Here is a 138,021-nt window from a genome sequence, read left to right as displayed (position 1 = left end):
GCAGCTTTTAACACTGTTCCTGGGACGGCTGGCCCAGACAAGGAGAGCCTGAAAGAACATCAAAAGGGTATGCCACGCATCTTATTAGTAACACAGAACCGTAGAGTGTTTGGGAAGAACAAGGCTCCAGAAATCTGCACCCCCCCCCACTGTTCGGGGGGAGAAGTGGCTGGTCAGAGCCACGTGGCCGGTCAGTGCAGACTGGCCGTTCTAGCCGGACTGGCCTCCAGGCCCAGGGGCAGACACACTAGTTCTCGTCTCACCACTTAGTTCTTTAAATCAGTCATCATCACTAACATCATGTGCCTAGTGTGTATCAAGCGTCTGTTTTGTTTTATCTTGTATAATCTTCACAACAACCCTATGAAAGATAGTGTTCTGTGAGCAAAATATGTTATCCCCATTTTGCAGAGGCACGGAGAAAGAAGTTAAATAAAAGACAGAGGAAAACATTAAGCCAGTTCCATTTAATCAGTGTTTCTGCATGAGGGTTAGTAGGGTTTTTTTGTAATGGGACTATCCCTTATATAGCAGGATACTTAGCATCTCTGGCCTCCAAGCATTAATCGCTCCAGTCACTATGGTAACACCAAAAATGTCCGTAAATCCCAGAAGGCAGGGTGGAGGTGGTGCTGCTGCCGGCTGGAACCACTGACTTAAATGCATGCATGCGGGAAAGGGAATAGTAAACAAAATTGCCCTGCTGGTTTGGTTGTTTTTATATTAATAAAGGTCACAAGACGGAGACAAGAGCAGGACAAGGGGAGGGAAATCCCTGGGGGTGAGCGTAGCTCTGGAAGGGAAGAGGCTAAATTACAAAGGAAGGGAATGAACACTTGACCAAGGAGGGGCTTGGTGTGTGGTCACTGCTAAAACCCGGAGTGTGGACAAGGTCTGGCCTCACAAGGTCTTATCTCTAGAGACCAGCCGGGTCTCATGGACAAGGAAAGCGGCTGGGTCAGGGAGTGCTGGGGCTGGAGTGAAATACTGGATTAAAAAAAAAAAGACAGAGAGCTTTAAGCGTTAGGTAGGCCAAGAAAAAATGCCTGCAGGTGAATTTGGCTGGTCTGTGACCTGTGAGTCAGGTCATCTCTGAGAGGCCATCCCATGTAAGGAACCACAGTATCTACCCCCTGTGCTGGCTGGTGGAAGGGACGTGGGTTTCAGCAAACACAGGAAGTGATATACTACCCATCCGAGCTGGCAAACAGCGGGGCAGCCTGGGCAGAGGAGTTGTGAGCATTCCCTGGGGTGCTGGGCTTGTTGCCAAAGCACCGGTCTCTGTACCCTGATAGCTGAATTGAGAATCGGAGGCAGAGTTTGGGGAGGACGGAAAAGAACAGCTTTATTGCCTTGCCAGGCGAGGGGAGCCACGGCAGCCTCATGCCTTAGAGGTGGTGAGCCCCTCTTGGGGTTGGGGTCTTGAGGTTTTATAGAAAAGCTGGATGGAACAGAAAAAAAGGCTGTAACAATCAGGGTGCTTTGCGGGGTGTTACATTCTTTTCATCTTGATAAGAACTTGTTGTTACAGAGGAATTTAGGAGGCTCTGCCCATTTTCTTGAGGTTCCGTCCATGACCTTGTTTCAAGATGTCTAGGGTAAAAAAGGATTAAGTTATCCTAAGAGAAGAGTGCAGAGGGAGGGACGCCTGCTAGTCATAGGATCTGTTTAGTTGAAAGCACAGGCCTGGACAGCTCAACGGCCGTCTAGATTTCTACTCTTTCAGGCTCCGCAGAAGCCAGGGGACCACCTGTCCGGGCTGCTGAGGCTGGCGTCCCTGTGCCTGCACCTCCCGTCCCTTCTGGGGGCTGTGAGCCCTTGAAGGCAGAGCTGGCAACAGGAAACTCCAGAGCCTGGCCACTGCCTGCAGTGCTATCAGCCGGGCCCCTGACAGTGGCTTCTTAGCTCCGTGCTGTCCCTCCCCCCGACCTGCAGAAATGGGGAAAGAGGTCTCCGAGTCCCAGCTCCCTGCAGGCCCTTTGCCTTGGTTCACAGCATTGGCAGCTCACAAACTCGAGCAGCTTTATCGTCTCTCAGCCAGTGGGTGCCTGACACCAACTGCAGAGCTAAACATCCCATTCCCCCACCCTGCTGCTCAGCGGCACTATGGGTTAAGTTTAAACGCACTTCTTAAGAAAACCGTGGGGAGTGGTCTCCTTCCCCACGCTGCCGTGAGTTCAGGGGAAAGCAGGTGCTCAGGAGAGCAGTGCTTGACACACAGGATGCTGGTGCCCGTGAATCCTCCATCGGACCCAACCGCCCTTCCCTCTGGGCCGTGCTGGGATGACTGGCTTGTTGAGAACGGAACCCCAAACTCCCGCGCATGCGCGCGTCCTGATCTCTGAGGCGGGGGCCGCCGGGGCTTCTTGCTCTCTGGGCAGGCAGCTCTGTGCGTTCAAAGGCAGTGCCTCTGCTGGTTTCTGACTCGTAGCAGTGGGGTGCGCAAAGTGGGGGAGGCAGCAGGGCTTTGCCAGCCAGACTCCTGATGTGGAGGAGTTGAAAACCAGGCTGCAAATGTTAATGTCTAACATGCCAGGAAACCTCTGTTCCAGTCCTCCAGATCTCGTCAGTGTCAGTTGTTGGCTTCAGAAGTCTGTAACCCCTCTCCATCCTGGCTTTGCTCGTGTCCCTGTACCCTGGGCCCTAGGGCGGGCTCTCAGGAGGGAGGTGGTCCCAAGCCCTGTCACCTGGCCCTCCTGGCCTACATCCAGCATAGCCCAGCTTTTATTAGCCCCAGAAGCTTCTCTGCTACAGGCAGGGAAGATGGTGTTAGGTAAAGGCTGTTGACAAGCCATGCAGCTCAATGCACAGGATGAATTCTGAGGCCAGCACGAGGGAAGGTGACTTTCTGGCTTTTCTCCATCACAACTTCCCTCCAGCCTCCCCGGGAGTCAGATCCCACCCTCCAGCCTCCCCGGGAGTCAGACCCCATCGGTCATCAGTTCTTCTTCCTTCTGGATGCCCTGTCCAAGTTGGCTTCCCGTCCTCCAGTACAAGGAGAACTCTGAGGGGCTAGAGGACCTTGGTAGTATTGCTCAGGAATCATCCTTTAACCGATTTGCCTGTAACACAGAATTTCAGAATTGCACATAAGATCACAAATTGTGTTTTGGCTATCATAGATGAATGGAATTAAAAATGACAAAACGCAACAATAAGAGCTATGTGTATATATATGTATCCTATATATATATCTCAAGCTCCTATATTTATATATCTCAAGATGGGGAGTTACATGGGGTTGCCAGCCTTTATTTTATTAAAGTACATTTAAAATAGAACAACCACTGCTACCATATATTACCACCATCATTTCATAAAGGAAAGGACACTTTAGTGCCATAAATGTGTGAAGGATGTACTCTCTAAGAAAGGACAGTCCTTTGAAGGGAATCGTACAGCTTTGTGGAGGAAGTGTCCTCGCTCATTTCCCTAACTCCATCCTAGGTGTGACATCCTTGTCGTGAACTTCCTCAGCAGTCAGGTGGGACTGGCCCTTGGTAACCTCCCCCTTTCCACTTTGTGTGCCTGCCTCTGTCTTTTCTGCTTTTGTCACGAGAGGAGGATAATCCTCATGTCGGGAAAAGTTGTGAAAGACTTTGGGCAAAAAGATTATTATTGGGCGTCCTGTCTTGCTTCACTTTGGATAATCTTTGCCTTTCGTTGTCTTTGGGCTATTTTACCACTCTGTGAATTGTAGAAATCCGATCACAATGCAAATGATTTGGCCCACAGAAATGTAAATTGTATCCAGTGGATATTGACCAGTGTTGTGTCTCTTAAATAAATTAATGGCAACATTCCTGATGGCTTATATATGGTTGCTTTTTGGATTCTCTTCTGAGCAGTTGTAACATCTTAGTAGTTCCCTCATTAATTGATGAGTTAAATAAAATCACTGACATGTGTTAATTTTGTATTTGTACAAAGGCCTTGATTTTACCTTTAAGAAAATTACCCCTTCACAATAACTACCTCTGAGAGTTGTTGTGAGGGTGGAGTGAGGTCATAGTTAAGCGAGTGCCTGGCACATAATGTAATGTCCATCCATAGCTGGACAGTCCTTGCTTCTTCAGGATTCTGAGCCCCAGGGCACCCTGTGTTTTCACAAACAAAATAAACACAATCTTCTGATTAAACATCTCACATTACAGCATTAGTGACTTTGACTTCCCAAGGATTTTTGCATTTCAAAAGAGGACCCTAGGGGAAAAAATAATGCTTACCCAGAAGAATGACTGTAATGGTGGAAATCCAGAGGGATGCTGTGCTATAGATACTTAGGGCCAAGTGCCTTTTAAACAACCTACCCTGCTGGCATTCAGCTGCAGGAGACAATTTGATGCCTCTCACTCCCCCTCCAAGCTGGAAGCACCAGCCTTACCATACAAAGGGGAACAGTTTGAGCCTTGTACTGGGATCTTAAAATACATACTTATTAAATCCTCTCCTCTATCTGTGATGTGGGTTTGTTTTTCCCTGTTATTGGTGAGGAACTAGAAGAAGTTGAATGACTGGCCCATGGTTACACAGCTGGGAAGCTGTGCCAGGATTGAAATCCAGAGCTGTGGGGGGAATTTGAGCCATGAAATAGCCCTTCTAGTCAAGACTCTTTCCTCCCCCAAACCCATCACCACTGTTGAAATCCACTGTCCACTGTTACACCTGAGCAGAGACAGTACTCCCATTAAAATGGAAATGCCTTGGAAGGCATAGCACACTTGCCAGCAAAATAATGTCTGAAACAAATTGATCTGAATCTGGGAACAGATTTTGACCGGGGTGTTAGAGCACAGCCAGAGAGGAGCAGGGGATGGTGAGAGGGGAGCTCCCTCCATGGGCAGGGTCCTCTGTGCTCTGCGGGACTGGGACTGTGGGGCGGGGATGGAGCTGACAGGAGGAAGCTGGGGAGGTTCAGCTCCGTGAGTCAGTGGGAGAGCAGTGGGTACTGTGCCTTCTCTCTTTGGGACGTGACAACTGGAAAGATACAGGACAAAGGAAGAGGAAGATGCCGTCCTCAGGAGTGGAGGGACAAACCCCAGAAACGGCTTCCTAAAGGCTAACTGGCGAAAGCCATGCCCTCCTCTGCACGGTCTGGCCAGGAAGACTGTGGTCTGGGCCTGGTGTGGCAGGGCATGTGGATGCTGGGATGGCTCAGAGGATCAAGGACAATGAGCCAGGCCAGTGCAGCATCTCTGCTGAGCTGGAATACAGGAGGCCTGGGCACATGGAGGTCAGGTAAGTGAATGTCTTGGTGATGGATGGGGGTTCCCCAGCAAGCATGACCTTTCCCTCCATCGAGTCCAGCTGGACAGACCTAGTGGCTCAAGGATCCCTTGTCATCGTCCACTGATTGCTTTGTGATTAATGCACAGATCACTTATTCTGTCCTCCTGTCCTTGCTCCATGCTCCCCCAGACCCTTCTGCACTTAGGTGATTGACTCAGAAATTACTGTCCCTAGAATCTCTCAGCGTGCTCAGTGTACAGGAGTGACTAGGATCTGCGTGTGATTCCCCTGTGGAATGCTAACCAAGGACAGACAGGCCGGGCACAGCCCTAGCGAGAGCCTTAACTATCTGCAGTAAGTAAGGTAGGGCCCAACTGAACCCAGAACATGTCCTGTGGGAGTCGCCCCTTCTTTCCCGCACACTTTTGGGCTCTGCAGGAAAGCAGTGGGTTCCCACATGGTTGTCACTGACTGGAGCTGCCTGTGGGGTCCCAACAGAGTTCCACAGAGGAGGGGCTGCCTGACCCTGGTTTATCTGGAAACCAGAGAACTGCATTCAGAGGAGTGGGAGGCCACCCTCTAGTCTCCAACACCAAGCCAGGTAGACCCTCCCCTACCAAATACAGGTCTGAACATTCTCACTTCTTTTCAACAAATATTTTCTTAATCTTGGCCCGAGGTCCCAAAACAAAGACTGCTTAACAACTAGGTTTAATGCTGATGTGGCTGCATGGACTTCATAACTTATCAGAGCAGGAAAGACAGAATTACACACTGTTAACAGTCATTCACTCAACAAATATTTACTGAGTAGCAGATAGGAGAAAGGGAATTCTTTGTGTTAACTCACTGGGAAGAGCAGCACATTAAAAACAACCTAAATGTCCATTGACAGATGACTGGATAAAGAAGTTGTGGTATATTTATACAATGGAATACTACTCGGCCATAAAAATGACAACATAATGCCGTTTGCAGCAGTATATGGATTGCCCTGGAGAATGTCATTCTAAGTGAAATTAGCCAGAAAGAGAAAGAGAAATACCATATGATATCACTCATACGTGGAATCAAAACAACAACAACAACAAAACAACTAGAAGACAAATGAACTGAAATATAAAACAGAAACAGACTCATAGACATAGACTACAGACTTGTGGTTGCCAGGGGGGAGGGGAGGGGGGAGGGACAGACTGGAAGTTTGAGATTTATAGATGCTGACAGGTATGTATAGAGTAGATAAACAAGTTTATACTGTACAGCACAGGGAAATATACTCAAGATCTTGTAGTAGCTCGTGGTGAAAAAGAATATGAAAATGAATATATGTATATTCATGTATGAATGAAAAACTGTGCTGTACACCAGAAACTGACACAACATTGTAAACTGACTATAACTCAATAAAAAAAAAATTTAAAAAATGTTTTATGCTGTTCCTTCTTTCCTGTTGAAGCAAAATTTATTTAATTATCCCTCACCCCATCCCATCCCCCACTTGCCTCCCGTACCTTCCTCTATAGGGCAGATTAGAATGCTTTTGCTCCATTTGAGGAGCAGATTTGGAAGCAATTTGGAAGGTAAAGGATGGCGGACAAATGCTCTATCTGCAAAATAAGGACGGAGTCCGAGTGTTTGAGAGACAGAGTAAAGGTGTGCTAGTTGGAGAAATGAGAATTCCTCCAATAGCCCGAACGGTGCACTTGGAAAAGAAATCAATCTTCTGCTGGTGAAGTATGTTTGACTTCAGATTTTTTAGGAGGAAGCCAGCTGCTGTGGGGTAGGAGGCCCACATTCAGAGGGCTGGAGTTCCCCCTGCAAGGAGCACTGAGCCCAGAGCTCAGCCCTGCCCTCTGCAGAGCTAGCAGGTGTCCCTTCCCTGGTACCATGTGGAGGGCAAGGACTTCTGAGATGGCCCATGTGCATACTCCCTCGTTCCCCAACTCTCCCCCCTCTCTCCCTCCACCCTCCTCTCCCACTTAACCCCTCCCTCATTGATGGTCCAACCCTCCCCACTCTTAGATGTGGCCTTGGAGGACAGTGCACAAGTTCCCAGTTTGCAGAACCAGGCATGATGCATCTGGCTGAATGAGGAACTCACACCCCCACTTTGGAAAGGAGCTCCCAGTGGGATGTGTTCACAGCAGTGATAATGGCCTGTGCTTACGTAGTGCATCCTTCTAATCAGATATTTACAGATATTAGCTCATTAACAGCAACTCTGTGAGTTATGTACTGTTACAACTCCATTTGACAGATGAGTAAACTGAGGCACAGGGAAGTTAAGTGACTTACCCAGGGTCACACAGTTAGAAAATGGTGGCACAGGGATTTGAATCTGGCAGTTTGCCTCCAGAGTCCACACTCTTAACAACTATCCATTCTATGACCCCCGGCTGAGCATTCTCTTACGTTAGACTCTTTTCATTGCAAGTGACAGAAACCCAACGCAAGGACACTCCAGGCAGAGGAAGCAGCAGTTGCAAAGAGAAGCTGGGTGGTCAAGGAGGGTTGTAAGAAACTGGAAAGAGAGATGGAAGGAAGTCCTAGGAGGGAGCTTCACCTGGGTCAGGTGCACTGAGGCAGGAGGCTCACTGCACTGACCTGGAGCTAAGGACACCAACTGTCTTGTCACCGAGGCCAGGAGCCAGGAGCAACACAAGGGAACAGGCATGGCCTGGATACGCTCCTCCACTCCCAACCCTCTTCTCTTTCCTGATCTATTTTTTGTGGTTTTCCAAATCTTTTTTTGCTTCCAGCTCCTCTGAAGAGTGATGCTCCACGGAGGGAGGGCACTTTGATCTGCCTCAGCCCTTGGGGAGGGGCGGTATCCAGAGCAGATGAACCATGTAGCCTGACACCATCCCCTTGCAAGTCCGGTTCTTGTGATTAAAGGTTCAGTCGGAGGGGGTGCTGTGCCAGGCCCTGGGAGCCAGCAGGGGCCGAAGGAGTGGATCAGTGGATCTGAAAACTCTTTTCTTTAGGGCGTGTGGTCTTTATCTTTTTCCCCTTTACCCCTCATCTCTCCCACCGCAGCTAGTTTTGAAATTTGAGTTCTCCTTGAATCCACACAGCGAACTGACTTAGAAGACAGAGCTCTCCTCCCCACGTCTACCCAGCCGCTGACCCGTGTGGCTGTGGAGAGGGGACAGGGAGGCTGGTGTCCTGGCCGAGTGCCGGCAATATCAGATGCTGAGTGATCGGCTCCCTCCTCCTGCTCCTGGTGTGAACGTGAGCAAGCCACGGAGCCTTCCTGGGCTTCTGCATCCCCCTTAGGACAGCAGGCAAGGTGACTTGCGATGGCTCCTCCCAACCTCACGTACAGGGACAAATGGAACAGAGAGGAGACCCAGGAAGCAGAGGCCCAAGCCGGATTCTCCCTGAGATGCCCGGGTCAGAGCACTCCCATCTCTCCAGCAAAGGGTCCAGCAGCAAGGAGCTTCCAGCTGTTTACCTTGGAATCTGTTAGGCTCCTGCAGTTGGGGCGCGGGGTGCAGGGAGGAGAGGGGAGACTGGAGACGATACCATTGCAGAGCGAGTGGGGTGGGCATGGATGAAGGCTGTGGGTCGACATACTTAGCAGATACCTGCAAGGCTGCCGTGAATCCGGCATCTTCCTTCCCTCCCCTCCAACCAGCTGCAGCACTGACAACCCCGGGGACAGGGGACAGATCCATTCAGGAAGCAGGAGGCAGAAGGGAGGGGGCGGGGCAGGGAGCAGGATGAATGGCCAGATCCCCGAGGCTTGTGTCCTGTGAAAGACAACGAGGTCCCAGCTGCAGATGTGGCCTTATGCCTGCTCCGCTGAATGCCTGGGACCCCCTGAGAGTCAGGGGAGAAGGCATCTTAGGGATGTTAAGGACAACAGCCTCGTTCCACAAGGAGGAAGGGGGAGACCAGGAGAGGAAGAGAGATGTGCTCAAGGCCTCCGGGCTTTAAGTTGCAGAGTTAAGTGCTAGATCTATTTGCTGAGGGTTTTAGACGTTTCGGATCCTCCCCCAGAAGTAGCTCCCCACAAACCTAACCAATCCCTGAGTCAGGGAGGGTGGCTCTTAGGTGTGACCTCTGATCGCTGGGAACTTCAGCCCTGGCATCAAGCCTGTTAGACAGTAACTCTGCTGGCAGAGGTGAGAGTAGACTGGTCTGGACTCCCTGTGTGAACTTGGCCAAGTCATTTCCCTTCTCCAGGCCCGGTATCCTCCTCTGGGGTGATTAGACCTGCCCTTTTGTGCTTCACGGGGTCAGAGGCTAAAATGAGACCATTTTGTCTTTTCAGACAGCTCCAGTTTAATTACAGACTAATTCTTGACCCAGCTGACGGGAGAGATTCTTACACGTGCCTGTAAAATTTAGGCGATCTGGGCCTAGCTAACCTGCGTCATTTTCCCGAGGTCCCAGGAAGGACCTGAAGACCAGAGCGAGGGGCAGGGCCTGAGAGATGCCTGAGTGACTCGGCCTCTGGGCCTAGAGACCCAGCCTGGCTGAGAAGCACTGCAGTTTTATGGCTCCTAGAGGTAAAAAGAGTTTACATGTATTGAGAGATTTAAAAAAATTTTTCCAGGTTCTTCATATGTATTGTTTCATTCAAGTGTCACCATCTCACTAATTATAATTGTGGTCCTCATTTTATGTGCGAGGAAATGAGGCTTGGATAAAGTCAATGTGTCCGTTCGCGCAGCAGGGAAGGGCAGAGCCAGGACTCCAACCAGGGTTTGGTGTCTCTAAAGCCTTGTTCCACCACTGCCAGCCTCTGCTGGCCTTGAGGCCCTGGCCAGAGGGGGCGCTGCAGAGGCCTGGGGCAGGGGCTCTCTGCGGTCCTGGGACAGCTGCTTCTAGGGGCTGAGAGGGGAGGCTGCCCCGAGGGAGGCAGGGCAGGACTGTGAGCTCCCTCTCCCCAGAGCTCCCCTCCTAAGAGGGAGGAAACAGACTGAATGGGCCAGGGCTGGGGGAGGCTGCTTGACAGGCAGTGCTCAAGACACCTCCCTTCCCCTTCAGAACGTCTTCCCGGAGCCCCTGGGAGAGCTGTCCTCAATGTACTTCCACATGCAGCCGGAGCATCTTCACGCTAACACGTTTATACTGTTGCCGCTTGCAGGAAATGCGGTTACACTAGGGCTTCTCCCACATTCCCCGGCAAACTCCTTGAGGGCAGGGACTCCATGTGTATTCCTTAAGGCACCTAGTAGGGGCTTTGCAAAGATTAGCAGGTGATCAATGAGTATTTGTGGAATGAGCTATTAAAAATGATCATTCTTTGAATAGCTGCAAATGGCAAAATATCCTTTTTTATGGGTGAGTTGTATTCCATTACATATATATATATGCTGCATCTCCATTATCTATTCAACTATTGATGTGCACTTAGGATGCTTCCATATCTTGGCAATTATAAATAATGTTGCTGTTAATAGCAGGGTGTATGTATCTTTTTGAATTAATTCTTATTTTGTGCTTGGCTTTATTCCTTTGATAGCTATGTAAGTATAAAAAGCTAAAGCTCTAAACATTCTTGGAAACAATGAACAGTACATACATGTAAATTAAAAAAAAATACGTGCAGTAAAAAACAATGAGCTATCAAGCCATGAAAGACATCGAAGAAACTTAAAAGACATATTACTAAATGAAAGGAGCCAGTCTGAAAATGCTACAAACTGTACGATTCCAACCAAATGACGTTCTGGAAAAGGCACAGCTACGGAAACAATAAAAAGGTCGTGGTTTCCAGGGGTTTGGGGAGAGGGAGGGAGGGAGGGATGAACAGATGGAGCACAAGGGATTTTTAGGGCGATGAAATTATTCTGTGTGATACCATAGTGGGGGCTACATGTCATTATGCATTTGTCAAAACCCACAGAATGCACAACATCAAGAGTGAGCCCCAGTGTAAACGGCGGACTTTTGGTTGATAATAATGTGCCCACGCTGGTTCATCGATTGTGCCAAATATGCCACACGGATGAGGGATGCTGAGGGTAGGGGAGTATGTATGTGTGGGTGGGGAGGGCTGTGTGCGAACTCTCTGTATTTTCTGCTCAATTCAGTTGTGAACCTGAAACTGCTCTAAAAGAATTAAGTCTGTTGAAAAAAAAAGATCATTCCTAAGACTATCAAAAGTGCCATCACTTACATTACCGTGTTTACCCACTCATTCAAGTCCTTACACGCTTGCTGGGCCTGCGATAATATGTCTAGACTGCACCAGATTCCACGGATGCAAAGACCCTTTGGGCACCTGTCTGTGCAGAGGGCGCTCATCGTGGCGGGGGGTTGGGGAGGGGGAGGGTAGGGGAGCTGGTGACAGCAAGAGACGAAAAGGAGGACAAAACAAAACAAAACAAATCAAAACCTGAAAACACAGAAAATTGCAGCATGTGCAGCTAGGAGTCGGCACAGGTGCCGGCGAAGCTCAGAGGAGGAGCCCCCAGCGCAGTCTGGGGACCAGGGAAGCAAGGAAGGGCTTTGTGGGCCAGGCGGGAGCAAGCCAGCCAGATGGGGGGGGGGCGTCAGATGGGGGAGAACTTGGGGTGGGGGAGGGCATTGTGCACAGTCAGCAGTTCAGCATGGCAGCCGCCTAGGATGGGGAGAGGCGTTCTGAGGCTCTAAGTGGGAGGAAGGAAGAACGGAAATAACTCCTTTTATTTGAACATGGATTGATTTGTGTTTCTCAAAGCCCATCCGCATCTATGATCTCAGATTAGCCTAAAAACAGCAGCAGCAGCAAACTCCTTCTGCTCCAGGCCTTTCCCAGGGCGGTGTATGTGTTACCACCGGAGAAGGGGACACTATTAGCACCTCCCCTGTATGGAAGGGGACGCTGGGGCTCCGAGACCTGACTTCTCTGGGAGGGGAGGGGAGGAGAGGGCCCTGTGATGCTCACTCTACAGTTGAGTGCACGGAAGCTCGGGGGTTAGGTGACACACGTCCGGTCCTGTGACATGTGGGAGACCTGGGACTTGAACTCGGGCCTCTGGGCTCCTAGCCTGGTGCTTTTTCTGGGGAATTTCTCTGCCTCTCAGGACAAAATATCTGAACCAAAGCAAACAGCCGGATCGTGAGTGGAAATCAGCTCGGGCTGCCCTGGTATTTCTCCACCGACGAACTTCTGCCTTTGCCACTGAAGGGGCCAGGATGTCACTGCCCCTGCAGGGAGCTGAGCTTTGAGCGGAGCGTTTTGCCCAGTCAGCCAGCTGTTGGAAGTGCAGAAACCGTTCCCTCTGTCCTGGGCACAAACTGCCCAAGTTTCTCCACTCCAGGCAACCGCACTCCTGTTAATTAATTCAGTTTGCAAACTTATCCTGGTGATCCCAAGCCGACAGCTTCACTTCTGGGGCTTCCCAGTCCCTCCACACCCACCGGCCCCGGGCTTCTCCACCACCAAGGAAGCAGGAGACTTTCTCTTGCTTGCCTCTGGCTGCTCTCATCCTTCCTTCCCGTGGTATGCTCAGAGCACCGCTGTGACAGTGCCGCAGACCCCTGGCCCTGCTGCCTTCCCTGACACGACAACTAACCCTTGACCCTGTAACCTGATGCCCTGTCTGTGGCCTCCTCTGCCCCCTGCACGTCCCTTTCTAAAATCTTCCCTGGTGACCCCCGTTTGCCACCTCATGTGGTTCTGGAAGGAGTCCTGTCTACCTGTTCCTCAGGCTTGCAAATGCTCAGTCACTGAGGCAGGGAGCAGAAAGGACAGGCAACTGTTCACGGGGTAAGTGCATCTGGTTTGAATCTTGGCCACTGCCAACAGCCACGTGACCTTGATCAAGACGTGACTGTATTTCTCCTGGGTGTTGTGCAGAGATCATGAGATCAAAATTGTAAGGCATCTGGTACTTATACAATAAACTCTCAATAAATGGTAGCTATTTAACTATTAATAATGATGCCTTTTCAAAGGATTTCTCTGAGAATGAATTTGAAAGGCATTGGAAACTCCAGAGTATTTCCCCTTTTTGACTAGAAACCCCATGAGGTCAGTTGCCTTGCCTTTTGTTCACAATGTTTGGTACATAGAAGGATCTTATGTATATACTTATTTTTGGGTGAATAAACAAATCTACACTGCCTTCAATTTTCACTTTAGGATTCATTTTTAGGATTAATTTTTCCTAATTACAAAAGTAATACATGTTTAATTGTAGAAAAATAGAAAAATATTTCTTAAAACTAGGAAAACACAAACTAGCTGTGGTCCCCTCTAGAGACGACCATGGTTAATGTGTAGATATATTTCCCTGCAGCCTTTTTTCTGTGCTTATATATATTTCAAAATTTTTATATTCTTGCTTTTCAGTTAACATAATGAGCATTTTCCCTGTTATTAAATAATCTTTACAAAACATAATTTTCAGGGCTACATATGTAATTCTATGCTATGAATGTATCACAATTTATGTAACCAGTATGCAATGGTTGGGTATTTAAGCTGTTTGCATTTTTCACTGTCATAAATGAAGCTGCAATGAACGTCCTTCTGCATAAATCTTTGTGCGTATCTCTGAATTAATACTTCTACCAAGAATAAATTCTACAAAGTCAATTACTGGATCTAAGGGTGAACATTTTAAGGACCTTGATACACATGTCATTAATTGATCCTTCAGAGACGTTGCACTAACCGTAACCACTATAACCATGCGGATGCGCAGTTTCTAGAAAAGGAGCTGTGGGGCAGCTGATCCTAGGAGTCCCCTACGTGCGCATTGATCCAGAGTGGGTTTCTCGAATGTGCACGTGCACTAGCAGACATCCCAACCGCACACTCTCCTAAGAGGGCAGGGACTGTGCTCTCAGTTGGCGCCCCCTCCCAGCTTAGCCTAGACTCAGGCATGGGGGTGGAGCTGCTGTGATCCCAGGCTTTGGTTTCGGCAGCATTTGGGGTGTAGGGGTCAGTCTCCCTGTGATCGACTGACGGTGCTTACTCAGGCAGGTCCGACCCCACGAGCCCACTTTTAGAGTCTGGTGTTTGCAGGTCACAGCTGAGCCCAGGTTGGGGTGGGGTGGGGGGTGCCAGGAAAGGGAGGGGGCCTGCCAGGAGGAGATGACTAGTGAGGGATTTGCTTTCTGTGGTCCAGGACTTTGCTGGAGGAGGCAACCCTTTCTGCTAAGGAGTCTAATGAGTTAGAGACTAAAACATTTGGCCCCCTTGTACTTGCCAAGGCAGACAAATACAGAGGGGCTCGCTTCTCAGGTGTGTGTGTGCTGGGGGAGCCGAATATACAATTCCGCCGTCTTCACTGAGATTACAGGGAGGTAGAATCTGATGCACACGTGTGTACGGACAGGGAAGGCACCCAAGGAAACGAAAACAGATGCATGAGGGCTTTTTAGACCTTTTCCCCATTTCTCTTTTCCTTATCAAGGCATCCACTTCTCCATCCCATTTACACCTGCATCCACGTCCATGTCTATGTGCTGTCATTGTCCATGTTCGTACCTACACTCTCATTCATGTTTGTGTTCATATATTGGTTAGAAGTGCTCATTCCCACTATAGATAAATGTTAGCTTCCAAAGTCAGTTATTTATGCTGGATTGGTTTAGCCTTGTCTCTCCTTCCTTCTCTCCTCACCCCCATCCCTTCCTTCCCCTCACCCTCCTATTTCCTTTCCTGTTTGTCCTCCTCCCCTCCCAACTAGGGCCATAGCCCCTTGTCCCTCAAGCATCTCCCCTCTTCCATCCCCACTCAGTCTGGAAGCCCACCCCTCCTACACTTTGGGCCCTGAAGTCTGACCAGGTTTCTTTTCTCCAGAGAGGGGAGCCCCAGCTGCCTGGCTTTGATGGGACTGTAAGAAGGCACGGCTTTGGGGTTCAGAGCGTGGCCGGGGTGCACAGGAAGGGCCATGTGTAACCCCTGCAGAAACCAGGCCTCCTGTTTTCCTGTTCTTTCATGTTGTCCTGGGCAATCTTGCCGCTCTCCTGGCTTAAACCACCTTTTATATGTGGATGCTCCCTCATCTCTGAACTTTAGAGCCAGAAATTTAAATGCCTGCTGGACACCCCCACCGCCTGGGTGTTTCACACGCTTCCCAAACCCAGCATGTCTAAGGCAGAAACCATCAGCCTGGGAGGGTGTAGCTCAAGTGGTAGAGCGCATGCTTAGCATGCACGGGGTCCTAGGTTCAGTCCCCAGTACTGCCTCTGAAAATAAATAAACCTAGCTACCTCCTCCCCCACCAAACACAAAACAAAAAAACTAAGGTAGAAATGATCCCATCACTCTCCCAGGCCGGCTCCTCCCTCAGGAGCCCCTCAGCCAGTCCCTCATCGAACCCCACGGCCTGGGGCCAAACAAGGGAGTCACCCTGCAGCCTCCTCCCTCCCTTGCCCCCGGCTCATCATTCACATATTTAATTTGTCTCCCTCTCTACTGTTGCTATCACGTTTGACTTTTCTTTTTTAACATTTTTTAGGGCAGTTTTAGGTTCACTGCAAAATGGAACAGAAAGTACAGAGATTTTCCAAATTCTCCCTCCCCCGACACATGCACAGCCTCCCTCACCATCAACATCCCTGACCAGAGTAGTAATTTGTACACTGAAGAACTTGAATTGAGACATCTTAATCACTCAGAGTCCACAGTTTACATTAGGGCTCTTTCCCTCTTGGTGCTGGACATTCTACAGGTTTGGACAAACGTACAATGTGGATAAATATCCATCACTGTAGGGTCACACAAAGCAGTTTCACTGCCCAAAAAACTCCTCTGTGCTCCACATATCCACCCCTCACTCCCCACTGACCGCTGGCCCGCTCTGGTCTTCTTATTGTTTCTCTCCATGGTTTTGCCTTTTCTAGCATGTCATCTATGGAATCATACAGTGTGTAGCCTTTTCAGACTGGTTTTTTTCATTTAGTTATATGAATTTAAGTTTTCTCCATATCTTTTCATGGCTTGATGACATGTTTGATTTTGGTTTGGGGTTTGGGTTTTTTTTTTTAAGCACTAATATTCCACTGTCTAGGTGGACCATAGTTTATTTATCCATTCACCTATTGAAGGACATCTTGTTTACTTCCCAGTTTGGGCAATTATGAATAAAGCCGCTATAAACATTCGCCTGAAAATTTCTGTGTAAATATAAGTTTTTAACTCCTTTGGGTACCAAGGATTGTGATTGCTGGATCATCTGGTAAGAATAAATTTAGATTTGTAAGAAACTGTTAAACTATCTTCCAAGTGGCTGTGTCATTTTGCATTCCCACCAGCAATGAATGACAGTTCCTGTTGCCCCACAACATGGTGTCAGTATTTTGGATTTTTTTCCTATTCTAATGTGTAGTGAGTAGTGGTATTTCATCGTTGTTTTAATTTGCATTGTCCTAATGACATCTAGAGGGGAGGGTATGGCCAGCATACACACGGTCCTGGGTTCAATCCCCAGCACCTCCTCCAAAAATAAGCAAGTAAACTCCTAATGACCTATGATGTAGAGTATCTTTTAACATGCTTTCTTGCCACCTGTGTATCTTCTCTGGTGAGGTCTCTGCTCAGCTCTTTTGCCTATCTTTTTTTTTTTTTTCCTTTTGCCCATCTTTTAATCAGGTTATTCATTTTTTTATGGTTGAGTTTTAAGAGTTTGTTGTATATTTCAGATAACAGTCCTTTATCAGCTGTGTCTTCTGCAAATATTTTCTTGCAGTTTGTGGCTTGTCTTCTCGTTCTCTTGACATCTTTTTCACAGGGCAGACATTTTTCATTGTAGGGAAGTTCAGCTTATCAATTCTTTTTTTCATGGATCGTGCCTTTGGTGATGAATCTACTTCTACATGGCCCACATCAAGATCTGCTGGCTCCTGACTCCCCCAGGTTCCTCATCTCCTGCCCTCCCTGCCCTGTCACCTCCATTAACACAGACCTTTTGCTCCCTCAGATGCCCCTCCCCACCTCAGGCCTCACCCGCTGCTCCCCTGTCCCCCAAATGTTTGTCCGGCCGACTCCCATCACCCTCCTCGGGGATGCTCAGCTACGCGGCCCCTCCCTCCATCACACCCCTCCCAGCCTGTGTACTTCGGCTTCCTTTCACTCATCACAATCGTCAGAGACGGCTCCCTGCTAAGATGTAAGGTCCACGGGGGCAGGTGGAATTTCTTTGTTGGTTACTGTTCATCCACAGTCTAGCAGAATGCTTTGCACAAAGTAATGATTATTATTTTAGCAGCAGGCGCATCTACAATGCTATGTGCGAGAAACCCTCCAAGCAGGTTAAGTATTTAGCTCACCTGCTCTCTGCAATAACTCTATGAGTGAGTAATTGCTTTTCTTTCCGGTTCACAGAGGAGTACCCGAGGCACAGGTTGCCCAAGATCACAGAACTAGTAAGTAGGAGAGCTGGGGTCAAACCCAGAAAATCTGTCTCCGAAGTGAGTGCTCTTTATCGCCCTGGATTGACTCTCAAGTTCATTATATCTTTGTTGAATGGATGACTATGCCAGAGAGAAGGAGGAGCCAATTAGGAAATAGTATGAGAGAGCAGGTGGCTAAAGTTCAGAGCGAATGAAATAGGCATTTGCCTCGGAAGGGCTCCTTAATGGTTGCTGACTGACTGATGAACGGACTCTGGAACAGAGACACTATTCTGCCCCAGCCCCTCCTTCCTTCTGGGGCGAGCAGCACAGGCAGATAATTGGCGGGAGCAAGCCTGAGTTCTTTGTGAGGGGCTGTTGGAAGGCTGCCACGGGGAGCATTAATACTGAGCTGCCTCGCGTAGTGACAGCCTAAGCCGTAGATAATTACCGCTGAGACGTCTAGAACATCAATTAAAAAGATGCGGTCAGTCACCCGCAGCGGTTCTGGCTCAGTCACAACCCTTTTTAGGAGAAGACACTGAAGCACCCAAGGGGCCCCAAGGTCATTGCTCCCATTCCTGCACCTGCCGCAAGCCTGACCACATCTGGAGTCTCCGTTGTTGCAGACCCTTGGGGGGAGTCCACCCCCCACCCCACACCTGCCCTGCCTTCCCCAGTCACCTTGTGCCAGGAGATTTTGCTGTCCAGTTGTCACGTATGAAAGCAGTTTTCCCAGACGGCGAAACTGTAACCGAGCAGCCTTGGGGAACGCTCTGCTCCTCCCTGGTCAGCACCTGGGCGTCAAGCCCGCCATCAGCAGGACCGGCTCCCCGAGCTAACTTGTTCTTTCTGTGAGTCAAGCCATTTCTGTGGTCCCTGCTCTTTAAAGAGAGGCACTTTCCACGTGGCACACAGGGCCTTGGTGGGCCCCCAGAGAGACAACACAGTGTTGACAGAGACCAGAGGCATGGAGCAGGTGCCGCCCCACGGGGAAGCTGATGTGAAACCAGAAGCCCCCTGAGAAGGTGGCGTCCACTGCGGAGGCTGCCGAGCGCCTAGGAGGCCAGAACCAAGATGGCGCCCAGAGCCTCGGCGGGGGGGCGGGGGGTGTGTGTGTGTCTCCCTGAAACACCCTGGATTCCTGCTTCCTGGAGACATGAAGGTGTGGCCAGGCAAGTACAGGACAGCCTAAAATGCAGGGGGCCAGGAATGAGCTGTCCTTATCCAGGAGGCTGGGGTGCCTCCTGAGGTCCAGGAGGAGAGCAGAGGCCTAGCACAGCCGAGTATGACCAGGTGTTCACACCTTGCGAAGAGGTAAGAGGCTCCCCAGACCCAGAATGTGGGGGGCTGACCCCTGGACTTCTGTGGTTGACCTCTGCCCCCCGCCCCAGAGGGCTGAGGAAGCGAATGGAACCTGGCCAGCGCCAACCAATCTAGCCTTGGTAATATGTCACTTCACCGTGTTGGAGGTTTCTGAGGGATTCCCCTTAACTTCTTAAAAAATCCCTTTTAAAAATGTTTCTTATTATGTAAAGGGAAATAACCCATCTATACATTTAATGTAGAGTTCAAGAACTGGCCAAACCAATCTATGATGATAGAAATTAGAACAGTGGTGGCCCCTGGTAGGAACTTTCTGGGCGTTGGGACTATTTCGTATCTGGATTTAGATATTGGTTATGTGGGTGTATACATTTGTCTAAGCTTATTGAACTGTACACTTAAGATCTGTGCTGTAAACGTAAATTATATCTCAAATAAATAAGCAAAATAACCTTGATTTGCTGTTGTTAGCAGGAAAAGTCTTTCCTGCTCTTCTTCTCTGTAGAGAGGTGACTGGCTGGGCCCCCTGGACGGTACTGAGTGTAATAGGAAGTGCGTTGGCTTTGGGGTCAGGCAGTCTCTCGTTGTAATTCCGTTCTGTCATACCATTGTGACCTTGGCCAAGCTGAGCTCTGATTTCCTAATCTTTACAATGGGCTGGGGGATTGTTGTAAGTTATAACTGCCTGACATATAGATGGTACCCAAGCATCACCTCCTCCAGGAAGGCCTCCTGCTTCTCCCGACCTTTTCAAGTACTTTCCTCATTCCCTCATACCAGCCTCAGTGCATGTGTAATTTAAATCTGTGTCTCAACAACAATGCACATCTCTGACAGTCAGATCTTTGCAGTTGTTTATTGAATAGTCAGACTGAAAATATGGAATCTGCAAATGCCAAGAGTCCATCTATGTTGCCATATTTTTATCCTTCTGGTCTCTACCCTCCTGGACCCCCCCACTAGGCTCTCAGATCTTGAGGGCAAGGGCTGGGTCTTGCTCAGCACTGTATCTCCTCGGCTATAAGTGCTCAATAAATGTTGGACCAGTGAGTGAGTGAGTAACTGGTAAGCTGATTAGTGCATGCATGAGTAACTGAATACATGTGTGAAAGAATGCACAAACTAGTGAATGTATCAATAAATGAATGAGCTTATTAGAGAGTAAATAGTAGGGGGGAGGTGAATGGTCAATCACTGATTGAGTAGAAAGTTGAATGAATGAAGGAATGCTGGCTTCCTTCCTTCCGAAGGGTTGTGTGGTGGTGGCAGCCCCAAATGGCCCCATTCCAGAGCCCCGGGAAGAGTCAGGGCCGGGGCAGCTTGAAGGGCAACCATTCTGGAGCCTTCTCTCCCCTTCCTCCCGGCCACCATGCACCACCCCTCCGTGGACACAGTGGTGCCGAGGGAGTGTGAGGCAGGGAGCTAAGTCCAGGGCTGTCCCCTCCCCTGACACCCCTGCCACGGGCAGTGAGGGCCTCTCCCTCCCCTGATGCCATGTCCTCGAGCAGATGTCTCTCCTGTCTTGTCAGCAGCGGAGCGGCTGTCAGGAGTTTGCATTATTTATCTGTGCTGTAACATTTACTGGGATTTAGTGTTTAATAACTGTCACTTCAATATATCTTTTCTTAATCCCTTCAGATCTGCTGCTGTAGCAATTTTAAATATTTATCAACACCGTTCGTGTGTTCGTTGGTTGGGTTGCAATTTTCTTGTAATTAAAGATTTACAAGACACTGCTCGAGATTTACCAAGGATTGGGAGAGATCAAAGGGGGAGGGGAAGAGAGATCTGGTTTGGGGATCTATTGCCTGGACTCGGAAGCTCCCTCCAGGGTTCCCTCTCCTTCCTGCTTCACACAGCCCAGTGCTGGTGGTCCAGGGAGCGGCCTCACAGTGAGACACGGCAGCAGTGTGGCCCTGCCTTCCTCTGGAGACCCTGCCTGTGCCAGCCTCGGGCTAGGTGCTGGGGGACAGCAGGGTGCAAGACAGAAGACGAACCTTCTGACACGGAGCTCACATTCTAGTGGTGGAGACAGACAATCCACAGGTCAATAAATTTTTAAAAGTCATTTTGGATTTTGAAAAATGCTGTAAGAGAATAAACAGATAATGACTAAGGATGGGCACTAGTATCAGGGTTCTTTCTTGCAAGCGATAGAAACTGACTCAGCAAAAGGAAGTTCTGGGAGGAAACGGGAGCCAGGGTTATTTTGTGGCACCAATAGACTCCCTTCAGGGGGTAGCCTTTGGGATAAACGTCCCCGGACATTGTCCTATTGTGACACTCTGCTCAGGAGTCACAACCCAGGAACAGAAGGTCCTCAACTCTTTGGCCAGGTGGGACCAAGGCACCTGGACTGACAGCTTCACCAGACCTGGATCCACTGGGGAAGGGGCAGTTACCCAAAGCAAACTCTGAGTGACGATAATGAAAGAAAGGGTTACAGGTAATGGGCACAGGAGTCCTCTCTGAGCCCATGAACTGAAACCGAAGTGCTGAGACAGAGCCAGACACAGGAAGAGCCCGGGCAGAGGCTGTAGCAAGCACAAAGCCCTGGGCGAAAGAGCTCAGTGGATTTTCAGGGGTCAGGGTGGCTGGTTCTGTCTTCCCTCGCAGGTTCGGGTTGGGAACGGGCCCACCGCCAGTCCTCAGAGTCCCCCTGGGCCATGTTATGGGGCCAGATTTTGTTTATTCCAAATGGAATAGACTAGAAGGGCCAGGTCTAGAGGCACGCTCCTAGCTCCCGCGACAGGGAAACCAGTGAGCGGGGAGTTTTGGTCAAGTGTTTCTGGAGGCCTGTGGCAGGCCAGGCGCTGTGTTGCTTTCGGTAGACTAAGGATGGACAAGACACGCGTGCGGTCCTCAGAGCGTGCACTCACGTCGGGGCAGGTACAGGCGGATCATCACAGCAGGCCCGTGACAGACGTAAGCTTGAACGTGGACTTAAAACCTCTCTTCTTTTCTAAGCTAAGTGTTCAGGGCTATAAATTCCCACTAGTACTGCCTTAGCAGCACCCCAGTGATGATTTATTTTATTCTTAGTTTCTAAGCCTCTGTTTCTTCATGTGTAAAATGGGAATAATAATAGTACCCTATTAATATGAAACTTTCATAGGGATTAAATGAGATAATATATGTAAAGTGCTTCCCTATGCCTGCACATAATGGTAGCTGCTCAACAAATTTTAGTTATTACTGACTCTGATTTTTTTTTTTTTGGTGGGGGAGGTAATTAGGTTTATTTATTTACTTTTTTAGTGGAGGCACTGGGGATCGAACCCAGGACCTCATGCATGCTAGTCTTGTGCTCTGCCACTGAGCTACACCCTCCCCACTCACATTTTAGTTATTATGATTAATAATAAAAGTCATGTAAGTCCTACTATCCTGAAACCAATGATTTTGATATTTTGTGTCTTTATTTTCATTCAGTTCGAAATACTTCTTACATTCCCTTTCTTTGACACACGGATCATTTAGAGGTGTGTTATTCAGTTCCCCCCAAATTAAAGATTTTCTAGTTACTTTTTTGTGTTAATTTATAATTTATTTCTGCTGAGGTCAGAGAACATAGTAGGTATGACTTAAATCCTTTTAAATGCACTGAGTTGTATTCATGGCCCAGAAGATGATCTGGTTTTTTTAAAAAAAATCTTTTTAATTTATTATTTTTTTGGTGGGGAGGTAATTAGGTTTATTTATTTATCTGTTTATTTTTTAATGGAGGTACTGGGGACTGAACCCAGGACCTCATGCATGCTAAGCACGCCTCTATGTCTGAGCTATACCCCTCCAAAGACAATCTCTTTTGATAACAGTTTCTTGTTGACTTTAAGTCATGTGTACTCGGCTGGTGGGTGGACTCGGCTGTAACTGCTGATTGGGTCAAATTGGTTGCCAGTGTGTTTTCAGATCTTCTATCTGCTAATTTTCTGACTGCTGGTTCTGTCAGTTATGAAGAGGGGGCATGAAATCTCTCACTGTAGTTGTGGATTTGTCAATTCCTCCTTGTAGCTCTATCAGTTTTTGCTTCATGTGTTTTGAAGATCTGCCCAAAATGTCAACTGGGAAAGTTGAGAAGTCATAGTCTAGGTACTGAGGTACTAGGTACTAGGTACCCTTTGACGTGCTCCATTCAAGGCCCCACGAATCATGGGCTTTTCCTGGCTGGCCTGGAGGAGCAGGCACTCTTCCCATCTCGTGTGTGTTGGGCACTGGGTCCTTTAATCCTCTCAGTCTGTTCTTCCCCCAGCCCTGCAGAGATTCCTCACACGTCCGTGCTGATCAGTACTCAGCTAAGTACCTGAGGGGGACTCGTTTCAGGTCCCCAGAGTTCTCCCTCTGGGCAGCTCTTTCCTCCCCCGTTTCCCTTCCTGTGCATTCTCCCTTCCTCGTGCTCAGCCATGTCTCCTTAACTCAGGGAGCCCAGCAGGCTCCACCTGGCTCCCCTCTCCCTGCCTGCGGCCTGGACCCTCTCTTACGACGGTGAGCTGGGGCAGTCAGGGGGATGACCCCAGGTATTTCCCACTTCAGAGGGTCCTTGCCCGTTGGTGCCTGCTATGCCATGTCTTACAAACAGCTGTTCCGTATATTTTGTCTGGTTTTTGGTTGTTTTAGGCGGGAGGGTAAGTCCTGTCTCTGTTACTCCATCTTGGCTCAAAGATGGTCTCTTTGAGTTTTGAAGAACATTTTGAGATGCTTTGTGGAACCAGAGACAAATTCAAGAGGACAATCCCAGTGGAGGTTCTGAGGCTTTGGGAACAAACACATGGTCTCTTTGGCAGCTCACTATTCTTTTTCTTTTTTTTCTGGTATATATATATTTACTGAAGTATAGTCAGTTTACAATGTTGTGTCAATTTCTGGTGCACAGCACAATGCTTCAGTCATACATGAACATACATATATTTGTTTTCATATTCTTTTTCACCACAAGTTACTATAAGATATTGAATGTAGTTCTCTGTGCTGTACAGTATGAACTCGTTGTCTCTCTATTTTATATATATTAGTATCTGCAAATCTCGAACCCCCAATTTATCCCTTCCTACTCTCTTCCCCACCCTGGTAACCGTAAGTTTGTTTTCTATGTCTGTGAGTCTATTTCTATTTTGTAAATAAGTTAGTTTTGTCTTTTTTTGAGATTTGACATATAAGTGACATCACATGGTATTTTTCTTTCTCTTTCTGGCTTACTTAGAATGACAAATCTCCAGGTCCATCCATGTTGGGCAGCTCACTTTTTTTTTCAGTTTTCAGTTTTATTAGGTAGAATTGTTACAATTTGACTGCACATATACAATATATTGCATGTAAATACATATATATAATATACTACACATATTTTTAAAATTTACATATATGTACTGTTCATTGTCTCTAAGAATGTTTAGAGCTTTAGCTTTTTAAATTTACCTAGTTATCAAAGGAATAAAGCCAACTGCAAAATAAGAATTAATTCAAAAAGATACATACACCCTACTATTAATAGCAACATTACTTGTAATTGCCAAGATATGGAAGCATTCTAAGTGCACATCAATAGATGAATGGATAAAGAAGGTGCAGCATATATATGTAATGGAATAAAACTCACCCATAAGAAAGAAGGGTATTTTGCCATTTGCAGCCCTCCACTCACTTTTTTTTCCACTTCAAAAACCAGAATTTTATAACTGGCATAAACATTTCCGTTGCATCAAAAACAATAAAATACCTAGAAATAAACTTAACCAAGGAGGTTACCTATAGGCTGAAAACTAAAACATTGATGAAGGAAATTAAAGATGATACCAAGAAATGGAAAGATATCTTGTGCTCTTGGATTGGAAGAATCAACATTATCAAAATGGCCCCACTACCTAAAGCAATCTGCAGATCCAATGCAAATCCTGTCAAAATACTCACGACATTTTTCACAGAACCAGAACAAACAATTCAAAATTTATGTGGAACCATAGAAGACCCTGAACTGCCAAAGTAATCTTTTGTAGGTCTTTTTTTTTTTTTTTTCTCTTTCTTTTTGTTCTCTTTTCTTATGGTTTGATAACTAGAGAAATTCCTTTAACATTTGTTGTAAAGCTGGTTTGGTGGTGCTGAAATCTTTTAGCTTTTGTTTATCTGTGAAGCTTTTGATTTCTCCATCAAATCTGAATGAGAGCCTTGCTGGATAGTTCTTGATTGTAAATTTTTCTCTTTCATCACTTTAAATATATCGTGCCATGCCCTTCTGGCCTGTAGACTTTCTGCTGAAACATCAGTTGATAACCTTATGGGAGTTCCCTTTTATGTTATTTGTTGCTTTTTTCTTGCTAATTTTAATATTTTCTCCTTATCCTTTATTTTTGTCAGTTTGATGACTGTGTGCCTTGATGTGTTCCTCTCTGGGCTGATCCTGTGTGGAACTCTCTGCGCTTCCTGGACTTTGGGTAACTGTCTCCTTTCCAAAGTTGGGGAAGTTTTTGGTTATTATCTCTCCAAAAATTTTCTCAGGTTCTTTCTCTCTTCTCTTTCTGGGACCTCTGTAATGAGAGTATTAGTGTGCTTCATGTTGTCCCAGGGTTCTCTTAAACTATCCTCGTTTCTTTTCATTCTTTTTTCTTTTTTTGGCTCTGCAGTAGTGATTTCCACTAATCTGTCTTCTAGCTCACTGATCAGTTCTTCTGTCTCATTTAGTCTATTCTTGGTTCCTTCTAGTGTGTTATTCATTTCAGTGATTTTATTCTTCAACTCTGTTTTGGGTATTCTTTATATTTTCCAACTCTTTGCTAAAAACTTCGCTCTGTGCATCTATACTCCTCTTGAGTTCTCTGAACATCTCCACTATCATTAAAGTCTTTCTCGGGTTAATTGTCTATCTCATCACTTATTTATTTTTCTGGGATTTTATCTTGTGCCTTGGCCTGGAAGATATTCCTCTGCCACCTCACATTGTCTATCTTTCTATTTGTATTTTTAGGTAGGTCAGTTATATTTCTCAACCTTGGAGAGGCGGCCTTCTGTGGGAGACGTCCTATGTGTCCCAGCAGTACACTCCTCTCTTGTCACCCAAGGGCGAGGGTCCAGCTGGTCCCAGTGTAGACTGGCCTGCGTTTGTGGATTCCTTCCACAGGCTTTGGGATTGTTGTTTTCTTATTTCTGGTATCTGCCCCCTGGTGGATGAGGCTGGACTAGAGGCTTATGCAGGTTTCCTGGCAGGAGGAGTCGGTGCCTGCCCACAGCTGGGTGAAGCTTGGCCTGGACCTCTGGTGGGTGGGGCTGTGTTTAGAGGTGTTTGTGGCTCAGGAAGTCTGCTGATGGGTGGGACTGTGTTCCCACCCAGTGTGTTGTTTGTCCTGAGGCTTCCCGGCACTTAAGCCTACGGGCTGTTGGATGGGGCTGGGTCTTTGTGCTAATGATCCAATCTAGTTGTCAGCCTCCAGGAAAGCTCTTGTAGATGAACACTCCTGGAATGTCCGCCACCAGCTTTTATGTCCCCTGGGTGAGCCGCAGCCATCCCCTACGTCTCCAGGAGACCCTCCAAAACCGGCAGGCAAGCCTGGCCCAGGTTCCTATGAAATCGCTGCCCCTGCCCTTGGACCTGGCACACAGGAGATTCTGTGTACACTTCCTAAGAGCATGAAGTCTCTGTTTTCCCCAGTCCCATGGGGCTCCAATTGCTAAGCCCACTGGACTTCAGAATCAGATGTACTGGGGTCTCCTCCTCCTCCCAGTGCCAGAACCCCGAGCTGGGGAGCCTGACGTGGGGCTCAGAGCTCTCACTCCTGTGGGAGGGCCCCTGCAACTTGTTTATTCTTCAGCTTGTCGGTCTCCCACCTGGGGGGTGTGGGGCCCGATTATATTGTGAGTGCGCCCCTCCTACCATCCTGCTGTGGTTCCTTCTTTATGTTTCCAGTTGAAGACGATCTTTTTTGCTAGGTTCCAGTCTTTTTTTTTTTTTCCCCGATGGCTGTTTAGCAGTCAGCTGTGGTTACATTGTAGCCGCGAGGAGAGGTGAGCTCCAATCCGCCATCTTGACCGGAAACCAGCTCACTATTTTTTTGAGAAACAGTTTGACTTGCTGCTGGCCCTCATAGACCCCCATCTCTTACCACTGGGTACCACCTGAGCTCACAGCCAAAGCTACCCATCGTGATTGACAAGCCAGAAGTCCAGGCCCGCCCAGCGGCACTCGGTCAGCAAGTGCAGGTGCTCTCAGTGCGGCCGGGCCTTTCAGTACCAGTGGCTCATCTCAGTTTGCGTGGCAGGTCGCTCAAGCTCTGAGCGCCCACTGCTGCTGCTCTTGCTCTGCCACCTCTTCCTTGTCGATACCTGCAGCCTCAGGACACCTGTAGCCTGAGGAGGAGAACCGCTCTGCAGGACTCTCCAGGGCACACTGACACCCACCCCGGCATCAGAGCGCAGCCTGGAGTCCCCCTGAAGGACAGAACAGACACTGCCCAGGGGAGCACAGCCAGCAGGACAGCTTGTGGACTACTTTGCTTGGAAGGAGAGATGCCTTGAGGTAAGGCTCTCACAAATTCATGTGCTTTACTAACGGTTCCACCAGATGGTCAAGAACTTGGAAGGGATAAGATTGAAGAATTGGTGACAGGGATGTTTAGATGTGTGGATGGGCACCTCTTGGAATGGGCACAGAATACGAAAATACGTGTGTTCCACGTGGATTTTACCAAGCTCCTACCAACAGTCAGGTAGACAAGATGGTCCACTTTGTGGGTATCGGTTAGAATTCTCCCTCAGCACCCCCAGGGTTTGCTCAGTGGACTTTGAGAACAGAGTGGCCATGGTGGCCAAGTGGAGGGCTTGGCACAGGCTCAGCCACACTGTCTCACCAAAACCAGCCTGGCTATTGCCCATGTTAAATGTCCAACATTCCAAAAGCAGGAACTAACCCTTCAGCTCCTGACTTGGCACCACACCCTCGGGGGACCCATCAGCTGCTTTAGGCCGGGTTGGTTAATTCAGATAATTGCCTCAGATTTCCTCCTAATGAAGATGTCATGTGGCTCCCGATCCCTGGAGGGGTTACAATTTGTTCTCCTGGAACAGACACTTATTCCCAGGAATGAGGGTTCCTGCTAACCAGGGTCACTTTTGCAACGATGGAGGTCTGCAGCCCTTTGTTTGTTTACCAAAGGAATGGATATCTGGTAAACCAGGTTGTGGCAGAGCGATCTTACTGCCAGGACCAGGAGCCAGAGCCAGCTACAGGGAATGAAAAGCCAGGGATGGAACTGTCTATGCTTTGTGAGGGCTAAACAGTGTGGCGGGGTGTGTGTATGTGTGTGTGTAGCATGCCAACATCTCATCCTTCTGATCAGCTGGGGATGGCTTTTTTTAAAAAACCTTTTTTGGGGGGAGATAATTAGGTTTATTTATTTATTTTAATGGAGGTACCGGGGATTGAACCCCAGGACCTCATGAATGCTAAGCACGCGCTCTGCCACTGAGCTATACCCCGCCCCACTGCCCCAGGACCTGAAGGCAAGAAATGATTCGAGAGCTCTCAGAGCGAAGGATGAGTGCGAGTCAGTCTCTGATCCTTTGTTTATTCATGGTCCAGCATAGTTTTTGTCACAGACTAGTTTCATTTGTTGAATGAGAAAAAAAGAAAAGAAAAAAAAAAACGAATGAGTGGGTCTGTGTATCCTTCAGGGTTGACGGGATCTCAGACATTATCTACCCCCAACCCCAGCCATTCTGAGACTCCCATTGTTGGCACCTCCCGACGGGTAGCCACCTCACTTTGCTTGTTATTGTGAGTAATAATAGTTCTAGCTGAAACTCATCAAGTGCTTACTCTTGTGAGGTGCTCACTTTATATGCACTAACCTTGTGAATGCTTCAAAATTGGAGGAGGTAATTATTATGCTTATGTACTAATGAAGAAGCAGATTCAAGTCACTTCCTCAAAGTCACACACTTCGTAAATGGCAGACAGGCATTGAAGCCAGATGTGTCTGACGCCATAGCTTTAGCTCCTGAAAACTGTGCTGTGCTGTTTGAACAGATATTGGGACAGAGCTCTCGCCCCCTCACAAGGCGACTCGTGCCGTCATCAGCCCGCTCTGACTATTGGAGAGCTGTCTTACTTGGACTTGAAACCTACCTCCCTGTAACTTGCATGCCCTGCTCTGAGTGTCCTCTCCGAAACTTGGGAGAACCACTCTCCTCCCCCTTCAGCTGTCTGAGGTGCGTGTGGGGAAGGCTCTCGTAGACCCCCACCCTGCTTTCCAGGGCCCTCGCCCAAGGGGCTCATGTTTACCGACGCTCTTTGCGTGTGGCTCTCAAGCCGAGCAAAGACAGGTATGACCAGGGCAGAGCTTCTGGACCATTGCTGCCTGGCTGGATGCTCTGCTGTTGTTCATGCCATTTCATCTCCCAGCAGCTTTTTTGGCAAGAGAAATTCTTCCATTGCTCTGACCTGCATGACTGAGTTACTGAGGAGCTTAGCTCAAAGCAGGAACTATCACGGGAGGGCACGGAGAACAAGCCCTGCCGGGTCTGGCCTGAGTTATCTGTGATTCTGGTCTCTGGGTCTAAGTGCTGGGCAGAGAGGGAGGGAGGAGAGGTTGCACAGGAGCTGGAGGCCCACTCCTGGTTTGTGGGGTGATGCTTGGTAACGATCTCTTCTGGAGTGGAGCTGCGGGGTGTGTGTGTGTGTGTGTGTAAGTTTGTGTGTAGTGTAGCAGAGTAATTTTCAAGTATAGCTGTTGAGCACCTGCCTCACCAGAGACACTTAATAAAGAACCATGGCTGTCACTGCGAGGGGACCGCTTCTGCACCACCACCATCTCAGGGAGGGCGTGGGGATGAAGCGCTCACAGATAGGGATGTTTCTTTGGGTCCTACGGGCTGTTATTAGAGTGATAATGACAGTACTAGTTACAGAAAATTCTCTAATACTTCGTGTTTCCAGGATGTGCAGCTCTGGGGAGAGCACGGGCCTTTGGGGACGGACCCCTTTCTGCACTCCTCTCCCCCAAACACTGCTCTTCCCTTCTGAATGTTCCCGCTTTCAGGACTTGCTTTATATCAGCCGCAGGAAAAAGATTCAGGATGCCGTAGGGGAGATTTATGTCTTGCTAAGTCTCTACACTCTGTGGGGAGTGGCCAATTAGAGCCCAGCTCCGAGAGACGCATCAGTGTGGTACCTGGGTCCTTGGGCCCCTCTGCCAGGCTGGCTCCCTGGGCGAGTGACCATAGATCACAGCCGTCTCCTAGCAATGGGCGGAGGGCCAAAGGGCAGGACGTGATCACTGGGCAGAAGCTGGGAAACCAGAGAGGGTGGAAGAAACCGTAAACTCATCACTACTCAGTGTCACAGGGTAGGGAACAGCCAGATACCTTCAACTATATTGATAATTCAGAGCTTCAGAATAGCTTGGAAAGGAACTCCAGGGCCGGTGCTTCCTTTGCCTGGTCCCCACCCCCTTTTTGGCCCACCCTCATTTCCCCATAACTTTGGGGGACACTAAAGGCTTGAAGACAGGAGAGTGGTCAAAAGGCCTGGCTAATTTTCAACCTGATGTTAGTGGTTGCGCTCCATGGTGACGTGGGTGGAAGAGGGTGGGAGTCTGCCAGCCCCATCCTCCTGAGCCTCTGTGTCTCATTAGCTTCATGATTCAAGCCTCTGGGCCTTAATTTACTATCAGAAACTTGTGACGAGCACCTACCCCAAGCCAGGCTGTGTTCTAAGTGCTGGGATAAAACGTGGACAAGACCCGGCTCGCAAAACCTTCTGTCTTAAGAACACGGGCGAGTCACCAGGGAACACACCAGTGGCCAAGTCCTGTGAGTGATGACTCCCATGGTAAAACTGAGAAGAGGCCCTGACTCAGAGTCCTGGAGGTCATGGAAGGCTTCCTGGAGGAAGCAACATCTAGGCTGTGGCCCAAAGGGTGACCAGAACTAGTTAGATGAAGAGAGGAAGGAGGGTGTTGTGGGGGAGAATGTTCTGTGCTGGGAGAATGTAATGTTCAAAGGCCCAGCAGAGGCAGTGGGTGTGCTGTGCTCGAGCAATCGAAAGACATGTGTTTGGCTGGATCTCGGAGTAGAGGCGGGTGACAGAGCAGATGTACTGAGAGCTAGGCAGGCCTGGGTTGTGGAGGGCTGTGATTATGTGTCAAAGAGTTTTATCCGAGAGCAGTAGGAGCCATGAAACACTCTAAGCAGGGAAGCCAGAATACTGGATTTGAATTTTCCAAGGAGCCCTTTGGCTGCTGATTCCCCACCACAAATAGAGGGAGGCAAGGAGGCCAGGTTGGAGGCTGTCATGGTGGAAGAGTTGACTGTGGCCTGGATTTCCACGTTCACTGAGAATGAGGGACTCCTCAGCTGGCCTCTCCCCCATCATCCCCTCACCCTGTGCTCCGTTTGCCCCGTGCAGCCAGCTCAGGAGAGGGTGGTGGCCCACTGCTGCCCTCAGCCCAGATCTGCCCCATTGCTGAGTGCCCCTGTCACTTGAGCACCATTGCTTTTGGGTGTTTGTTTCACTCACTGCCTTGGAAGCCTTTCTTTTCTTGGTTCCTCCCAGGCATGCTGGAGTGTAGGACCCCTCCAGGGCTAAGGAATGACCCTGAGATCTCCGAGAAGAAGGCAGGAGAGGGCAGGACTGCAATCATCTGAGGCCCCGGATTCTCATTTCAAGTCCAGAGTTGCTGGGGGAGCCCCCTCGTCCTCAGTGACTCCTTAAGAGCAAAGCAGGGTACAGAAATGGGAAGCCTTGTGCACTGTTGGTGGGAATGTAAAATGGTGCAACTGCTATGGAAAACAGCATGGTGATTTCTCAAAAATATAAAAAACAGAATTGCCATAGGATCCAGTAATTCCACTTCTGAATATATAGAAGAGAATTGAGAGCAGGATCTCAAAGAGATATTTGCACACCCATGTTCATAGCAGCGTTATTCACAATAATTAAGTGGTAGAGGCCACCCGAGTGCCCGTCACCGGATGACTGGATAAATCAAATGAGGTGCATACGTGCAGTGGAATATTATTCAGCTTTAAAAAGGAAGAAAGTTCTGGCACATGCTTCACATGGATGAACTTTGAGGACATTATACTAAGTGCAATGAGCCAGTCACCGAAAGGCTGTGTTTTCGAGGTGTCTAGAATAAATTCATAGAGACAGAAAGTAGAATGGTGATTTCCAGGGGCTGTGGGGAGGGGGCAGCGGGGACTTGCTTAATGGGGATAGAGTTCGGTTTTGCAAGATGAAGAAAGTTCTGGTGGTGGTTGCACAATGTAAAATACCCTTTAACTCTTCTGAGCTGCACACTTAGAAATGGTCATAATGGTACATTATATGTTGTATGTTTTAAACCACAATTTAAAAGGAAAATTTTAAGAATCAGCTGATTTAAATTTTTTTAAAAAAGCGAAGCAGGGGCAAGAGGGCAGGGTGGGGTCTTAGCAGCTCCCCTTTCTTGAGGGCAGTAGGGAGTGAGAGGGCAGCCCAGATTCTGACTCTCCTCGCCGGAGGACCCTTGATCCCCAGGTGTCCCCTTGCTCTCCCAGGACTGGTGAAGACATGAGGCACCTGGAGGGGCAGGAGGCGTGCTGAGCATTTTAGTTGGTACCGAAACAGCCAAGGTCACGGCTTGGCACCGGCCAGTGCACCTCCTCCACACACACACTCTCTCTCCTCTGAGCACATGTTTTCAACTTACTTTCCCTTGAACATTAGTCTCAGCTTGCTTCTTCTCTGTTAAAATAGTGGGGGTGCTGCGAGGTAGGAAATGTGATGCTGCCTTGGTCCCACACTCATCCAGGGGTATCTCTGCCTCCCCACTTCTCCTACCTGCTCTGTCTCTTCAGAAACCTGTAGCTGAGGTCCCGCTGGAGGCTGGGGGTGGATGGATTCGTGAGCAGGAAGCCCTTTCACCCACAGGGAGAAGGTCAGCCCGGAGGGGGAGGCTGTGCTGATGTCCCTTCGCTCAGATGTGCTGTTGCCTCCCTCCCGCCCCCTCTGGCTAGAGTGGCCAGACCTGCTGGGGTCCTAGGATGGGCCTGATGTCAGCACCCCCAGGTGGCTGGACTGAGGCCCCCCGGGGGCTTGAGTGGTGTCTCGCCACCTCAGGGGTTCTTCCAGCCCTCAGACTTCTGCTGTCCATTGCATGTTTATTTTATTGGGGAGGTATTTGGTTTATTTATTTGTTTTTAGAGGGGGTACTGGGGATTGAACTCAGGACCTCATGTATGCTGAGCATGCGCTCTACCACTGAGCTATACCCTACCCCCATGAGTGTTTATTTTCCTAGGTTCTTGATCGTAAACACTGCGGTGAATTCCTCAGTGTTCTGGGGAGGTTAGATATGCATGGTTCTCCTACGCTTTGGGGCATCTTGACTAGGATGTGGTGAATATCCACCGAGGAGTCAGAGAGGAAGACATGGTAATGGTGTGTGTACATCTTGCTTGAAAAACCATCCTTTTCTCAGCAAAGCCTTCACTAGCCTCTCTAGTCTTCTCTGGGTCTCCTCCTCTGAATTCAGAGTCTTTTTTTTTTTATTTATTTATTTTTAATTTTGGGGAGGTAATTAGGTTCATTTATTTATTTTTAATGGAGGAACTGGGGATTGAACCCGGGACCTCATTCATGCTAGGCATGCACTCTACCACTGAGCTATACCCTTCCCCGAATTCAGAGTCTGTGTTCTCCTCAGTCCAACTCTTGATCATCTTTGTCTTGTGTTATTGGCATGACATAGAAATTCTCTCATAGGCTGAGACATGACTCCTTAACCAAATGATAGATTCCTACCAGGAAATGCTCTTCATTTCTTATTTGACTTTGGTAGTAGGCTTTTATAGAGGTTCTTTGTTTTGCAAAAATATTGTAGTGTTTCATCCATTTCCCACGAGTCTCTCTTAACTTTGGACATCCAAGTCATTTACTTTTGAGGTAACTTCTGTGTCACGGCTCCTTGTGGATTTTCTCTTCTTCAGCCTTATTTTTCCAATGGTTTTGTGGGTGACTTAAATACTTTTCTAACATTGATTTCGAAAACCTCATTAAAGCCTGCATTTGGGGAGGGAAGATATGCAATTTCACTTTGCAATTGGTTTGAAGCATATTTGTTTGGGGTGGCGGTGGTGGTAACCACCCACAGTCTGCAAACTGACAAAGACCTTTGACACGTGGGTTGGGTTTGGCTGAGGATGCAGTTAAATGGGAAAGAACAAAATAGAGTCAGGGGTTAAGGTTAGAATGTGGTCAGCTCATTAGTGAGTATTTTTGTGTTATGTTGATTTTTTTAAAAAAATTTTTTTGGAGGAGGGAGGTAATTAGGTTCATTTATTTAAATGGAGGCACTGGGGATTGAACCCAGGACCTTGTGCTTGCTAAGCACATGCTCCACCATGGAGTTACACCCTCCCCTCTGTGTCACGCTGACTTTTGTGTCTCAGCACAACCTGTGAGAGCTAGAATGTTAATGCTCAGTTAACAAGGACCTCTGTCTTGCCCTTCTGACACCTGATGGTAATTAGGAACGTATGCTTGATTTGCAGGTTGTAACTTCCCTTGACCCCGGCAGGAGTCTCTGCAGAGCTGAGCCTTGTGTGTGGGAGGGGAAGCCTGGGGTGCGTTTCTTCCTGGGTTTAGAGCTAATGAGTGGGAGTCTCAGGGCTGTGGTTTCAGTTCAGTCTAAGGAAAAACTTCTTAAAAAGTAGAATTGTTAAACGAGAAGGGCTGCCTTATGAGGTAATGAGCTCTCTGTCACTTAAAGTATTTAAAGCGGGGACGAGGTGATGGGGCAGGTGTGGAGAGAACATCTATGCCGGGTGAGAGGTGAGGCTAGAGAATGCTTCCAAACCTGAGTCAGTTACCCTGCATCTTCTGTGCTGAGGCTGGGGCTGAATTCCATTCATCCCCTCGTCCCCTGGGCATCTCATAAATACAGCCATAGCAGCTTGGTTGATGGTTAGGGAATGAATGTCTGTCCTGGTGGATTGAATGAATGAACCAGTTCTCAGCTTCCAAGTGGTCCTCAGCACCTGGGCACTCTAGACACCAAAGCTAAGGTTAGGTGTCCCCACAGTCCTTCCCAGGGGAACCAGAGTGGGCAAAGGAGCCCCGAGGAGAGAATAGAGGTCTTGGAAAGAGGGGCCGCTGGGGAGCTCAGAAAGAGTGTTTGCAATGTCCCAAGCTCCTACTCCAGCGGCTCTCAACCTTGGCTGTACATTTAAGTCACCCGAGGAGCTTTTAAAAAAAAGTGGTAGTGTCTGTACCTCGCCTCTGGAGACTCATTTAATTGGTCTGCGGTGCTGGCACCAGGAGTTTGCAAAGCTCCCCAGGTGATTCTAATGCACAGCCAAGGTTGAGAGCAGCTCCCTTACTAAGTGCCGGGTGATTTACATATCTTTGCTCATTTAATCCTCACAAGAACTCATGAGTTAGGTCACTGCCTCTCAGAGCGTGGTCCAGAGCCGGCAGCATCCCGTGGGAGGCTGTGTTAGCAATGCAGATTTTCAAGCCCCACTCCGGACTCAAAGAATCGAGCCTCTCAGCTGAGCCCAGCAGTCTCTGTTTTGACCAACGTCCAGGTGATTCTGGGTGCGCGCTCCAGGCTGAGAACCACGGGGTTAGGTACAAAGCAGCCCTCGTTCATGGATGAGGCAGGCAGGTGTAGTCACCGGCCCAAGGTCTCAGGGATAGCAAGGATCCCGGCCGGGATTTAAATCCAGGTTGATGTCTCTGTGCAGACATACCATGCTGTGTGTGGGGAGGTGACTGCCATCTCTCGCTAGCCCTGGGTTGGTTCTTTCTCCTCTTCGCTTGGTGCCAACACGTTAGCTCCATCTGGAGCCCAATTGCTCTTGCCCTGGGGACGCAAAGGGCAGAGCATCCCGGGGTTCGCTCTAAAACAGTTTTATTAGGTGCTTAAAATAGCTTCTGGCAGATGGCGGGTAGAATGGGAGCTGGAACAGAGCTGCCAATAACATTTACAAAGTTGTGTGTGTTTGTGCGAGCACATGGACATGCACGTGTGGACACAGCTCACGTGTGTGCGTGGGGGGGGGTCAGAGAAGTTGAGGAACTGGGAAGGGGAGTAAAGGAGAAATAGAACAGGACGGGTGAGTCAAATCTACTTAAGATTAAAAAGGAGAAGGGCTTGAGACCGGGTTTCCCTAGGCTCTTGGGTGAATCCTATGGCCTCCCTGGGCACATGCTGGGCAGACAGAAGTTGTTCAGGGGCTGCGTGAGCTCTAATATGGCTCTCAGGACTGGGGGACCCATGGAGCTGATGTGGGGGTGGTGGTGGTGCAGCAGCAGAGTTCCAGGAAGCTGATGGGTTTTGATGGGTTAAAAGCTTGAAGTTTTGGTTGAAGGTTAGGGTCAGACATAGAAGCCCCTGCTTTGCAAATGAAAACACTGAGAATTCACGTCATCAACCTTATTTTAAAGGAAATGTCTGTATATGCACATCTGAATCTGAATCCACTGAGGTGCAGACAGCAGTGTTCATCGATCTAAGCCTCCCTGACCGTCCCGCAGATTGCTGTGGGCGGCTCTGTTTCCCTTGGCAACTCCCATCTGCAGTCTTCAGTCCTACAGCTGGGAGTGTGGCTCGAGGACCAGTCATTCTCGATGCAGTCATTCTTGATCTTTCTGGGCTTTGAACCCACTTCAGAGTCTTGTTAAATTCAAGACGCCCTCTCTCTAGAAAACTTCACATATGCATATGTACACAGAAAAATCTGTCAGCAATTCACAGAGGCCCCTGGACTCTCCAAGTCCATCTTTGAATGACTGCCCTGAGGAGGGAGGATGGCCATCCATCTCCCCAGGACTCAGTCCAGCCCCGCCCTGAACCGAGAGATCTGGATGCTTGTTCCCCTCCACCTCTCGCTGTCAGTCAATGGAAAGCACGACACTGAGGCCATTAGAGGGAACCAGATGACTGTGAGGCTGGGTTTAACTGTGAGAGCTGGGATTTTGCCAAGCAGTGGCTGCTGAGCTGTGGAGTCAGGCACTGCCACGGTTCTCACTTCCCAGCTATGGCTCCTCTGCCTGGGTCAGCTCCACCCCCACGAGTCCTAGAACCCCTCCGTGGGCTCCAGCTCGTGTGCACACTCCCAGCTCCTGTGATCCTTGTCAGCATGGGTGACACCACCTCCTCTCTGTCCTCTGGAGTCAGTATCTGGTTATTTCCGTCCACCTTCACCCCCGACTCCACCCCGAGAGGAGCGAACGTCACTTACTCCTTGGGTTTCTTTTTCTTTTTCTTTCTTTCCTTTTTTATTTTTTAAAGCATTTTTTTCTTTTTCTTGAGGAGATGGAGGTAATTAGGTTTATTATTAATGGAGGTACTAGGATTTGAACCCAGGACCTTGTGCATGCTAAGCACACACTCTACCACTGAGCTATACCCTCACTGCCCCCAACTCCTTGTTTTTTATGTAGAACTTAGTGTGGGTTGGTGAGCAGAGCATGGGAATTCAGAATTAGAAGACCTGGGTTCAAATTCCAGCTCTACTCTTACTGGTTGTGCGACCTCGGGTAAGTTATTTAAATTTTCCAAGCATCGGTCTCCTTACCTGTAAAATGGGAATAATAATCATATCTGTCCTGCCTAACTCATTGAGTTATTACGAAGAGCAAATGAGAAAGTAGGTATTAAGGAGGTTAGAAATGTGCCACAATGTACTGCACACCATTCTCATCACGCAGGTTGAGCCTGGGTTCCTTCTTCCCTCCTCACCGGCTGATAGCCTGATCCTTTTTGGTCCCCAAGGGTGGCAGTGAGGGAATGAGGAATAGCCCCTTAGCACTTCCTCAACCTACTCGTGTTCTCTTGTTGCCAAAAGAGCTGCCATTTTCCAACACTGGCTCTTCGCACTCTAAGACATCCACAAGCAAGACAACCGGGTCTCTTTTTGTGCACAGTGGTGCTGAAGACAGGGGTGGGGACAATGGTGCTTGGAAATTTCTACAAACAATGCAGAGGGGAACTCAGAGTTCCCTGGCTGGGGACTGGAGAAAAGGACCTGGAGGGCACAAAGATTTGGAGTGTGAGGTGGAGGTGGAGGATGGGGACACTGATTCATGGCTGTAGAAGGGCAGTGGAAGGTCACAAGAAACAGAACCAACTTTTGGATGATGGTTGAAGGAGAATGGCTCAGGAGGGCACTGTAGTGTGAGAAGGATATGGCCACTTGGTCAGAAGGAGGCCATGGGGACCCTGTTTTTTAATTGATGCTATAAAATGGGCACAGAGACCAGATGAAGCAGGCACAGGACTCCTGCCACCTGGGTACTTGATGGATGCATTGCCTGGCTCAAAGTCGAGCCCCAAGTTGAGCTCTTGACTTGGCCAGCCGACATCTGAGCTCAGAGGGAAAGGAAGTACGTGGGCAAAGGCTGCCCTGGATGCATTTCTGATCAACAAAGAAGAACCGACTGGTGAGGGGAGAGAACAAAAGCTTCAGAGTAAGCCCCCATGGAATTTGAGAGTTCACAGTATCCAAGGAAGGAAAGGATGAGGGGGCAAAAATCAGACACCCGGGCTTCTAAAAAGCATGTTCCAAAAATTCAGTGAAAAGAATTATAAGCTGTGAGTCTCAAGAGAATATAGTTCAAGAGGTTTTAAAACTGAAGTCCTGACAATAAAGCCACAAATTATCCTGAGGGGGGGGGGGGAGAGGACAGTGTCTAAAAATAAACGTGGCTGCACAGGGAGCTGTCTGAAATCTGCACACAGATTTTAGAAGTTCCATGTTCTCGAAAAACTATTGACATACTTTTAAAGTATACAAATTCGAATATAGTAGAACAGTAAAGACGGAGCTTTGGGAACCAGGCGGCGCTCGGATCCTGACTGTGCCGCCCACTGGCTGTGCGGCCTTGGATGCGCCCTTTAGCCTTTCTGAGCTCCGATACCTAGATTTGTAAAATGGGGATGATTGGATCTACTTTATGAGGTGGCTGTGAATGAAGTGAAGGGGCGCACGTGAAATCCCTGCTAGAGTGCCGAGCACATAGTAGATGCTCCGTGTTAGCCACCATCACCATTCTTTAAAAAAATAGCAGGAGATGCTCTTAATCAAAGGGCTTCTGTAAAAGGATAGCCCAGATGGGGAAGAGTCATCCCAGGAAGGTTAAGGACAGGGTGATCTGACAACGTGTGAAATCTATGAGGGACACACAAGGGTTCTTTTGGTGACATCATCAAGAAGGAAGGTAGATGCCAGGCCTGGAGGAGCCAACGCGTTGTCACGGTGTTGCTTTTGCCATGTTTTGGCAACACCCCCCTGCCTTGCGTTGTCCGGGGAAGGGCAGGAGAAGGGCTTCTCCCTAGGGGTGCTGCCTCTCCCTAGGGCTGACTGATGTGTTTGAATGACAAGCACGATTAAGATGAACTTGCAGGCCAGTGAAGATCATTCCTCACTACCTTACACGGGTTCTAGTCTCTGTTACCAGGCAGGGCATTGATGGAACCTGCAGACGTGATGGAGGAGCCTTGATCCATGTGAGCGACTTTGAAGAATCACAGGGAGATGGCGGGTGGGTCCGGAGCCTGCAAAGGAGTAAATGTGGCTTTGATTTTCAAAAATAGGGAGAGGATAGATTTAGGAAATACAGAGGCACACTTAGTGTCCATTCCTGGCAAAGTTCTAGAAGTGATGATTAAACTGAGATGATTATTGTCGTGTCTCCTAACTGGCCTCAGCTTCTGCCCTCGGCCACCCGACACCCCCATGCTCTGGTCTCAGCCCAGGAACCAGAGGGGTCTGCTCGAGTCAAATCATGCCACGTCAGCTCAAGACCCTCCAGTGTCTCCCCCTCTTACTGGAAGGAGCAGTCCAAGTCTTTCCAGTGGCCTACAAGGCCCCAGCATGATTGCCCGGCTACTTCTCTGCCCTCGGTGAGAAGGTGCCCTTTCCCCGAATCTCTCTTGCTCTGGACACGTTAGCCTCCTTGCCCTTGGCGTTCACCCCTACTGTTCTCTGTCTGGATCACTCTTCCCCCAGATAACTGGTTGGTTCCCTCCCCAAAACATTGCTCAAATGTCAGCTTCTCAACGAGGCCCTTCCCGAGCCCACTGTGTAAGCCCCCTCCCCCTGCTCCTCCTCTTCCCTGACTTACATTTTTTTCCACGGTGCTCACTAGCCCCCAGCCTGCTACATACTCCCACTTGCTCGTCCTGTTCATCAGCTTTCTTCCCTCACTAAAATGTAAGGTACCTGGGCTCAGAGACTTTTATTTGCACCCCCAGTTCCTAGAACTGTGCCAACTACATAGTCATGTTCATTAAATAATTGTTGATTGGGAGGGAGAAAGGAGAAAGGGAGGAAGGAAGGTGACTGGTACACTTGGAAAGAGGTCACTTGACTAGGGTGATCGACCACCCTGGTTCCGCCAGGAATAGGGGAGTTCCCGAAACAAGGGACTTTTAGTACTAAGACAGGAAAGTGCCCACTGGCCGCCCTGCACTACATCAGCCACCTTCATTTACTCTGTGATCCGGGGATTGGACTGAGAGTCCCCAGGAACGCCTCAGACTGTCTCCTCATGTTGGTACCGCCTCCCGGGAAGCCGGCCTTGTGGGGGGATGCAGAAATGCAGGCTGCAAGAGCCTCATATTTAAGTGGTTTGTGGTTGGCTGAGAGGGCACCTCAGACGTGCTGATTGATGGACTGGTGTCAGGCTGGTGGGAAGGCGGCTATGGTGAGCCGCAGAACCGTGTCCTGACCCAGGTCTGCTCCACAATCTGTCCGAGCCGTGGCTGAGGACACCGACAGCAGGACAGAGTCCTGCAGCGGCATGTCCTAGGGAGGGAGAGTCCACACGGGCAACAGCTGAGCTGGGTTTGAAATCATCTCAATAGATGGAAATCATAGGCCCTACGTAACAACTTAAAATTCAAATAGTAAGTATTGCTTTCTGTTTAGGGTTGGGGAAAAAAAAAAAAAAGCAATCTTAGATGCACAGAAGAGACCAGGCTAAATAGCCATTTTGTTGGTTTTAAACCCAGCATGTTTAGTTGCCCACACACTCAGTCTAATATGAAAGCTGAGACCCCGAATGCCACTTTGGCTGTGTTAATAGACATACAGGGCAGGGTCCCGCTGTCGCGCTGCCTGATCGCAACACACCTGAGCCACGTGCCCCATTCTGCACCGGGGAGAGGCTGCTCACTCTCATTTGCTCAGTTTCTAGCTCTTCCAGGACACAGCAACCCACAAAGTGCCTCTTCCTCCCTCTCCCCAGTTGGCTTTGTTCCTCTGGCATCAGCTCTCTTTCCAGGAGGAAAGAGGCCATTCGCTCCCATTGTCCCCACCGCTCACCTACTTCTCTGGGGCAGCCACATGCTCAGAACCCAGGAGTTCAGTTGGCAGAACTTCCTTTTCCCCTAGAAGAAGGGATTCATTTTCAAGGACTCGCCACCTGTAAGCCACCGCAGCAGGAAAGCAGAAGCCCATGAGGACACAGAGACAGGGAGCCAGAGCTGCACCCCCTCCTCAGGGCTCCGGCTTCCACCCGTTCCCTCAGGGCTTCCTGTCATAACTAAGGAGTCTGCGGCAAAGGAAGGTGGCAAAGAGGTCTTCCATCTTCCAGCCTTTCCATCTTCCAACCCCAGGCACATTTACAAGTATTTTGCACTAGAAGGATCTAAGGTCCTGGGCCCACTAGCCGTGCTGGATCACTTTTGGGGTTCCTGTATTGCACCTGGAGCACTTAGGGGAGTTCTGGGGTGACAAGGGAGGTGGTGATAGGAGAGGGTTGCAGGGGCCCACAGGCTTTGCAGGGCTCTGGGTGCTTATTTAAGCAAACAGCACCAGGATTTTCCTTGCCATGGGGGCTTGTCAAGAAAGGCAGCGCCTGCTCTCTGTCCTAGACAGGAGAGGTGTAGATTTCTGACTCCGGGTTTCCGTGGTCAGCACGGGCCCATCCCTGCCTCTTTCCCACAGAGCTTCTGTATCACAGAGGATGACTCCAGCCCTCACTGACGGCAAGCAGGCTGGATCCCACAGGCCCGCCCCAGTTCGTGAGCATGGCTGCCCAGAACATGGCTGTGATGGTCCCAAAGCGCATCAGGAAAGGACCCTGGGAGGCCTGAGGACTGTCAGCCACGGGTGCCGGAAGGGCAAGGGGAGCATGTGTGTCTCACGTCTATGCTTTCCCAGCCCCTCCCCTGAAGAACATGTAAGTTGCCTGTGGGAAAGAGCACACGTGGATGGAGCCTCTGACCTCAGGGCAGAAGGCTGTCATTTTGAATTGGGGCTGAGCAGCCCACCAGTAGAGGATGGAGGAGCCAATGGGCCAGCCTCCAGCACCTCCCTCTCCCTCAACTCTCACTTGGGGCCATAACCTATACCCCTGTCTATAAAAAAGCTGGGGCTGGAGCAGAAGGAGAGAAACATTGTAGCCACCACAGGCTGGAGATCCCTGGTTCTCAAAGTGTGGTCCCCAGACCAGTGGCAACAGCATCACCTGAAAATGTGTTAGAAACACAGGTCCCACCCAGATGGAGATCAGAAACCCTGGGGGTAGGACCAGCCGTCTGTGCTTAGCAAGCCCTCAGGTGATTCTGATGCAGGCCGACGTGTGAGGACCCCTGCCTGAGAGGAAAAAGGCTCCTAAACTGGCTGTTGTCTGAAGGCCTTCGGAGAACCCGGCTCTGTGTTCACCGAGGGAGGACCATCACCCCCCGGCTTGGGGTGAGTGTTCTTTCTCGGTTCCGTGGGGCCTGATGCTCTGTCTACTGGTCTGACTTCAACCTGTGTACACATTTGCCACTTCGACGGTGGCGTCCAACAAGTCTGCTAAATGTGTCTATAGCGCACAGTCCTCAGGGGCACATGTTTCTTTTCAGTGTCAAGAGACTCATCTCAGAAAAAAGCGCTGTGGTCCAGTGGCCTCTTGCTCTGGCACCGCCCCTGGGCTCTATTTCCCAACAGATGCCGCCCTTCACATTTGGTCCTAAGAGGTCAGTCGGGTTTTTTTGTTTTTGTTTTTGTTTCTTTAAATACTGCAAAAGCAAACCAGGCTCATTGCAAATTACACTGAAATGGACTAGAAAGATCAATGCAGCAGTTTCCTTGTCCCAGAGCCCTCCCCTTCCCAAATCCTCCATCACCCCCCACGCCCCTCCTGCCCCAGTGAGCCAAAGTTCTTGCTGTCTTGATGATTTGCAGTTCTCGGCATGACTCTGCCTCTTGGGTTTGTTTAATTAGAAGTAGGCTGGGAAGTGCTTCCTCTGCACTGGCATGTTAATTGCTTATCGCAGAAAGGGAAGGGGTGCCGATGTGTGCTGATGGAAATTTCCACTCTCTCCTTCTCCCGGTTTCCCCCCATTTTCCTCTCCCGCCCTCTCCTTGCCTCCTGTGCTCCTTCCTTCTCTTGTCAGCACCTTCCCCCCCCCACCCCACCCCGCCTCTTCCCTCTTCCCTTAGCCCTCCTGCTCAGTTGCAGGGACTCTCCGGGCAGCAGGCCCAGCGGCGCCTGGCAGGCCAGAATTCAAGCCTGGAGGGAAAACCTGTGCCTTCTTGCATCGCGTTCCTCTCTCCTCCCTCCTGTCCCATCCCAGCCCCTGCCTGTCACCCTCAGGCTTTGACAAGATTCGGAGCAGGGAACTCTTTAGTTATACTCAGTCTTCAAAGGTTTCCTTCGTTGCCTTTCATTTCCTCCCCCTCCCCTTATGATTGTTATTCTTATTTATTTTTATTTTTTTTTACAAAACAGGAGAAAAGAGTGACTTCGGCTGGGGGGAGGTGACACATTTCTCCACGAAGGTACAAAATTGCCTGTAGAAAGTCCACCTCGAGGTGCCGACCTGGGCTGCCGGGACGAGGCACTCCCGGGCATCCCGCTCCCAAATGTCCTTCAGATCCAGCTGGGGGCCCACTTGGGGAGCAGTCCCCCAAGGTGGGGAGGAGAGGCCTCCTTCAGCCCTTGCCCAGGAGGGGAAGGAGCAAGCAACTGAGACTTTACAAAGACAGAGAAGAGGAGGGGGCACGGCCTGCGGGCCAAGGGCCTGGGGACACAGGCAGGGGACATCCAGGCAGAGGCCCAGGAGCCTCTGGGCATATAGACAACTGGGGAGGTGGGAGGCTCTAGCCAGAGTGCTTCCTTTTCCTTGGAGATGCTCCTCAGAATGGCAGCAGAGGAGCCCAGAAGGTAAGGGTGGCCTTCTGGAGGCTGCAGGGGCACCCCCTGGGGCCACAGAGCCAGCTGTCTTGGTCCAGCTGCCAGGCCTCAAGCTCGTGAGTCCGTGTCACGTTCCTGGCAGGGCATCTGGCCCAGATTGCGTCCCTTTTGGTAAATAGTAGTCCCAGATACTTCTCTACCTCTGAGAACAGGCTGAGCTTCAGGAATTTTGCAACAATGGTGGTGACAGTGTCTCCCCTTCTGAGGACCTGGGTAGCTTCCTCCCTGGATTCCAGTGCAGGACAAGAGGTGCAGACACCACCCGGGCTGAAGGGGCGCTCCAGCCCCAGAGAGCCCAGGCTGGAAGGAGAGGCCGCCCCCCCACTCCCTGCCTGGGCTGGCCAGAGCCGAGGTGGGCCGCCAGCCCAGCTGCCAGCAGGAAGACGGCGAGAGCCAGAATGGCTATGAGCCCAGGTCTGTCCCCTAAGGCCCTGTGACAAGGAGCAGCCTCTTTAGTCCTGGCCCATACACATGCCAACTGGGTATGGGCGTCAGCAAAGGCCACTTGCAGGCAGGCCCAGTACTCCGTGGCCTGAAGGAGGCGGGTAATGTTGTAGCTGTGGGTGCCCCGTGGCAGTCGGGCCAGGGCAGTGGCCCCGTGGCCCTGGAGGGAGGAGGCGCTGGACCAGGTGAGGTTGGTGGAGACGGTGTTGGGTGGGGAGACCCAAGACAGTAGGATGTGATAGGGCTGGGTCTCCTGTACCCGGAGTTCTAGACCCCGTTCCTTGTCTCTGCCTGGCTGCAAGGGAGCCCGGCCAACAACCACACTAACCGTCTTAGTGTCAGCCCCTACCAGGTTCTGGGCCACACAGGTGTACAGCCCTGCCTCTTTTGCTGTCACTCTCCGCAGCTCCAGGGTCCCCTCGGGGTACACCCGGTACCTCCTGCCTGCCCGGGCAGCCGTCAGTCGAACCCCAGCTGGAGTGACCCAGTAGATCTCGGGTTCTGGTTCAGCCAGTGCCCGGCAGTGCAACACCAGGCTCTCTCCACTGGCCACCTGGAGGCTGGGGGGGAAACTGCGGGGGGAGATGAGGGGCAGGCAGTGGTCCGTCATCTCCCGGAAGGGCACCTCTCGCACTGGGCGGCGCTGGAGGTCTGGGGGCTCGGCACACAGAGTGGACTGTGGCTCAATGAAGCGGACACGGGTGCCCGTGGCATTGGCCCAGCGGATGACACAGTCACAGCGGATGGGGTTGCCATGGAGACCCACCTCCTGCAGGTTGGGCAGGGACTCCACTGTCTGCTGGTGCAAGGCACTGAGAGCGTTGTTGTTGAGCATGAGGGTCTCCATCTGGGGCAGGTGGTGGAAGGCGCGGGGGTGGATGAAAGACAGCCGGGGGTTGTTGGTGATGTCCAGCTTGGTCAGCTCGGGGAGGTTGACCAGGGCAAACTTGTCGATGGAAACCAGCTCCTCCATGTTGTTCAGCCCCAGCTCCTTGAGGTGCAGCATATTGGCAAAGTCCCCGGGCCCCACTCGCTGGAGCGGGTTCTTGTTCAGGTCTAGGAACTTGAGCCCAGGCACCTGCTCCAGCGCTCGCCGGGGCACCCGGGCCAGCCGGTTGTCATAGAAGGAGAGGCTCTCCAGGCTTTGCAGCCCCTCCAGGGCATAGTCGGAGATCTCCCGCAGGTTCATGCCCGCGAGCACCAGGCTGCGCAGGTTGGCCAGGGGCCGGAAGTTCATGTCCAGGATGGCGTCCACCTTGTTGCCGCCAATCATGAGGATCTCCAGGTTGGGTAGCATCTCGAACCAGCGGCTGTCAACGGCCCTCAGCAGGTTGGAGTTGAGGTGCAGCCGCAGCAGGTTGCTGAGGCCAGAGAAGGCCCTGGGGGCGATGCGGTACAGCTGGTTGTGGTTGAGATAGAGCTCCTGCAGGCTGGCCAGCCCTGCAAAGCTGTGGTCCTCCAGGCGGGTCAGCTGGTTCTCCTCCAGGTGCAGACTCAGGAGCTGGGGCAGGGCACGGAAATCACAGTCTCGGGTGTCTGAAAAGCTGTTCTGGGAGAGGTCCAGCTCTGTGAGGTTGGCCAGGTAGCCGAGCTCACTCTGGTCCACTCGGACAATGCCGTTGCTCTGTAGCAACAGGGTCTGTGTGCCCGCGGGCAGCGCGGGGGGCACGGCCGTCAGGAATAGGTCATTGCAGTCCACGGTGGTGGCCTCACGGTAGGATGATCGCGGTGTATACCAGGGCCGGATCTGGCAGGCACACTGAGGGGGGCAGGGCACGCGCCAGGGCACCACGGGTACAGCGGCAGTGGCACTAGCCACCCAAGCCAGCAAGAGGGGGGCCACGAGGAGCCTCATGGTGGCGCTGCAGGGCAGGGGACCATCCACAAGAAGAGTCTTGAGTCCTTCTGCTCTTCGCAGAAGTGGTTTGCAGGCTGAGAGTCAGCAGCCCTGCCAGGGCGGAAGGAATCACCCTCCCAGGGTAGTCATTCTACGTGGGGATGGGTGGGCATTATTTCCGGCCCTCCTGGGTGTGGCTCTCCATCCTTGTCCACTGGCGCAGGGTCTGCTCACTCATTGCCACATCCTGTCTGGGCAGCCCTGGAAGAAGAGGATGCAGGGTTAAGGAGATTGCAGAGAAGCAGAATCTATTCCCTCTTCCCACATCTCCTCTGTTTGACTCAAGAGGCCAAAGGATCTGGGAGGGGTGGACAGGGTCAGAGCCAGGGCTCCTGGGTTCTGTCCTATAGTCCTTAGGCTTTACTGTCCTTTTATACGATCCGTTGGGGGAATGAGTGACTGTGAGTCTTCAGGGAAGGACCAAGAGAGAGACTGAGCCTCAGAAGCTTTCAGAATAACTCAGGAAAGGGGTGTGTGTATGTGGAGGAGAGGGGCGGCTGGAATAATCATCATCTTGAGAGTCCTTCTGAGCCCAGAGAGATGTGGAGTAGGTTCTCCAGACTTTCTCACATCTCTCCCCACCTCCTCCTTGGCTCACTGGGTAAATGGGGAATAAAGCAATAGTTTTCAGATGTCCCTTTGAATGGTGTAGGTAGAGTGATAGAAACAAATTCAGCTTCTAAATCCCACAGTGAGCTCCTGGGACTGGAAGCTGAAAGGCAGTGAACCCTGACCCCACACCCAGACAGGCTGGGGCGGGGTGGTTGTGTCTGGGGTCTGTTGAGGCTCTCCTTGGGTGGGGGGCAGCTTTGGTTTTTGCCAACTTCCCTACTGGAGGCAGGGGTTTCCCCTTCCCCAACAGCCTGGCCGAGCTGCCAGGAGGAGGTTGTGGGGCTACGAAGCCTGGGTCTGAGCTCGTCAGCCCTGCGGGTAAGACCTTATGTGACTTGGCTTCAGCTAATTCTCCTGGCTTTTGCCACCCTGCTGACCCACCGTGACCAACCTTTCAGGTCGAAGTTACCCTGACACACCCCCTCCCCCTGTCTCCTCCTCAGTCTCCCAGTCAACCCCCATTTGTTCTTCAAGACTCAACTTAATGTTAGTCATCTCCTACAGAACGCTTCTTCTAACCCTCCCACCCCTGGATGGCTAAGGGGCCTGCCTCTTGCTTTCACTGCAGCCCTGACCACATCACATGGAAATGTCTCCCCAGCTGGGGACCTGTCTCGCTCATCATCATCCTTGTAGTCCAGGGCAGGTGCCCAGTAAGGGTTTATATGACTCAATCTCTGTGGTCTCAGGGCCCCTTCCTCCAGGAGGTTGGGCCCCTACCCCCATCCCAATCTAGAATTCAAGCCGTTCCTCCCTCCTGGGTATGAGCAATCAATCCGGGTTCTCTACCAGACCCCACAGCCAGGCTGCATCACCCTAGAGGTGAGTGCAGTCTCAGCCAAGAATCAAGATGGGGAACGAAACAGGGCCTCCTGAGCCTGCTCTGACTCTTGAGTGGAGGTCTGATTGGATGGTTTTCCAGCTGCAGGCATCAGAGAAGCACAGTTATTGAACACCTGCGATTTGCCAGGACGCTTCAAAGACTCTGCATCTCTTATTTCATTTAACCTTCATAAAGCGTCTACAAGATAAGCATTAATACCTCCCATCTGCAGATGAAGAAACTGAGGTTAGGAAGAGGTTAAAGAATTTGGCACAAGTTATATAGCTGGTAAGTGGCAGGAGACAGGAATCCAGAGGCTGTGCCATTGACACTGGACTTCTCTGCCCCCACGTCTGGCCCTGACGTCTGTACCCTGGGCACCCTGGGCTGCACTGGCTGCTGAAGCAGCAGGCTGGGTGCCTGTTCTTGCCCCCGAGGCAGATGATTCCTCTCCAGGGAGCTGTGGGAAGCTGGGCGCTGTGTCTCCCACCACCTTCTCGGCAGGTGTCTCTGAGCTGCCCACCTCATCTCACTCCCAGGATGCTGGGGCTGGGTGGGAGCCACTGAAGACCTCCCCTGAGCACGGGAACCGCATGGCTGTTTACATTTGACTACTTCCCACCTTCCTCTGCAGCTATTTCTGAAGGTGGAAAAAACAACATGACTGAAAATGCACAGAGGTTTTGCGTGGGGGGTATGTATACTGACACGTAAAACTCTGGGCAAACAAACACACGTGCACACGCATGCACACCTGCATACGTGTGCAGAGGGGAGTCCAGGGAACTCAGCTATCCAAGCCGGTGAGAGGTGGTCAGGAAGGGGGTGGGGTGGGGATTCTGCAGTGTGCCATGTGGCAGAGAGGCAGCAGAGACAAGCTGAGCCCTGGGATGGCCCTGTCATGGAGCTAGGTCTGTGGTCCTGCCACACGTACATACTAGTGGCCTCTGCTTCCTTTCCAGGACTGACCTGAGAGAGCAGAACCCATCAGCAAAGAGATCTTACTATTACTTACCACTTCCTAACAGAGCACCCTAGGAAAAGTTGTTGACTTCTCTGAGCATCTGTTCCTTGTGTATAAAATGAGTTTATTATTAGGATTAAAGGAGCTGAATGTGGTGCACACAGAAAGAGCTCAATAAGTGTTCTCCTCATCCTCCAGGGCTGGGAGGCTCCCCAGCTATAGGACTTTTAAGAAGTTGAATCCCAGGGCTCAGTAAGGCCCTATTAAGCTTGCCCACTGTGGACCCAGTGTCGCGCCCACCCCCCTGCCAGGTGGGGTGGAGAGCTGTGAGCAGAAATAGATAAAATGTCACACCTCTATGAGTGCCACTCTGGCAGGACCACAAATGCACAATGCTTAGGAGAGCCCAAGACAGTTCACAAAGGGAGAGAAGGCTGCAGTGGGTGGAGAGGCCTGGAGACCCCACCTGAGCCCCGGGATCTGTCTCCAACACCTCTGACCTAGCCCCTTTGTCCTGTAGACGCTCAACTGTACGGAGGGACTGAGAAGCCGTATTAAAGTTAATTAAAAATGTCCAGGGGAGAGGGTGTAGCTCAGTGGTAGAGCGCATGCCTAGTGTGTGTGAGGCCCTGGGTGCAATCCCCAGCACCTCCATTAATAAATAATAAATAAACAAACCTAATCTCCCTCCCCCCAAAAAGCATCTAGAGACACACCTTTCCCTTCACCCCAGGCTCACCCTCCTCCGTGTCCCTGTGGCTGGAGCTCCTGGCCCCCATCCAGGAGCCCAGGGCTGGGCTCGGCGTTTCCAGAGAAGGGCAGTGGCCGGATGACTCACGTCTAGTGCACCTCTGGTCCCAAGGCTCGGCAAAGGCCCAGGCAAGTCTTCCCCCTCAGTGCTGAGCACGCAGCCCCTCCCAAGATGGAACTCGGAGCTGCCCACTCACCTGCCATCACCACTTAAAGCTGTCTTGCACATGGCCCACTCATGCAAGGTTGGTTAGCAATTTCTGCCGGGAGCTGCAGAGAAAGCTAATTGTCTTTTATCTATTATCTCCCGGGTTGAGCGGGAGTTCAGACTATCGCGGGTACGTTTCCCCCAACAGGATTTCAAGCTCTTTGAGGCAGGGCCATGGCTTGCATCCTTTTTGTGTCCCCACGGCACCAGGTGTAGGACTGAACAGGCAGAAGGTACTGGTGAGTGGAGGCAAACAGTGAAGCGTGTCATCCTCCCATCAACCCTGGGTGGAGGCAGAGAAGGGATTTCTTAGTCTCGTTTTGCAGAAGAAGCAATCGAGGCACCGAGAGGCTAAGGGACTTGTCAGAGGTTGCACAGCTTCTAACATGGCAGGGTCGGGATTCAAACTGAGGTCTTTGCCTCCGTAACCTGCTGCACCAGACCAGCCAATATCGACGCCTGCCTTACTGGAGCACAGCGCTGAAACTGGGGGCTGGGGCTGCTCTCTGTGCAGGGATTGCTGGAGCCATGGCCTTCAGTGACAGGAGAGGGAAAGCCCCAGGGCCACAGTCGGGGAAGCAGGGTTGCCCACTTCCAGGGACTAAGTTTCTCTTGGAAGGGCTGGCACTGCAAGCCCCCGCGGAGCCACCTCTTCTGGACAGCTGCTCTGGATTTAGCAGAAAGTATGGAATTGATCTCTTACACTCCTCATTGAACTACGACACTTGGCAAAGCACTAGATGAAGAATTTTGGAGAAGCTGTTGTCGGGAACCAGCGCGGCTCTCCTCCCGCCCCTCCGTGTCTGGCCCCGCCCCCGCCCCCAGCACAGTCCCGGAGCTCCTGCCAGTCCCGACAACGCTGCTCCTCCCGGTGGTGGTTGGATGCAGTCTCTTCCTACCACCTCCCCCAATCCTTGTCTCCCCTCCGCCTCCCGGCAGCCTTCGCCCAGCATCCCCCCTCCGCCCCACAAGCCTGGAGCCTTTTGGAGGGAGGAGCAGCGGGCAGGGCAGTGATCGATTGCCTAGCCTTCCCGGCCCGCCGCCTCGGTGCCAGGTCCCCCTGAGCTGCGGAGACAGATGGGCAGCATAATTGAGTGTAGCGTTGATAAACTCCGGCCTCCTCGCCAGCAGATAAGCCCTGGGTGGGGGGGGATGCAGCGGGAAGGGAGGCCAGCACTCCATCTGTACACCTGGCCTCCAGCTCCTCCTGGGAGGTGAGCATGGCCCCTCACTCCCGCCTCCCATTTAATCACAGACAACCAGGACCTCAGAGCTGGAGGAGACCTCCGCATTTATCTAGCCTTCCAGAGTCTGAATTCCATAAATAACTTATGCAAAGGAGGAGTGGTGCAGTGGAAGGAGCCTGGGCTCTGCGTTCAGGGTTTGAGCCTGGCAATGCTGCTGGCTCACTGGGTGACCTTGGGCCGAGTTAGGGATGAAACCTTCTCACAGAAGGGCTGTGAGGAGCACAGGATATAGGGTCTAGGACGTGCCTGTTAGTTGCCTTCATTGCCCCCCTTACCGTTGCCTCTCATCTTAGCCCCAACTTCTCATCTCTCACCTTTTGTAGTCAGCTTTCCCCCCATTATTGACGTATGTACAGGAGATAACACATGTACAGGAGAGAGAATAAATGGCATGAATCTCAAGTGTACAGCTTGCTGAACTTCCACATTAGGAGATACCAGTACAATCATCACCCAGAGCAAGATACAGACATTTCCAGCCCTCTTGAAGTTCCTATGTGGTCCTTCCCAGTGTCCAGCCCCCACCTGGAATTAACCATTGTCCTAACTTCTATCGTCATCATCAATCAGCATCATCTTTTAAGCCCAGAATTCTTCCTTCTCCATCACAGTTGGGACCAGGGTCTTTGGAAAGAGTTGACTCTAGTTTCAGCGGACTCTAGAGCACCAGATTTGAAATTCACTTAATGCATCCTCTGCTTCATAGTGGCTCTAGCTTCTCAGGGTCTCACAGTTAATCAGTGATTTCCAGGAAGGGAGACTCATTCCTCTTTCTTTTTCTACAATTCCCATAGCTAGAAATTGCTCTGTGCCTTACAGTCTCCTCTCTGGTTGGAATCCTTATGACCTGGGCCTGCCAGGGCCCTGCTGTCTTGAGGAGGAAGATGACAGGATGACCTCCTGGCCCCACCCACCACTGGCAGCCCTTCCCCAAAGCCCTGCTCGGGCTTGGCCACCTCGTGGAGCAGCCCTGCTGCCCCCTTCCCGCTGCCAGATCCCTAGGTCTTCTCATTACAGAGTCTGGGGCACCAGGTGTGAGGACAAATGAGGGAGCGGCCAGGAAGGAGGGGCGCTGACTCACTTCTAACTGCCCCAGACCTCGCCACCTGGCCATGTCGGAGGCTTCTCACATTCAACTTGTCCCAAACCCAACATCTCCTACCAAACCTGCTCTTGCTGTCAGGTGGCACCGCCACCCACCAGTCTCCAGACTGGGAACCTCCGCCATCGTGACCCATCCCTGTCTCACCTCACACACACCCACCACAGAGAGCACACTTACTTTCCCGCTTCATTGCTTGTTTTGACCCTAACGGTTGCCTCGTTTGGTGTCTCCTCCTCACCCTCGAGTGATCTCTTGGTCCTCAGGCACTCCACACTCCTGCTAAACTAGGCTTGCTACTTCATTCCCCTTCTCAGGCCTCTCACTCCACCAGCAGAGCCCTTCACCAACTTCAGTGATCAAACTCCTCTCCAGCCATAAAAACGTGTCCCAAATGCCACCTCCTCTGTGACACTTTCCCAGAGTCCCTCCTAGAAGGGTGGTTACGTCCACTGCAGTTCCTGAGACTCTTTGAACAGACCTCCACTGTAATAACTCCTTCCTTATTGTCATTCTGTGAGTCTGTTTTCTCAGCTGAGGCTGTGAGCTCCTGGAGGAAAGGATGGTTTGTTATTGATTTGTGTATTCTCAGAGCCAGAGTTTCCCGGTAGGGGTGGGAGGTGTTCTACCGCCATGAACTGTGAATCGCAACCCATTAGTGGGTCAAGAAAACAATTTAAAGTGAATAACAATCCACATTAAAAAAAAAAAAAAGAAATAGAAAGTAGAGTGCATTGTGTGTAGCCAGACTAAGCATGGTTTTGAAATGTCTTTTCCTCTGTTTTACACACTCACACATACGGACAGGGATATGATGCAAAATCATGTATTTCTGCCCTTGGGTCACAGCAGTAAAGGCTTGAAAATCATTATTCTGCAGAGCCTTTCTCTTCTGGTGAGGTGAGTCCCTTCTAGCTGACACGCTGGAAGGATGACATGACTCAAAGTGTCAGAGGGAAGGTACGGTGTTCTGAGTGTCTTCTCTGTGCAGGGTTTCTATTTGCTGGCCACTTTAGCTACCTCAGCCCATCCTCCCAACAACCCAGTAAGTAGATACTTTTTAGAGAAACATTAAGCTCAGTGGAGCTAAGGGATCAGACCAAGGTCCCAAAGAGAGAATGTAGATCCCGCCCATGAACCCAGGTGTGTCTCATACCCCAGCTCTTCTTTTCTGTGATTCTGGTGCCAGATGCTGACTTCTAGGAGTGGAGGATGGTTGGGAGACTGGAGGAGAGCAGGGAGGACACTGGGAGGGCATCTCCAGGGGAAAGGATGAGGTTTGTCTTGTCTACCCCTGCCCTCCGCTCCTCTCTGGAGTAAGAGGCGTCAACGTTCCAGTGAAAACCCTTTCCTAGCCTGGGAGGGAAGGGACCTGCTCCCAGGAAGAAACGTCTACATCCGTAGGTCTCTGGGCTGGCCCCGGGGAAGAGGTGTCAGCGCTCGGATCCCTGGAAGGGAGCCTGCCTCGTTATTTCTTAATTAGGAGTGGAGGGTGCCAGTAGGTAGCACACAAAGTCATTTGTCTGCTTGCACTGCACCAAAAAGGCGGCAGGGGAGCGGAGCCAGCTTGCCTGGGCACCGATAGCAGCACCGGGCTGAGTCCTACCGCCATGTGCTGCCAGACTTCTGCTGACTATCTGCCCATCCTCAGGAAACCTTCTCTGATGCCTCTACACCTCTGCTGGGCTCCTGGCTGTTTGCTTATCTGCCTGTCTCTTCCTCCAGACTGCAAGACTTTCAAGGGAAGAAACTGTGCTCCAAGCTGCCAGTTCCCCCAGCAGTTTGGCACACAGTAGGAGCTCACAAAATGTCTACAGGAGGGGCAGGGCAGGGCAGGAAGAAAGGAGGTGGGCTGGTTGCTTCAGGGCTTCTGAAGACCAGGCGGATCAGAGTCCAGGCTCAGGCTCCTTCTGCCTCCTTCCTCGCCTTGTGAAGGAGACACACCTCGGCCCAGAGCGCATCTTCTGCAGGCGCTCACCCTGGCTCGGGCCACTTCCTTCTGTGGAGAAGGCACTTCTCTGACTCAGGTTTCTGCCTCTGGATTCCACATGATCCTACGATGATCCTCAGTCTCTGGTGCTCCCTCAGGTGTCCCCTCTGGAAATTCAGAGGATTCCACCCACCTCTCTGAGCTCAGGTTAGTGGTTCGAAGAAGGGCTTCGGAGCTGGCTCCCCTTGAGTCCTGATGCTGGCTGAATGACCTTGAGAATCCTTAGGTTCCTCCTCTTAATCCCTCTGTAATGTGGGGAGAGAGCCTACCTCATGAGGGGGAATCTGAAAAAGATGATGCCTGCTAAGTGCCTGGCACTCAGTAGAGTCTCCTTCTCTTTTTATCCCTTTTGTTCCTTTTATCTAAACCGCTTGTGTCCCAGGCCCACACCAGATGGCCCATCCATGGTCGTGTGGTCACTAATGCAGGCATCCTCCCCTAGGAACCCTTCCACCCCAGGCTGACCCTCCTTCCCAATGGAACTGACCTCTCCTGGGTCAATTCTAAGCACACCCTGGGGCCTCCAACTGGGACCCTTTTTCTGGTCTTCAGGACTCTAGAAGGCCCTTGAACTCAGTTCATTTGTAGCTCACCAATGTCTGACACACTCTCATCCAATAAGCAGCCCACTCTTCCTGGCTCAGGTGAGTAGCTCCTCCGTTTGTCCTGGTGCTCCTTGGATGGGTCGAGAGGGCCCCTCCTAGCAGACCTCTAAATGTCCCAGCTTGATGGCAGCCCACAGACATCCTACACTGGCCACAGCCACAAGCCAGAGGGGCAGCCAAGCCCAGATGGTGACCACCAGCCTCTCCCACCTCCCTCCCTGTAACTCCCCTTGCCCTTCCTAGAATCAGGTGGAGGGGCTGGGCAGACCCTGCAGCATCCCTGAAAGGCTCCCTCCTGCAGCCAGGCCCCCAGGACAGCCCTTCAGACACAGTGGGTTCCTGAGAGCTAGGTGCAAGGGCAGGCAGAAGGACTGGGAAGGCTTCAGAGATGCAAGCAATGCTCTTTCCTGCCCCTGTGCCTTTGCACATGCAGAGGCCCTGCCCAGGAGTCCCTTTCATTGCTTGTGTACCTTGGGAATTTCTTCCCGTCTCTGAAGTCTCAGTTCACACAGCTCCTCTCTTCCCTGACCACCGCCCACCCCCTTGCTCCTTCTCCCATCATCAGAGAACCCGCATCCACTATGATGCTCAACTCCTCTCTCAGACAGTGAGCCCCTCGAGGGCAACTCTGTGGCCTGTGGTCCCAGAACTAATGGCCAGGGAAACACCAAAGTGTGCATGGTGGGGGTTGTGGAGGGGTGCCGTGAGAGGGTCTGGGGCCTGGGTGGCTGAGGGGAAAGAGGCAGAACAAATGGGAAACAGACCTGTTAAACAAGGAGAAAGGCCAAAGCTCTTCTAAAGGAAAAGGAAAATGAAATCAGAATGAAAATTGATGAGGCGGAGAGAAAAGGAGACTCGTTTCACCAGCAGGTTTGCCAGATGAAGCTCAGAGATAAATCACGCGGCGGAAGGAGCCTTGGTCTCGGTGGGGCTGGCTGCCTGCTCCCCTGTCAGCTGTCTCAGCAGGCCTGCCAGATAAATGGCTGCAGCTGAGGCCCCGTGGCAGTTTTCCCCCCTTCACTGCAGTGAGAATGGCCTGCCAGTCCTCATCGCCTCCTGCAGGCCTGCCCTGCCCACTCCTTCACCTGCCCCCCCCCCGCCGCCCCAGGGCTCTCCCCGCTCCTCAGCTCCCCTCCTCAGCCCCCACACAGGCGTCTCCCGCAGCAGCCCCGCCTCACTCTCCCCTCCCCAGCTCGGGGTCAGGGCTGTGGAGAGCATTTGTCAGAAGCCCTAGCCGACCTTCTGCACCCACATCCAGCCTTTCTGAAGCAGAGGTCAGAGTACGGGCACTGGTGGGAGAGGACGCTAGACAGGACAGGGCTGAGTTCCAGTCCCAGCCTGGGGACAGACCTTGGAACGTGTCCTCTTACTTCTCTGTGAAGGGAGGGGGTTGGGCCAGAGCCCACCCTGAGGCCCCTGGGCCAGCAGTTATCAGCAGCACCTGGAAACTTGTTAGAGAAGATTCTCAAGCCCACCGCAGACCTCCAGGATCGGGAACTCAGAGGATGGGGCCAAGTTACCAGTGTTTGAGCAAACCCTCTGGAGATTCTGTAACCCAGCAGGACCCTGGGCGGCCTTCCAGGGTCAGACCCCTCCCCCGTATCCTCTGCTGCAGCTCCTCTCTGAAGTACCCAGATAACAGGATCTCATGTATATTTCCTGAGTTTTTCAGACGCTTCAAACCACCACCAAAGGGAAGAAATTAACTCCTTGATGATCGAGAGAATGTGGCCCCCAGACCTTCTGGTGCCTGGGGATTAATAGTGTTTACCATCCTGTTACCTCAGCATCAACCAATGAGAGGACTGTGCACAGCTGATCATGTACCCTGTGACCCCCCTCCCTTATGTGGCTTTTAGATAAGGCTTTGCTGAGACCCTTCGGGGAGTTTGGGGTTTTCTTGGGCATGAGCCACCCTGTCTTCCTTGCTCGGCCCTGCAGTAAACCTTTCTCTGCTCCAGACTCTGTTTCAGTTTGTTTGGCCTCATGGTGCATTCGGCACACAAACTTGCCTTCGGCAACAATTCTGATGTATGCCCGTGTCTGAGAACCACTGGGCTAGATCATCTCCAAGGCCCCTCCAGCTGAGACGAGACTTCTGTAAACAAGAGGAGTGCCAGCCAGGAATGCTCAGTGAAAACTGCGTGTATCATGAGCTTCTTATCATTATCCTAACAGATAAGAGCTGAGTATTCAACCCTTCTTGCCTTCTTTGTCCTGGCCACAAGGAAACTCCCTACCCCATGAGCATTAAGACAGCACCGACTGCATGCTGGCACTGTGCGGGGCTGGAGTACAAGGTTATGGGGGGGCAGGTGGGAGTCACAGATTTAAAAAAAACAAAAGCAACTACTCTTCTAAGTCCGATACAAGTTGTCACAGAAGCACTTACCAAGGGCAACGGGGGCCCAGCCTAGGGGAGAGAACACGATTCTGCCTCCTGAGGGAAGGTGGGCAAAAATCTAGAGGAAATGGCTAAAGTCATTGAATTATACACAAAGAATGGGTGGATCTGATGGTGTGCAATGTGCCTCAATAAAGTTGTTTTAAAAAAATTCCCAGGGTGGGAAGGGTGTAGCTCAAGTGGTAGAGCGTATGCTCAGCACCCGAGAGGTCCTGGGTTCAATCCCCGGTACCTCCTCCAAGTAGAAATCCACAAAGAAACCTAATTACCACCCCCTCAGAAAAAAAATCCCCAGAAAGTGTTTCCTGATCACAGAGGTCAGCAGATGCACAGTTGGTGGAAGACATTCTATACATGCTGGGGACACCTGGAGTGAAGGTCCTGGGATAAAAATGATGAAGTGAATTCCAAGAACTGAGTGGTCCCCTTTAGTTCCCAAGAGTGTAGATGAGGTGAAGAGGCTGCAGCAGCAGGTTGACACCAGAATAGTCTGGACACGATGCTGCAGGCAGAGGGCAGCCGGGGAGGCACCGAAGGCAGTGACTGGTACAGCCAACAATAATAGTATCTATCATGACCGGGCACACCTTGAAATTTAAATTCTTCCATCTCCATGATCCGATGTGACTCTCACAAAAGCCTTGCAAGGTCATAGATCCCTTTACCTCTATTTTAATGAAAAGGACATTAAGTGACTTGCTCAAGATCATACAGCAAACAAGGAATTGGAGGGAGGGTATAGCTCAAGTGGTAGAGCGCATGCTTAGCATGCATGAGGTCCTGGGTTCAATTCCCAGCACCTCCTCTAAGAATAAATAAATAAACCTAATTACATTCCCTCACCAAATACAAAAAAATGAAACAATGAACAAGGCATGGAGCCAGGGCTAAAAGATACAGTGTGCTTCCGAGTCCAGACTTATTTTCCCAGTGTGACGGCAGTGTTAATAGCGGTAGCCATTGACTGAGGACTGTGTATGAGCCCGTCTGGTGTCTGACATGAGCGGTTGTACTGAATGCTCATAACCACGCTACAATATGGGGGGATTACTAGCCCCATGTCACAGATGGGAGAGGATAGTACCTCGCCCAAGAGCACCCCGCTGGTAAAGCCAGGACTCGGCTCCCACTGCCCAGCCCTCCTTGGGTTGGGAATGGAAAGGGAGATTTCCAGCGGACTTCTTATTCAAATTCCCTTGAACCTGGGCCAACAACCCAAGAGAAAGAAACTGGCCCTCAGCCTAAGCTGAGCAACCCTTCTTTAAGGGAAGGCCGTTTCCAGTCCGTCAGGGGCTTCCCTCCTCCCAGCCCATCCCTGCCTTCTGAGTCCTGCACACCCACTGGGAGACCAGTGTCTCCCAGGGCCCAGAGCCTGCTGGATGGAAACACTTCCATCCCATGATCAATAACAGGCATAATTCAGTAACTGCGGCAAGTACAAAGGAGTGTAGGTTAAATCAATATTTAGAAGCTTCGAAATGAAACTAATTAAGAGCAAGCCTTAATGATTTTTACTGTCTGGGAATAAAAAAGACAAAAAGCCTGGCGATATTTCATGATTCCACCTTAGTAGCTTGTAATCATTCGGGAAGAGTGGAAGATGAAAAGTGCTCCCAGCCAGCCCCATTCTCTGCACTGCAGGAGAGGGGACCACCTCAGCCTTGGTAGTGGAAGACGGGGAGGAGAAAACGGACGGATGGAGCACAGGATGCAAACAGCATTGCGGAAGGCTGCTGGCTTGGATCAGGGGCTGCTATGGATTTAACTGTGTCCCCCCAAAAGAGACAGCGAAGTCCTACCCCCAAAACCTGTGAATGTGACCTTCATTTAAAAATACGGTCTTTGCAGATGTAATCAAGTAAAGATGCGGTCATGTGGGGTTAGGGTGGGCCCTAATCCAATGACTGGTGTCCTTACAAGAAGAGGGAAATTTGGACACTGAGACAGAGACACAGGGAGAATTCCACATGGTGCTGGAGACCGAACTGCTGAAGCTGCGAGCCAGCACCAGAGGCTGGAAGAGGCAAGGAAGGACTCTCCCCACAGGTTTCAGCATGGCCCTGCTGACACCTTGATTTCAGACTTCCAGCCTCCAGAACCACGAGACAATTAAGTTTCCGTTGTTTTAAGCTGTCCGGGCCGTTTGCAGTACTTTGATACGGCAGCCCCTGGAAACTCACGCTGGGATCCTGGATTCTAGCTCCCACTCTGCCACTTACTAACAGCGTGTGCTTGGCAAAATGTTAACTTCCATAAGCCTCAGTTTTCGCCTCTGAAAAATGGGGCTAAGACTTGTGCCTTCTGTCTTTTGTCCAGAGATTCGGTTCAGATCTAATGAAAACATGAGTGTGAAATATGCAAGATGAGCTGTAAGCGCCACACGAATATCACCGAGGCGCGTTGCTACTGGAAAGAAGGGGCTCAGGAGCCCTCTGCTGGGTGGGCCAGAAAGGTCCCTTCCGGCTAGCAGGGCTGGTCCAGAAATCCAATCAGAGCACAGCTGTGAGGTATCTTTGTCGCGTTAGAGATATTACATACACGAAGGGCATTTCTGATTGTTGTTCTCAACAGGGATTTTATTTACTGCCCACTTGGCCCTAGTTTTCTCATCTGTAAGATGAAAGAGTTGAATAACATTATTTTAAGGTATTTTTCAGCATCAATTCCTGGTCTTTATTTTTTAAGTAGTAATTCACAGCTTAAACTCATCCTCATCCCAGTAACCCAGGACAAGGCGGAGGGGTGCCAGCTAAGGACTGCGGTGAGAGCTAGGCGTGCTGCGGCTTGGTACCCCTATGTCTGGGCTAAGGGAGGAACCAGAGCACTTTTCCCCTGTCCTCCCTCAAGCTTACCAGGCATGAAAGGAACAGGAAACCACGCAAGCAGCAAATAAAATCTGTATCGATCATGAGATGGCTGGCATCCCAAGTCCGGCTGGCTCCCAGAGCTGTTCATCTTAAGTAGATGTTCCTAATGAGCCACTTGTACTTAATTCTGGGGCTGTGTCTTGTTTAAGTGCAACGGAACAGGGTGGCTGAGCATGGGGCTGCCACCACTCTGTCCGGGCTTCTTCCAGGGCTCCAGTGGGGACCAGGTTCTCAGGTGATCTCTCAGAATTCTGGAAGGAGCCGCACCTTGCAGCAGTGGGGTTCTCAAATGGGGGACCAACCTTCAGACCATATGACAACCAATGTTCTTCTCAGGCAGGTATCTGTGTGGTGAGTGAGCGTCTGTACGCACTGCCCTCACAGGAAGGAACACATCAGAAGCCTCACCTTGATCACCACCACCACCACCACGATACTGTCACCTGAGATGTACCTGCAGCCACCACGGTGGTCACCCCACCTGCAGCACATCATCTCTGTTAATATCACCAGCCCCACTGTCGCCACTGCCCTCAGCTGTGATCACGAGACACCCAGGCTCACTGCCAGCGCCACACATCACTTAGGACACCCTCCACTAGCATCACTATCCCCCCATCCACTGCCACAACCCCGGGCATCGTAAGTACCCTGATCATCAAAGGAAAATTTGTACGGCTTCACTGCTGTGACTTGTGCAGAAGCTGGAAACAGGTATGAATTTCACCATTGGCAAATACACATTAGATGATGAGACCCTATGATGCTAACATGAGAATGAGTGAATTCACACGTACACAGAATGTCCACCCTAAAAGAGGCATGAACGTGGACATGTGATGCCCACACGGAGAGCACCGGGGGAAGGGGCGTGGGGTTGGAAGGGTAAGCAGGGGACAGGCCAACGAGAGCTCCACGTTCTCCTTGGGGAAAATAAAAATGACATTCCTTTGCCTCCTGTTATCTCTGTTTTTCAATTCTGGCTACACCATAGGTTCATATGGGGAGCTATCAAAACATACTGATGCCTACATCCCACTCCAGACCAATTAAACCAATCTCTGGGGGTAGAATGCAGGCACTGTATTAAAAAAAAAAAAAAAAAAGAAACTCCCCAGAATTTCTTTGTATGTAAATTTTACACCAAAAGAAAAACAAAATTGTAAATAAAGTTGAACTCCATCGTTGCTGAAGTATTTAGGGAAAAATGTACTGACAGCTGCAGTTTACTTTGAAATGCATCAAAAATAAGATGGACTGATGGAGAGATGGAGAGAGAGGGGATAAAACAAGTCTAGTAAAGGGTTAATGGTGGAATCTAGGCAGTGGGTATATGGTTGCTCACTGTAAAATTCCTTCAAACTTGCTGTACATTTGAAACTTTCATAATAAAATATTGGAGAAAAAAAATCCCCACTGGTTTTGCGGTGAAGCTAGGACTGAGAACCACTGCATCTAAAAAAAAAATCCATAAGCAAGTGAATTTCTCTTTCCTCCACCTTCCATTTGTGAAAAAAAAACACACCCTCTTTCTCATCAAACTCATCGGACTCTTGTGCAGGGTTTTCCAACCCTTCCTGGGTCGTGGCACAAGCAGACAAGTGTATTTGTATGGTGCATCTGGGGAAAAGGAGGCGGCTGCTTGCAGCAGGAGTGGGTGGCTGGGGAGACAGCCCGCTGCTCAGGCCTCGCAGGGCTGCCCCAAGTACCCAGGACCCACTGCCATACCAGTCGGCCAGCCCTGCTCTGCTCAAATGTCCCCGAGTCTCCCCTTTCTAAAGCCCCCGGCTCAGCATTCTTAGCAGGGATTAAATCCTTTCCCAGGAAAACCAGACCAGAGTCTATTGCTGTGTGTGTGTGTGTGTGTGTGTGTGTGGCTGTGTGCGTGTGTGCGCGCGCGCGCGCGCTTGGTGGGGCGGACACTGCGGGCAGGGGCCAGGCCCTGTGCCTCATCTGTATGCTCCTCCACAGCCTGCTGGCCCTGTCGGGAGAGTGCCATGGCAACACTGTGCTCTTTAAACACCGGAGTTTGTGCTGCCATCGCAAAGCAGCATTAAGCAATTTAATTAAGGAGCTGGCAGCAGACAAACTTTGTGAGTTAAAGGCATTTTATTAAATCCCATTGTATTATGCAGCTCAGTTCCCCCAGGAGCTGCCGAGCTGAGGGAGGACAGAGGAGAATTTGCTGGGGTTTTCTTTGCTCTGCTTTTTCCTGGCCTCCCTTCTGCTTCGTGAATGCATTCACTGAACGTAGGGGCGATCCCAACTGTGCCTGCCTGCTCCCCCAAGCCTGCGGGTCAGGCCTTGGCCCGAGGTCTGCAGGCACAGTGTGGGGGTGTGATCCCCAGCACTGATCTGCATACCCTCGTCCGTGGGGCACTCTCAGAGCGTTAGGTCAGGCCAACCCGAGCTTCGGTATTTACAGCGCTACCAGGCTCAGTGTTGCCTGTACATAGTCTCACTGAATCCTCCCACACCCTGGGAGTGGGAAGTGCTGGCATTCCCATTCTACAGATAAGGGAACTGAGGCTTACAGAGGTTAAGAAGCTCGCCCAGGACCTTGTAAATAGTCATTGATAGACAAGACCAACTCCATTTTGATGATCTGCCGCCATTTCGGGACAAACCTAGACAACCGCAAGTCACAGTTTCCACCTTCTGCCTGTAAAACCCTCCCCGGACCTGAGAGAGAACTACTGGCCGGAGAGGTCACCAGACAAGCCCCCATCTCTTTCAGACACGCCCCTCTCACGGTCAGCAGCCCTCATTTGCATAAGAACTCACCAATCAGCTCCTACCCCCAGGCATAAATAACCAAGGCTGTATGCAGAGAGCTGGTGGGCGCAGGTCTAACTGGAGAACGTGTCTGAGGGTTTCTTGCAATAAACCTGACTGCCGTTGAGCTGTCTCTGATCCTTTCAGATTCTAACAGTCATGACTGCAGGGGCCAAGGTTCCCTGTTACCTCGTAAGGTGACTGATCTTTTCCTATTTCAGCTTTCAGAATGGGTTCCACTCCAGGAGCCCAACCAGGAGATTAATTCCAGGGTGAAGCTGGGGTGGGACCAGGGGTTCTCCAGGACCCTGACCTCCTAAGCCATCACACCTAGAATGTGTGAACGTGCCTCCTGAAAGGTCACACCCAGGCCCCGAGAACTTGCCGACACGCTTGAGGGTGTCCAACCTGTCTTCCTGGTCGCCCCAGGGAGAGGGTCTGGCTGGGACCTGAAGCCAAATCCATCTCCTCTAAGAACCAAAGATCAGGAAACCAGATGAAATGCCATAGGATGCTGCGGCTGGATGTGGGGAAGAACCTCCTGGGTGAGAGAGAGGTTGAAATAAAAAAGGCACGACTTGCCAAGAAACCGCACGACAGCTCATCTGCCCCAAGCGGGCTGCGGAAGGGTGACTGGGGCTCCCATGCCTGCCAAGGACCCCACTCTGAAGCTGCCCTCCCCTGGCAGCCTCCTCGGGTCCTCACCTGGGAGAGTCCCTCCCATGTGAGCAAGCACAGGGGAGTCCGGCACAGGCCCGGGCAGCTCTGGGGAGGCCCACTGTCCTCTGGGGACCCAGTGGGCTCCTGAGCCACGGGGCCTCCTCAGCTTCTGCAGCTGGTCAGCCTCAGGAGCCCAGAGCTGCGCCAGGAAGGGGTGGAATGCCTTCCACTCTGCAAACATTCAGAGCCCCAGCCGGTGCCTGCCCTCCAGACCTGTAGACTGTCCTCTTGGGCTCAGTTTTCCCAATCCTAAACTGGGGGCAATGACATATGCCTTGTCTAGCTAAAACAGATGCAAAATGAGGGGAGGCTATAGCTCAGGGGTAGAGTGCATGCTTAGCATATATGTATATACTATATAATTATTAATTATATATAAATAACAGCTTTGAGATATAATTCATAAATTCACAATCACATGATATTTGAGACATAAATTTAATAGCTGGATTTGCCACCAAAGCTTAAGGATGTTTTCTTTATGTTTATTTACAGGAAGGGGCATTCAGGAGTCTCAGCAAACAAACGGAGCCAGGAGCCCAGCCAGCTGTGCAACTGCGTTCCCCCACTCACCACCTCTTTTCTCAACATGCCCCTCGCTTCTTGGGCCTCCCCCACATTGCTCTTCACCCATCACCATCCTCTCCCCACCCCTGGCCAGACCCTGCAGCTCCCATGTGGCTCTAGGGTTTCTACCCATCCTGACTCCCTCGCCCCCACCCGGCAGAGACCGAGCCACAGCTGCAGGTGCTGTCCAAGTGACCCTTTGGAGAAGTCCCCAGAGGGGTGGCCATGTTTGCGGGCAGGCCAGGGAGGACAGAGCCGGCTGCCGAGAGGGCTGCCAGGGGGCCAGCTCGATGGATGCCCAGGTCCACGCTGCCAGCATGTAACTCTCCCGGGGAAACAGCGGCATTCTAACCCCAGCTCTACCACTTACCAACGATTGGACAAGCTCCCTGAGCCCAGTTTCTTCTCACCCATAAAATGGGCATAAGAATATCTGCCTTGAATTTTCATAGGTACAGTTCACTGAATGCTTACTTTGCTGGGCCTCTCACAAAGCTTATTTCTTATCGAACCCACACAACTCTCTGAGAGTGGGTACTGAAGGAACATGGAGGCTCAGAGAAGTTAGCAACTTGTCCAGGGTCCCACAGCTAGTGAGATGCCACTGCTCCCTCAGTCTTCGGCACAGTGCCAGGCCATGAGGGAGCCTACGGGATGGGTGTGCAAAAGCGCTTATCGACAGAAATCTCCAGAGCAACTAAAGCAGGGGTCTTCCCCCCTCCGACTCGACTCACATATGGCTTTGCTATATCTTGGCTAATTTTCTTCCAGAGAGATGAGAACAAGTGCTCCAGGGGGGTCTGGACCCTCCCTTCTCCTGGGGCTGCACACGGGAGTATGTGAGCACGTGTATGAGTGTGTGTATCTGTGCACGAGTGTGTGCCCTTGAGTTGGGGAGGCAGCAGGTGGAGACACGCGGTGCCCGGCCAGGTGAACCAGCTTGGAGGGCAGCGGGTTTGGAGGCTGTATTTTGCCATTGCTTGCTCCCCTGGGCTCAAGGCCTGGGTGGTGCCAGCTCGTTTTCACAGCTATTTTCCCAGCAAATTAACAGGGGAACGTTCTCCTCTGTAATAATGATAAAAACAATAATAATTAACACAGCTGTGGCTAATATTTCTCCAGCCTCTCTCTCTCTCTGTCCCCCTAGACCTCAAAACTCTGGGCAAATAGCAAATTGGCTGGCTTTCTAGCTACTTCCCAGAGACTGGGAAGCCTTAGGTTGTGCCAGATTTCCTGCCTCCTCCAGCTGGGTGCCAGGGCAGGTGCACAGGAGACTGGTCCAGGAGCTGTCCTGTGGCCCGGAGTACTCTGCCTCCCCACCTTCTCACTCCATCACGTTCTGGGACCACCCCATGCCCAGGAGTAGGAGAGCAGGTAAGGAAGGGAGCGAAGCATCAGCTGTCTTTGCCCAACCTTTAAAAGCCCCCCCATCAATCTCTGGGTTCGCCCACAGAGCCGGTATGGCCTCTGGGAGGGGGTCCCCCTGCTCCTTCAGCCAATGGAGCCGGTAGGTCTAGTCCCTGCAGAGGATGGCTGATGGCTTTTTCTGGTCCCAGCCAGGAGTCATTACGCACCAAATGTCTAGTTTAAACAAGTGATTAGGCAGCTCTATTAAGAGTGCACGTGCTTCCCGCCAGGCAGGGACTGGAACTTCCAGAGGTGGCTGAGGGGGAGCGGGAGGGGGAGGCCAGGGCCTGGCAGCAATGGGCCTTCTCCTCCAGAGCACTTTCCAGTGAATTCAGCACAAGGAAGGGAGCTCCCAGCGTTCTGAGAGCCAGCATCCTGAGTGGCTCGGAGACTGACAGGTTTTTAGACACAGAGCCCAATCCTGATTGTCCAGGCAGCCCACCCACACCCTGATGGACATGAAGGACCTTAAGCAATTTAAATAGACAGAAAAGCCCAAGCTCTTGTGTGGCCTCAACCTCCCCAAACACACTCTTGAAAAGCAATTACTGGATCCGAGTTACACTTCCTTTGCTTTCTCCAGGAGCTGCCAGACAAGGAAGGGGTCAGAAGGGTAAACACAGTCAGCGGCTGTGTTTATCATAAACATAGTCCCCCGGCATCTCCAGAGAGAAAGACTACAGGTGAACCGAAAGCCTGGAAAACCCCTGTAACTGTATGCCAGCGTGTTTGTGTGTGTGCATGCGCATGTGTGAGTGTGAGCATTTGTGTTTGGGGATGTGACTCTGGAGAGACCGTCCGTAGCTTGCATCACAGCAGGGTCTCTGGCCCCCAGATAACAAGGAGACCTGCTCTATTCCTTGGTCATTTGAAGATGGAGGGTTGGTCCCTTTCCATAAGGGTCTCTTCATCTTTCAGAAACCAGCAGTGGACTCTGAGGCCTGGATTCCACCTGCTTGAAGAAGGGGGGCTGGGGTGAGTCTGGGGACACAACTGAAGCAGAACCATGACAGAGAGCCTTTCGCCAGGCAGAGCTGTGGCCGCCATGAATCTAGAGGCGGTGATGAAGTGCCTTCCTCATCCCCTCATTTCTCCTATCCTGACAGCTCCCTATCTACTGTTCTCTGTCACCCCAGTGACAGCCTGCTAATGATGAGGGCAGCATCAATGTCATATAAATTCCTCCAGAACCTCAGGGGCTAGAAGGAAATCAGGTTCAGGAGGCTGGGAACCAAATGCTCTGCCCAGCAGAGTGCAGAGAACAAAGCTTTTAGAATATAAAAAACTTGAGTTCAAATCCTGCTTCTGCCTCTTACTAGCTGTGTGACCTTGAACAAATGACTTCACCTCTCTGAGTGTCAGTTCCTATATCTGTAAAATGGGAATAACACCTCACAGGGTTATCTTGAGGATTCAATGACGTAATACTGACAGAGAAGCTGGCATAGTGTTGGCATAGAGCAGGCGCGCAGTAAATGAGTTCTTTCCCAGCAGGCATAGGTAGGGACATGCACACTTACACCCATCTGCTGCACTACGGCAACATCAGAGAAAAGGGGCCCTGTGGGGAACGGCTGCTTGGTAATGCGTGAATGGCAGTCAGAAGCCACTTCCGCCTACACTGATCAGAATCTCCTAATCCTTCATGGCTCACCGAGGGGTGGGAGTGGGGGGGCTTCAGTGCTCTTTCCCGACATCCCATAATGCCATCTGGGCTTTCCATCTGGATCATTGCAGTCTCTCCACTCCATCTCTCTCACGGTGATGGGAGAGGCCACTGGCTCTCTTTGGTCAAAGGGCAGACCCGACCCCCCATCCCATTCCCGCCCACCTCTCCAGGCCCTCCCCTCCTCTGGGAACGGGCTGTTCTCTTTTGTGCCTGCAGGCCTTTGAACTTGCGCTGGAATGTCCTTCCATTCTCTGCCTGTGGAGCTCTTAATCGTCCTCCAGTGCCAGCTCAGTTGTCATCTCCTTAGTGACTCCTGTCCTCCCCTATCTTGCTCCCATAGCACGGACTGGCTTGAGGGTCTCCAGAGCAGGGGCTGGCCTGCTCCGTCCCGGCTTCCCGCCACTGTGCATGGGGTCTGGCACGTGGTTGGTGTGCAATAAACACGGGTTGGGGTAAAAGAACAAGTGTGATTTTCCATGGCTGGCAGTGGGGTTCCCCTTAATAGGAGGCTTCCTGTAAAGGGGGCAGACCCCATCAAGGGGTATCTAGCTTGGGTCCTGCTGGAGTAGGCCTACCGCTGTGTCTAGACTGGATGAGTAGGCGGGTGACAATTAGGCTGGTGTGCTCATACCACTGGATTCTGCACTTGCCTACTCGAAGCCAGGGCCTTGTCCACCTTGTCCCTGCACCGGGAGAGGAGACTGATAGGAAGAGGGTATGGAAGGGAATCAACCGTCATGACCACTGGCAGCATTAGGGCAAGCTCTGTGAGGCTGGCGTCCTTAACTCATTTCACAGATCAGGACACTGAGGCTCAGTGGTGACTCACTTGCCCGGGTCCATGCAGGGAAGTTGCACAGAGCTGCAGCTGGAGCCAGGTCGGTCCACTCTAGAACAAGAGTTCTTCTCAAGATGCTGTCTTCTGCAGAAGTCATAACACAGCACCCAGAGGCAACAGGAATGGGGAAAGGCCCACGCTGAAAAACTGAGTGTATGCATGTGCGCGTGTGTGTGGTATTTCTCCTTCACCAATGACGGAGACAGAGAGAACAGACGGAGGATGCTTGTCAAAGGCGCTTTGGACAGCCTCTCCTCCCACATGGCTGGAGGCGGGTCTGAGGGGTTCACGCTGGGGCTTAGGTTCATAAGGCAAGCCTCTGAGCAGGCATCACCATCTCCGGGGACCGGTGAGGAAAGCCTCTTTCAGCACAGCAATTCCCAGCCCAGGGGCCTTCAGCCAGCCCACGCGTCTATCCCACCATGTTTGGTTCCTTGCACTACTTGGTCAAAGCCTCAACCCCAAAAGGGTGAGGAGGAAGCGTGGGGAGCAGGGGTGGAAGCCCTCCACGGAGAGGACAGAGGGGGACTCCAGACACAGGGGTGAAATGAGGGGAAGGAGCTGGGAACCAGGCTGCTTGGACTGAACCAACCCATCTCAGGGATGTGAGAGCCTTTATTGTTGATCAGAAATAGGTGATCCAAAAAAATCTTGGGGCTTATTTCTATGCTTTTTGCATTCTGCTGTTGTAACTGTTTTTCTTAAATTTTTAGTGAAAGCTCCTTTTCAAAAATCTACTCTTGTTTCCATTGAAATTGAGAGAAAACAGGGATTGTAGGTACAGGGATTGAAGGTGCCTTCAGGAGCAGCACAGCCCGGAGGGGACTGGGGAACTGTGGGAGCTGGGGGAGGGCCAGAAGGAGAGAGGGGGGGAGAGGGGGGACCAGCAATCACACCAAGGAATAAACAATGGCTATGAAGAAGGCTGGCTTTCCTGGTGCAGGGAGCTGTTTCAGGCCCAGGTGAGGTTCACAGGCAACCTCAGCACCTGGATCCAAAGCCAGGGCCCTGCAGCAGCTGCCAGCAGCTTTTACAGCTCCTGTATGGGTGCCAGGTGGGCGGCTGGCTTGACTCTTGCTGGAGCGGGAGAGGACGGTGCCAGGGAGCCTGCAGTGACCAGAAGATTCTGACTCCAGGTAGAAATAGAGCAAGGAGGCAAAAAAAAAAAAAAAAAAAAAAGAGGCTGGAAAATTAAAGAGAAAAGAAGGCCTCAAGGAGCCTGGTGTGGCAGGGTTAATAGTTTCTTTCCTTCAAGAGAGATTTCATGCCACGTTGAATAAATAAAATAGTACGCAATTGCAAAAGACCTGTTCCACAGTGTATTAGATACCAGCACACGGTTCCCCGCCTGTCAGCCGCCATCAGGGTGACTGATGACTTATCAAAAGCCACACTGACATTTCCAAATGAGATGTTTTGATAGAGGTGCCATTCAACAGAGCCAAAAAAGCCAGATAGAACCTGAATGTAAATGAGGCATATTTGTCACCTTTGTCTCACCTGTTTAAAGGTTTCTTGTCTGACAACGAGTCCTCCAGGAGAGAGCTAAGGAGAGAGGGGAGGGAGGAAGAGACAATCTTGAAAGAGCCTAAAGGAAGAGGAGGGTTGCAGCCTGAGAACAGGAGGAAGTCCGGGGCAGCAGAGGCCAGGGAGCTGGCTCTGATTTCCATGCTAAGTCACTCTGTGACTCAGCAGAAAGGAGCAGTGGTGAGCACAGAGGCCTGCACTGTCCAACATGGTAGCCCCGTAAGAGAGCACGGAGCATCTGAAATGTGGCCGGTCCAAACGGAGATGTGCTGTACACGCAAATGCACATCAGCTTGTGAAGGTTTAATGTGCAAAAAGAATGCAAAATATCTCATTAATAAATGTGTTATACTGATGACATTTTAAAATGATAATTTGGGTGATATATTATTGGGTTAAATAATATTATTAATTTCACCTCTTTCTTTTTACCTTTTTAATGGGGCTACCCGAATATTAAAACCACCCACGTGGTTTGCATTATACTTCTGTTGAACAGCATTAGCACAGACCGGATCAGAAAAATTCAAACCCCACCTCCACCACTTCCTCAAGGACTCTTGGTTGAGTCACTTAAGCTCTTCAAGTCTCAGTTTCCTCATCTTGTGAAATGTGACATTATGGGAGTGAGTTCTTGTGAGGTTGTTGTGAGGATTAAATAAAGTGATACGTGGAAGATGTGAGCCCCATTCCTAGGAGCCAGGACAGAAGGAGCTCCTGGCCTCATCACTAGGTAGCTGCACGCTGAGCTTTCCCGGCTGTCTGTGAGAATCCGGGAAACTGTTACCCATTTGTAGACCTTGGTTTTCTCAAGTGTAAAATGAAGGGATTCATTCAGATGACTTCTGAATCCTCCCCAAAGCTATATGACCCTTTGTCTGAATTACCTGACTTCTGTGTGCTCTGGTTTTCCCACCTGAATCTTTATGAGGGGCAAGCGGCAGTAGTGGCCTGAAGGGCAGAGGTGCAGTGCTGGTGCTTCTGACCTCCTAGGGTGACGCGATGCACCTGTGCCTAAGGCAGGCACCACTGCCCTCTGGGCTGGGATTTGGAACCACTGGGAGTGGTGCTGAAGCCCCCTCACCCTCAGTGTGTGAAGCCTGGGGCTATGGCCAGCTGAGGAACTCAAAGTGCTCTGATCGTAAAGTGTCTAGAGAATGTGGAGATGGCCTTAAAGCCTTTACCCAGGAGCATCACAGCATTGCCTAACCCCTGGGGAAATAAATACCCTTCTTACAGAGCTGTCTGGGCTCCCGCTGCTGCCAGCAACCAGCCCTTCTTCTCTCCCGAGTCTCCTAGTGCTACAGGCGAGTGCAGGGTAGGGATGAAGGTCGGGATGACCAGGGGGACCAAGGCAGGAAAATGGTGTTGACAGCAATCTGAAGACTTACAGTGTTAGCCAGTCCTCCAGGCCTCTGACCGTCTGGCTGGGGGTTGACGGTTTCTCTCTCTGACCCTGAACTCCAAGGCCTTAAAGACAGGGTGAGACAGGAGGGAAGCATTAAAAGGTACAACCATTACCTGCTCCTGGGCATATATCCAGAAGGAACCCTACTTCAAAAAGACACCTGCACCCCAATGTTCATAGCAGCACTATTTACAATAGCCAAGACATGGAAACAGCCTAAATGTCCATTGACAGATGACTGGATAAAGAAGATGTGGTATATTTATACAATGGAATACTATTCAGCCATAAAAATGACAACATAACACCACTTGCAGTAACATGGATGTTCCTGGAGAATGTCATTCTAAGTGAAGTAAGCCAGAAAGAGAAAGAAAAATACCATATGAGATCGCTCATATGTGGAATCTAAAAAAAAACAAAAACAAAAACATAAATACAAAACAGAAACAGACTCATAGACGTAGAATACAAACTTGTGGTTGCCAAGGGGGAGGGGAGGTGGGTAGGGACAGACTGGGAGTTCAAAATTTGTAGATACTGACAGGCATATGTAGAATAGAGAACAAGATTATACTGTATAGCACAGGGAAATATATACAAGATCTTGTGGTAGTTCACGGTGAAAAAGAATGTGACAATGAATATATGTATGTTTATGTATAACTGAAAAATTGTGAATAAATAAAAATTGTGTGTATAAATTCTACACTGGAAATTGACACATTGTAAAATGACTATAACTCAATAAAAAATGTTTTTAAAAAGGCACAATTATTAAAAGAAGGCCCTAGCTATTGAGGGTATGACAAAAACTGGTTAGGACTTACTAAGCCCAAGATGGCGGGAGACGGGTCACACTGCCGCAGCAGGGGCTGCGGGAAGGCTGTCCTGAGATGAGGAACCAGCCACACTGTTTTCTCTTCTTTAGTGAGGAGACATACAGTGATGAGCTCTAAGTGCCCTTGAAGGGCAAGGGGTACTGAGGCTGTGGACCCAACTTCCCCAAGCCCTTCCCTCAGGTCAGGCCGAGGAGGGAGATGTGGCAGGGTGTTGCGGGAGGGAGGGAAGGAACGCAGGCAGGTGTCCCAGCTAAAACCACCAAAGGCAAGAAGAACAGTGGGGAAACAGTACAGGGCTGGAGCTGGGTCCAGGTAGGGGGCAGACAACCGGGAAAATGCAGAGAACACTGGAAAGGAGCCACCACCTGTGCCTCCCTCAGGAGGCGGTGACAGAGGGGCCTGGGCGGGACCCGGGTGAAGCTGTGGCCTCTCCCCAGGATGCCCTCCCTGGGGGATAAAGCTTACCGGCCCAGCAGCCTGCCCGAATGGAAGCCTGGGAGAGGACTCAATCCAGTGGTCCAGGAAGCTGTGGATCAGCGAGGAAATCCCTTCTCAACTAGTTCCATGTGCTTTCCACATCCCCACGTGCCTCTGGGCAGTGGTCCCCCCAAACTGAAGGATTGCACCCAAGATGCAGTGGCGCCCACCAGGGTAAACCAACAATGCCTCTTGTGCGGCAAGTCGGGTTTTGTTCAAGGGGTCCCGTGGGGCGCTCCACGCCCGCCCGCTGCTGTGCAAACATGTCACCTGCCTGGCCTCCAAGCACGCCGTTGCTCACCACCAGCCCTGCTTTACCTACGAGGAATGGGAGGCTCCAGACTTCAGGTTACTCTGTGGTGGGGGCAGCCCGGACCCCGGCAGCTCCTGCCCAGACACGGCCTGCCACCAGCCACGGCGCTGCCACCAGCGTGCAGCGGGGTGAGCTTCTGCCGGAGTCATAAAAGGTAGCGAGGGAGGCACCGGAGCCCCAAGACCCTGGCTTCAGGAAGGAGGAAGGGATTCGTGAAGGACACCGAGAGAGCCAATGGCAAAGCTAGGGTAAGAACTCAGAATTCCTGCTTCCAAACAGAACTCCTCAAGCAGCAGCAACTTAACAACGTGGGGGAGCTCAGGGTCACACCACAGCGGGGGCAGGAGCCAGCGTCCATACCCTTACCTGCTGGATTAGGGTCAGTTCCCACTAAATAGTGACCTACTGGGGGTTGAGGACCCAGGTCTGAACAGCTCCACACATGAAAACCACGAGCTGTGAGGTCCTGAAGGGCAGGAATGGGTCTTATTTGTCTTTGTATCCCGGCACCTCACATGGTTCCCAGCACACAGCTGCAGTGATGAATGAATGAATGTAACATGTGAATGAATGAATCAAACCAGCCTAACCGGAAATGAGGCTAAGTGGGGGGAGGGGCGTGGCAGACTCCAGACTTTATCGGTGCCTCCTGTCCTGCATCCTTGAGGATGCCAGGCACTGTGCTGGGGGCGGAGCCATGAGCAAGAGCGCAAAGCAGCACCCAAGGAGAGGAGAGACAAGTAAGCCATAAGAAGCATGATGATGGGCGGTGTGTTCCTCCTCCTGAGGCCGGCCCCCTGTGTGACCTTGAGCAAGTCCCTGCTCCAGGCCTTGGTTTGTTTAGCAGAAGCGGGCTTAGGCTAAATGATGCAAAGTCACCCACAGCAGCCCCCATGAGCAGCAGATGGCGGGCACTGGATCCCTCTCCCAGCTGCAGGGAATCGCAGCCTCACCACAGGAGAGCAGGCAGTGGGTGGGGAAGAGCAAGGCGGGGCAGAGGCGCCTGGACCAAGGGAGGTAGGCAGTTGCTCCTGGAAGCTGGGTCCCCAGGGACCGCGCCACCAGAGGTAACTGGCTGTGACAGAGGATGGAGCTGGTAGTCAATTCCGTTCAATAAAACTTTGATTGCCTAGGAGCCTTGTAAACAGGCAGCTCCCCTGTGGGCCCCAGGTGCTCTCTTCCTGCCTCCCTCCTGCCAGCCCCTGCTCAGCCCAACCCTGCCCCATGCCAGACCCCAGGCCTCCCTCAGCCTCTGGTGCAAAACGGGCAGCCCAGCGATAAATGCCCGCTGGCAGGTGAGGACCCAGGGCCATGGGGCAGTGGGAGGGGAGGGAGCCCGAATCACTTAGCCCTCATTAGTCCAAATTAAAATCAGGAGTGAGATGACAATTACAATTTGCAGCAGGCTAATTGTTTTCCCTCTGAAGCTGATCGTTTTGCAGATTGGGGAAATTAATTGTTTGAAGTCCCAGGTGAATTGGCTTTGAACCCAGCTGAGGCAAGGCAGTCCCTGCCTTCTCCTGGACAGGTCCGCCACCTCTTCACCACCCCTCAGGGCAGCCACCTGGCCTCAGGCTTCTGCCCTTTGGGATCCTCAGGCAGGAAGAGACTGAGGGTCTGGGGGTTCTGGGTAGGAGGAGGGGGGAACGTTGGCAGAGAGGCGGGGCTGGGGAAACAGCTGGTCAGAAGGTGCAGCTGGTCAGGAGCCAGCAGTGCCAGGGGCTTCCAGCCTAGCTGCCAGGAGGAGGCACTGCAGCTGTCTGACTTCCTGCCATCTGCCCAGCTGAGGGGTGGGTTCCGAGGTCCCTGCTCAGAGGTGGAGCATTGGGGAGAATTCTCAGGGCTCCTTCCAGAACCCTCTCCTCCTGGCTGCGGAGCTTAGTTACCTCTGCCTTTCCGGTCCGGTCCCTGGGCTACGTCCTCTCTGCCCCGCTCTGCCTCCTTCCCCAGCTGTCCCACGCCAGCGCCCAGGTGTCTCCTCGGCGCCCGGGTACCAGGCGCCCGCGGCTGCTGTCCCCAGCGGGATGCTGGCGCAGCGCCAGCGGCTCGCAGCAGAGGGAATTACTCAAGGCGCCTTTAATTAGTGAGACAATAGGAGGCTAGGAAGAAGGGAAGACAGAGGTCGGGCGGCTTCAAGCCTGTGAGCCTGAAGAAGCCTGAGAGGTAGAGGGAAAGGGAGAAGCAGAGACAAACTGTGGGGTCCTCACGCCCTTCCGCTCCGCCCCCACGGTAGCCCCGCCTTTACACGAACCCATCCCCCTCCCAGAGCAGCAGGTCACCTCCAAACACTGGAGGCACGCACGTAAACAGCAGCTGTTGGCCTAAGCAGGAAGCCAAAGTTGTGCAGTGGGCATGCAAAGACCCAGTTAAAATTCTGGCTCTTTATCTCGTTAGCTGCGTGATGTCTGGCAAGTTAATCGTGCTGGGTCTCAGTTTTCTCTTCTGTACAATCAGAATAATAATACCTACTTTGCAGGGTGGTTGTTGTAAAGATTAGAGATGTCAAAAAGTGCTCCACGTGGAGTAGGTACTGCAGAAATGGTGGCTATTTCGATTGTGAGCACTGAACCTCCCATCCTGAATCGAATCCCAGCCCCCTGAATCCAACATTTCTCAAATCAGAGTGCGCCCAGGAATCACCTGCAGCGTTTGTTAACACACAAGTACCCTTCCCACTCCTCCAGTCCCTGATTCTGCAGGCGTGGGGGTGGAGCCCAGAAACCTGCAGATTGAATGTGCTTCCAGGCAGGTGATTCTGAAGTAGGCGGCTGGGTCCACACTTGCTGTCCCAGGCCAGTGTCTACCTCTTGGGGGAGAAAGAGCCAGCCCAAGGCTGTCCTGCACCTGCATCCATTTCAGAAGCTGCCTCCACAGATGGAGAGAGCTTGCTGGGAGGTGGAGCCTTCCCCCCACCCGGGAGCCTGCGCCTTCGGCAGCCTCCGCACTGTTGGTCCTCAGGCTCCTGGGATGTATGTTGTAAGAGCCTCAGGTGGTTAGAGCTGGGAGTCACCAGCCCAGCCACAGCGTTTTCCTTCCTCATTTTTCAGTGGAAGAAACTGAGGCCCAGAGCAGGAAGGGACTCACTGGAATTCCGAGCTTCTGAATCTGATCTGCAAGATGAAAGTCTGGCCACATGACTGCCGGTCTGTCTCAACTCTGAAGTTCTGTGTTTGAGGGATTGTTTACTCCAGGAGCTGGCTCCACTGGCCCCTAGTTAAGGAAGCCCAGGGCTGATTGCCTTCCTTGATCTTTCAAACTCTCTGATTTCCAGACCAGGAGGTCTGTGAAACTTTGACCGCATCCTTACTCCCAGGTCTCATTCACTTTATGATTTATGTTTGGTGGGAGTTTTCTGCTCTTTCCTATTTTTCTTTTTTCTCCTCCCTTTCTCTGTCTGTATGTTTATTCAAGCATTGGTTCTGTGCCTTTTCTCTGCCAGGGATATACAAGATAGCTAAGACCCAGCTCTGTCCTGGGGAAGCTCTTAGCCTAGCAGGGCAGACAGAAGGACACAGGTCCGATATGGCCCCAGGGGCTGTGAGATGTGGCCAACAGGGGTATCTGCAACGGCAGGTGATGGAGGTGAGAGCCACATCCTTCCTCTTTCTCCTCTGTACCTCTCTCCTGCCTCTGGCTCTCTGTAACTACTTAGGTACCATACAGCATTGTTATCAAAAAATGAGAAAAACATGGAGAAAATTTAAATGACCTCCCTTTCGACCTCCCAACTCTAACTGACCACTGTTAACATTTTGGTGTATGTCCTTTCAGGCTTTTTCCTGTGGTGGTAAATCTGTTTTTCCCTCTGCCTGGGTTTCATGTCCTCTTTCTTGTTTTGGTGGCACATATTCTCAAGTTACTTTTCAAAAAGAAGTAAATTTCTTAAAAATTTGCATGTTTGAAAACGTCTTCCTTTAATCTCCATAATGAATTGATAGACTGACTGAAAATATAATTTCAGATTGAAAAAATTTTCCCTCAAATGTTTGAAGGCATTTTTCCATTATCTACTTGCTTCCAGGGTTCTATTAAGAAGTCTGCTGTTATCCTAAAGCCTGTCTTTTTCTTTGCAGAATCTTCACTTAATCCTTGACATTTTGAAATGTCAAAATGTGTCTTTGCAAGGGTCCTTTGTCATTAATCGTGCTGGGCACCTAATGGATCCTTGCAATCTGGGAAGTATGTAATCACTTTCATTCAAGGAAATGGAATATATTTTTAATTTCTACGAGTTCCATTCTCGTTCTCTGCATTTTCCTTAAAAAACAAAAATCACCCAAATGTCCATCAGCTGATAAGTGGGTAAATGAAATGTGAAATATCCACACATGCCATATCATCCATGCATGCAATATTGACAACACATGCAATGTTATCCAGCCATACAAGGAATGAAGTACTGATACATGCTCCGATGTGGATGAATCTTGAAAATATTATGCTAAGCAAAAGCAGCCAGACACAAAGGTCATATAATTGCCTGATTCCACTTATGAAATGCCCAGAATAGGGAGATGCAGAGAGACAGAAAGTAGATGCGTGGTTGCCAAGGGGTGGGGAGAAAGGATGCAGAGTAACTGCTTATGGGTATGGGGTTTCTTTGGGGGATGATGAAAACATTCTAGAATCACTGGTGATGGCTGCACAACCTTGTGAATCTACTAAAAACCATTAAATTGTACATTTTTAATGGGAGAATTTTATGGTATATGAATTATACCTCAATTTTTTTTTAAAGGCTCCTTGTTCTTGTTCTGTAGGCATAAAATCCTCTCTCCTCTCTTTGAAGATATCAATTGTGGTGGTGGTGGTTTTTATGTTTTCTTTTGCTCCTTGCATAGTATTTACTGTCTTCAATCTGTTTGTTTTGGCTAATGCTTTTTTTTTTTTTTTTTTTTTTTATTGGACGCTTTCCTTAAAAATCTAGTAGTGCCTGACCAATGGCTCTTTTTCATGGGTGAGGTATTTAGAAGCTGACTGGGAGCTCTGTGAGCAGGGGCGGAGCTTGGTACTGGGAGGTCTCGCCCTGGGAGGTTTCAGTGGAGTTCCCCAAATGTCACCATTTGCCCAGTTACCAGCATTCCTAGAGCCAACAGGAGGAAAAGGGCAAGGGGCTCCCCCATTTGGCTTGCAAACATTCGGCAAATCCCCATTTTTCAATACATTGTCTCATCTCCACTCACACTTGTACCCACATCCCCAAACCAGTGCATCTTAGTCTCCGCGTCTCCAGCAAATTAAGTTCTCTCCAGGATGCTGTTAAAGTGGGGATAGCTCCGTGGTGAAACAGGGTGAAGAATCACTCTGTGGTTTCACTCTCCTGTTTTTGGCATCCTCCACATCCCATCTCTAGATGTCATTGATTTCTGAGGATTTCTGTGGTTCAATGGCAGGAATCTGTCCACTTCTCAATGTCCACTCCTTCTCCAGTGGGATCGCTAGGTTTTAGTTTCTCTAGCAAGCCAAGTCAGTTAGCTCCTCAACTTCCAAAGCTGCACGGACATCACGGGTCCACTGTGGTCCCCACTCCCTCACCCTTGTGGGCTCACCCCTCGTCTGCTCCTTTCCCCAGTGTCAGTGTGGCAGCAGAGAGAAACCTGGATGTGTTCAGTCCACCACGTTTATCGAAGCCCCTCTCTGCTATCTGTCATTTGAAAAGCAGCAGACATTTGGCATTCCAGGTTTATCATAAACTGGTTTCCACTGTAACAACCAACCCCAGTCTGGCATGAAATAGTGTACAGTGCTGACTTGCAGGAGCTGAGAGTGAGTCAGGGAAACCCCCAGGCAAGCTGAGCTGTAGGTGAATTTGCCCTCGATTGCCAGCCTCGTTACATTTCTCAGCTGTACTTCACTGCATTTTATGGGGGAAATTACAGGGTAGTCTGTAATCCATGGATTCATGAAGGGCTATGATGTCTCCCCTGAGAATGTCAAGGGTCTAGCGTACCATAGTGTCACCATGGAAACTAGTTGTCTGGTGACAGTTGGGCTTAGAGACATCCACAGTGGTGGAGTGCGCATGGATTCTGGCTCTGGTAATGGACAGGAAGCGGTCCCTGGAGAGATGGCCACACTCACCTTAATGACCAGCCATAGCCTTCAGGACGTCTCCTGGGCCTCCTCCCTCCCTGAGCACCTGGCATGGGGCCTGGCTTGAAGCACTTTGGCTCAGAGATGGAGGAGGGAGAGGGTGAGCCTGTCTGGCGCCCTAAGATCTGGAATCATTCAAGTACTCCTGCACTGCTTCCAGCCCCCAGGACTTCTGCTTCACACTCACCCAAGCGAGGGAGAGTTGGCTCAGAGCTCTTCCAGCGGCCGGCAGTTCATAATCAACTTTCAGAGTGCGGAGGGGAGAAGGAGACGTATTGTTCCAAAGTCACTTGTGTTTGGCTTTGAAATTCATTAGTTTCCCACCCACCCCTGCATATTTACTATGCAAAAGAATTAATACCTGTTAAGTGCTTAGAACAGTCTGACTTGAGGTAAGTGCTTTATAAGTGTTTGCTATTATTATTATTATTAATTATTATTATTATTAATTATTAAAATTGTAGTTAGCTTGGGCCCATGTGAAAACAAATTTGCCCTGTCTCTCTGCAACTCCCTCAACTCAGAAAATGCAAAATGTGGAGACCCAGGGATTGAGAACTCCTGGGTCTCTGACTCTTGACACAACAGCAAATAAACCACCATCCAAATATCTTGCTTATTAGTTCTCCCCATTCCCTGGACTGGTGAACTCACTCCCTGTCCACCCTACCCCTTGACACTTTACCAGGAACCAGTTAGTTGATGTCTGTAACGCCATCTGTGACGCTCCCTCTCCAGGCTGTCCTGATGGCTGGCCCCTCCGGGTCCAGGGCTCACAGGCAGGCCCGGCTCCTTCCTCCGGCTTTGTCCCTGTGGTTCCAGGACATCCCTGGTCGGGAAATGGCCTTGGCTGGCCATAGGGTTCTCGCTCCTCCACTCCAGTGGTGGGAGCTGAACTCCAGCTCCCCTGTCCACCCCCACTTCTCTCTTTCAGCAGCTCCTCCCTTCTACAAATGTGTCTTCTTGCCTGTTCTGTCACTGTCACCATCATCTCACTTTCTCTTTTCTTCCCTGGGCCAGGAGCCCCTTGAGGGCAGGTCTTCTCCTTCTTTACAGTCTGAACACCTAGCATGGGACCTGGCATGTAGTAGATGCTCAAAATATGTATATATATTTTTTCTTTTTAGAATGACAGAATCCTCTTTCTGTGTTGCCCTGTATCCGTATCTGCTTTGGGTCCTGTGCCCGTACCCCCGACCCCACACCCTTGCTGGCTTCCACTCAAAGCCTCGGCCGCTCCTCTTCCTGGCTGGGTGCGAAGGAGCTAGTGGTCCCCGGCACCGGGAAAGCCCTGTTGACCTCAGCTGCAGGGAAAGGCCTGAACAGGCTGCACAGCTCAGCACGTCAGGACTGATACCTACTGATGAGAGGTAGGCTTGTTCTGTGCAATTTCCATCTCATTTGTCTTTTCATTTGTAGCTTAAATTGGCCAATTTTGTCTGGAATGTGCCTGGACTCTAGCAATCCACACACAACAAATGCGTGTCCCCAGCAGCTGTGACAGAGAGACTGGCAGGGGGACAAGCCCTGGTCTTTGACTGCAGCTCAGTGATGGGCCCCGAGCCTCCTGCAGCACTAAGGCTTGAAGGATGGCGACTAAACGCAATTCCTCCAAGGCCTAAGGAGGGGAGGGCAGGGAAGAGACTGCAATGAGCAGAGTTAGGGTTAGGCCCTGGAAAAATCCGTTTTCTTTTTTCCCTTTTTTATTGGGTCCTATCTACCAACCTATCTTGAGAGATTCGCTAAAGTGCAGGGAATGGAGGATAAATTGTTGGGGCCTTTAAAAGTAGTCAGCGTTGACATAGTGTTGAGGGAAAAAAGCTGAATAGTCTCATGAAATTCAAAAATCGCCTAACTCATGTATGTTGCTAGAACTCTGAACAGTGCCACTGAGTGTCGGAACCACGAGGGAGCCTTCCTGGGGGGCGGGAAGCGTTCTGCGTCTTGATCTGGGCTGTGGCAACACGGGGGGGATGGTATACCCTGCGGACAGATTCGCCAAGTTGCCTGCTTAGGATCTGTGCGCGTCACTGTGTGAGTTCTGCATCAATACAAACGAGGAAAAGAAAGTCACACCAATGGTTTTCCAACTTAACTGTGCATTCGAATCACATGGGAGTGCATTTAAAAATGCAGATTTCTGGACACCCTGGAACTATTGAGTTGGTCTGGAGTGCCGTCTGGGCATCTGCATTGTTAACAACCCCCTGCTCCCCCCAAGAGTGATTTTGAGACAGTGGTCCACGGATCAAACAAGACCACATGGGGCTTGGAGGTCTGTCCTGTCTAACGGCCTAGGTGCCATCCTGCTGGGAGCCACAGTGGGCAGCTAGGGGGTTAAGGGCTCCCAGACACCCTTGGCAGAAAGGGTCCGGGGCTGGCCATACTGCAGCATTGAGGAAGCACTGTGGTCAGATAGATGTGGCAGTGGGGAGTGAGAGGCAGCTCTCTGGCCTAACAAAAATCAGGACAGGGAGTGGGCCCCTCATCAGGGAAGAGAATTACCCTGAGCAAGGAATCCTCTCCAGCACTCCTGTCCCCAGGGACCCTGCCCCAGGACGGCCAGGAGAACGTCGAGCAGATGTGGTGGCTGGGGAAGGCTGGTCCCCAGCAGAGGTGGAGTTCCGCAGAATGGCCTAATGACCCCACAGGGACGAGACTGTGTTTGATCAGTTGTGCATTCCTCAGCAAGCGCCTGTCCTTGGACAGGAAGAAGGAACCCAAGACTGAGACACGGGGCTAAAGAGGAGACCCTGGGGCGAATGGAGACAATGCGGCATTTCCACGGATGAGTGTCTGGAAATGGCAAATTATGTTTTTTGAGCTGCCCTTGACTTGGAGGCCTGGGAGGGGAGTCAGATATGGTGCTTGAGAAAAGGGAAAGGAGCAACATTTGGGAAGCATTCACCATATGCCAGACCTTATCGAAACACCATGTCATCTGATCCTCACCGTAATTCTGACGTGACTTACATCTGTTTTAATAGATGATGAAACTAAGACCAAGAGACATTCACCAGCTTGTCCACAGCCACAAACTCACGAACAGCTGGAATTTGAACTCGGGTCCGTGTGACTCAAACCGCTGCAGTCTTTCTGTATTTCCTGCTATCTCTCCCTCTCAACCTCAAACCGCTATCAGACATTTAGGAATTTGCAGAATGCTTTCTCAGACATTATCTTACTTGATTTTCATGAACACTTTGTGTCACACAGGTATAAGTCCCATTTTTTGGATGAAAAATTGAAATTCAGGCAAAGGCTAACCTGCCCGAGATCAAACAGCTGGTAAGTAGCTGGGAACTGGGCCTTAAGGCACAGGCCAGATGGCTCTAAATTTGCCACAATCCCTTGTCCGGACACTGAGAAACACAGTCCAGCCTGGTCATGTCTCAGAGAATCTGGAGACACCACGGCTTAGAGCACAGCTTGGTTTCATGATGACTGGTTTTGCTAAACCCCTTTAGGGACTGAGATGGAAAAATGACCTCGGCAGGGAGATGGAGGTCCAAAGAGCTCTGGTGAGTCGCTCCAGACTACACTGGACATTGACGCTGGAGCTGAGACAGAGCCCATGTTTCTCGAATGGGTCACTTCCCAAGGCCTTTTGGGATATTCCTTCAACCTCATTCATATTCTTTGCCTCAGGGGCTCTCCCCTCCATCCTTCACTTGGACTGATGCCAACGGTGCAAAAGAAGCTTTAACCAACACTGGGGTTGGGTGGGAGGGCAGGACAGAAGCCCTGGGAGCCTTCAGAGTTCCTCTGGCAAAAGACATCTAGAGGCCTCAGCTCACGGACCTGGGGCACGTCAGCAAGGAACAGGTGGGAACAGGGATGTGTCATCCTGGACACCTGCCCTGACTCCACCCACAAGGGCTTTTCCCAAGACTTCGCCCTTGGTTAACTTGGCCATCAGGGGTCAACACACTACAAGAGAGGAATGCTGTATTTGGGGGTGACCTGCCAGTATCTGGACTGCTCTGATGTGCCAAGTCTTCGTACAGGGACAGCCATCATAGACCCTCTGTTCTGCCTGTGTGTGCACTCGGGGATTATTCACTTGGTGGCTTCTCCCCAGCAAACATTCTTTGTCCATCCTGGTTTCTCCTCACTGCCTACGCTACTCTGGGAAATGCAACCAGCGCTCTCCAAATCAGATCTAGTTAGAACAGCAAATCAGGGCACTCAAGTCATCACAGCGCACTCCAAGCACGAGTGGAAACGCTGTTTGGATTCTCCTGCAAGGTGCTTGTTGTGACTGTTGTGTTTCCTTAGATTATCCACTCCCTGCTTCCCGCCTTCCATCACCCCCCTAACGGAGAGGCGGGGCGCAGTCCCCCACAGGCTGGCATTCATCTTCCCAGTCTGACCCTCTCGCAGGCTATTAAGCTGCTGTTGCAAGATTGAGCAGGGCAGAAAAATGAGAACAGTGCACAGAGAGCAGTGAGGGCAAATGGGGCTCTTTTAGAACAGGATCCATTGTAAGTCAGGCCAAGAAGAAACAGCCTCAAGCTCTGAGAAGTGGGGACCTCCCCAGACAAAAAGGCCAGGTGAAAGCGAGAGGAAGAGGCCAGGCTGGGAGGGTCTCTAGAAGGCTGGGCCTCCTAGGAGCGGAGGCCCCAGGAAGTGAGGCAAAGGTACCTGCGGTCAGTGCCGCCCCTGTCTCAGTGGAAAGATGAACAATTCTCCCTGCCCCTGCCCGCTGCTCTCCTCCCAAACCATTGCAGGAAGGAACTACGGAAGCCAACGGTCCAACCACACGACAGCTGCATGATTCCAGTCTCACCAGGCCCTCTCTGCTGCAATCCTTTGATTCGTCTCTCACTGCCGCCCTGGCACACTCTGCAGAGCCCTCTTCTAGGTCTGCTGCTCATTGTGCTCCTGTCTTCCGGACAGGTGACCTTGCCAACTGGCGGGCTGATGGATGGGCAGGCCTGACCTCTGCTGCCCTTCAGCACTGTGCCTCCTTTCCCACACTTCTGCCCAGCTGCCCATTCTCGCTTCCTTCCCTCTGGCTTAAGGAAAGGGTTTTCTCCTTCTAAAAACCAGCTTCATGGTGGGGGAGGGTCTAGCTCAGTGGTAGAGTGCATGCTTAGCATGCACGAGGTCCTGGGTTCAATCCTCAGTACTACCATTAAAATCAGTAAGTAAATAAACCGAATTACCCTGCACCAAAATAAATAAAATAAAATATTTTTAAAAACAATAAAAATCAATCTCATCCCTTCCCACCTCCTCAGGAAACAGTCCTCGCTCACCCTCTCTCCACCTTTAAAATCAACAGTGAAAATGCCGCTTTTTTCTGGTCTTCCCCCCGAACACAGGCCCTTCTTGCTTAGATGCCTGTGGGTTGCTTTTCAATCTCATAGCATTTTCTCAGCTTTCAACCCCCAGGAGCTCTTGACGGAATCATCCAGCAGTGCTAGTAGCCCTTCCTTCTTGGAACTCTGTCTGTATTCTGCGCTCGCCCTCCCTCTGGGACCAGCCTCTCCTGCAGGCCCAACGCCCCTTCTTCCCCGGCTGCCTCCCCTCCGTCCTCCTGTGCTCTCTGGTCACACTGGCAGTGCCACCCCAGTGACCATCCACTGCTGTCATCTTTTCTCTCCATTCAGTTCCCTCAGCTACCAAACTTCAGCTCGAGTCCTTGGAACACTGGTCCCAAGCTTCATGTGTTCTTATGCTACAATAATTGGAATGTAAAATATAACAGTGGTTAATTTCTTCATTGTAGATAGAATGTTATGATGATGATAAACACTCTTGTTTAATGCTTATTGTCTGGAAGTCTGACTGGCAAAGACATGACAAATAAATGCAAAAAAGAAATCAGGAAATAAACAAAAAACCACGGGTCCTAAATCAGACATGCCACATCTTCTGCCCCAGTATTGCCATCTCCTAGCAAGCCCATCGTCCCCACAGTCCATTCCACCTCCCCAAGCATCACTCCACTCCCTTCAGGGAGATGAGTCAACTCTTCCTTGGAAGTGCCTCTGACGACAGGGTGCTCGTGTACTCCCAGGGGTCTGAGGACACAGTCCCAAAAGGCCTGCAGGAAGGTAAAAATTACTTTGAAGTCTTGTTTTAAACCTCTGTGAACTTCTTACCAGATCTGTATTTGCTTTCCCCTGTTTCCTCCCTGAGTCTCTGAGTCAAGGCGGTCCCGCCCCCGAGAGGCACGTCCCAGGCCTGTTTATCAGCAGCCAGCCAGTCGCACCTCCTCGGGGTCACCTTCTCCCATTAACATGGTCTCTCTTTTCCACCAGCTATCGCTGGCTTTAGGGCCCGTGCCATTTAGTTTGGCCTTTGATTATTCTTACTTGCTTTGAGGCCAGGTCAACACCATTAGCCGTCCCTGGAGGGCGGGGCCTGCAGGCTCACCCCTTTTGTCTGTCTCTCTGACACACGGCCCTTGGTAAGGCCTTGGCTGGACTAAAATCACAGGTTCCCTCTGAGGCCATGGGACATGTTTCCAAACTTTCTCCGTCGGAGTCCCACCCTGGAGACCCCACCTATCCCCACCATGTCCCAGGGGGCTGGGGTTGGCTCTCTTGTCACCTCACCTCTCCAAACAGCCGGATGGCAGAGATGCTTAAGCAAGCCGGTCCCCTGGGCCTTGGGCCCGGGTCGTGACTAGTCCAGCCCACAGTGCCTTTCCAATCATTTAACCACATTTAGGCTCCACACCTGAGGCTTCCAACTGCTCCACAAATCCTCCTTAATTAAACCTCCAGAGGCCCCTGCCGAGTGGCAATAACTCGGCTCCTCTCCTACAGGCAAAGATGCCCCGATGGACTTCTCAGCTTAGGGTGGGCCCTGGCCGGACCCACCCATTGTCTGTGCAGCCTGCACCAGCACAGCCTGACGGGAAGCAGCTGAGAGGGCGGTGGTGACAAGAAGCAGGAGCTGGAAGGGTTTCTCTGCACGGTGTTAAAATGTACAAACTGCAAATTAGATGCAAAATACCACGCCAATAAGGCGTATATTAATTTGGAACCAATAGCTTTGGGCATTTTAGGTAATAAAATGCCAGCCCTGTATGTGATCATATTTACTGCCCCAATTTCCTTTTCTGATATTCCAAGTAAAACTGAAAGTGCGGTCATGTAAGGTACTGAGAGGAATGTATTTCTGTCTGGTGAATGTCAAGGCACAGGGGTAAGTTAGACGTTACCGCTACCTATGTAAACACAGACGCTATTTCATCCACATCCCCACTGGCAAGCACTCCTGAGCACCTACTCTGGGTAAAACACCAGGCTGGGCACTAGGAGAAGAGCATGAAGTGCCCTCATTCAGTTGAGTTCAGTTCAATACACATCTATTAGGTGCCTATTACTCAACATTTATTAAATGCCACTTACTAGCTGAGTGACCCTGGGCACGTTAGTTCTCTCACTTGAAAACGGGGTAATGCAAATGTACTTCAGTGGGTGAGCGGCTACCCTGCGGCACATCCCAATCACAGGACACTATTCAGCAACAAAGGGGAACAAACTATTGATTTAGGGGAGTAATTTGGATGAACCTCGAGAAAACTATGCTGATGAAAAAGAAGGCAATAGCAAAAGATTATAGACTGTATGATTCTGTTTATATAACATTTGTTTGTTCAAATAACATTTGTTATTTGAAATAACATCATAGACGACTGAAACATTACACCGTACACCGGAAACCGACATTGTAACTGACTATACTTCAATTAAAAAAAAAAAATCACAGATATAGAGGACACATTAGTGGTTGCCAGGGGTCAGGGATGAGGGTGTGTGGCTATGAAGGTTAGTGCCAGGGACCTTGTGATGGTGCAGTGAAGTATCTTGATTGTGGTGGTGGTGGTTACGGAAAGCTACCCACACACACATGAAATGTGGATAAGCGCTATGAATTTTACCAACGTCGGTTTCCTGGTTTTGATACTGCACTACAGCTATGTAAGACGTCAGCGCTGGGGGAGGCTGGATGAGGGGTACTCCGGACTTCCCTGCACATTTCTTTGCACTTCCAGGGAATCTATACTTATTTAAAAAGAAAAAGGTTTTCTAAAAATAGGGTATAGTACCTACAGGGTAAGGTTATTTTTAAGGTTTGATGAGTTAATATAAAGCACTTAACAGAGCACCTAGCACACAGCAAGACTTTGTCATGTGTCGTTGCTATTGTTACTGCTACGTGCCAGGCGCTGGGAGCACCAACACGCGTAAGTTGCAGTCTCTGTCTTTAAGGAGATTTCAGTCCAGCAGAAGAGGAAGACGCAGCAATGAGATTTTCAATAGGATGCGCTGAGTGCGCTCGGTACATGGGAGGTCTCGGGGCTTTGGGGAAGGTTTCCTAGGAAAGATGTCACGACAGCTGAGGACTGAAGCATGAGAAGAGACAGCCAGGTGAGGAGCATGTGAAGGGCACCCCAGCGAAGGCACAGATGAGCAAAGCTTGCAGGTGTGGAGAGCATGGGAAGGGCCAGGAACCAGGGGCAGCTGGTTTCAGTTCCGCATTTAGGAGGCAGAGAGTGGCAGGGAAGAGGCTGGCATGTATGCCTCAAGAACCCAGGCATCATCCCCCAGGAGGCAGGCATGAGGGGCCACTGTCCCACATGGGCCTCAGCCACCCCGGTTCTTTACTCTGGGTTTTCCAGGCAGCCCTGCTCCTGGGACTCAGCCTGATCAGTCACTCTGTCCTGGCACGGAGTGAGGGACCACGAGTATGAGAAAAGTGGGAGGCCTAGCGCAGGCTCGGCAAAGCCCACTTGGATTGGCCTTAACCACACAAAGGGTAAATCTACCGCAAACTGCCCATCACATTCTAGACCCACTTCCTCGTTCCCACCCCATGAGGGTTTCTTTGTTTTTTGGTACCAGTCCTCCTTCCACTACTGTGGGTATCCTGAACCTGCAGCGGCCTCTCTCCTACAGGAACGTACCTGCAGCCATGCAGACAGCACAGCAGTGAGGCCACAGGCTCCAGGCTCGAGTCTAAGTCTTCGTCGGTCAGCCCCTTGACTCTGAGCAAGTTGCTAACCCTTTCTGGGCAGTAGTTTACCCCTGTGGTGAAACAAGTGATCATAACACACACCCCAGCTTCCTCGCAGGGGTGGCTCAAAGGACGTAAAAAAAATCAGAACATCATAATTGTATGTGGAAAAGCTTTGTAGGCTGTAAACAACTGTTCAGATGTGAAAGACTGTTATTGTTCCTGAAAGAACTATTGGTGAAGAGGAGTCTACATCTCTGGTTGGGAAATCAGAGTAAATCTCCTTTGAATCTAGGCGAAGTCTTTAGCGGGGGAAGGACAGTGATGGGAAAGGAAAGGGGAGAGGAGCAGGGGCCCTGTTTCTTTCTATGGCAGAACACGAGCAAGGCAGTGGCCATCTGGTCTACCGAGGCCACCCTCTTGGTAGCTTTCCCCTCCAGCTTTTTTTCATGAGATCCTTTCTGTATTTAAAGACCTTTCACTAACTAATTCACTCCCCAAGTATTTTTTGAATGCCTGCTCTGTGCCAGGTACCACTGTTACAATGATGAACTAAACAGACAGGGTCTCTGCCCTCATGGGTCATAGTCTAGGGGCAGAGCCAGACATTTATCTAATAAGCACACAATTATATAATCAGAGACCACGATGTGTGTTATGAAGGAAGCATCTAGCATGTTATAAGTGTTTAACGGAGGCCTGATCAAATTCTGGAGGTACCCTGGGGAAGCTTTTTTAAGGAAGGGTTATTTGAGCTGAGATCTGAAAGATAACGAGAATTTAGGGAGAAGTATGGAGTGGGAGGAGTGACTGAGGGCCAGGGAACAGCATGTGCATAAAGATGATGAGGCAAAAAGAAGCTTAGCAGTCAAAGAATGGAAAGAAGCCAACGTGAGCGTGCAGAGCACGAGAGGTTGGAGGAGGGGGCGCTGCGGATCACCGACGAGTTCTGAGAGTATGGGAGACTGTGACCAGATCCAACTTGTGCTCTTAAAAAATCATTCTAGCAGCTATTTGGATTCTGAACAGGCAAGTGTGGATGCAGGCATGCCAGTGGGAAGGTGGTTCCGGTGGCCTAGGTGAGAGGTGAGGGCAGCCTGAAGTAAAGTGGAGACTGTGAAGATGGGGAGGAGTGGACGGATGTGGGTGCCGTTTCAGAGATTAGACAGGACCTGGTGATGGACTGGATATAAGGGAATAATGGGAAGAGCTGACAATGACTCCCAGTTTGAGACTCTGGGTATACAGCACTGCTTTGAGGTGGCACCATTTAAAAACCAGGCAACACTGGAGGGGTGGAGTGGCAGTGGGATTTAGGAGAATCGTGACTCTGCCTTTAGATACACCAAATCTGAGGTTTCTTTTTTTAATTTTCTACTTAAAAAAATTTTTTTTTGGAGGGGCAAGGCAGTTAGGGTTATTAATTTATTATTATTATTGTTGTTGTTCTTGTTGCTCTTTAATGGAGGCACTGGGGATTGAACCCAGGGCCTTGTACATGCTAAGCACACACTCTACCACTGAGCTATACCCTCCCCCCTGAGTTTGAGGTTTCTTAAGAAATGCAACTCAGTCAATTAGGCAGGTGGACATAAGGCTATGGAACTCAGCTGAAAAGATGCCGGCTAGAGGTGTGCTTCTGGGTGTCACCTGCACGTGGCTGACAGCAGAAGGCTTCTGTGAGATGGGATAGGGCCAGGTATGCAGTCAGGAGAGCGTACCTTAGACCAGACATAAGGAACAACAACGTTTCAAGGCAGAGAAGGGAAGGATGAGTCAGCAAAGACTTCGGAATAACCAGAAAAGCCAGGAATACGGGGTCAGAGAAGCCAAGGGAAAAGAAAAGTGTCAGAAAGGAATGAAAAATGCTTCTGAGAACTAAAAAAAAAAACGTTCCCTGCCTTTAGTGATATGGAAAGCTGTTTCAGTGGAGCGATGGGGGAGGCGGCCAGACTGAAGCGGGGCAGAGGAAGGAGTGGGAGGTGCAGAAATGAAGAGAGAGAGTAGAGCCAACTCTTCCAAGAAACTTGGCTTATAAGGAGGGAAGAGACAAGGTCGTGGCAGGAAGTGGAGCTGGGCTTGAGGAAGGTTTTTGTTTTTGTTGTCGTTTTTGAAGATGGGAGGACCTTGAGCGTGGCGGGAAGGCTGTTCCCGAGGAGACCAGAGGACAGGGTGTGGAACACCGTGGAGGAAGGGGCTGCACTGGCAGTGTTGCCGCCTCTCTCCAGACAGGGGGGAGGGAGGAGAAGCTGCTGCGGAGGCTCTGAGGGTCTGGTGGGACAAGCTGAGGTGCGCTCCCGGTTCTCCTGTGAAGTAGGGGGTGAGGTCCTTGGCTGAGAGTGAGGATGGAGGTAGAGTTCTGGGGAGGGGAGTGTGGGACAGTCACTGTGGAGAGTCAGGAGACAGCTAACCAGAGGAATGTGGTAGAAACACCAGGCACTTCTGAAGAATAAGCTGGGTTGGTGATGGTGAATTTGGGGAGGTGATACCAATCTGCCTCATTTTGTGTCTTTTTCGAGCAGATCTGTGATCTGGCTGCAGGCAGAAAGCAGTAGACAGAGTGATTAATGCAGAACTGGGATTTTGCCAGACTGGGGCAATAAAAAGACAGAGGGTCAGGAGAGTTTAGGATATTGGCAGGAGAGTTCTCAAAGTGATAGAATGTGGGATCTATCTGGACTCAGAGAAGGGAAGGCCGAGGAGGGTAACAGGTGGCAAGAAAGTAGAGGAACCAACAGACCAAAGGTCCCAATGAGGCTGAAGAGTGGCTGTGTGGGAGTCTGAGACAACAAGCTGGGGACGAGGAGGTGGCGTGACCAGCAGGCAGGGCGCTCCATTAAGTGATTTTCAGGTGATGTCAAGATCAAGGTGTGCCCTTGGGAGTGAGTGGCTGAGGTGGGGAAGCCATGGGTCTAGGGGTAGAATCCAGTCACTGGTCTCACCCAAGGTAATGGATGGACTTGGAAAGACGAGGATGTCTACGGGAAGATGCCGAAGGCTTCACGGAACAAAAGGGTGGTTGGTGATGACACGGGGGAGGGGAAGATGCAGCCTGATTTTATGAGATTTGGGGAGTCATGATCTCTTAGAGAAATTATGCTCCCTTGCACCTGAAGTACGTTCTCCAGAGTGAAAGGTCAGGAAAGAAAGTGGAAGGATCTTGAGGAGAGGTAACAGATACAGCACAGGGTCAGAAGTTAGGAGATTTTATATCTAGTCCTGATGACACTTACATGCTGTGTGACCTTGGGCAAGTCCTTGCCCTTCCCTGGGCCTCAGATTTCGCATCAATAAAAACGGTTGGGGGAACTGGCTAAGCTAGAGCTCCCTCACCAATGTCAGGGAGCCAAAGATAGGTTAGGGGTGTGCTGAGACACTGATCCCCTTAGCCCTCGGGGCAGTCCGAGTCTGAGCCATTGTGGTCATGTCTGTGTGCTGTACTGTGAACGAGAGGGTGGAGAGGTGTGGGCCAGACACTCTCCAGGGCTCCAGCCGTCTCTGACATTCTCTTTGCGCATCTCTGGTGCTCCATCTTGGACGAGGCTGCAGGGAGGCTGACAGAAGAAGAGACAGACTCTTGCTGCAGGCAGAAGTCCATCTGCTGGCAGAGATGGGAGCCAAGCTCCCAGCTCCCCCTTGCGCTCCTTGCCTCCCTCCCAGCACCAGCTGAGCGAGCTGTGATCTGCTCAGATGCCCAGGTGAGGGCAGGTGCACCTGCTCCTCTCCCGTCTGCTGGTTGGGTGGTGGCCGGTGGCCCCCTCAAGCCTCAGCAGCAGCTTATGGAAGTGGAGGAGCAAGCTCCCACTGGCTCCTTCATCTGTTTTCCAGTTCTAAAAACAGACTCACCATTTCTGAGGAGCCAGGCAGAATGTCTCACTGCACATGACCCGGACAGAGCCTTCATAATGCAGACTTTTCTCTTGAGGCCAGCCACTTCTCAGAAATCCATGGAAGATCTCTACGTGGGTGACCTTGGGCCACCTTCTCTCTGCTCCTAGCCCTCCTTGGCCTCCCCCTCCATCTGCTGGCGAATGCTCTGTGCTTGGAGAATGCACAGGCAACCTAACTGCACCTGAATCGTGAAATATTAGGAAAGACCCAGCACCTGGCCCAGTACTTTATACACAGTAGATGCTCAGTAAATATTTACTGAGTAAATGAAGACTACTCTCAAATATTTTAAAAAGAAAACCGTACCAAGCCCACCAGAATTTTTTAAATTATTGATCACTTTGCTCCTATCTATTTGAGTAGATAGAAGATAAGTTTTTTAATTCTTTAATATTTATTGGTGCCTACTATGTGCCAAGTATTGAAGTCTGAGCTGGTTTCATTTTCACAACCCTGGGAAATGGGTATGTTAACCCCATTTTACAGATAAGCAAACTGAGGCTTGAAACAAAGGGAGGTTAAGACATGTCCAAAGTTATAGAGCTGGTAGACAATGAGTGGCTCCAGGATTCTAACCCAGAGGTATCCAACTTTAAAGATGGAGCTCTTTTCAGCATACCAGACTGCTTCTTCCAATCACAGATACAGAGGCCGGAAAGGAGACAGGAGCAAAGGGGGAGGCAGGGAAGTGTGCGGAAAGACTGCGGGCACAGTCGGCGGCTCCCCGCTGCCTTGCCCTGGGGAAGCAGTTTTGAGGTTGGGTAAGCTTTGCAGAGGGGAAGTGGAGAGGGTCAGGCCCTCGCTCATCTCTCCCCCTTTGATTGCTTGGCTGGTTCACCCACTGCCTATGCAATCTGGCATTTCATTCAGTGCTGCCTGGCTGGGATCTCTGAGTGTGTGAGAGGCCAAGAAGCTGCAAGGGCCTGTCCTGTGGATACGCCACCCCTGCTCCCTCCCCACAAGGGAGAGCGACTACCGGGCCCAGGGAGCAGGCAGAAGAGTGTCAGAAAACACTAGTGGTGACCTGCATGGATGAACATGGCTGTCAGCCCCTCACTCCTGCTGGTCGCTGCTTGACAGGTGAGCAGCTGTGCTCTACATCTGTCTGTCCATCTGTCACCATCTCAGGGGCCTGGAGAGAGCTGATGCTCCTGAGAGAGGGGAGACCCTGGACCTGAAGCAGCTCCCTTACTCCAGATATTAATCAGCAGGGAAAAGGAAGGGAGGGGTGGGAAGAAAGGTGTGCCTCCATCACCATCCCAAACCTGAACCCCCTCCCCACTGCCAAGTCCCCCTTGCAGCCGCCCCTCCCCTCACAAGCCCCCTAGCTCTGCTTGCCAAGCTCCGCAAATTACCACACATGCCAATAAGTCATTAGAAACCAGAAGGCAAATGTGGGGTTGCCATGGAGACCGACACCCGGAGCTGGCAGCCCTGGGGGCCGGCCCGTGGCTCAGGTGTGCTGTGGGGGGAGCTGGGAAGGCCAAACCACCTGGCAGAGGGGAGATAAGGCCCTAGCAGGGTGCTGATTTCGGGTGGGGCACCAGGCTCTGTCGCCTCCAACCCCCTCTCCTCAAGGCCCTGTGTGCTGCCAGAGGGCAGGTGCAGCCTGGGCCAGTGGGCCAAGCCCTATCCCTCATAGAGCTGTGTCTCCACCCAGAGGAGGCGACCAAGATAAAGCCACCCAGGGACCAGCACGGAGCCAAGGAAAGCTGACAGCCCTGAGCGACCTGAGCGACCCGAGCTGCTGGCCTGTGTCTGGAGGAAGAAGCCCCTCAGCGAGGGGCTGAGGGCAGGACCAGCACTCAACCACACTCTCTCCCATCTTCCAGAACTCGTAACTCACTCGTGCTTCTGCCCAGTCCTTAGCATAGCGCCGAGGGTTTTGTGGGCAAAGGCACACATATCCATTTGTCTCAAATAGATGAATGGATGAGAGAATGCAGGCAAGCACCCGAGATTTCTGACAGCAGCAGGCCCTGGACGGAGTCCATCAGCCCAGTGTGACCTCCAACAAAGCCCCTGCTTCTCTGGGCCCTGGTGTCATCATCAGGAAAATAACCAGATTGTGTTTTTGACACAGTGTATATCAAACTGGGCTCTTCAGAGCCTCCAAGTTGTGAAGCAGTTCCCTCCGGGGTCAAGGGTCAGGAAGAGGCCAAGTCCATGGGGCTCTGGTCCACCGGCTTGGCTCCAACCACAGCAGCCTGTGTTAATTTCCTGTTGCTGATGTTAACACATCACTGCAAATTCAGGGACTTAAAGCAACACAAATGTATTATTTACACTTTGAAAGGTCAGAAGTCCAAAATGGGTCTCACTGGGCTAAAGCCAAGGTGTCAGCAAGTCTGTGTTCCTCTGTGGAGGCTCCAGGGGGGAGTCTATTCCCCTGCCTTCTCCAGCTTCTAGAGATGCTGCACTCCTTGGCTCACGGCCCCTTCCGCGCTCAACGCCAGCAACAGCCAGTCAAGTCTTTTTTACATCTCCTCACTCTGACACTGACTTCTGCCTCCCTCTTCCACGTTTAAAGGACTCATGATTACATGCCCCCCGCCCTGATAATCTAGGATAATCTCTTTAGTTTCAGCTGACTCGCAACCTTAATTCCCTTTGCCCTGTAACATAGCATATTTACATGTTCTAGGGGTTAGGAGGTGTGCATCCTTGGGAGGTCATTGTTCTGCCTCGCACACATAGAACTTAACCTTGAAAAATGGATCCAGAGATGTTTGAAAGCCACACGACCAGAGGACTCTCAGCTGCCACCAGTTTTAAATGCTATGACCTGGTCTCCTCCTCTTCTCCCTGGGGGATCCTCATAAGGAAACTGAGAGGAACTCAGGGGCCGGCCCATTAAATGTGAATGCTGGCAGCCCTGGGCTGTCCGGGTGGGGCATGCTGAAACGGGGCTCTGTGCCCACCAGAAAAGAGGTCTCCAGAGAGGAAAGCATGAGGGACGTTTCAGGGAATCCACCATCTCAACTCTTTCCCCTCTGCTCCGTCTATATCCACGTACTCAATGACCCTGCAGTTGTCTGTCCTTGTTCTTACTTCCAGGCGGGTCAGATGGAGCCATGTGTGCACGCGTGCCCAGTGATTGCTCCCCTCAGACTGGGTGGCCCCTGAGGCCATGACCTTGTTTCCCTTTGCTCCCTGTTACCCATTCCCATCCCTTGGCACTGCGCCTGGTGCAGAAGGTGTCTGGATTTGATAGTCATAAAGTTGAGATGGCGTCCCTTCTTCCCACACTGTGACCTTCAACACTGTCCCCTTCCTAAATTCATCCAGACGAGTCCCCAGATGGTTTGCAATAAACTCTAGAAACAGCGCCCAAGTTCAGGAAGCACAGGCCTCAGCATGCTCCTCTAGCATCTTTCCAGGCCCACAGGGATCAACACTTGCCCCTGGGGGCGATGGTGGCCTCTCACTCCCCTCCCATACGGCACAACTTCTGTTCTTGCCTCTGCAAGATACTCTCTGCCTGCGACCTGGTGGGGCTGAATAACAAAAACTCTTATGAGAGAGGTGCCCTGGGTATTAATCACAGCCCTGGTGTTTTATGATTTTATGCAGATTACTCACCCTCGCTCAGCCTTTCCCCACCTCGGTATAAAGCAACAGCTCGTTCCCATTCCTACTTCTAGAATGTCCCAGGGGATCCCGGGACAGAAATGTGATGCAGTAAGGGAGAGTTATGTTTTTTGGAGGCACAGCCCTGGGGAGGCAGGAGAAAAGGAACCAGCATTTATCGAGCTCCTACTCTGTAGCAGGCACTTTCCACGGGTTAGCTCGTTGAACGCTGTGGTTGAGAACCAGGGCTCTGGAGTCCCAAAGCTTTGGGGCTGAATTCTGGCTCTGCCACTCGCTGGCTGTGTGCGGCCTCGGGCAAGTGACTTAATGTTTCCCAGCTTTAGTTTCCTCGACTGAAAAATGGGGGGAAATGACAGCTACTTCACAGTTGTTCTGTGGATGAAGTGAGATAAATGCAGGCAAGCTTTGAGCACTTCATAAGCATTTCAACAACTTAGCCCTTATCCTTAGCAACCCTATGGAGGGGGCACTATTAACTTAGCTTTAGAAATGAGGAAACTGAGGCTCAGAGAAGTTAAGAAAAATGCCCAAGAGCATATGGTTAGGGGAGGGGCTCTAACCGGCCCTGATTCCAGTTCCTCTGGATTCCAGCAAGGTCCTGGCTCAGGCCTGCATCAGTAAGGGGTAACGGGGAGCCCTGGGGGAGGGCTGGTGGCCCTTCTTTCTCGGGCTGCTGAGGGCCCAGGGGAGGGAGAGGAGGCTGCTGAGCAGAATGCTCTGCCCATGGGACTCATGGCTCCTGCCCTTTGGCTGGAGAGAGGGAGGGAGGAGCAGCGTCTGCCTGTGTCTTGGGTGGTGAGGGCACCGCCAGTGGATCCCACTCCACTCCGGGGGTGCTCTCTCCCCGCACATCAGAAGAAAGCCCGACCCTAAGCCTCTCTCCAGGGTAAAGACAGATTCACCCCTTATGGGGGATGCAGGCTCCTCTGGGCATGATTTCATCTCCTTTTCGCTATTTGTGACACTAACTGGAATGTCCTAGGAGTAACCTAGCAGACAGGAGCCCAGGCAGCGAGAGGGAGGGAGGAGAGAAGCCGGCTGCTGATGAGGCGGAGAGACGGAGCTCAAGGGAATCCCAGAGAGCTGGGCCCCAGACCCTGGGGGCTGCTGGTGAACTGATGGATGGCACCGGGTTATGAGAGAGCAGACCCATGAAAATAACCAGAGAGCTGGAAACAAGACTTTCTCAGAGTAAGAGGGCTTCAAGTGACAGGTCAGCTGGCTCTGCAAAGGAGAGGCCGAGCGCACCGGCTAATGATGCTCCAGAGGGCTGCCACCTGTCCCCTGTGAGAATAAAGGGGACATGAGAAACCCAGATGGGGGGGAAAGGGCTGCCCCAGAGAGGAAGCGGCGGCCCTCGGCAGCTCACATACCAGCTGCCTTACTCCCACTCACCTGCCCTCCTCCTGGTTGGCCCCCTCCCACCCCACAAGCTCCAAGTTCCCCTCCCAAGAATCCTCCCCTCTGCAGATCCAAGCCCCCACCCTGTTTTCTAGGCCCAGATCAGCAGTACCTCCTCGAGGACGTGTTCCCTATATACTCCCACACAGAGCTCACAGTTCTGATAACATTTAGAGTCTAAATCACACAGTTTAGCGCTTGGTTTTAAATACTGTCTGATATTATTCCCTCCTTATTTCTTGTGAGTCTAAGTTCTGCCTTTCCAACTGACTGGTAGGTTTCCTTACCAGTAAAGGCTGTGTCTTCTGCTTTTTTATTCTCCCCCACCCCACCCGCCACTGTCCAGGAGGCAGTGCCCATCACGAAAGGACTTGGTGGGTCAGTACTGATTGACTAAATTAGCTTCAGCGCCTGGAGAACTTCCTGATGAGCCAGCCACCTAGTGAAATGTGGAGATGGATGGCCATGAACCTTCAGCCTTAGGGTTTTAAAAGGTCAGATCTTATCACCCCTGCCCTAAACCCTGCCAAGGCTCCACCTCACTCAGAGAAAACAGCCAACTCCTCACCCCAGCTCCAGGGCTCCCTGAGGTCTGGCCTCCTCCACACCCCTCCAGCCCACCAGGTGCAGTCCCGCCCCTGAGCCCTCGCACCTGCAGTGCCAGGCACATCCTTACCACCCGGTCTCCACGTCATCTTCACTCTTACGTCGCCTCTTCAGCGAGGTCTCCCTGTGCAAAGCTACAAACTCTCCTCTTCCTAACAATACTCTCCTATCCCCCTTCTTGGCTTTATCTTTTTAGCACCTGCCACCTTCTAACATATAGTTGACCCGTGAGCAATGCGGGGGTTCAGAGCACTGATCTCTCTCTGCACAACTGAAAGTGTGCATATAATTTATAGTCGGCCCTCTATATTTGCAGTTCCTCAATATCCAGAGATTCAGCCATCTGCGGATGGCGTCGTGTAGTGCTACAGTATTTACTAATGAAAAAAGTCCACGTGTAAGTGGAGCTGTGCATTTCAAACCTGTGTTGTTCCAGGGCCAACTGTACTGTTGGTTTACTGTTTCCCCAGACAATAAATTTAAAGTATAAACTCCATGAGGGCCGCATCTCTGGTTGCTCACTGCTGTTTACACCCCCAGTGCCTGGCACACATACTCATAAATGCTTGCTGACTAGGGAGACCCAGTCCCACCCTGGGTCTGAGATGGCCGAGGCCCGGCTGAGGATGGGCCTTGGACAGGGAACCTGGTAGGTGCCCCCCTAGGTGTGGGATTCTACCACTCCGCCCCTGGACCAACTCTGGGGAAGCACTTTCTGAGGCTGAAAGGCCTGGAGCTGTGTGTGTGAACCCCAGTGACCTTCATCCCACTGGGAGGTCTGTCCAGAAGCAGAAGGTGAGGGGGTGGGGGTGACCGCCAGGTAAGGTAAAGTGTCAAGTCCATCCCCTCCGCACACACCGCTTTTAAGTTCCTAGTGTGCCCATCAGCGGCCCCTCTGTGGTGGAACCGTCCCCTGGGCATCACCACCCCCGCCCTCCCAGGCCAAAGACAGACACTTCCGTCACCCACCTCAGATGCTCATTTTGAGAACACTTTATAAAGGGACACAGCCTTCCCTGTCTTTCTTCTCTCCTCATCCCTTTCTTCCCCCTTGAAAGGATGCGGTAAGGCAGACCCACTTTTCCTGGGGGACCCATGCTGGCTGCCTAACAATCGCTGTCCCTTCTTCCACGTGTTTGCTCCCAAAGGATCTGCCTTGTGAGATGTACCTGTTCTTCCCAAAACACACGAGACTCCCTTGTTAGAGACACCCTGGTGACAGTGCTAACCCCAAGCCACCCCACCTCCCTTCACCTTGTCTGGGGTCTGTACCCCATCCTCACATCTCCCAAAAGTCACCTTTGCATTAGTTCCCACTACTGTGGCCCTGGGGACTGACTCTCAGGGTCCAGCTTCTCTGAGGCCACTGGCTCCATGTGGCCCCCAGTGCAGCTGGCTGAGACAGGAGGAGACAACATTGGCTCTCCATGAGACAATGGGAGGAGGCAGAGGGCAGACCCTCTCTGAAGGTCCCCAAACAGGGACAGGCAGTGCCTGGCTTGGACAGGACTCGGGGAGCTTCTCACTGTGGGGCGGGGGGAGAATGAGCTGGATGCCCCCAGAGCAACCTCCAGGCACGAGGGCTTCTGGATTCTGGGGGGCATTCAGGAGCAGCCCTTGGGTCAGAGAGAAGGTTAAGTCCTCCCTTGGTCTTTTTCTAGCTACATGTCCTTGAGCAAGTTACTGAACTTCTCTGAGTCTCGTTTTCCTCACGTTTAAATCAAAGATAACAAGAGGACCCACCCAAAGGGGTATTTTTTAAGGACTTAAGGGGATCATGCAGGTGAAGCCATGGCACAGTGCCTGGCACGCAGTAAGTGCTCAGTAAACGCCAGCTACCAGAATTAGTGCCACTGCAGTGCGCGAGGGGGAGGCCGAGGAACTGTCAGTGCCCCAGGAACCCTCTGCCAGCTCTTCATCTTGATGGAACCCAGTTCAAGTCCATCAAATGCTGAGCAGCGGGGGAGGTGTGGGTGGAAGAAAGGTACAGAGAGGAACCGAATTCTAAATCAAGCCTGGTTCATCTCACCATCTAAAAGGCAGGTCCCTCAGGCCAAGGTGTCTCCAGGGCCCCCAGAAGTGCAAGAAGCCAGAGGACAAGGGCCAGGGCGGCTCTGGCTTTGGAGCAGAGACTGCTTGATGACGGCTTGGGAGGCCATGGTCATGAGACCAATCCCAGCAGGGAGGCACCAGGTCCCCTGCCCAAAGGCCAACTGTTTTAGGCTGGAGAGTGTGAGGATGTTCTGGGCAACCTGTCAGTCCTGCTGGAGGCTCAGCTCCGAGCACTGGAAACAAAGAGGCTGAAGCGGGTTTTGGCCGAAGTGTTGCTGGTACCCACAGAAGGAGGCGCGCGCACAACATGGCCCCTCTCCACGCACGAACGACTCCTGGGCCTCAGGGTTTCCAGGCCACCACCTCCGCCTGGCTGTTTTCAAGCCTTGCCCCAGTATCATGTCCCTGGAGGACCATTTCCTAAGCTGCAGATGGAGACAGTCACCTCTTTATCTGCTTATCCCTGTATTACAGCATTTGTTTCATTATTGTAAGACTGACTCTCTCACTTCATAGTTCCCTTGGATTTTGAACCCATTTTTGGGGGGGGGGATAGGTTTATTTATTTTTAATGGAAGTACTGGGGATTGAACCCAGGACCTTGTGCTTGCTAAGCATGCGCTCTGCCGCTGAGCTATAGCCTCCTCCCCTCCTCACTTAACAGTAATGACAATACTACTACTTACGTGGCATTTACTATGCCAGGCGCTGTTCTAAGCTCGGTACATGTATTGACTCATTTAATCATCATAACAACTCTATGAAGTAGGTACTATTATTATCGCATTTATACATGAGGAAATCGAGGCACAGAGAGGTTCGATAACTTGCCCAGTGTCACCCAGCCGTAAGTGGAGGGGCCTGGACACGAGCTCCAGCAGTGGGGCTCCAGCTCTATGCTCTTGCTGTGAATTCCTGGAAGGCAGGGAATCTAATTTGTCTTTGGCCTTGGCCCCAGCACAGGGCTGAGTGCACAGTAGGTGCTTGGGAACGACAGGCTGACCGAGGAAGCAAACGCCTGCATGAGGCTAACCGGGTGAATGTTCCAGCCTCTGAGGTGCAGGACGGAGAGACCAAGGCCCTCTGGGAAGCATCACATAAAGGCACTCTTCTTAGTCGCCCTCCCTTAGCAATCCCCCCGCACGCTGCTGTCTGTTCTGCGAGTTGTGACTTTTCTTGCACGTCTCCTACCTTCTGTTTTTCGTTTCTGTTTATCTTCTGCTTTTGCCTGTTCCTAGGTCACTCTCCCCTTTTCCTGCTCTATCCAGCCTCCACCCACTGTCCTTACCCTTCCCTGTAGTTCTTGCAGGCCTGAAAGCCTCCCATCCTCTGTTCTTTGCCTGGGAGCTTTTCTAGAATCCAGAGTTGCTCAAGGAGGCTGAGAACACCAGTGACATGGACTCATCAGACTGGCCATCCAAGCTCTTACACACTGACCCTGAATGAAAACAGCGATTTCCCATCAACACCACCTGGATGCGGGTGTGTGTGTGTGTGTGTGTGTGTGTGTCTGCGTGTGTGTGTGTCTGCCTGCAGGGGTGTGTGTGTGTGTGTGTGTCTGCCTGCAGGGGTGTGGGTGGGTGTGTGTGTGGGGGTGTGTGGGGGTGTGTGTGTGTGTGACTGCCTGCGTAGAGTTTGTTATAGATCTGTGTGGGATCCAGAAGATCCACTGCCCTCCCTGCCTCCTCTCACAGGGTCCCAACTCCTCCAGGAAGCCTTCCCTGATCCCTTGAGAAAGCTTATTTGTGCAACCATTCAGCAAATCCTTATATATTCTAATATTCTGAGGAGACAAGGCATGCTCCTGAAAAATTCAGTTAAAATGTAATCTTCAAATAACTGTATAAGCTACCAGATGCCACAGATATAGGGGCCAATGTACTGTGATTGCAAATGGAGACCTTTGTGACCTTGGACATATGGTTTATCCTCTCTGGTCCTCAATGTCCTTGGCTATAAAGCATGGGATGATTATCCAGATCTTAGAAGGCTGACAGGAGGAATGAATGAGATAATTTTTGATGACTGGTGCTTAATAGATGCTCAATAATAAATGTTTCTTTCTCCCTTCTACTCAGCCCTCCAGATAAATGGTGAGACACAAGCTGGTCCATCCTTTGAGGTCGGAAATGTCTTAAGGGCAGGATGACCCTGGGTCTGTAAGCTTTGCTGTACCTGGTTTATTGTAAGGAGATGGGTCTGTCATACTAGAGGTCACTCAGTATGAGGGTGACGACAACTCAGTGGGATTGTTCACACCCTTCCCCCGCCCAATCCCGCAACCACTGGATCTTCGAAAGAGCCTGGTAGGCCCAGAACTAATCAGCTGGGCGGTCCAGACACAAGTTCAGTTCTGCCCTGAGATATGGAGGTTTGTTTAATTGCTGTATCCTCAGCTCCTAAAATAGTGCTAAGCACAGAGTAGGTACTCAATAAAGTGTTGAATACATAATTATTTTTAAAAAGCAATAGATTTTCTTTCTCCTTCCAAATGAAAAAAAAAAAAAGAGGGTGGTTAGGAGGGGCAAATGGCAGGATACAGGAGCCGTGCCAGGGGAATGCAGCTGCCAGGCCCGCCACCCAGGCTCCTCCTCTGCAAAGGGGATGCAGCAGAGCCAACAGTGCATGCGTTCCCACCGTCAGGATGCTCAGGAGCCAGGATGCTCAGGGGCCGAGTGCTCGGCTTGTGGTTGAAGCTGCAGTATACAGAAGAGAAGGGGACAAAGGTGGAGACCTGGAAGGGAGGGAGGGAGAGAGACGAAGAGATGCTTGAGGGGGAAAGAGAGTGAAGAGTGAAGGAGAAAGGAGGAAGCAGAAGCGGGGAGGCAAAAGGAATAAAGAATGGGTAGTGGGGAGGAACTGTGGAGAGTTACAGAGGAAACCTGCTGTCTCAGCCTGGGTGGAATTCATTTTAGCAGACCTCTGCGTTACCCCTGGCACTCGGTGTCTCCTTCGCGGTGGGCTGTGCAGGGGGAGGGTGCGTATTTCAGGGTGCTTCTAGATGCCAGGTGCCTGCCAGACCCTAGGCAGGTCTCAAACCCTGACGCCTGAGGCCTTCAGTTTTACCCTTTCCAAATAATGAGGTCTCATCTCAAGTCCAGAGGGACCCCTTCCCCCGAGGCAGGAAGGACAAAAGTGTAAGCCAGCCCAGGAGAAAGAAAGGGGCCTAGAAGGCTCAGACCCCTGGCTGTGCCCTTCTCTTTCTGTCTTCAACCTACAAGGGCACCTGGCCAGCCAGGAAAGTGGGTCAGGCCACCCACATGTGACTTTTTTCTGATCAGCAGGGCCCAGAGGCAAGGAGGCCTCAGCGCCCTGTACACAGCCCTGCCCACCCCATGCCCAGTGCTCTTTGTTGGAGAGACCATTAAGGAGCAGTGGGAAGGGATCCCCGCCTTCTCATTCAGGAACAGGACATGGGCCAGAGCCCTTCCCAAGCTGGCAGCGAAGGGGGAGCCTGCCATGTGACAGAGTGCATGGAAAGACCCAGATCTCCCCAAAGATAGTGACCAAGCTGGCAGAGGGCCACCTCCACTCCCCTGACCTGGGGAGGCTCTTTTCTCTCCCACCCCACCTCCTGGGGTCTTCAAGTAGAGGGCTTGTCGGGTCCATCTCTGGCAACTGAGCGCTATGCCCGGCCCAGCCTCTCCCGACCCTGCCAGTTGCCCAATTAGAAGCTGCGTTGGCTCCAACAGATGGGAGCTGCGGCAGCCTGAGAACAGAGCACAAAGCCCAGCTGACATTTTCCTTCCTGTTCCTTTGGTGGGGGAGGAAGGACAGGGACAGAGCGGGTGCACAACAACGCCCCCGGCGCCCACCCCCCAGGGTCCAGGTCTCCGGCACCTCTTTAGCTTCTCAGCTCAGCCCCCAAACGAGCTCAGTTCCCCATCACCCGGCGGCTCCTCGCTGGCTGGGCAGCCGGAGCCTGCGCCGCCCTTCGCCCGCAGGACAGACGCACCACCTGTGGCTGGCCAACCCCTCCCGCCTGCGGGGCGCCGCGGTGGGCCCGAGCTGGCCTTCCTTTCGGCTTCCCACTCCCGGGGCCCGCAGGCTGAGCCCGAGGCCGGCCCATCCCCCACCCCAAAGGTCCCATCCCCGGCTGCGGACAGACCCCCTGCCGGCCCGGGAGGAGCCTGGCTCCGGGTTCCGGATACTTCGGACGGACGCCAAGGCCACCCAGTCCCTCCGCACAGACACCCGAGCTGCAAGGAAAGGGGAAGTCCCCCGGCTCTGGAGCGCTTCCCGCCGGCGAGTCCGCCCCTGTCACGCCCTCCCTAACCTCTCTGCCACCTCCCCGACAGCTCCCGGCCCCGCTCTGCCTGCCCAGCAACAGTTTGGGGCGGTTCGTGCCTCTCTGGGTGGGTTCAGGCCCAAACGCCCCCCTCCTCGGGTCCAGCCCGCGCAGGCGGCACCCTTCTTTCCAGTCTCCAGTCCACCTTCCCTCCCCGCCCGCGGCCGCCTCCCCGCCCGAGTCCCCGGCTCCGCTGCGGGCGTCGCGGCGGAAGCGCGCCCCTCCCCCAGCCCCCGCCGGGGGCCCGCAGCCCCGCCGCCCGGGGGACCGCCCGGCCGCGGGCCGCACACTCACCCGGGGCGGCCGTCCGCTGCCCGCGCCGCCGCGCGCCGCTCGGCTCCCGCCTGTGCTGGGGCTGTGGGCCGGGTTGGTCCGCGCCGCCCGCGCAGCCCGGGGCCGGGGCCGGGGCCGGGGCCGGGGCCGGGCCGCGGGCGCCTCCCCGCCGCGGACTTTTCCTGGGAGTGGTCCCGGGGCTGAGCCGTGTGAGGGCGACGACGGCAGAAGGACCACCTTCCCACCCGCGCCGCCCCGAGGCTGTCGGCCGAGACCCGGCGCCCTCTCCGCGCGCCGCCCGCGAGCGAGCGCAGTGAGCAGGCCCCCGCCGCGCCCCGCGCCCGCCGCGCGCCCCTCCTCCCGGCTTCTCGCTCGCCTTCCTCGCTCGCAGCTCCGCCGCTCTCCCAACCTCCCCAGCCCACTCCGGTCGCCTCCTCCCCGTCTGCCTGCCACGCCACCCCCCCTCTTCCAGTCCCGCTGCCATTTTAACTCCTGAGTGGCCAGAGGCCCCTCTCCCTAACACACTTCCACACCCGGGAGGGAGGGGCTGGGTGGGGCCAGATGCTAAGGCTTGAGTATCTGGGGCCGGTGATGTTCTGGGCCTTTAGCCGCAAGGCTTGGCCGAAGGAAGAAGGGGGCACAGCGCCTGGATCTGAGAGGGGAAGGGGACAGCTCTTCTAATATTGCCTCTTTCTCTCTCGCAAAGGCCAGGAGGACAGAGGGGAAGTCAAGCAGCTTTCAGAGGATGGGTGCAGCTCACAGGCATAGGCTCTTGCTTTGCGTGGTGCTACCCTCCCCCAAGTTAACGGCGGACTTAGGAATGCAGAGAGTGGGTTAGAATTTGTCCACGGGACAGGCACCTTTCATCCTAAAGAATGGAGTGAATTACACCCCACCCAACCCCCCATCACCACCAGTTCTCATTCCCTTCCAGCATTGCCCTCTGACCTGGGCAGCTCTGCCATTCTGGAAGCTCCCATCCTGACCCTTAGCAAAGACATCAAGGTACATACATAGGTGTTAGGCAGGAACTGGCCCGCCCACTCAAGGGCCTGGCTGTGGGGGCTGTCCCTCCTGCAGGCTGGACGCTGTGAACACTGGGAAAGGAGGGCAGGATGCGGAAGGCGGGTGCGGGGCTGCTACCTGGTGGCTTAGAAAGTCTGGGTCACTGTCACTGGTCCGGGCTTAGGAGAGTGGCTCTCCTGCTGGAGCCAACTACTTGAGGCCCAGGCCTTAATGGGGCCTTCAACCTGGACCACTCAGAATGGACTGACAAGCCCAGGTTCATGACAGGTCACACCCCACTGATGGGATCTGACCAGAGCCTGCAGAAGCAACCATACGGGAGTAGGTGGAGTGGAGCCCAAGGAATGGGAGTCCTGCCAGGAAGAGTGTCCCGTCTGCCTTCCTTCATCCAGGAAGGCATCCAGGGATTGAGCTCAGTGCCTCCTGTAAGTTGAGCTCCAGACAGAACAGGAACTGTGGTTTCTGGCTCTGTCTTCTCCAAGGACACAGCCAATGGTAACTCCGTCCTGGAGGCTTTTATCAAATCGGCTTGGAGGTCTGTGTGTTCTCTGTGCACAGAGGGAGTTCTCGCCTTCATATGGTCAATAAGCACATATTAAGTTCCCATTGTACTTCCTAAGCCACTCCCATGCCCCCACCTTCCACCCTTGCTGTGGGGCATAATGGCTTCAAGGAGCTTAGAGGGACAAGTTGGAACTATATGAAACAAATTTTAACATTTCAAGGCAAAGGAAGTGCCATAGAAATACAGAAAGAAAAGGCTGTTATAGGCTAGGGTTATTCATGAAAGGTTTTATGGAGGAGTTGAGCTTCAAGCTGAGCCCAGATGGAGGGATAGGATTTGAACTGGCAGTGAAAAGAGGGACCAGCAAATGCAGGAAAGTGGAAACCAGCAGAGCAGATGGGTTACCTGGAGGGTATGGGGCAATGGAAGGCATCTATAGAGCTACTGTTGGATGCCAAGCCTTTCCACACATCTCTCTCATTTTATCCTCTGAGTTGACTCTTACCCCATTTAACAGAGGAGAATAGAGGCTCAGAGAGTTTAAGATCTACAGGCAGAATTTGAACCCTCTTCTTGGAACCACAGTGCCCTTGCTACAACTCAGTATTGGGTCCACAGAGTGGATGTAGCTGATGAAAAGCCTGGATTTCCAGGCTGAGCAATTTGACCATGGCCTCATGCACGTATGATTTGGGATGAAAGAGGCAGGAAGGTGGGAGGCTAGTGAGGAGGCTGTGTGGGAATGAAGGGAGGGGAGCAGTGAGAATGGAGAGTAAATGCAATGGGTCTTTGTAAGGAAGACTTGGCAGAATTTTGACACTGACTAATTGAAAGAGTTCAAAACTTGACTCCAAGCTTTTGAGCATGAGTGTTGGGGTCCCTTGTCAATTCAGTGGAGACACCTCACCATCCAGAATGACAATGTGAATGTATTTAGACTGATTATGGAAAGGAGGAAACGTTACCAGTCCTTTACCAGCTCAGTGACACTCAAGTGTCACTCCTATGCATGCTGCGTAGTGGGTCTTAGCTCCCAAGCTGATGGTAAACTTCTGGGGGGCTAAAACTGTCCCACACAGCATCAGATCAAGACTAGTGCTTTATAGTAGATGTTCAATAACTGATTACTGAAGAATCAGTGGGGTAAAAGCAAGGCACGTTTGCCGTTTGGCTGGTTCCTAAGTGGCAGGCCCTGTAAGACACATGCTGGGGACTGCGTTCATCTGAGGGCAGAGAATGGAGGAAACTTTCTCTTGAGCCAACTCTAAATTTCTTACAACCCAGTAGGACTGAGTGTAGGTTTTAGAGCCTGAGGTTAGAAACTCTGCTTATCACTCACTCTGTGTTGCTTCAGGAAAGTGCTTAACTTCTCTGAGCTCCAGTTCTTTTCTGGGCAAAAATAGGAATTTGAGTAATAGCAGTTACTACTTGTTGAGCACCTGCTACATGTAAGGCATGATGCTAAGCACATTTATACCTTGGCTGGTCGAAAATTCCAACTCTAGGTCTCTGGAGACAGGAAGAAGAAAAAAAGGCTTAACATTTATAGAACTAGTATGTAATAGAGCTGAGATCTGGACCAGGGCTATCTGATGGTGGAGTCCAGGCGCTGAACCACTGCCCTGCACCATGTCTTTAAGATGAAAGCAGCAGTAAGAGCGTTCGTCCAGACTCACAGGCTCCTTTGAGGTGTAACAGGGGTTACATGTGTCTAGCACATAGCATGTCTCAGTAAATGGTAGTCTTTCTCTCTCTCTCTCCCTCTCTGTCTCTCCCCCTGTCCCCTCTCTCTCTCAACTTATCTCCCATGACTGCCACTCTGAGCCAGATTCTTCCCTGGGAAAAATGGATAGTCAGTTTGGTCCTTTGGAAGCTCTTAGGTAATTACCCAGAGGATTAATGGCCCTGTTACTGACCTTCTGCCCACCAAGTTTAATCTCTAGGCTTAGCTATGCATAACTTACTGCCAGGAAGCCTGGGACTCTGTGAGACCAGAGTGTCTTGGGAGAAGGATGCTGGGATTACACACCCCTACAAATGATGGTTGGCTCAACTCCACTGGTTCTTTAATGTAGGGATCAGACACAGGGCTAGTAGTGTGCTGTTTGTGTGGTAGGGGGCGTGAGGAGAGGAGGGGGTCCTCCTGGAGCCTGGCAGATGAGCCAAGTCAGAGAAGGGAGGCTGGTGGGAGGGTGTGGTGCCACCTCCTTCAGTGGAGCCCCCACTGCTGGATGCAGCCTCTGCCCAGCCCCCACCTCAGGAGGCCCTGGATGAGGCCGTTGGAGTCACTGAGGACTGTTGTTCCACCAATGACCCAAACAGGGAGAGAGTGTGGCCCCAGAGCAGTGGTCCTCAGGCTTATGCATCATCTGGAGCGTGTGCACAAATGCAGACTCGTGGGTCCTACCCCAGTGTGAGGGGCTCTCTAGGTGATTCTGAGTCAGGTGGTGGATGAACCCTGCTTTGAGACACACTGGCCTGGGGTGCCCATTGCTCTCTGACCTCTCCCTGCCTGGCTCAGAGCCCTGTATTCTGGCTATTGGCAAACAGCAGTGAAAGGAGGACACAAGGGTCTGTCAGAGGCAGGTTCACGGTGAAGGGAATGAAGCTTCAGCTTTATGGTTGTTCACTTGCAGGGATGAGGGGAGGGGAGGGTATGAGAGTTGGAAGTGGTGGAGTGGAGTGTTCTAGGTGGGGAGGGGAGGCCAGTTTGCAAACAGGAAGCATTTGCATGCAAACATTCATGCAAACTGAATGAAGAGACGTCAGAAGAAAAGGCTCTGAATTTCCAAGTCTCGCCTAAATTGTTGTGATCTTTCTAGTTCTAAAGAAATATCACCATTGGACCTAATTTTGCATTTGTTCTTTTGCTTAAGAGGGCCGCACAAAACCTGGCCCTTCCTTTGGCCCCTGCCCTCAAGGAGCTCCCAGGATGCAGACATCCCTGGAGCACAGAGAACCAGGAAGGCAGGAGGACGCTGCAGATGGCAGAGCTGTGTGGAGCTGGGAGCCCTCACATGTATCTTAGGTCATATTCCTGGGAAAGGCACTGCGGGTGAGAATGATGTAGGTTGAATCTGTTTTTGCCCAGAAACAATGTGATCGTGGAAATCACATTCCTCACCAAGGTCCTGGCTCCCAACTTTTTGTAGAGTGAGTATAAACACCACAAACACCATATTTAATCAACTGTAAATAATACACCTGCACTCTGTATTTGTTAAATTGAATTTGAGTATATAAAACAGCTAAACTGGGCAATCTGGTAACCAAATCCCATTCTGTTTAATTTAATGTATTCAGAAGATTCCTGGGAGAAATGCTAGGGGGTGGCGTGGCGGCAGAGGGAGCCATGGAGAAGACTGGAGCGACTCCCCCTTCTTGCCACATGGAACCTGTCTTGGCAAGAGGGAGACTCTCAGAGGTCGGAGCTGGGAACAAGGGTTTTGTGCCCCATGGCACATCTAAAAACAGCCCAACCTGGCAGCATCACTTGTGGGGACACCTGGCCAACGTGGAAGTGCATGTCTCTTAAGACAACTTAAGTTAAGGGCTGCCTACATGCACACCAGCAATGGGGGAAATTTAAGAGGGCTTTGAGTACTCAAGTTGGATGAGGGTGATCTGGGATGGCTTTCTGGAGGAGGACATTTTTGAGAAGATACTTGAAGGCAGGAGATGAGAATGGTTAGGCTTCCTGAGAGGTCAGTGCCAGAGGTCCTCAAGGACCTTTTTATTTTGAGACAGGCCAGGAGCTGTGGGGGTTGTTAGTTTCTGTGGGCTCAGTAACTTCATATGCTAACAAGTGGAAGGATTATGTCAACTGCTTTGGGGGGAGGGGCAGGGATTCCCAGGATTTGGGCCACCGCCCACTTTCTGACCTTTTATGGCCAGCCTCAGAACGTTATGGTGCTGGTGGGCGTGCCATTTACCATGCTAATTTATTACAATGAGCGTATAGTGAAGCTCAAGGTCTACTGAAAGTCAAGTCTCCCACCATCTTGGGCCTCAAGGTCTCAAGGGAGTTGAATCTCCTGCCATCTTGATGTTAATTGCTGTGTCATTTTTTGAATGGCTCTGCCCCACCTGCTTCCTTTCTGTCTCAGTTTGACCCTTGACCCACCTCACTGTGACCCACAGGTTGCCAAGAAGACTTTGTCCCAATGGGTTTATCTCCCACCTCCCATCTACTTCAGTGTTTTTCAAACTGCAGGTGGAGACCCATTAGTGGGTTACAATAAGAACTTTGGGAAAAATGAAATAGAATAGAATATATTTCATGAATACTTCTGCTCTAGTTTCATGAAAACATATGCGTGTACTGTGTCATGATGTTCAATGTATTTCTTGCCAAGGGTCTCTATCAAACCTTGGCTATTTATTCCCAAAGTCTGCAAACAAGATACATACGGGGTATCTTGTATGTTAAGAATAAAGTATTTACTCAAATCCAGCTTTTTTTACTTGCTATTAATTCTGTGGATGTCTTCTTTTCCAATCAGACTCATTCCTTTCTGGACATTTTATTTCAGAAATGGTTTGACAGAGCAAGAAAACTGGGGCTCCATGTATCCTAATCCTGTCCTTTTCTCTTTGCACTGTTTCTGACCCCTATATTTTCTTTTTTATTTTCTCTCAGAGAAGAAAGTCTTACTTCCAGTATTTGAATTAATTCCAGCATAGCTCGTAGAGCTCCCAGGGCTCTCCAGAGATCATCCCTAGGGTCTGTTCCAGCAGCCAGCACCTGAGCCTACTTTTGCTTTCCAAACTCATGCTTCTGAAACGGTGTGTGCAAAAGAACCACGTGGGGAACTGATTAAAATGTGCTTTCGTGGATCCCATCCCGAGGTCTGAACTGGGGCTCCTGAACAGCAATTTTGCCCAGTTCTTTAAATGATTCTGAGGGCCACATTCTGAGGAACACTATTTACAAACCCTGGAGAAAATTCAGCTCCCTCCAGGAAGGTTTCCCCCAATTCGCTCCTGATTCCAGTCACTCCACTCTGTTTCCCTTCTGCAGGAAGTCTTGTTTATGCCACTTCATGTTTATTTGCAATCATTTGCACTTGGTCTGAAAAGTTATTTTATGGTATCCTGCCTTCCTACTTAAATGATAAACTTCCCCTAGGAACTGTATCGTTCACTGCTATTTCCCCAGAATGCCCAGCAGAGGACCTTGTTCATGGAAGACTTCTCGTATGCTCTCTGTGCACAGGACAGAATCCTCCCGCATAGCCCCCTGCCCCTCTCATCCCCTAGTCTCCACCCTGGAGTGCTCAGGGCAGGGGTAAGTGTCTGAGTTGTTCCCTGGATCAAACAGCCTTATTGATCAGGTGACTTCAGCTCTGTCTGGCTTTGTCCTTTCCACCTCACCTCCACAGTTTTAGAGAGAAGTGAATCAGTAAAAACTAATGAGTCCCGATGACCCCCCTGGGATTGTAGCTTCATCAAAGGCTATTATATGCTTCCCATCCAGAAACACATTGAACAGCAAAGGCAGAGGGCTGAGCAGCAAGGCTCGGGCTAGAATGAGGCAAACTAGCTGCCCAGGGAGGGAAGTTTAAGGAAGCACTGGCTTTCAGGTGCTAACCCTGCACTTGCAGGAGGCTGAGAGTGGGCACCTCCTTAAATTTCAGTTCTGGGCACTTCCTTGCCTCACCCTAGTCCCAGCCTGGCTGGGCAGCCTAAAGCAAGTATCCTGGATCCTAAATCTTAATAGATAGGTCTTAAAATGGACAGAGGGACAGAGGGCTGAGGAAGGCATAGCCTGGGCACTGTCCTATTCATAAATAAGACAGTCCTTCAGCAGAGGTCAGCTTGGTCTATTCTCCTGTCCTTCATGATAAGCAACTTGTGTAAAATTGACTCTGAGTCCCTGATCCCGTGCTCAGAGGGTTCAGTGCGTGTGGTCTCACTTGGTCCCTATGAAGGCCACGGTGACTAGTCTCCCAGTGGGAAGAGGCACAAACCAGACTCAGGCCCGTGTCCTCGGGTCGAAGTCCACTGGGTTTTTTGTTTGCTTGTTCATTTTTTCCTTTTCTTCCCCCTCTACAACTCCTCTGCCTCTCGCGGAAGCGATCCCACAATACCAGAGAGCCACTTGTTAAAGGGATTAAAATCTTCGCTGTCAGAAAGCTCATCCTTATGTTTTATCCTTATCGTTCCTTCTGCCACGAACCACACTTGTGTTTTAACCTCGGGGGGTGGGGGGGATGAAGAGCAGCCTGTCACTGGCCACCAGCCTCCGCATGTGGGGACCCCAGGGTCTTTTACTTCATGAAGGCTTTTCTGTCTTCTTTTCTTCAGAAACTGTAGGCTCATCTCCTTTGTTGGGTATTTTCTTTTCAGGAAGAAGAAAAATTATAAGGCGAGGAGGAGAAAAGTAGGAGGGAGGAGAGCGCTGAGGATGTAAATTAACGCCATCTCGTCCTGAGCTGTGGGAGACTGATCGCTCAGAAGGCAGGACCTGACGGGGTGAGCCCCCAAAATGCTGGGTCCCTTGCAGGCCAGGATGCTGGCAGAGAGTCCAGCGGCTTGGGCCACTTCTGTGCACTTCCACGTGAGTGGCTAATGGTCCATATCCCTTCATGGACCCGGGCCCCTGCCTCTGCAGGGTGGGTCCCACCTGGAAGGGAAGATGGCCTCTGGAAGAGGTTGCACCTGGCTCACCTGGACGCCCCTGCCGCACAGAAGTGGAATTTTCAGGCCCCAGATGGGAGTCCAGAAAGCTGAGGACCCGGGTCGGGCACCCAGCCCCTCTCCTTCCCTGCCGCCCTGCAGAGTCAGAGATGATCTCTCCACACACTGAGTAAGGTGGCTTGAGGGGATGACTAATGCAAGTCATTTTCAAGATGCTCTCTGCACAGGAAAGCACATTTAGATCCAGGTCTTAATTGTGTGTGCTTTTAGCTGAGATGGCGTTAATTTATTTCCTTTGCTACTTCAGCGGTTCTTCCACTTTCATCACCGTGAAATTATCTGGAATGTATCTTTTTTTCTTAAGGACAAAGAGAAGAAGCTGATCTTGCTCCTTTTCCACTGATTGAGGTTCAGAACATTCTAGGGGCTGCCAGATGCTGTTTAGTGGGTGCTTCAGGGAGGAGGCCACATGGTCTTCCCCTCCCCAGCATCCCTGCCCTCCCTGCTATCAGATTTGCCGAAGGGAATGCTTGACGCAGCAGGACCCTTACCTCTCAGATAGACCCTCTGACCAGTTCACCAGTAGGGGGGATTTTTCAGGCAGGACCAGCTCCAGTTAGCTTCCAAACGGTGAGATGCCTTTCTCTTTGCAGAACCTTCAGAGAAAAAGGGAACAACTTGACATCCACAAAGGGCTTCTTGGAGGAAGGGGATAGTGTCAATCAAAGCAAGATGGGATGGCCTCCTGCCTGGTGCTCCGAGGCCGGGGCTTTCTGACTTTGGTTGGAAGAGGGTCTTTTTGAGAAAGTGGGACGGGCCAGGCTGAATATGATAACCTCCTAATACAATGTTTTTATTATTTTCTTCTTTCCACTCTAATTCTTTTTGTGATGAGCATAAAAATAGCACACATACCTTCTGCATCGTGCCCCGGAAGTTTGCCCTCTTTGAGAACTGGGTTATTTTTATATATCTGCACTAGCTAAGATCATTTATCAAGCCCCACTTAATGCTAGTTTTTATTGTAAAATTTCCAAACATAGAGTTCTAGAATCATTTTTTTAAAAGAACATTTTTATTTTATTTTTTCCCATTAATGGAGGCACTGGGGATTGAACCCTCGTGCATGCCAAGCACAAACTCTACCACTGCGCTATGCCCCACACTCTCTATAGTATCATTTTGAGTATGGACTTTGAATCTCTATATAAATCCCAAATTGGAGATCAAACTTCCCCACCCCTCTCCACTGGAGAATCACTGAATCACTGCCCTAATGTCCAGCACAAGGTAAGCAGAAAAGCATTAGCCATCCAGGCTGGGACTATTCAAGGGCACTTTTGTCTTTTGTCCAAGTCACTCTCCCATTTCATAAAATCGGTGTCTTCTTTAGTCATTTGGGCACATAGTAGGAAGCTCATTAAGTAAACATTGCATGAACCCTACACTATTATATTATAGATCTTCCTTGACTTACAGTGGGATTACAGCCAGATAAACCCATCGTAAGTTGAAAATATCTTAAGTCAAAAACACATTTAATATAACCTACGCAACAGCACAGCTGAGCCTAACCTATCTTACATGTGTTCAAAACACTTAATGTTAACCTACAGTTGGGAAAAATCATCTAACACAAAGCCTGTTTTATAACAAAGTGTTGAGTGTTGTATCTCACGTAATTGATTGTGACTGTACTGAAAGTGAAATACAGAAAGTTTGCACGGATAAGGGACAGTTCTAAGTGTATCAGCTGTCTTCCCCTGTGAGGATGTGGCTGACTGGGGGCTGAGGCTCACTGCCACTGCCCAGCATCAGGAGAGACTCATACCGCGTATTGCTAGCCCAGAAAGAGATCTAAATTCAAAATTTGAAGAACGGTTTCTGCTGAATGCATATCGCTTTTGCACACTGTAAAGTCAAAAAACCCCCGTAAGTTGAACCATCCTGAGTCGGGGACCATCTGTATTATCAAGTGCTTGGCACTGTGCTGGGGCCTGGCAGTGACAAGGCACCCAATAAGAGTTGGCCATTGTTCCTAAGGTCCCTGACACCCTGCCTTCTCCACATGTCCTGCAGTCAGTGTAGCCTCTGTTAGGAAGTTCCAGCTGGTGGAGATGCTAATTTTCTCAAGGCACTCTGGGACAGCACTCGACATTCTCTTGGTCTGCAGAACTTAGTTTCACCTCCAAATGGTGACCACCTGTCCAGGCACCAGCTTCTTTTGGTTGACTCAAAGCCTAGCACAGTGCTGTGCACATAGTAGGTCTTAAAAAATATCTGTTGAGGGAGTGACTGAGTGGTCTGATGGCTTCCACTTGGCAGCCCCTCTGGTCAGAGGAGGCAGATCCCAGGGAGGTGGGGGCTGGACCACAACACAGCTTCTTAGCGAATAAGCAAGTTTTTCTGATTGTGTTCTTTATGCAAAGGATGCTGATTTACCAGCACACGATTACAGCCTGAAAATCATTCTGGTGAGCCAGTCTTTCTAGTGTCTTTAGGGTTTTGTTGGAGACCAGTATTACTTTGGTGTTTAAAGTTTGTTTCTGAGTTCTCTCTAGATTGCTCAGAATAGCTCTGGAGTCCGGATAGCTCTTCCTTCCAATTGCTCTTGGCCATTTCCCGCTGTGTCAGCTGCAGCCTCTGTCTCTGTAGGGTGATAAGTGTCAGTAACTTTCCCAACCGGGCCTGGACACCTCTGATCATGAACCTGCACTTTCCAGATGTTCCTGTGTATTTGCCCCCAATTGCTGTTTCTTAAAAACTAAACATATACTTACTATATGATCCTGCAGTCACCTTGCTAGACATGTGTCCCAAAGAGATAAGAACTTACGTTTGCATAAAATCTTATGCATGAGTGTTCAGAGCAGTTTTATTTGTAATAGCCCCAGAGCGGAAACAACCAAAATGTCATTCAGTCGGTGAGTGGTTACACAATCTGGTACATCCACGCCACAGAATACGACTCAGCAACAAAAAAGGAATGAACTATTGATACGTGCAGCAACTTGGATGGCTCGCAGGGCATTGTGTTGAGCGAAAAAGCCAATTTCAAAAGTTCACAATGTGCATGATTTCGTTTGTATGACATTCTCAATGTGACAAAACTACAGATGGCGAACAGCTTAGTGGTTGCCAGGTTCGAGGAGGAGGGGTGGTTTAGGAGGAGATGAGGGATAACAGAGGGATCTGGGTGAATGGGACAGTTCCGTATCTTGACTGGGGTGCTAGTAACATAAATCTACACACATAATAAAATTGCACAGAATCACACACGCACACGTACACACACGTAAAATTGGTGAAATCTGAATGAGGTCTGTGGATTATACCAAAGTCCAATTCCTGTTTTTGTTTTTGTTTCTCTTCAAAGAACCTCCAGCTTTCGTTCCTATGATTTTGCCGGCCCCTGGTCTGCCTTTGATCTCTGGCATGATGTCCAGGGTGGGTCTGGAAGGGCCAGATTCTCCTGGCATTCTTAAGTATTAGGAGTATAGCTAAAATACTTTAAGTCTTCCTTCCAACCTACAATGAATCCATTTTCCCCAGAATCAATGTAATCTGGCTTGGGAGCTCTATGTATTTCCAGCCTATGCCTCCTCTTGGGGTGTTGTATTCTAAGTGGATTATCTACCCTGTGAAGTAGGACTATAAACATATTTTGTTTATTTGATTATTCTAAGCCTAATCAGCTTCACCTTCAAGTTTAAGGAGGCTTCTGAATTCAATTACCATAGGACTTGCTTCTGCTGCTGCTTTATTTGGGGGCCAAGTTCGCATGCATTCTTTGAACCCATGGTGTGTTGCTGGTGATCCAAGGCTCCACCCCGCAGTTGGCATGGGACACAGCGCCGCCTGCCCTTGGGGGGCCCAGGGAAGGGGGCCTGAAAGAGCCACCCTAAGGCTTGATTCATTTAGCCACCCTCACCCCTCCCCATGTGAACAGCCCTGGTAGCTCTGATCTCTCTCGTGCCCTAAGTCTCTGCGTGGAAAGACACAGGCTTGTCCTGCTTTGGTCACACACCATCTCCTTACTGCCTACCTCGCCCCACCCTCATATTTTGCATCCTGATCTTGTGGGGCTCCCAGAAGGTAGACAATTATCCAGGAGCGCATCTCCCCCCTTTTCCTGTCTCCTTACAAGCAGACTAGGCTTGCCTAGACAAAGCCCCTCATTCTGTGGATGAAGACCCTGAGGCCCTGCTGTAGTTCACGGCAGAGCTGGTCTACGGCCCACTGTGGTACTTCGTGCTGCCTCTTTTGGAGAAAGAGTTTCACAAATTTATTTCTGGCTGACCGTTCTGGTTTGTTAATTGGGGGAATTTGGTGACAACAGATGAAGGACTTAACCTGAGCTGCCCTGGCGATAATTTAGAGTCAGCCCTGCAGCTCTGTGCCCACACCTCCTGCTTTTCCTGGGGCTGGTTCTTCAGAAGGGGCTGCAGGGATGGGGAAAGCTCAGGAAAAACGAGGAGATGCCTCTGGCTCTTCTGGGGGACTCTTTGATTTTGGGGCTCCGGCCTTTTGGACCACCAGGTTTACACTGAAGGATCGGCCCAGCCCCAGGGCAGGAAGGCTGAGCCTGAGGTTGTGGGCAGTTGGAGTGATGCAGGGGAGCACTGTGGGCTAAACAAACACCCTCCCCAACCGACACTCACGCAAGCACATGCACACATGTACGCGAACACGCACACCATGGGGTTTAGAAAACTTCTCCCGGACCTCTAGGATGGTGAATGGTTAAGGACATAATGGTTAAAATCCCTCTGACCTAGTCTGAACATTGACTGTGCCACTTCCTGGCCATGTGACTCTGGGCACGTCTTGTAACTACTCTTTTTTTTTTTTTTTTTTTGCCCTTAATTGAGTTATAGTCAGTTTACAATGTTGTGTCAATTTCTGTTGCAATCTTGTAACTACTCTTATGTTTCTTCACCTCTAAACAGGGGCAATGAGTTGCATCTATCTCAAAGGGATGTCATGAGTACTGGAAGAGAATATATGTAAGTCTCTAGTCCCTGGTACTTAGTGAGCACTCCATCAACGTAAGTTATTTTGACAATGCTGAGCCCAGTGATAGTGAGTATGAGTGTTTTAAAATCATTCTATATTTGTGTCCTTCACTTTTCAGCTTAGTCACTACTTCCTCTAGAAACTCCTGCCTGACCCCACAAGAATGGAGGGAGGGCCCCTCCCCTGGTCCCAGCGCCCACACTTGTCTCCCTTAAACTCTTTTCACATCGTATTGTTGGTCTTTCCAAGTAGACTGAGTTATTTGAGAATGGCATCCCCACCCTGTTCATTTCTTTATCCCCAAGGTCTAGCCCAATGCCTGACAAACAGTAGGTGCTCGAGAAATACTTGTTGAACAAATGGATAAGTAAAGGGACGAATGAGTGAGTGAAAAGATGATAACGTAAATGTGGGACAATATCTCCTCTCCACACTGAGACTAATCCTGTCTCTGGGCCTTCGCTCATTCCACTGCTACCTTCTGGAATGTCTATTCCTACCTTTCCATTTTTTTTCCTTGAACATTCCCCTCCTTCACGGCCCATCTGGAGTCTCTGCCTCCTCTGTAAGCCTTCCGTGATTACTCCAACATGCTCTGATCCCTCCTGGATTCAAATTCACTTGGGAGTTATTTGGCATTGACTTGGACTGTCAGTTGCCTTTTTGTATTTCTGGGCTTCCTCCCCAAACTACAGGTTCCTAGAGGGCAAGGATTTCACTGTATCCGGGTCTATATCCCCAGAGTGTTTTGTGAACCTCAAGGACTCAATACATGTTCCTAGGTTGAGAGGCAGAGGGAACGTATATGAGGCAGGGGGACCAGGAGAGCCACAGGCAGGACTGCAGGGTGGACCCCACAGTGGTGCGTCTTCCCCTGTTAGCTGGCTAACCTCGAGCAAGTTGCTTTCTCTCTTGAAGCCCCATTTTCTTCAGCTGTATTGAAAAGTAAAAGTGCTTACTCCAGAGGGTTGATGTGAGGAAGCAGCGCTCAGACCCAGATGGACACTTGCTCCCATGTGCTACCGTCTGCTGAACTCATTCTGTTTCCCTGCGCTTTCCATCGTCTTATTCTGATCATCGTGGGAACCCTATAAGCAAGGCATCGGTCCCTCTGTTTTAAACATGAAGAAACCAAGATTCAGGCATGTTGGAGAAATTTTCAAAGGTCACACCGCTAGACAATGGCAGAGCTGGGAGTCAGATCCAGGTTGTTCTGATGCCAAATCCATACATATGACAATATAATCCAGGAACGAGCACGCAGGCCTAGCCCTTGCTCTGCCACTGACTTGCTCTGCGACGTTGAGTGAGCCGCTTAATTCTTCCCAGTTTCCGCACAGTGAGGCGGTGGGGCTAGATGTTCTGTGATATCATTGCTGATTATCACACAGGATTTTCTACCCCACTGTGAGTCCCTCAAGGGCAAGCACAAGGTGTCACTCAGCGTCCCTTGCCCAGCATCTCCCACCCTCCTTACACAGAGAAGGCCCACGCAGGTTGCTGAATGGACATTAGACTAACTGGGGCGGTGGTGAGTGGGTAGGAAGGTAGGAAGCGATGCTGGTTAAGAGTGAAGGGCTGTGGAAGGGAGGGCAGAGCTCAGTGGTAGAGTGCATGCTTAGCATGCATGAGGTCCTGGGTTCAATCCCGCATACCTCCGCTAATAAACAAAAATAAATAAACGTAATTACCCAAACCTGCCCAAACTGAAGGACTGTGATGAGGCAGCGAGTGGAACCCAGCTGGGCAGAGAGAGCCTGGCCTGGGCAGGAGGGAGAAGGCAGAGGGGCTCCGATGTCCATCTGGGCCTGGGTGAGAGGATGCAGGCAAGGGGCCGGCCCTTCTAGGGAGAGGGGTTTCTGAACGGCGTGGGTGAGCTTGTGGTTTGGGTGGCTGTAGAGAGAGGGTGGTCTTGACTCAGAGCTTGGCTGGACCTGGGCTATCTGCTGAGCCACAGCAGAAAGGATTCAGCAATGGAGTCACCACGACAATCCCGATTTCCATGGCATAAAATAGCAGTCTCCCTTCTCAGCCTGGAGCCTCAGCCTTCAATACTCAGCTCGGTGACATACTCCTGGACACCCTGGGTGACACAGTCCTGCTTCTCTGCTCCAAGGAGAGGAGCCTTGACACTGCTCACTGCAGAGACCTGTTGGGGCCTCGACATCTGACCGAACACATTCTGTTCCAGGCCCACCACAGAAGAGCAGCTGTCAGATGCGGCCAGTCCCCCGGCCCCACTCCCCAGGGTCCAGCGGGAGTGTCCCGGGGTGGCTCCCAGCTCCTCCCTGGGTGGTCCCTCACACCAAGCACTCAGCACCTCCTTCACATGCTCTCGCCCCCTCCCCCTCCCAGAATCACACTGTTTAATCCCTCACGTATGTACAGGTCACCTGCCCACTATGGGTCCAGCCCAGAAGTGACAAGAAGGGCGCCCCAAAGCAGTGCAAAGTATCGTTTCATAAAAGACACAAGCGCATGGCACCCCACAGTCAAGTGCTGTCACTTACGAACCCTGAGGGTGGGGGTGGGCGGAGGTGGCCGGGCTGTCCCCAGGCAGCATGGAACCCCCGGGGTAATGATATTGTCCCTGCCTTCCTTCTTCCAATCATCGTCCTTGGCACTTCTCCGCCCGGCAGCACCAGGGAGAAAGGACCCGCAGGGCAGTTGCCTGTAGGCTCGGCTGGGAGGCAGGGAGATTCGGGCACCCCCTCACTGTCTGGAGGGGCCGGGAGCGCCCAGCTGAGGCTTCCAGTGCAGGCAGCCAGCTTTGAATGTGTCTCCCACCCTCACAGGGCCCTGAGGGGGCCACTTTGGAGGGGGTGTCACAGAGCACTTCAGCTCCCCAGGCCTTCAGGCAGAGGCCCTGACACAGCAGACAGGCTGGGAGGGCCCAGGCCGAGGGAAGGCATTGCTCCTCTGGCTACTTATTTCCTTGGTTTGTGGCTGTTTGACAACAGCAGTAAAAACAGCTTATAAATTAGGTGCTCGGCTGTAAACTGCGGCAGCAGCTGTGGCGCGGGGAGCAGGAAGCGTTCCTCCCGCTGTCCCCTGCCGCTCCCCAAGCAGGGCAGGACCCCTTCTCTCCCAGCTTCCCTGGCCCTCCGGGCGCTTCCCCCATCGCAGAAGGACCAGGGAGCCTCTGTCCACTGTCCGCTCCTCAGAGGCTCTTCAAACACAGAGATGTTTGTATCTTTTCAGTGTGGTCCAAATTACAGGCAGGAAGCTGGAGCCTGGAGGACATAAACCAAGGGATACAAGGCGGGAATTTTTTTAAAAGCTTGGTTTAAATCAACCTCCAGAAGATCTCAGGTGAGGCCAGCGGGGAGGAAGGGCTGCAAGAAGAATCCGGGGGGCCTGGCCCCCAGGAGTTCAGAGTGACTTGATGCGACATTTATGTGTCCTCCTTTGAGCAGTGGCCTCTCTCCCAGCCTGTTCAGAAGGCCAGCTCCACAGAACTGGGGACGGGGCTCTTTGGCTGCAGGAGGCCACTGGCCCAGCTCTCTGTGGAAGTGCCTTCTCTCTACCCCCTTGGCAGGGACAACATCTGGACTCTGGCAGCTTCACCTTGCTGCTCCTCAGGATCTGGGTCAGAGCCTGGGGGTGGCGAGCTCTAAGCATCCACCCAGCTGTGCTCAGTGCAGACTGTGTATCGCGGCACTGACTAGCGTTCCTCCTTAGAGTTAGTTCCTGAACCCCAAACACAGCTGTCCGGCCTCGGCACCCCCAGCTCTGCACTCTGCTCTTGCCATCCGCGCCCTGGCGTGGCTGTGCAAAGCGCCTGCAGCTGGGGGATCACCCTGCATTTGCTCATGTGTTTTCTCAGCCGGTGTCAAGTCACTGTGTGTGGGTTCCCAGCCCACGGGAGGAGGGCCCGGGGAACAGGAACGGGGGCTGCTCCCTCTTCTAGATCGAGGACCTGCTCTCGAGCAGGCCTGGCCACAGGATGCCAATAGGCAGGGAGAGGACGCCCAGGACACCCAGGGAGAGGGCACCCAGGTGACGTGTGTGTGTGTGTGCATTCACACAAGCAAACAAGTTGCCACTGAGATGCAGTTCACAAATCTTGCGGGGCCTGCTTTTACCCAGGCATTTTAGTTTTTCACTTATTCCCTTGTCCTGCAAGGCAGCTACCCACACATTCCACCCTGGCCTAAGCCCAGGACGTCTTGGAGGGGCAAATTCCCGAGCTGTATTAGACCAGTGTTAGACCTGATGTGTTTTAGACCTGCGAGCTACAGAGCAATATGCCATCTATTTTTGAGAAAGAGGACATTTCTGACCCACTGGAAACATCTGGGAAGTACTTTATCAAATTTAATAAGCTGTGCGACCTTAGGCAAGTCAGTTAACCTCTCTGAGTTCAGCTTTTATCTTGGAAGTTAGGCAACTGATCCCTGTGAAATTGCTTTGAGGATCAAATGAGATAATAGATAAGAGCTCTGAAGAGTCAGAGTGCTCTAGAATGTCTAGAATGTCTAGAATTCTGTAACAACCACCACAACTATTATGATCAACAGGTAGAGATTGTGGCCGAGAGCAGAGAGAAGCTAAGTACTCCCTAAGGCCTTACCCGTCCTGTGCCCTCACCACCTGCGCTGGCTAGCCTCATCTGATCTTTTTCTCTTTCTGTGGTATATGTGGTTCAGTCTTTACACACACACACACACACACACACACACACACACACACACACACACGGCTTCAGATGTTGGTGGTTGATGGTTGACCCCCCCCTGCCACCCAGGGTACCCAGGAACCCCTATTTCCCCCCAAGGTAGGGTCCGGGACCAGGAGTGAAGGCTCTCTGTGTGACAGGCCTATTTCTCACCACTCTTAGCCCACACTCTAGAACCCGGGAGACTTTGAGGTGACTCTGGATGTAAGTTTGGATCAATCTGGTGGTGTCTCTTGGGCCAATAGTTCCTACAAGGGGCCAGAGTGACATCCTGGGATATACTGTATCGGTGGGGGCTCCTTGGTGGGTAGTTGCCCCCCAAAGATATGGGTCTGTAAACTTCAGGAAATGTGTTTACTGACATTAGGAACAGCTCCCATCACACTGGATGGGTTTACAAATTAAGCAGTATTTCTGTTTTGATAGAATGGGACTCAAAGGACCTTCCTCATTACTGAACTTTAGTTTCGAGTCTGGAGAGTCTTCCCAACTAACTGGTCCACACCAGACATTCAGGCAACCCACGTCCTCCCTCCCAGCTCCAGCTCTAGGGCCATCCAGCACACAGGCCTGCCACCGGGGTTCCTGCAACTCGGGGAGCTCCCCAGGGCAGGGACCCAGATGTCTTCCCCCTCCCATGTTCATCAGACTCTGTACACGAGGCTTTCGGTTGGCTTTGGCCAAACCACGAATGCAGAATACCTGGGATTTCTGTGGGGCTGGACCCAAGATGAACCACACTTAAGAAAGTTCCAGTTTCCCCTGGAGTTTGGAATCCCAATTAGCTGCAAGGTGGTGGCTCAGAAAAGGGGGCAGGGATGTGACCCTTCCTCCTCTGCAGAGTTTTGGTCTCCTGATGCCCAGCCCACGAGGGGCGGGGTTGGGGTGGGGTGCGTGGGTAACCCGGCTCCCCATGGTGATGCCCCCGCAGGATTTCTGCTCTGGTTCTACTGTGGCAGGAAGAAAAAGGCCTGACACGAAAGCCTTCCTCCCTGCTGTCCCCAGCGCGGTAGTTTTCCACCTACTCCTCCGGCTTCCTATCGATTTAAATAGAGAGAAGGCAGGTGGGGGGGGGGGGGAGAAGAGTGCGACCGAGGGAACAAGAGGCAGACTAAAGCAGAGAGGGGAAGGGAAGAGACCGAGCAGCAGGGTGGGCGGGGAGAGAGGAGAGGTAAGCAGGAAAGAAAATGAGAGTGGAGAGAAGATAAGCTGAGGACCGGGAGCGAGAAGATGAAAAGGGAGGGAGAGGGGGAGAGGGGAGCAAGGGAAAACCCAGCTTCCTTCTGGTCGGCAGAGACTCCTCCCAGGCCATCCCTCCTCCAGCCAACTGAAGGGCTCTGCCTCCTGGGACCTGGGGGGATGGGGCAGGGTCCTGCCTAGCCAGATCCCTGGTCCTGGTGAGGAGTCCTGGGCTTCATGGCTTATGCGTGGGCAGAGCTGTGCCACCTTCTGTGCCCACCTGATTGGTGACTCCTCCCCTGCCCCCCCCCAGCCCCACCATTCTTGGTGCACACACCACACCGTTAGATCCTTTTCTGTAGATGAAGGCACTTTGTTGAGGGACGTTCCTCTGTTTGTTCCAAAGAGAGAGGTGACCTCTGAATGGAGGCCCCCATTTCCACCCCTGACAAGGGATCCTGCTCACCCCCCCACCCCTGGCCCCCGGCAGTGTCCAGCCACAGGGGTGAAGGCTCTTTGGGGGTGATCCCCACACCTCAGGCTCTGCTGTCCCCATTCCTTTCTGTCCTGGGGCTTTGGCTTAGGAAAAGACACACAGCAGCGGTGTTTATGGCACAGTTGGATTTGTCTGTGTTGCCATGACAACAGTGAGGGTTGCCCCTGTTCTCTCTCCCATCCCATACTCTGCTCCTTTCACAGGCTAAAAACCTCTCTCTGTCTGTTTCTCTCTGTCAATTCCTTCTCGCCACCACCATTATTCATAATTTCCATGGGACTTAAAGCCCTGCCCGCCCCACCTCTCCTCCTGGAAGGGGAAAAGCTGTGCGTGTTTCTCTTAGTCCTTCCAGGATTGTCAGTTAGCAAAGCTGGTCCCAAGCACTGAGGGTGAGGCGTCCTGTGTTGTAACTGAGAGCCAGGGGCAAAGGACCCCGGCGAGCTTTGTGGGAACGCTAGGGCCCGACGTCTCCAGCATCCTCTGAGAAACTGTCTTCTCCTTCCTCAGAGAACCCCCCAACACACCCTCTTCCAGTCCCCAGGCATCTAAAAGGACCCCTCAGCCTCCTCTGTCCCAAAGTGACTTCTTCCTTCCAATTTCCGTTCGAGACTCGCCTTCGCTTATGAGCATTCCCCGTTTAATTCCAGCTGACCTCCACCACCAGGATCCCTCTCAGCATTTAAGTGCACTCTGGAGAATCGATCTGCACTTGCTTCTGCCGTACGTGCCCCACATCTACATTCTGGGCTGGACTGACATGTCCAGGCTCCCTGGCAGCCTGGGACAGTGTTTTTTTCTGTCCAGCACAACGGGCCATCCTCCCGCTCCTGTAACAGAGCTCTTTCCTATGGCAAAGTGGTTCTGTGTAGATGGGCAGGACTGAGCGCCCCTCTTGCACCCCGCTCCACCCACTGAGGGATGAGCCCCTGGCCAGCTGCCTTCTCTGAGATCTGGTACTAGGATGTGGGACTCTTCCCCTGGACTGTGACAATTTAGCCTTGCACTTCCAAGGGCCACCTTTCCCACCGCATGAAAAGGAACCAATAAATGGCAGGCAACAGTGTCATGACCAATATATTTACCCATCATACCAGGAACTTCCTGAGGGCAAGAGATGTGTCACCTCTACCAGACTGGCACTCCCTGTGGGCAGGAGCTGGGTTCCCCCATCAAGTTGGGAGCTCCCCAGGTAGGAGTGTTTCTGAAGCAGATTAGATGATGAAGTCTTGGTAGTTTAATTGGCAAAATATCAGGCGTTTCAAAGCTCATCATCCAAGGTTTGATTCCTTATTTGGACAACTTTATAAAAATCGCACCTGATTATAAGTGCTCCACCTGGGTAGTAACTGTCTTGTTCACCGTGCAAGGTGTGGAGCCTCAAGAGAAAGGCAAAGCAATCTTTGCCCGTGGGGATTTACAGTCTGGCAGAAGGATGTTTGTGCTCCGACAGAAGTACATCTGGTGCCCAGTGGGGTCCCGGGAAGCAATGACAACACCATCAAAGGGCAGGTCTGGAAAATCTTCCGAGACCCGGTCCCCAAGCCAAGTCCCGAAAGAGGCATAGGCTTTTGTCATCTGGGCAGGGTGGAGGACCACCTTCCAGACTGAGGGAGCAGCCTCGGCAGAGACAGGGGGTGGGACCCAGCCTGGGGACTAGGGACGTGTAGGTGGGTGTGGGTGTGGGTGTGGGTGTGGCAGGGAGGATGAGGCTGGAGGTGCCCCAGTGCTCAGGGGCATCTTTGCCTCCTCCTCGCCTGGACTCTCCCTTGCAGCAAACCTCCAAGGAATCATCTTCAGCTGATCTCTGACCATGGACTCTGTGGTTTTTCAGGGCAGGGTGAAGAAGCTGGGCTTAAAAGGACCCCCTTCCTTGCCCCTTGTCCTAGGGTTACCTAGAACTCTCAGTTACAAGTACCAGTAACCACTCTCTCTGTTAGAGACATAAATAAAATAGGAAGTTTATCAAAAGATAACCGGTGTGATGTGCTTTTCCCTGGCTTAGAGTATGAATAAAGTCACAGATTTTTTTTTGGTAGTTAATTCTTTATGCATCCATCTTTCCAATTTAGCAGGAAGTCCAGTATCTCTTTCCTGTAGGCCCTCTTCTCCTCCCCAATTCCCACCCCTTTTAATTGTTTGAAAAGTCCTAGGGCTTGTGAAATGGGAAGAGACCCATGAGTAGATAATTAGAGGGCTTGACGGGTCCATGCTTCCATCACTGCCTCCTGAAATGATGCTCTGACAGTGGCCTCAGGCAGTCCAGTGGGGCTTTTGGTTGCTGCCACGATGCCCTGGCTGATCAGTTTCCCACACCGACCTGTGAAGCGATGATCCACTCTTGGGGCCGTAACATCCTGCGAATGAGTGTATACTCACGTGCTCAGCTGCTGTCCCCAAAGTTCACTGGCTAAGTAGCTGGACTGGGGAGAGGTCCTAGGCACAGCCACACTCTGTGCCAGAACCAGCCTCTCCATAACCAAGGTAACCTTAGGCTCCAGTGTTTAGGGCAGATGATCGGTCCAGGGTAGGGCTTCCCACGTTTTATTGTGGATTAGAATTTCTGATAAACGAGATTATACTGCATAGTACAGGGAAATATATACAAGATCTTGTGGTAGCTCACAGAGAAAAAAAAATGTGACAACGAATATATGTATGTTCATGTATTACTGAAAAATTGTGCTCTACACTGGAATTTGACACAACATTGTAAAATGACTATTACTCAATAAAAAAAATGTTAAATAAAAAAGAATTTCTGCAGAGCCTGCTCAGGTACAGATTTGGGGCCACACCCTCAGAGACTCTGACCAAGCAGGTCTTGGATGGGGCCAGACAGTGTGCGTCTCTAACAAGCCCCACAGGATGCAGATGCTGGCCCAGGGACCACACTATGCAGCTCTGTCTAGTTCTCCCTTGGAGAACTTGGTGTCCGTTCTCACCAGTGGTATCTGAAGTCACCACCAGCTCAGTCCACCACAACTTAACTGAATCTGAGTAAATGCGAGATCAGCGACTTAACTCCGTTCCTTTCAAGAAGTTTCTTGGGCCCCCACAAAAATCTGTCTGTTCCTCCCCAGTCACCTGTGAGCCCCCTAGACCAAATAGTTCTCCAAGTGGGGTCCCCCGCATCACCAGGGAACTTGCTGGAAATGCAAATTCTCAGGGCTTACCCCAGACCTATTGTACTGAGTTCTTTTATGTGATAGTGGGTCAGGTGTGGCCACAGGAAGAGACGCAGGAGAGGCTCTGGAAAACGTGTTTATTATACTTCCAGCTTCTAGAAACAGGAAGCAGGCCACACAGGGCCACACGAGGCAGCATCGGCATTGTCCAGAGGCCGGAGGAGCAGGAGGAAGAGGAGTGTCAGCTAAGACCTTTGTTGGGGTTTCTATGGGAAAAGCGAGACAGGGCAGGCCAGAGCTCCTGGCTAGTTTGAATAATTCTAGTGGGCTCCAAGCCATTGGGTGTCCCTAGTTGCCTGGTACTTGACGTCCAGATGATTAAGGCAGAAGCACTGCCTCCTGGGGTGTCCAGGCCGGGTGGTTCGCCTCCAGATTGGTTAGTTTGCATATCAAAGGAAGATGTGCTCTCAGCCAGGCCCTTTGCCACCTCTAAGAACTGACTCACCCCAGGAGGGGCAGTCACCCTCCTCCATCAGGAAGGTGTTGTTTTTTTTTTTAATAAATATTTCAAATGATTTTTTTCTCTTTTTTCTTTATGGGGGAGGTAATTGGGCTTATTTATTTATCTTTGGAGGAGGTACCGGGGATTGAACCCAGGACCTAGCATGCACTCTACTGCTTGAGCTATACCCTCCCCCCAGGAAGGTTTTTAAGATTTCAAAACATTGTAATATAGAGAAAATGAAAACTATTAACAGCACATTGGTGGATCTAGAAACTCCCAGGTGGGGCTCTGTTTCAACCCTCTGCGGTGATTCTGATGTACACTGAAGTGTGAGGACCGTCTTGCCCCCAAGAGATATTAGGGGGGCAGCATTGTCGAGCGATAAAATAGGTCTATTAAACATTTCCACTAAGAAGCCCCTGCCCCTAGCTTTACCTAAGCTGGATGGGCCGGTGTATCAGCCCGGCAGCCGCCAGCCACGTGTGCCGGGCCCGGGGAGGAGAGCGCGGGCCACCGGGGCTGCTGGGGGCTGTCAAGCCCTTTCTGTATATATATATTTTTTAATTGAAGTATAGTCAGTTACGATGTGTTAACTGCTGGTGTACAGCACAATGTCCCAGTCATGCACATACATACACATGTATTCATCTTCCTATTCTGTCAAGCCCTTTCTAGTCAGTCCTGCCACTGCCTGGCTGTGTGTCTTTGGGCTTGTCACTAACTTTCTTGTGTCTGTCGCCTCAGCAGAACGTGAGGCCTGAGCCCGACAAGCTTCCAGTCCTGTATTTGCTTGATTCTCCTTATCACTCCTCAGTGTCTTTATCTGTGAAGCAGAGATAAGGCTCACCCCCAGGCTTATAGAGACGATGAAATGAGGTGATGTGTGTGGAAGCACCCAACATATGCTAGAGGCTTGATAAATGCTAGTCAGATTTTCAATTATTTTCTTGTCCTCCTAATTTGGCCAGCATCTCCCTTTTACTTCTTATTTCTGTCCTTGCTTTGGGCTTTTGTCAGGGCTCAGGGGCCTTCTCCTCTCCAGAACTGTCTTCTCTTTACAGAATTAGCATCATTACACCCCACAAATACTGTGGGGAGAGGAGGTCCTCTTCTACTTCCTCAAGAATCAGGTGACAGAGGGACGAATTGGGGTCATGCCGCTGGTATCAGGTGCCCGAGGGGTGAATGATGGAGCTGGTTTGCTCCAGGCCTCTGCTTGGCTGCTTCCTGCTAAACCCCAATTCCTGTTCTTCAGCCTCTGAGGAGTGGCTCAGAGCCCTAAGGAGACCCTCGAGTTTCTTCCCTGCCTGTCAGCAGCCCCACTCCATCTCCCCCCTCCCCCACCCCTCTCTGCCAGGGTGCTTCTGCCAAAGGCTGGCTATTTATATCCTGGAGCAGCTGCTGACAGACAGCTGGGAGCTGGGAGGCGTCTGACAGGGATGAGCGAGGCAGAGATGACAGGGTGGTGGGCGGCACTGTCACTCTTAGCAGGACGGCCGGGCAGAGCCTCCTCCCCTTCACCCAGTACAGTGAGACCCAGGCAAGGCTGACAGGGGCATCTGGGAAGGGGCAGCGCCAAGGCGAGGAAGCAACGAGTACGAACTTTGGGACAGGCAGCAACTGGGGTGGGGGGAAGATCTTTACCCCAGATGACCTTTTTCAAACGAGGAAGGAGCAGCTGTGGCTTAATTATCTGAGCACTTGCCCTTGGCATCTGCTGCTAGTGAGCTGTATGACCTTGCGTAAGTCACTTCCTTACTCCCAGTAAAGTGAGATAGATGGGTGAACACGATGTTCTCTAAGTTCTTTCCTAGCTGCATTAATAGAGAGGTTGTAAACACAAACCCTGGAGTCTGAATCCTGGCTCTGCCACTTGCTCGCTGTGTGACTTGGGACAATTTACATAACCTCTCTGTGCCTCTCTTTCCCTCTCTGTAAAATGAGGGCTCTTAATTGCATCTATATTAAAGGCTTTTTAAGGATGAAATGAGTTAATTAATACATGTGATGGCGTGAGAGCAGTGCCTGGCACGTGGTCATCTAGCCTAAATAGAATCTCAAATGTGTGATTCTTTGGATGTGTCCCCATGTTCTCAGAAGGTAATTATTAGAAAAAATATTAAGCAAAAAGAGTGGGACCCTCTTTATATATATACTGCAGGGGGAAGGGGGAAGTTTTATGGCTTCATATGTCTTGCAATACCTCCAAATTGGGAAATGTTTGGGCTAAGGCTACATTTGTCCTGAGTCTGAACCCTTGTCTTCTGACTGTCCCTCCACCAGGAATCTCTGGGGACTACTGTTTGTTCAAAATAGCAAGAAGTCAAAAGGTTATTGCGCTCTTTTCCGACTCTGTCTGTCTGCCATTCTCCCTCTCTTTGCCTCTCTCAGCTCCTGTCTTCCTCCCAACCCCTCGCCGTCCTTCTGTTTAAAAACTAATACCTGGTCTGGGAGAGAACAGAATCCCAAGTGTGTAATTAAGTCCCTGGGCACAGCTGTGCCTACAGCACTGGCCCAGCTGTCAGGGCGGGGTGGGGCTTGAGCAGGAACCTGGCGGGGCAGAGGCAGTGACCTTGGAGCTGGGAGCCCTTCAGGCCCTCCACCACCTGCGCCCCGCCACACGCAGACGCCTCGGGTTTCCAGCAACACCTCCTCAGCAAGGGGAGCGTCGGGGAGCAGCAGGGACCAGCGTGGCTGAGCGCCCCTTCTCTCTTTCACTAACCTTAGTCCTCCCGTTTAGAAAAGGAGTATCCCCATAACAGAGGAGGGGGAGGGGGGAGCAAAGGAAGCTGATGGGTTACCATGGAGACCAGCTGAACACAAACTCCTAGCTTCAGCTAACACTTGACTTGCAGAAATACTGCCATAACCACAACTTAGATGAAAACGCACACACACACCCGTTAAAGAGGAAGAATTGTTGACTCCTTCTCTAATCGCAGCAATTAGGTTCTAGTGTTGGAGTCCAGATGAGAGGTGAGGATGAGACGGATCTGTTCTGTTTCAGAGAAGCCCCTTGCAATTCACTGTCTTCTTGGGAACCAGGGGCATTGGTTCCAACATCCTAACATTGCCCCGAAGTCACGTATGGAGGACAACATCCCCAGAGGCCCTTAATCCTTTGCTGAGTCATGCCGGTTATAGACCTAAATTGTCTGGTTTCAAGGAGTCCCCTGCCTTTGGCCGATGCCACAGCACTGGGGAAGAACAGAGTGTCAAATCTGGTTAGTCATGAAACATTTCCTGATCACCCACTATGCGCTAAAGTGCCAGAAATTAAAAGTGATAATATGAATAATAAAAATCTGGTCCCTGTCATCAAGGGCATAGCCCAGTGGGAGGTATAACACAAATTATCTGTTACTAATAGTAAAGAATCCACACTTGTAAATGATTTTTATATATGCACAAATACTGCTTTCAAGGTGACCCTTATGAAGTTATGCTTCCTTGAGGGGAGACAGTGAGGACTGGGGCTTGGGCTGGGAAAGGGTGAGAGCCTGATCGAAGACCACGTTATTAATACCCTCAGCCCATCCAGCTCCTCTGTCTTCAGTCATTCTGCCTCTGCAGTCACCTGCCCCAGCCACACAGCTGCCAACCTCCTCCATCCCCAGGGTTAACTGCCTTTTCAGCTCAAAAGCTACCTTCCTCCTGAAGGGGGTCAACCTTGTGCCCTACTGGGAGCAACACAATTTCTGCAAGACCCGCATTGGGAAGGTGAGCACACTGCCTGCGGGTTTAAACTCCACACACGTTCACATTCCATTTAACAGGGGGAGTTACTGGGAGTCTGTTGTGCTCAAGGTCGTGTAGCTGGTTGGGGTGGGATCCAAGCTCCCCCTAGGAGGGTCTGCGGATCTTCGACACTTTCACCCTTGGGTCTGCACAAAGAGGAGGAGATCTGGGTGGCCAGGTGGAGTCAGGCCTGGACCTCCAGCCTTACTTTTTGCAAAATGTTCCATTCAAATATCCCTTTATCGGAGTTCTTCCCTGATTGCGTTTTCCAAATTGCGAGGTTCCCATCACTCTCTCTCTCTCTATCCTGGATTTTCTTCTTCATACTCATTGCCACCTGCTGTAACATACCCACCTATCTGTGTATTGTCTATCCCTCTTCATCAGCGTGGAAGCTCACGTCTAACCTGTGCACTGCTGTCTTCCCGGCACCTAGAATATTGCCTGACGTGTAGTAGGCACTCAGTGTCTGTTAAGTGAGTGAATGAATGAACAGATAGAACCTAAACAGAATCTCCCTGCTTCCTGCTCTGCTCGCTTTGGGGAAGCCACCAAGGGTCACCAGGAGGTGGCAGCTAAGGAAGTGGTCCAGGATGATCCCGTGGCAGTGAGCTGGCCCCCTCTCAGGGGCACGGGGAAGCACGCACTCCATGGCCAAGGCTGCCCGTGGACCATTTCAAGGCTGAAATGGGCCAGAGTTTCCCAATTGCCTCTGCTCAGAGAGTTCAGAATCTTTCAATAAGACAAAATAGCAGATGTAACAGTTTGGGGTCTGGTGCTTCTTCCTGCTCCCCTCCCCCCCGCCCCATCCTGCTCTGCATAAAAACAGCGCAACCCCTGCGGCTGCAGAGGGGCCTGGTTTCCCGCTGTCTCTGCTCCCGTCCCCACAGCCAACTTCCCCCACCCTGCAGTGACGCTCCCAGAGCTCATCTGGAAACTTCCGATTTGCATCTCCAAAGAAATAAAATAAATTCCACTAAATGCTGTTTATTTTTCCTTCTGTTTGCCCGGAGGCAGAACTGTTATGGCTCCTGGGATCTGAGGTGGGTAATCGGGCGATTTCTGTGGGTGGGGAGCTGGGGACCTCAGGGAACTTCACAATAAAAAAAATAAAGGGAACTGCAACTCCACTTTGAAAGGGGTGGGGAGGGGTTGGGGGGAGGCGACACTCGGTGGAGGAAAGATAAAAAGGCAACAAAACCTGCCTGACACAATTATAGCCATATTTGCATAACAGAGACCGAGAGCTCGCTTAGAAGGAGTGTAATTAGATTCTCCAGTGACTAGGGACACTTTCCAAACCTGGGGAGAGGAGATGGAAATCCAGCCTTGAAGTGGAAAAAGCACATAAAAAACTGAGGGTTACTAGTGGGTGGCGGGAACCGGAGAACTCATTGACTCCAGGCCCGATCCTGCTAGCAAGCAGGGGTTTTCAACCCAGATCTGCTAGTCCGGATCCAGGGGGAAAGTGTCAAAGACCCACAAAACTGCTCTCTGGGGAAATTTCCCAGGCAAAGGCAACAGTAAGCACCGGCCCCGCTGAAGCATACCTGGATGGCCAGAACAGCGAGGAGCCTCGTGGCTGGCGCCAGGGAGTGGGGTGGTGAGAGGGAAGAGTGGGCTGAGAGATCAGAGCTCACTCAGGCCTTGGGCAACGTCATATGGGTTCTGGATTTTACTCTGAGTGAGAGAGAGGCCATTGGAGGATTTGAGAAGAGCAGGGACACGACAAGATTTTTCATAAGGACAATTCCAAATGCGGCTTGGCAGAAGCTGCAGGGCAAGGCTAGAAGCAGGGATCCCAGCTCAGGGGGCAGATGCAGTAGTCAGAGGGCTCAGGTGGTAGCCATGGAGGTGGTAGGAAGTGCTTGGAGCCGACAGCATTGGTGGCTGGAAGGATGTAGAATACGAGAGAGGATTCAAGGAGGATGCCCAAGGTTTTTGCCTGAGTGACTGGAGCGCCCATTTATTGAGTTGGGGAAGAATGGGGGGGGGAGGATACAAGTTCTGTTTTGGAGACGTTAGGTTCGAGATGCCTGTTAAATGTCGAAGTGGAGATGTCACAAAGGCAGTTGGAAACTGGAGTCTGGAGTTCAGGGGAAGAGGTCTGGGCTGGAGATATAAATTTGCATATAGATGGTACTTAGAGTAATGAGAATGGATGAGATCACCTAAGGAGTGAGTGCTGATGGGAAGGAAGGGATCCCCGAGGCTGCAGGTGTTTAGAAGTGCTTTCTGTCAGATGGGTTGTCTAGGAGAGTGATCAGTCTGCGTAAACTGAGGCCTAGATTTCAAGCATCCTATTCCCCTCCACCCCAACTCCTACAAAATTCTCAGGCCTCAGATGCAGACATGGGAACTGAGGCATCTGAATGTCAACAAGGGAAATGGAGACCAGACTGAGCTAACTGGGACCTGGACAGGTCCCTGCCCTTCCTTCTGCAGACTGCAGCTTCCCTTCGGTAGAAGGTGCGTGGTAGGTGCTTGCTCTCAGAGGGTCCTTCCAGCTTGAACTCTCTGACTTTACCTCCAGACAGTCTGGTTGCACTCTAGAGACCTATCTGACCTCAGGGAGACAGTTGGCTTAATACCTCATTCCCCTAATCAACAGTGTATGTTGATCCCTAATAATAACAGGATTCTGAATTTGCAAATTTGCCTACTCATTAACACTTTTTTGTAGCCTCCAAATCAACACTCAGGGCGCTTTGTCGGTGGTTCACAGACTGGTGCAGATTGAGGAAAAATTTGAGTTGCCTGAGGCGCCTGTTCCCAGCTGAGGTCAAATGAGGCAACCCTCTGCCTCCTTACTTCAGCTCTCATACTGTAAATTGTCCTTTTCATGGTCTATTTGGTGCCACACTTGGTCTCCTTTTTGTGCTTTTTGTTGGTGATTTCGCTGTTTAAAATGGTCCCCAAGCACAGTGCTGAAGTGGCGCCTGGTGTTTCTGGGAGGAGGAAGGCTGTGATGGCCTGACGGAGAAAACAGGCGAGTTAGGTGAGCTTTGTTCCGGCGATGGTGCTGTTGGCCGTGAGCTCAGTGTTCATCAATCAATAATGCATATTAATAAGGTGACTTTAATTAGAAACACACATAAACAAAGTTATGTATTGACTGATGAAAATATTGTGACCAGGGGTTCACAGGAAGCCAACCCTGTATTTCCCCAGGAGCATGGTGCACGATTTGCCAATTCAGTGTTCACAGTGATTTACAGACCACAACGACTGTGAATAAGAAGTAACTGTACTTAGTTGTTTGTTAAACCCTAGTATGGAGGGTAGGATTTAGCTTAGTGGTCGAATGCCCGCCTAGCATGCACGAGGTTCTGGGTTCAATCCCCAGTGCCTCTATTATAAACAAACAAACAAACAAATAAATGAACTTAATTGCCTAACTGCCTCACCCTCCCAAAAAATAAAACTTTAAAAATAAAAAAAAAACAAAACAAAACCAGTATGCAGAGCCCCATGAGAAGCAGATTTACTGACTAGAGTACGGGACCCTTTTTGTCTTCCGTCTTATCATATCCAGTCAAATGTGTTTTTCTAAGTTACTTAGATTACTTCTCTTCGTTCCCATCCCCTTCTGTGTAGGGATATACACTGTATACATTTATACACAACCTGGTTTCTTAGTGTATTCCATTTTGAGTTCCCCTAGCATTCTGGTTATTTCTTTAAACTTTGCATACAGTAAAATTAACTTCCTGTGGTGTATAGTCCAATAAGTCTTAAAAAAATTATTGTATAATTTAACCACTTTATTTTGGCAGAGGAAGGGTAATCAAGTTTATTTACTTTAAGAGGAGGTACTCGGGACTGAACCCAGCACCTCATGCATGTTAAGCATGCGCTCTACCACTTGAGCTATACCCTCCTTGCTCCAACTGGTTTTGACAAATACATAGTTGTGTATGGACCACCACAGACATGATATAGAACAACTCCATGACTCCAAAAAAATGCCCTTGTTCTGTCCCTCCATGGTCAGTCCCACTCCTCACCACCAACCCCTGGCGACCACGGATCTATATTTTGTCTTTATAGTTATACCTTTTCCAGAATGTCATATAAATAAACAGAATCATGCAATATGCAGCCTTTTGGATCTGACTTCTTTCACTTAGCAAAATGCATTTAAGACTGATCCACCTTATACGTCAACCCGTAGTTTGTTACTTTTTATTGTCAAGTAGTATTCCACGCTACGGAGGTACCACTGTTTGTTTATCCATTTGTTGGGTAAAGAACATTTGGGTTATTCCAGTTTTGGGTGATTTTGAATAAAGCGGCTGCAAACATCCATGCAGAGCTTTCTGTGTGAACGTGAGTTACCGTTTCTCTATGAGGATTATAGGGTCATATGAATATCAAGACACCTTTATGAGTCTTACTGCTTAGAAAATTCCACAGGTTTTAGGACCTCTGTGGCAGAAACAAGGATGAAGACCAAATATAGATTTCTTATGATAAATCACAATATCACAGATGGGAACTGGAAAAGGATGGTGGAAGGATCGGAGAGGTGGTCCAGGTATCGAATAATCCATCAGTAGCTTGAAACCAAAGGTGGTCAAAAAGAGGTAAGTCACCCAGGAAATCACAAAAAGACTTTGAACTTTCCACAAGTCATTACCCTGGGGAAAGGTTGTTGAGCCAACCTCAGGCAGATCTTCTCCGGAAGCATGAGCCTAAGTGGCATCTGAGGACCCCAGCAGTGAGGTGCGTCTCTCTCCCAGGCGCTGGCTGCTTGGCACGGCCAGGTGAGGTGGACGCTGCAGCCTGGGCTAGAAGCCAAGCTGACTCATCGGCCCCGGGGTGAGCGTCCGAGGAGAGGTTGGCTGGTTTGCTCTCACGGTGAGCCCTGACGCAGTCACAGCGCCAAGGCGTCCCAGTGCTTTGACTGCTCTCTCCCTGGGCTCCTCATGGAGACTGACAGGATCTAGCAACCCAGGTAATTCTATTGTCAGTTTCAGCAGCCTCCTGTACCTCATTAGACAAAAGCAGAGAGAAATGAGCAAAGAAGGATGTCAGCGCCAGAGCTGAGGGGGCCTGTTAGAGCAAGCAGTTTTCAGAGATGACAAGGTAGTAAGGAATTTATCTGGGCCTTCCAAGCAGCCTTTCTAGGCCCTTCGCGACAAAGCACTGCAGAGCGGAGCCAGTGTGGACTGGTGGGGTCCCGCCGCAGGCCCTGCTCATTGAGGGAGGAAATGAGGGGAGGCCAAGAAAGACTGTGTTGTCCGACCCTGGGGTCAGAGACTCCTGCTAGTGGTGGGACCTACCAGGGAGGTGTCTCCGGGTGGCTTGGGTGTGAGCAGCCAAGTGGATACAGTGTTAGGAGTCCAAGCCTTATTTGATTTATCTGGACCTTTAGGATTTCACTCAGGATGGATAAATTGTAATAGACTATGGAACAGGGCATCCTGGGCCTATAGGAAAATAGGAACCCATCACTGTCCCACACTAACATCTGTCCCCAGCCCTGGCCAGAAGCACACGCAAACTCACACAGATACACACGTCACACACTCAGCATTCACACGCAGAGCCTCGTGTACAAACGCACACAGCACACTAGGCCAAATACCTGGGCTCAAACCGCACGTACATACAACATATACAGGTACATGCGAAAAGCATTCGTCTACAGAGTTTCATTCTGTGGCTTATGGCATCAGCCTCTTTGCCATCTATTTACATCTCGGATGTACGGAACTTACACGCACTTTCACACTCACCCACCATTCTCACAATGCACAGCACACACTCAAACACCCATACCACAAATGTACTCACATACACACAGACACACGTGCCTCTTCCATTTCCACCGCGCACGAAGGCTCCTGACCAGACCCGGCCACTCCGATGCCGGCCCACGCTCCACATGTGGACACCCACGTCTGCACACTCTCTCCGCACAGATCAGCAGAGCCACCTCCCTCCTGTCATTGACATGCTTCACCTGTCCTGTCCTTAGTTCCTTGCACTCGGCTTCGACTGGGTTGAATGCCAGAGTCTGCCTGGCGCCGAGCCCAGAGCAGCAGTCCAGAAGCAGCTGTCCTGTGGGAATGAGGCTCCCTGAGCCTGGGGTGGATGCCTGCCAACTCTGGAAGGGCCATCAGGAAAGCAGCCCTGGAGGCCGGGCGTGAGTCCGCACGTGGCACCTGCTTCCCATCCCTCCTTTCTCCTCCTGGACATTTGGGGGTATTCCAGACCTTCTCCAAAAGAGAAGCGTGAGTGGGGCCCGAAAGAGACACCAGCTCGGAGAACCCGAGGTGGAGTCTGGGCCGCTGCCTTTCCCGTCAGCCTTGCTTCTGCATCCCTGCAGCCCATGGTCCAGAACCTGACTGGGACAACGCATTTCAGCTGATAAATATGAATGTATGTCAGCCTGGGAAACGACCAACACTGCTCTGTGTCGCAGGGCTATCTGTACATTATAAAGAGACACACAAAAAGGAGGAATTTTTGTGGTTATTATGACCAACACCAGGTAACCAGATCATTTTCTTCCCCAGTTCACACGTTCCTGGCCCCACTGCTCCTTGCGCTATCCGTCATGAAGTCATAGTCACCATTATTTGAACGTCTGCTATGTTCCAGGTACTATACTAAATATTTTATAAACATCTCATTTAATCTGCACAACATCCTTGTTCAATGACTATCACTGTCCCCATTTTACTGTCAGGAATCTGAGGTTTGAGAGGCCGAGTAGCTTGGCCAAGGTCACAGGGCTAATAAACAGCAAAGACAGGATTTGAACTCAGGTTGTTGCTTCCCCCACCTGTGCCTTCCCCTCCCCACCAAGCCTTATGATCACCAGTCACAGAATGTAAATTCCGTTCACATACCCATTAGCTAAGTCTAAGCCCCTCTTTCTGTCTACATTCATCTCTCAGGCTTAAACTCTAAGCCAGATTATAGATGGCAGGGGCTGCATTTATTGAATTCATTTCATAGCACTCAGCACACTTCCAGGGATATATAGTAGATTACTTTTAAAAATAAATAATGGTTCTGTGAATTTCAAATTGCGTCTGGAGTTAAGAGACCAAGTTCTACCTCTGTTTTTAGAAAAGAACAAACTTCAGAGAGACTTGGGCTTGATTCTGGCACCATCACTTGCTAGTAAATGCAACTTTGCCCTTGGCATTTCCTCCCTCTGGCCTCAGTCTCCTTGTTTGTAAAATGAAGTACCAGATGTGGTGATCTTTTGGGTTTCTTCCAAACAGGACTTTCCAAGAGCCTACTGTGTCACAAGATACAGATGGAAGCAATGATCTAAAATCATTTCACGTGCTTAGATGGCAGACTACCTCCTGAACATCGTCTCCTGCCTCCTCCTGTGCACCTTCTCGGCTGATGGCTCCTTCAGGAGTCCAGATGCAAGGTCCTCTCACTGGAGAAGGAAGGTGCCCTCTGACAGCCTGCCTGATAAGACTGGGAGCTTCCCAAAGGCACCACAGTCAGTCACTC

General features: G+C 51.0%; 1 protein-coding gene across 5 annotated transcripts; it reads right to left on the bottom strand.

Moving 5' to 3' along the window:
* Positions 1–43,927: 43,927 nt before the first annotated feature.
* LRRN2 (leucine rich repeat neuronal 2) lies at positions 43,928–104,009 on the bottom strand. Of its 5 annotated transcripts, XM_074351988.1 has the most exons (4): positions 103,651–104,009; positions 70,810–70,888; positions 69,392–69,436; positions 43,928–46,544 (listed from the first exon to the last, which is right to left on the bottom strand). In XM_074351988.1, exon 4 carries the CDS (start codon positions 46,299–46,301, stop codon positions 44,163–44,165), a length of 2,139 nt encoding a protein of 712 aa, XP_074208089.1. In that variant the 5' UTR covers positions 46,302–46,544; positions 69,392–69,436; positions 70,810–70,888; positions 103,651–104,009; the 3' UTR covers positions 43,928–44,162. The 5 variants fall into 5 exon arrangements, with proteins under 5 accessions (XP_074208089.1, XP_074208091.1, XP_074208088.1 ...); XM_074351990.1 differs by lacking the exon at positions 69,392–69,436; XM_074351987.1 differs by lacking the exons at positions 69,392–69,436; positions 70,810–70,888.
* Positions 104,010–138,021: the final 34,012 nt, after the last annotated feature.

This window comes from Camelus bactrianus, chromosome 23, assembly GCF_048773025.1.
Source record: "Camelus bactrianus isolate YW-2024 breed Bactrian camel chromosome 23, ASM4877302v1, whole genome shotgun sequence".
Lineage (NCBI taxonomy): Eukaryota > Metazoa > Chordata > Mammalia > Artiodactyla > Camelidae > Camelus > Camelus bactrianus.
This window is presented reverse-complemented; position numbering and strand designations above follow the sequence as displayed.

What these genes read in the sequence shown, in the direction of transcription:
- LRRN2 (XM_074351988.1), bottom strand. Translation starts at nt 46,301, where the DNA reads ATGAGGCTCCTCGTGGCCCCCCTCTTGCTGGCTTGGGTGGCTAGTGCC.